Source organism: Diprion similis, chromosome 11 (assembly GCF_021155765.1).
Source record: "Diprion similis isolate iyDipSimi1 chromosome 11, iyDipSimi1.1, whole genome shotgun sequence".
Classification (NCBI taxonomy): Eukaryota; Metazoa; Arthropoda; class Insecta; order Hymenoptera; family Diprionidae; genus Diprion; species Diprion similis.
This window is the reverse complement of record NC_060115.1, coordinates 9,276,167-9,420,345: the sequence shown is the minus strand read 5'-3', so window position 1 is coordinate 9,420,345 and position 144,179 is coordinate 9,276,167. Positions and strand designations below refer to the sequence as shown.

The 144,179-nt window shown below is 37.7% G+C and overlaps 4 protein-coding genes and 1 long non-coding RNA gene across 17 annotated transcripts in view; 1 reads left to right on the top strand and 4 right to left on the bottom strand.

Annotated features, from left to right (window-relative positions):
• The window catches only part of LOC124412347, a 10,147-nt gene extending 1,849 nt beyond the window's left edge, over nucleotides 1–8,298 (bottom strand). Inside the window, exons 1-7 of one of the 2 annotated variants that reach the window (XM_046892138.1) lie at nucleotides 8,110–8,298; nucleotides 4,128–4,410; nucleotides 3,746–3,944; nucleotides 2,554–3,202; nucleotides 1,741–1,994; nucleotides 659–849; nucleotides 115–349 (exon numbers count right to left, since the gene is read on the bottom strand). In XM_046892138.1, the coding sequence (XP_046748094.1) occupies nucleotides 115–349; nucleotides 659–849; nucleotides 1,741–1,994; nucleotides 2,554–3,202; nucleotides 3,746–3,944; nucleotides 4,128–4,410; nucleotides 8,110–8,266 (1,968 nt within the window). In that variant the 5' untranslated portion in view covers nucleotides 8,267–8,298. The remainder of the gene's footprint in view (nucleotides 1–114; nucleotides 350–658; nucleotides 850–1,740; nucleotides 1,995–2,553; nucleotides 3,203–3,745; nucleotides 3,945–4,127; nucleotides 4,411–8,109) is intronic. The other variant, XM_046892137.1, reaches the window with a different exon arrangement.
• A 42,275-nt stretch (nucleotides 8,299–50,573) lies between these two features.
• On the bottom strand, nucleotides 50,574–113,665 carry LOC124412511 (protein kibra). Of its 4 annotated transcripts, none has more exons than XM_046892438.1 (13): nucleotides 112,823–113,665; nucleotides 91,727–91,836; nucleotides 90,284–90,378; nucleotides 58,348–58,456; nucleotides 58,089–58,248; nucleotides 56,502–57,983; nucleotides 56,116–56,202; nucleotides 54,508–54,697; nucleotides 53,965–54,417; nucleotides 53,633–53,848; nucleotides 53,031–53,509; nucleotides 52,439–52,900; nucleotides 50,574–51,390 (listed from the first exon to the last, which is right to left on the bottom strand). In XM_046892438.1, exons 1-13 carry the CDS (start codon nucleotides 112,948–112,950, stop codon nucleotides 51,354–51,356), a joined length of 4,008 nt encoding a protein of 1,335 aa, XP_046748394.1. In that variant the 5' UTR covers nucleotides 112,951–113,665; the 3' UTR covers nucleotides 50,574–51,353. The 4 variants fall into 4 exon arrangements, with proteins under 4 accessions (XP_046748394.1, XP_046748393.1, XP_046748392.1 ...); XM_046892437.1 differs by having other exon boundaries at nucleotides 50,574–52,900; nucleotides 112,823–112,963; nucleotides 113,045–113,665; XM_046892436.1 differs by having other exon boundaries at nucleotides 50,574–52,900; nucleotides 112,823–113,352; nucleotides 113,444–113,665.
• A 1,124-nt stretch (nucleotides 113,666–114,789) lies between these two features.
• Nucleotides 114,790–126,829, bottom strand: LOC124412510 (nuclear pore complex protein Nup58). Of its 9 annotated transcripts, none has more exons than XM_046892431.1 (8): nucleotides 126,637–126,829; nucleotides 125,935–126,287; nucleotides 125,405–125,615; nucleotides 124,905–125,278; nucleotides 124,572–124,796; nucleotides 123,954–124,028; nucleotides 123,766–123,788; nucleotides 114,790–114,801 (listed from the first exon to the last, which is right to left on the bottom strand). In XM_046892431.1, the coding sequence occupies exons 1-7, from the start codon at nucleotides 126,705–126,707 to the stop codon at nucleotides 123,772–123,774; spliced, it is 1,326 nt and encodes a 441-aa protein (XP_046748387.1). In that variant the 5' UTR covers nucleotides 126,708–126,829; the 3' UTR covers nucleotides 114,790–114,801; nucleotides 123,766–123,771. The 9 variants fall into 9 exon arrangements, with proteins under 9 accessions (XP_046748387.1, XP_046748383.1, XP_046748382.1 ...); XM_046892434.1 differs by lacking the exons at nucleotides 114,790–114,801; nucleotides 123,766–123,788 and adding exons at nucleotides 121,354–121,546; nucleotides 123,123–123,155 and having other exon boundaries at nucleotides 123,944–124,028; nucleotides 126,637–126,828; XM_046892432.1 differs by lacking the exons at nucleotides 114,790–114,801; nucleotides 123,766–123,788 and adding exons at nucleotides 121,354–121,546; nucleotides 123,123–123,155 and having other exon boundaries at nucleotides 126,637–126,828.
• LOC124412508 (protein FAM114A2) lies at nucleotides 116,787–121,919 on the top strand. The gene is made up of 5 exons (XM_046892425.1): nucleotides 116,787–118,292; nucleotides 118,655–119,259; nucleotides 119,365–119,694; nucleotides 119,787–119,893; nucleotides 121,385–121,919. Exons 1-4 carry the CDS (start codon nucleotides 117,122–117,124, stop codon nucleotides 119,859–119,861), a joined length of 2,181 nt encoding a protein of 726 aa, XP_046748381.1. The 5' UTR covers nucleotides 116,787–117,121; the 3' UTR covers nucleotides 119,862–119,893; nucleotides 121,385–121,919.
• A 2,798-nt stretch (nucleotides 126,830–129,627) lies between the features above and the next one.
• On the bottom strand, nucleotides 129,628–130,706 carry LOC124412203. The gene is made up of 3 exons (XR_006929773.1): nucleotides 130,625–130,706; nucleotides 129,925–130,010; nucleotides 129,628–129,757 (listed from the first exon to the last, which is right to left on the bottom strand). It is a non-coding gene; the product is annotated as an uncharacterized LOC124412203 (long non-coding RNA).
• Between the last annotated feature and the right edge of the window lie 13,473 nt (nucleotides 130,707–144,179).

Genomic DNA, 144,179 nt, shown 5'->3' with positions numbered 1-144,179 from the left:
AATTTCGCCTAGATCATTATTAAATAATTGCATGCATTGTAACGCTTGATTACACGTCGTGACTTTTAAGAATTTAACGACAAACTACATCTAGGGGAGAAATAAAACCATTACCACAACAGGCTCGAGGACTCTTGACAAAGGTTCGACGCTGCGTATTCGCGGAAATTGTTTGCACGATGGCATTGACAAGTATGAGTGCGGTGAAGTGGTGAGGTCTTCTTTGGGGCTGCTTTTTTGAGGAATATGTCCGTTCTCGAGTGTTGTCAAGGCATCGGCGACGTCCATAGAGTCCGGTGTTCGGGGATGATCAACTGCATCCGTCTGAGTGACTCTTCGACGACCAGGTCTAAGACGAATGAGCATTTGTAGAATGAGTGAAACAGTAATGGAAACCCTAACGAATTGAGATTCTGCAGAAAAAGATCGTAGTTTTTCACAATACAAAAAAACTTGCAACTTAACTGCATTTTTCAATATCACTCCAGTTTCTCTTCAAAATACAAACACATGCGTATTTCCCATAAGAATCAATTAAATGAGACACATATAAAACTTGACGTATACAATTTTACAATTATCCAAAAAATAGGGAAATTCTCTATAAAGTTTTAGAGGAAAAATGTTCACTGGTGAAGCTTGATGTATGAGTTCGTACCTCTGTCTCTTTAGAACTGCGGCATACTCTTGGCCCCCCCAAGGAGTCAATGACCTCGCCTTGAGTTCCTCTTCTTCTTCCTCGTCACTAAGATCTTGGTGTATGTCGGCGACCACGCTGTCAGGAGTCCCCGGGGTCAGAGGTGATCCGTGTCGGCTACCGGCACTGAGCCTTTGACTGGTGCCTTCGGTCTGGTAAGGCAAGAAACGAACCTCGCCTTATATTCGGTTCTTTCATACATACGCGCAGAGGGGCTGCTTGTTATAATCGATATTGTCGTGGGATCAAAGTATATCGGTATATTTGGATGTCTTCGATGTTTATAACTCGGATAGTTCGAAATTGGCCTGTTTGACTCGTCTCCTCCCCCTGATTAAGGCGATTATGTGGTTCATTTGCATACCGTTTTCTGGCATTCTCTGGTCCAACAGTATCTTTACCAAATTTCCAACCCCTACAACTGTTACAACCCCTGCACGCAACTTCATTTTACTGTATTATGGTTCGATGCACGGACGCAATAAAACCCGCAGCTATAATCTCGTGCAGCCAATGTGCCATGCAGGTTCTACAAGTTTTGTCTAATCACCTTATCGACCGTTTATTAAATGTCCTCTCAAACCTGTGCATAAGATACTAGAGATCGCGGAAATGCTGCAATAAAAATTTCAAGAAAGGAAGAAACAACTACAGTGATGACGATACGAAAATCATTGAAATTGCGAGGATCTCTCGTTTTCTAAATCTGCGGATTAGATGAAAGCATCAGTGCAAGTGGTTTGTGTTACAACTCGTGTCAAAAAGACAAATTTAGAGTGAGCACTAAGAGAGTTAGAAGTCCAGAATCCAGAAGACATTTCCAATTATAGGTGACAGCTAATTCATGAGTTAATGATCTGTGCACAAAATATTACTGCCATAACATACTTTTAATAATTTCCAAAAGCTACCACTCAGTAACAGCAATGCATGGTGTGCAGGTGCATCATTAGAATCCCAATCTTTGCCTTGGTCAACTGTTTTAGAATTGACATGTGCAGTGCGGTGATGCTTGCAGAGCTCGGAGTAATGATTGCGGATACCCGTTGCTCAGTTTCTGAAGTGTAGCCAGTATTGTCGAGTCCAGGTGTATCCGAGGCGTAATCATTCTGACGCTTCAATATGCTCTGAGGTGGAGGTGCCGCAACCGCGCTCTGTGCCCTTTTTCTTTTCGCCAAAAAGATAAGCCCGATGAAAACTACTACAAGAATCATCAGAGCAGCCGCTGCAGCGCCAATCAAAACCCAGGCATCCCTTCGACGTGACAAAGCTAGTGGTCGCGTCTCCTTGAGATAAGCTAAAAAGGAAATGCAATGCTTGAAGTATCATTGGCAGCCCTCAAACAGTTGGCTAAGAGACTTAGGATGCGATGCAGCTCAAAATCAAAACGTCATTCGATTTTTGAACGTTTATGTCGTGAGCTTTTCTGCCCAATTGACTTCAGATTTGATTACGAAACTTCGACGCGTGTCATGGCAGACAGCATTACTCAATAATTACTATGGGCATATTTTTCAAACGATTACCCTTGCGTAATCTTACAACAATCGTATAAGATATGTACCCGTTTGTTAGCTCTTCGAAAGTCTTGAAATAAGTGATAAACACTTGCTTCCGACGAAAAATTAGAGAGATAAATTATTAAAAATTTCTTAGCGAATATCATTTAGAAAATCCGTTCATTATTATAATCGTCGTACAACGTAGTTATCCATTTCGGACTTGAAATATTCCTCGACTGGAATCAACCTGTTCGTGAAAATCGAATTCTGTTTTGACGTTGACCATATTTTCCAACCTCCCTACTCACTACGGTTCGTTAACGACAAGAGCAGAATATTCCACATTTGACTCACGTTCGCTTTGGATGATGACCGGAGCGCCTAATTCGAGGGCGACTTCTTGCTCAGAAAGCAATGCCATGTCGCGAGCAGCGCTAGCTGCTGGCACAGGTTCACCGCCAAGATGTACCGAGTAAATGAGTCTGGTCGCGCCACCCTCAGTCAAGCTCATATTTTGCATCATTACTTGAACCTTACCCACTTCCAAGTTACGTAATTTTGCTTGAGTAGCTTCGAACGGCTCCGAGGAGTTAGCATCTTTCTCGAAATTTATTTCTTGAGATTTTGAAGTCTGTCCATCGCGGGTGCGAACTCGAGACGCATTTAAGAAAGGAAGAAGTGTCGAATTGCTTACAAAGTCTTGTTCTCCAGACGGAAAAACGGTTTCGTTGAGAGTGAAAAGCGAAGCCAAGTTGCTTACTATCGGAAATTTGTCAGCCAACTCTTGTAGGTCGTGATGATTTTTTGCCTCTTGAACGTAGTCGGACTTGTTGTCAGTATCGAGTATCACCGAATCCCTTCTAGGAATCTTCACCGCTCGCATGTGCTTTACTTGGACAGTTTCCAGACCAGCATCGGTATTTTTTGTTACCGCTTCGCCGAATTCGAACATTGACTTGGACGACATCGACGCCTTGACTTGAGACTCAGTTTTGCTAATTGCCTGTTCATGTAACTAACGGTTTTGAACACCAAATTACTTATAAAATTTTAATACTTGCACTGTTCATAAAAATCTGTGCTCTCAAAAAAGCAACTGCTATGATACAACGTCGGGTTCGTCCATAAAAAAATAACGTTAAATAAATGAACAACATGACGATGAATCTCGTAGGCTATTGCTCCCGCGCGTAATATATTTATACAGCAACGTGCGTCTCCGGCCACTCTGTCTATTAGCAACGGGTACAATCGATAGGTCATTGTCGGCGCTCAACGAATGTAGGTATACCTACGCTCGAGGAAACGTCAACGTTATCCAATACGATAAAATGCCAAACGACGAGACATAGCCGTTGACGAGCATGGCTGAACAATAATATGACCCGCATAATGGTAATAAGATAGGTAAAAATGTACAACGTCAGTCCTTACTTAGGTGGAAATGCGCGAAGTTTTCATGTTTACTGAACTCAAATTTCAAATTTCAGTACTGGGGTCCAGTTTATTCTCTTTTCAAACGTCTTCATTGGAATACTTTACTCACTCGTTGGCCATCGCGTTTCTGCCGATTGTCACGTCGCGTTTTTCTCCATGCAGCTCTCCGCACACGGGCTGAATGAGACAATATCCCAAGGTGCTTTTTCTGCTGGCGTGAAAATGCAGCTTTGTAAAGTCTGGCCAGACGAAGTTCTACCCTCGGTGGAACAGTTTCGCCAGCTCGTAAGACGGTTAGTAGCCAGTATCTGAATGTATGCGAACGAAAGCTTACCAAGATTGGCAATGAAGTAAGTGCTAAATAGCTAATGAAAAACAGCACCATCTCGTTGTTCTCTTTCGATCTTCCCGTCCTTATTCAATATACAAACGTCGCCATCCATTGACAGAGCACATCCTACGTTAATTCGGAGAAGATTCTGAACGCTCACCGTGGTCCTGGATCGTCCCCGATGAGTATTCCGATGTCCTGATCGACATCGGACAGAGTTGGCGTCGGGTCAATGCAGTTCGCGCAGCCTTGATCATTGTCTTCGCCTTTTCCATCGGCAGGAAGATAAACAGTTGCGGTATGATGAACCGTGCGAGGCTCATACAGTGTCAATGTCTGATCCGGGTTTAACCATGACGGTGCATCATCAGCTCCAGTCCAGAAGAAATCTTGCAGATGCACCCGACGGCCCGGAAGGTGTTCAATGACCACCACCTCGTCCTCTAGAAGAATAAGACTGTCAGGTATTGCGTGGTTGTGGTATTGTGATGAATTCAAGTCTAATTGGAAACAGACCAGAAACTTGGAACTCTAACTTTCGGTTGTATCGCCAAACAGGTATTTGCATATTCCGGAGTATAAGAATTTCATCAAGTGCAGAGAATCACATAACATGGTGGAAGATTGTCTTCACCCACCAGTACAATCTTGGTCGATTTTAAAACTGAACAAGGTGGTTCGCAGATAATAGAAAAGGTACCAGTCACAAACTGCATGTTCCTTCGCTAGCCTTTCGACCGATTTATCTTTCATCCTGTAGGTAAGCCTTGAAGACGATGAATAATTCCGAAGATGCGTGTGCTAAGCGTGTAGCTGAGTTCACGCGATCACGTGACTGAGAACGATCAGTGAAGCATCAGTTTTGAGACCAGCTTCGTGAGTATAAAAGTTACGGAGGGGATGAATATAGCGAAAAGACGATAACGGTGGTGCATGCATACGTATGTGAAGGTATATATCTATCTATATACTTAATATGGTCGAGTAAACCAATGCCATGACACGTCAGATTATTACTCGGAATAACCGTTGTACAATTTAAGGCTAAAAATGGAACTTATACGGTGTTGAAAGTACTTGTATCCATTTTTGTCTCTTTCGCTAGTTAAGTATTCAGTTGTAATTCACAAATACTTTAATAGATTTAGAGTTGATGATTGTTTTCACACCTTGTGTGTGCTGATGTATAATTGTTTTGTATAAAATTTTGTCTTCCTGGAGTTTTGTAGTATATTATTCAGGAATTTCACGTTCTGTATTACTTATGTTGATGATGAATTCATTAATTAAATTATAAAATTCTTTCACGTATAATCTGTAAGTGAGCCTACCGTTGACTGACCACCGAATAAACTAATTCCACATATTTGAGGTACGCGTCACCGTGCACACGACACAATGGCCTATTTACTACGTCATATCAATGCTTCAGTGGGTACCGGAAATACCGACAGGAACTACCAGTACGCACTATTTTTCAGTCTCCATTCCAGTGACGTGTAATAAAATTAAAAATTCCGTACCAACATATTGTCAGCAATTTTAACGTCAAGTTAATAAGAAGAGAAAAAAGGAAACCCCGTTCGGATTTCTTGACTTGAAATATATTAAAAGGTTCTGAGGAAAATGACACGTTTTCTTATTGCAATTATTTCCATCATGCGGAAATCATATCAATTTGTTATACTCCCTTCACCATTTGAATCGCTAACGAGCTAACACACGATTACACACTGCAAATTGTGATACGGATAGGTGTGAAACTACTTGATTGATGATTATGAAAGGACATACTCGATCAAAGCTGTCAGTTTTCAACGTCGGACCGACCTAATTCCACGCATCAACTGCATTTCCGGTTCGGACGCATCGTGAAAAAACTCCCAGCACAGCATCTACGCCGTTGCGAATTTGTGGTTACACGTTTCGTTAAACACTGAAGTGAAACCACACAGAATTGTAATCTATGTCCTATATATGAACTCTGAGTATTTGACGACCGAAACTTCTATTTTACTAAGTATAGAATCTATGCAGCTGATCTTAAATAAACGAGGAATCCAATTCAAATATTTAAAGATATTGCATAATAGAATATCTGAGAATTTATCGAAACTTTCGACTATGTATGAAATTCACCGTAGATATTTTTAGCCGCTCCAATGACGGTGTTGGATCGATAGAAAAGTGAGTTCCTATGGTGAATACGTTGGCACAGCGCCATCCGTCTCGACCCTCTAGTTAATTTCCCTTTAATTGTTATTCCTTACAAACTGTGCAATTCTTTCACGCAGTGCCCAGCCGATAACCACCACGGAAACTTACCACAGCTAATTAATTTTGGGTACAATGAATACATATGTTATTTCTAAAGACATCCAAGTTCAGAAAAGAATTATTGTTTCACTATTGCTGCTTGAAAAAATTAAAGATATTTCGATTGATCCATTCTACTCAAAGTCAACTTTCAAGTAATTGTACATCGTCTTCGCCGACACTTTGACGTCGGTGCAAATATCTCGGGATAGCCAATTGAATTGTCTTTATACAGATATCAGAAGCCAAGGCAAAACGTATTAACCCCGTTTCTATTCTGAAAGAAGTTAGACGGTTGAGAAGTATGTACAATGCAGCCTAATAAGTACATACATATGTATACAAGTGTACTTGCTGGTAGCTAGCGACTCTATAGCCATGTCATATCGACCTTATGGCGTGTTGCACGTGCCGACTCTCTGCTTATGTGCTATGTGGACTTTTAGGATAACACCTAGTTCCCAGGTACACTATGAGTGCTTGAATGATTCAACGTTCAACCTACATGCTCTTCTTTGGCCAACATTGTCGGTGTAATGTTCAGTTCATTAGATTGTTCTTCATTGTTAATGCGAATTATTTAGTGTAAACATACAATGTATATACATATATGGAACATTCTAAAAACCTTGAGCCAGTCACCCGCTTATACAAGTATAATACCTAACAAGTTTTACCATAGATCAACGCTCAACTTCAATCCAACATTTTTGTTCACATTCTTTCTATTTCTTGTACTTTCATTTCAATTTCCGTATAACTGAGATCAATGAAAATCTTTTTTGATGGAGTTTAAAGTTTTTGTGTTTGACGGGCAAGGAAATTTAATTTTCTTTCTTTATCATCCGCTTGTTCTTCGTGCAATTTTTAAAATTTGGTCAATCTGATAATATTTCATAACGAGCTTTTTTGAAATAGAAAAAAAAAATTTAGATGAACGGTCGACAATAAATATAATAACAATACAAAAAAATAGGAAATTTTTTTATCGGTTATACTGTGTAAATGTTTGTTTGGTAAAGGTATTTTCAAAATGATGAATCTGAAATATTTAGAATAACACTGGAGTGACTGTGGCGAACCCAAGATTCGGAAATATTATAAAAATTTATGGCTTTTGAGCCATGCAATGAGCATGTGACATAAAGTGAAAATAGCACTTCGTAATAACACGCGCATCTGTGATCCAAGGAAAAAAATTAATAAATTTTGTGAATTAACCAATCATTATCAGATCATGGCTGTATAGTCAATAAGTGTAAAGTTACTTATTAAGTATAACGAGCGATCGTCAATTTTATAAATAAACACCGAGGACGATTCTGACATCCAGATTTAAAGTTGAAAATTATGAACTTTTACTGATTGATACTCATGCAAGTAATCAAAATTTTCGTTTATGTATTATTTCGATCATGAATACATTACAAAAGATTTGATACCATAGCATAAAATATTTGTATAATTCAGTTGGTAGATGGTTTGACTCTGATTTTATAGCTTGCACTATTAAATAATAAATAAAATTTTGTGTCGATTAAAGAATTTCGACGATGGTTGTAAATATAAAACTTTTGCAATGCAGTCAATTGTGAATTACATTCGTTCCAAGGAACTTTAATTCAATATTTGGGCGTTTTCTTCACATACACAGACAAAACGACATCATTTGCATACCCTTCCATTCACACCCAACACCAGGGGTGAATAAATCGTGATACAAATCGTCCGCGTCACCCCTGATTCGTAACGACGTAAAACCCCAACACCAACCCTCAAAATCGACCCAAAATAGTGTCGTTATCGACCTGAAGAGAATAACTAACCTGCGCCAGGTGGTAGAGCGGCTCTAACCACCAGGTTAAAAAGTGCCAGATTGACGATGCAGAATAATCCCAGGCGAGTATGTAAAATATTGTAAACACTGCAACGCATTGCGGTACACGTGCACCGCCCTACTAAATAAAGACCACGCCGATTCATGCAACTTCTGCCATTTTCCCCCACTGCTGGTACGACCAGGGGAACAATGCGAGGAACGGGGAAGCTGATCTCGCACATGCGCCAGGGTCCTTCAGGTGTGTCGAGAATGTCGAACACCCACACGGCAATTCCGCCCGTGCCAGCTCTCTGTACGAGAGCAAGTGTATAGGCGACGAATATTATCTTTCTGGGTGTAAAATTTCCAAGGAAAAGGCTTCCGAAAATCAATTAATGATTTTTTTCGAAATCAATGGCACATTGCGATCTACGAATCACGTATGGAGGTACATTTTCCAATGATAATGTCAAAGGAAGTAGTCTATCGCATGAGAAATTTTTGTAGTTAAAGAAATTTTTGTAGTCACTATTAAAAGATAAGTCAATTCGAGCAGTTCTTCCTCCAGCATTTTCTAAATTATAATTTCATCAAATTATAAGAATTACCTTTCTATAGAACACTACCTATTAGTGGTAAACTTTTCTTGCCATCTTCAAACGAACATATTGTTTTCTGAGAACCCTCATGTAAAGTTCAATAGTAGAATCGGTGCCCAGTTGTATTCTATCTCACTTGGTATAATGAGAGGGAATCTCCAGTCTACAACTCGGCCCCATTACATGACTTTTAGATAAACATAGTTAATTGCAAATTGATTAAGTATAAATTTAATTATATATTAAGATAAACTGCGTTAATCTAAAAAGAGAGATACTATATAATTATAAACGACCAGCTAGATTTAATAATCGTTCAGCATAGATGTTCATGGTACTTATTAGCTATACCCTTAAATATTAATAACACACAAAATTGCTGAATAGCGTAAACGATTGAATTCGACTAGTTCTACAGCTTCTCTGTATTTGAAACCGAATTCTTCCGTCAACGTTACCATTGTCTAAATTCACATACCTTACCATTATAATTTCTGATTGGATTCTTTATACTATCTATTGTATCCGTTTATTTGCCAAAACCAAATCGTTTGATGAATATACTTTATCTTTTACCAGATTAATTCATATCTAACCATTTATTTTGAACGATCACCTATCCATTTTATTATTAGTATAAATAAGTCTCCATCATTTAAACAATTCTCACAGTCTCCGTACTAAGCAACAACGTACTCACATATTACCGGCTTATCGCAAGGTAAGTCTTTTCTTACTTTTCAATTTTTATTTTTATTATAGTTACGTGGGAGCAAACATTGATTATTTCAAATCGACATTCATAACCGCTCTTTCACAACTCACCCCCACGTAACAAGTTAAAGTAGAATAATCTTGGTTTGTCTACTGATCAGAAAGTGGATTATTTTTGAAAATTATAAGGTGGCAGTAGGAGCGAAATGTCATTCGAATAAACGTCATGATGTTCTTTCTTTAAGTGTCCCACTTTACTTCGCTTTCCCCTAAATAATTTTGTCGTGCGATGAAACATCGCCACATGCAAGTTAACGTGTCAGTAAAAATGAGATAAGAAGTGCGAAATGTTGACAAAAGAACAACAAAAAGAATGGTGAATTTAAACGTACACATTCTCTAGTTCTGACTGAACAATCTACCTTACCAATTGGTGGCTATCATCATCTATATTTTATGATTATGCTATGATGTGAAAGCTATGATAAAATGACTGCCAAAAAAAAGCACCGACATCAGCGACACATCCACGCCTTCGTCCCATGCTTTTTCGTCCACTCTACCGCAAAACTGGCAGGAATATCTGACCGAGAGCAACTGAACTTTTCCACCTGAGAATGCAAATCATAGTTTGTCTTCGAAAATATTCGTGCCGGAAAATTAAGGGAAGGAAACTCAATCCTGTCAATTATACCTAAATTTTGACGTTGATGAAAAGGCGCTGCTCCGTATAAAAATTTCTCCGTATTTTTATCGTATTTTCTTGGCTGCTGGTTGTGCGATGATCTCAATGCATTTCCTTCGTGTCTAGTCAATTTTTATTCTCGATCAGACATGAGCGAAGAGAAAAAGGTTAACTCCGTTAGATTTTTACATCAGGTGTTTGACTGAATTTGGAGAGTACGTGAATTGATTTTTTAAGACGCTAGATTTGCGGCAGGAATCAATGCCTCAAAGTCTACAGATGCTGCTAGCAACGCATGAAGAATCTTGTTGAGTAATCCTTCCACCGTTGATCCAATGCTGTTCTGAATGTATTCTTCGCATTTCTCGGGCTCCAACAAGTTTAATAAAAATCGTTCAAATTAATTGTATATAGAAAAAAATCTGGTTTCAGAAATCGCATGAATAAGTAAATCTAACCCCTTTATATTTTTAGCGAAAATTTCGACGACTTGGCAAAATGCTGCATTCATTCTTTGATGCACTATTCCGACGTAATTTTGCGAGAGAAATCGATGCTGCGCAGTCCCAATACGCTGCGAGCGACGGATCAAGAGTTACAGTCAAAAAGTTTGGCGATTTTACTGCAACTGATGATTTGGTCGTTATTCCTCTGCCGATGTTCCTACGCACTTTTTGCTGTGTTTGCTAAGTTCCTGGGGGTGCAATTATTCTATGAAAGGTCATATGAATCGATTCTGAGACGGAAAATTTTCCGCTCTAAAAATTGTGAAAAAAGTAAGGATAGCCTTACTTTAAGATGGTTTGGAAGCCACCTCAGGAACAGACAACGAGAAACAAGGATAGGTGACAAAAATAGCAAAGCAAGCGTCATAACAACGAGCGTCCCACAAGGGTCAGTACTTGGAGCAATATTGTATATTGTGTGCACGAACGATCTGTGCAGAATGAGGATAGTTCCAGAAGTGATAGCCTACGATAACACGGTAATCATAACGTCAGGAAATGACTGGAATAAAGTTTATAGAAAAGCGAAGCGGATATGGAAAAAATAAAGAGGCTAGACTGAATGAAAACAATACTGAAAATATGCGGTAAAAAATTAACCAAATCAAAGATCCTGAAGATAGTGAAATCTTGAATCTGAAAATACACACCTTTTGAGAATACGAACCAGGATGCGGCTGTCAAGAAATAGAGATGTGGGGACATATGAAATGCTTGGGTGTCACGATCGACGAAAAAATGAAGTGAACGGAACACATAAAATAGACAGCATCCAGACTACGACAAATAATTTAAACGCTGCTGAATATCAGATCCATTGTAAAACAGGAGACGTTGAGAAAAATTGTTTAAAAATCGTTTCTGCACTAGTAAACTCCATTATCGAATGTAGAATAATAGCATGGGAAAATGCATACTAAAAACGTTTGAGAGCACTGGAACAGAGACAAGAGATAATACAACGCATAGCCTTGTGGTAACTTCGGTATTACCCGAGTGATATGCAGTTTGCCACCATAAGAATACCAGATGTACGCCAGGCACACATGAAGAAAGCACTAGTGCGACTTGACGAAATCCGTAAGGAATAAAGCAGCAAGAGCACACCCACGAACATGACACAAGAGCCAAAACACGAGGAAACTTCACACTGCCAGAAACTGAAACAAAAATTCGGCACAGACAGGAAAGAATAATTGTAAACAAGCTACGTGATGAAATGCCAGTTAAAATTGAGCAAATATGTCTCGTGGGTTTGAAAAAAAGTTTTGCAAAATAAATCTTGAAATAACAGTAAAGATATTTCTACGATGAACTAACCAACACCTAGGAAAACAGCGGCTGGAAAAACTGTCGAGGTATAAGAAATTATTATAAATGTTTTGTGATTAGTATGGGTGAATGATTGAATTTAGATGAATGATGAGGTATAAATTAATGAATGAGTTTCGATGAATAATTAGGTACGAGCAAATGAATGAGTGTGAGTTAATAAAAAAATAATTAGGAGAATAAAGTGATGAGTATGATCATATAAATAATAAGTTGAAAATAAGAATGAATGTGATGCACACATAAGAGAACACTATTGAATTGTAATTAAAAATGAAGAATAACTACTTGCTACTAGGAAAATAAAAACGACTTCAGCCACTCGAGCATATGAGATGCTCAGGAATAAATTGACTGAGAAATGTCGACACTGAAAAGTAAGAAACAGGAAAAATTCTGGAAATATGCTTTCAATAAATCTAAATATAACCCCATTGGATTTTGGCGAAAATTTCGACGACTTTGAAAGGTGCTGCAAGTTATTCTGTAGGGCACTATTCCGACGTAATTTTGCGAGAGAAATCGATTAAACGCAGTCCCAATACGCTGCGAGCAACACCTGTAAAGTTACAGCCGAAAAACTTATGATTTTCATCGTCATTTCTCTGCTGCTGGTCCTACGCTATTTTTGATGTGTTTTCTGTGTTCCTGGGCGTCGAATTAGTCTAGAAAACGTCATACGAATCGATTCCCAGACAAAAGATTTTTCGGCCAAAGAAAATCCAAGGCTAACCCCTTTGCATTTTTGGTGAAAATTTCGACGACTTTGAAAAGTGCTGCAATAAATCCTGTGGGGCACTATTCCGACGTAATTTTGCGAGAGAAATCGATTAAACGCAGTCCCAATATGCTGCGAGCAACACCTGTAAAGTTACAGCCGAAAAACTCATGATTTTCGTCGTCATTTCTCTGCTGCTGGTCCTACGCTATTTTTTATGTGTTTTCTGAGTTCCTGGGCGTCGAATTAGTCTAGTAAACGTCATACGAATCGATTCCCAGACAAAAGATTTTTCGGCCAAAAAAAATCCAAGGCTAACCCCTTTGCATTTTTGGTGAAAATTTCGACGACTTTGAAAAGTGCTGCAATTAATTCTGTAGGGCACTATTCCGACGTAATTTTGCGAGAGAAATCGATTAAACGCAGTCCCAATACGCTGCGAGCAACACCTGTAAAGTTACAGCCGAAAAACTCATGATTTTCGTCGTCATTTCTCTGCTGCTGGTCCTACGCTATTTTTTATGTGTTTTCTGAGTTCCTGGGCGTCGAATTAGTCTAGAAAACGTCATACGAATCGATTCCCAGACAAAAGATTTTTCGGCCAAAAAAAATCCAAGGCTAACCCCTTTGCATTTTTGGTGAAAATTTCGACGACTTTGAAAAGTGCTGCAATTAATTCTGTAGGGCACTATTCCGACGTAATTTTGCGAGAGAAATCGATTAAACGCAGTCCCAATACGCTGCGAGCAACACCTGTAAAGTTACAGCCGAAAAACTCATGATTTTCGTCGTCATTTCTCTGCTGCTGGTCCTACGCTATTTTTTATGTGTTTTCTGAGTTCCTGGGCGTCGAATTAGTCTAGAAAACGTCATACGAATCGATTCCCAAACAAAAGATTTTTCGGCCAAAAAAAATCCAAGGCTAACCCCTTTGCATTTTTGGTGAAAATTTCGACGACTTTGAAAAGTGCTGCAATTAATTCTGTAGGGCACTATTCCGACGTAATTTTGCGAGAGAAATCGATTAAACGCAGTCCCAATACGCTGCGAGCAACACCTGTAAAGTTACAGCCGAAAAACTCATGATTTTCGTCGTCATTTCTCTGCTGCTGGTCCTACGCTATTTTTTATGTGTTTTCTGAGTTCCTGGGCGTCAAATTAGTCTAGAAAACGTCATACGAATCGATTCCCAGACAAAAGATTTTTCGGCCAAAAAAAATCCAAGGCTAACCCCTTTGCATTTTTGGTGAAAATTTCGACGACTTTGAAAAGTGCTGCAATTAATTCTGTAGGGCACTATTCCGACGTAATTTTGCGAGAGAAATCGATTAAACGCAGTCCCAATACGCTGCGAGCAACACCTGTAAAGTTACAGCCGAAAAACTCATGATTTTCGTCGTCATTTCTCTGCTGCTGGTCCTACGCTATTTTTTATGTGTTTTCTGAGTTCCTGGGCGTCGAATTAGTCTAGAAAACGTCATACGAATCAATTCCCAGACAAAAGATTTTTCGGCCAAAAAAAATCCAAGGCTAACCCCTTTGCATTTTTGGTGAAAATTTCGACGACTTTGAAAAGTGCTGCAATTAATTCTGTAGGGCACTATTCCGACGTAATTTTGCGAGAGAAATCGATTAAACGCAGTCCCAATACGCTGCGAGCAACACCTGTAAAGTTACAGCCGAAAAACTCATGATTTTCGTCGTCATTTCTCTGCTGCTGGTCCTACGCTATTTTTTATGTGTTTTCTGAGTTCCTGGGCGTCGAATTAGTCTAGAAAACGTCATACGAATCGATTCCCAGACAAAAGATTTTTCGGCCAAAAAAAATCCAAGGCTAACCCCTTTGCATTTTTGGTGAAAATTTCGACGACTTTGAAAAGTGCTGCAATTAATTCTGTAGGGCACTATTCCGACGTAATTTTGCGAGAGAAATCGATTAAACGCAGTCCCAATACGCTGCGAGCAACACCTGTAAAGTTACAGCCGAAAAACTCATGATTTTCGTCGTCATTTCTCTGCTGCTGGTCGTACGCTATTTTTTATGTGTTTTCTGAGTTCCTGGGCGTCGAATTAGTCTAGAAAACGTCATACGAATCGATTCCCAGACAAAAGATTTTTCGGCCAAAAAAAATCCAAGGCTAACCCCTTTGCATTTTTGGTGAAAATTTCGACGACTTTGAAAAGTGCTGCAATTAATTCTGTAGGGCACTATTCCGACGTAATTTTGCGAGAGAAATCGATTAAACGCAGTCCCAATACGCTGCGAGCAACACCTGTAAAGTAACAGCCGAAAAACTCATGATTTTCGTCGTCATTTCTCTGCTGCTGGTCCTACGCTATTTTTTATGTGTTTTCTGAGTTCCTGGGCGTCGAATTAGTCTAGAAAACGTCATACGAATCGATTCCCAGACAAAAGATTTTTCGGCCAAAAAAAATCCAAGGCTAACCCCTTTGCATTTTTGGTGAAAATTTCGACGACTTTGAAAAGTGCTGCAATTAATTCTGTAGGGCACTATTCCGACGTAATTTTGCGAGAAAAATCGATTAAACGCAGTCCCAATACGCTGCGAGCAACACCTGTAAAGTTACAGCCGAAAAACTCATGATTTTCGTCGTCATTTCTCTGCTGCTGGTCCTACGCTATTTTTTATGTGTTTTCTGAGTTCCTGGGCGTCGAATTAGTCTAGAAAACGTCATACGAATCGATTCCCAGACAAAAGATTTTTCGGCCAAAAAAAATCCAAGGCTAACCCCTTTGCATTTTTGGTGAAAATTTCGACGACTTTGAAAAGTGCTGCAATTAATTCTGTAGGGCACTATTCCGACGTAATTTTGCGAGAGAAATCGATTAAACGCAGTCCCAATACGCTGCGAGCAACACCTGTAAAGTTACAGCCGAAAAACTTATGATTTTCGTCGTCATTTCTCTGCTGCTGGTCCTACGCTATTTTTTATGTGTTTTCTGAGTTCCTGGGCGTCGAATTAGTCTAGAAAACGTCATACGAATCGATTCCCAGACAAAAGATTTTTCGGCCAAAAAAAATCCAAGGCTAACCCCTTTGCATTTTTGGTGAAAATTTCGACGACTTTGAAAAGTGCTGCAATTAATTCTGTAGGGCACTATTCCGACGTGATTTTGCGAGAGAAATCGATTAAACGCAGTCCCAATACGCTGCGAGCAACACCTGTAAAGTTACAGCCGAAAAACTCATGATTTTCGTCGTCATTTCTCTGCTGCTGGTCCTACGCTATTTTTTATGTGTTTTCTGAGTTCCTGGGCGTCGAATTAGTCTAGAAAACGTCATACGAATCGATTCCCAGACAAAAGATTTTTCGGCCAAAAAAAATCCAAGGCTAACCCCTTTGCATTTTTGGTGAAAATTTCGACGACTTTGAAAAGTGCTGCAATTAATTCTGTAGGGCACTATTCCGACGTAATTTTGCGAGAGAAATCGATTAAACGCAGTCCCAATACGCTGCGAGCAACACCTGTAAAGTTACAGCCGAAAAACTCATGATTTTCGTCGTCATTTCTCTGCTGCTGGTCCTACGCTATTTTTTATGTGTTTTCTGAGTTCCTGGGCGTCGAATTAGTCTAGAAAACGTCATACGAATCGATTCCCAGACAAAAGATTTTTCGGCCAAAAAAAATCCAAGGCTAACCCCTTTGCATTTTTGGTGAAAATTTCGACGACTTTGAAAAGTGCTGCAATTAATTCTGTGGGGCACTATTCCGACGTAATTTTGCGAGAGAAATCGATTAAACGCAGTCCCAATACGCTGCGAGCAACACCTGTAAAGTTACAGCCGAAAAACTCATGATTTTCGTCGTCATTTCTCTGCTGCTGGTCCTACGCTATTTTTTATGTGTTTTCTGAGTTCCTGGGCGTCGAATTAGTCTAGAAAACGTCATACGAATCGATTCCCAGACAAAAGATTTTTCGGCCAAAAAAAATCCAAGGCTAACCCCTTTGCATTTTTGGTGAAAATTTCGACGACTTTGAAAAGTGCTGCAATTAATTCTGTAGGGCACTATTCCGACGTAATTTTGCGAGAGAAATCGATTAAACGCAGTCCCAATACGCTGCGAGCAACACCTGTAAAGTTACAGCCGAAAAACTCATGATTTTCGTCGTCATTTCTCTGCTGCTGGTCCTACGCTATTTTTTATGTGTTTTCTGAGTTCCTGGGCGTCGAATTAGTCTAGAAAACGTCATACGAATCGATTCCCAGACAAAAGATTTTTCGGCCAAAAAAAATCCAAGGCTAACCCCTTTGCATTTTTGGTGAAAATTTCGACGACTTTGAAAAGTGCTGCAATTAATTCTGTAGGGCACTATTCCGACGTGATTTTGCGAGAGAAATCGATTAAACGCAGTCCCAATACGCTGCGAGCAACACCTGTAAAGTTACAGCCGAAAAACTCATGATTTTCGTCGTCATTTCTCTGCTGCTGGTCCTACGCTATTTTTTATGTGTTTTCTGAGTTCCTGGGCGTCGAATTAGTCTAGAAAACGTCATACGAATCGATTCCCAGACAAAAGATTTTTCGGCCAAAAAAAATCCAAGGCTAACCCCTTTGCATTTTTGGTGAAAATTTCGACGACTTTGAAAAGTGCTGCAATTAATTCTGTAGGGCACTATTCCGACGTAATTTTGCGAGAGAAATCGATTAAACGCAGTCCCAATACGCTGCGAGCAACACCTGTAAAGTTACAGCCGAAAAACTTATGATTTGCGTCGTCATTTCTCTGCTGCTGGTCCTACGCTATTTTTTATGTGTTTTCTGAGTTCCTGGGCGTCGAATTAGTCTAGAAAACGTCATACGAATCGATTCCCAGACAAAAGATTTTTCGGCCAAAAAAAATCCAAGGCTAACCCCTTTGCATTTTTGGTGAAAATTTCGACGACTTTGAAAAGTGCTGCAATTAATTCTGTAGGGCACTATTCCGACGTGATTTTGCGAGAGAAATCGATTAAACGCAGTCCCAATACGCTGCGAGCAACACCTGTAAAGTTACAGCCAAAAAACTCATGATTTTCGTCGTCATTTCTCTGCTGCTGGTCCTACGCTATTTTTTATGTGTTTTCTGAGTTCCTGGGCGTCGAATTAGTCTAGAAAACGTCATACGAATCGATTCCCAGACAAAAGATTTTTCGGCCAAAAAAAATCCAAGGCTAACCCCTTTGCATTTTTGGTGAAAATTTCGACGACTTTGAAAAGTGCTGCAATTGATTCTGTAGGGCACTATTCCGACGTAATTTTGCGAGAGAAATCGATTAAACGCAGTCCCAATACGCTGCGAGCAACACCTGTAAAGTTACAGCCGAAAAACTCATGATTTTCGTCGTCATTTCTCTGCTGCTGGTCCTACGCTATTTTTTATGTGTTTTCTGAGTTCCTGGGCGTCGAATTAGTCTAGAAAACGTCATACGAATCGATTCCCAGACAAAAGATTTTTCGGCCAAAAAAAATCCAAGGCTAACCCCTTTGCATTTTTGGTGAAAATTTCGACGACTTTGAAAAGTGCTGCAATTAATTCTGTAGGGCACTATTCCGACGTAATTTTGCGAGAGAAATCGATTAAACGCAGTCCCAATACGCTGCGAGCAACACCTGTAAAGTTACAGCCGAAAAACTTATGATTTTCGTCGTCATTTCTCTGCTGCTGGTCCTACGCTATTTTTTATGTGTTTTCTGAGTTCCTGGGCGTCGAATTAGTCTAGAAAACGTCATACGAATCGATTCCCAGACAAAAGATTTTTCGGCCAAAAAAAATCCAAGGCTAACCCCTTTGCATTTTTGGTGAAAATTTCGACGACTTTGAAAAGTGCTGCAATTAATTCTGTAGGGCACTATTCCGACGTGATTTTGCGAGAGAAATCGATTAAACGCAGTCCCAATACGCTGCGAGCAACACCTGTAAAGTTACAGCCGAAAAACTCATGATTTTCGTCGTCATTTCTCTGCTGCTGGTCCTACGCTATTTTTTATGTGTTTTCTGAGTTCCTGGGCGTCGAATTAGTCTAGAAAACGTCATACGAATCGATTCCCAGACAAAAGATTTTTCGGCCAAAAAAAATCCAAGGCTAACCCCTTTGCATTTTTGGTGAAAATTTCGACGACTTTGAAAAGTGCTGCAATTAATTCTGTAGGGCACTATTCCGACGTAATTTTGCGAGAGAAATCGATTAAACGCAGTCCCAATACGCTGCGAGCAACACCTGTAAAGTTACAGCCGAAAAACTCATGATTTTCGTCGTCATTTCTCTGCTGCTGGTCCTACGCTATTTTTTATGTGTTTTCTGAGTTCCTGGGCGTCGAATTAGTCTAGAAAACGTCATACGAATCGATTCCCAGACAAAAGATTTTTCGGCCAAAAAAAATCCAAGGCTAACCCCTTTGCATTTTTGGTGAAAATTTCGACGACTTTGGAAAGTGCTGCAATTAATTCTGTAGGGCACTATTCCGACGTGATTTTGCGAGAGAAATCGATTAAACGCAGTCCCAATACGCTGCGAGCAACACCTGTAAAGTTACAGCCGAAAAACTCATGATTTTCGTCGTCATTTCTCTGCTGCTGGTCCTACGCTATTTTTTATGTGTTTTCTGAGTTCCTGGGCGTCGAATTAGTCTAGAAAACGTCATACGAATCGATTCCCAGACAAAAGATTTTTCGGCCAAAAAAAATCCAAGGCTAACCCCTTTGCATTTTTGGTGAAAATTTCGACGACTTTGAAAAGTGCTGCAATTAATTCTGTAGGGCACTATTCCGACGTAATTTTGCGAGAGAAATCGATTAAACGCAGTCCCAATACGCTGCGAGCAACACCTGTAAAGTTACAGCCGAAAAACTCATGATTTTCGTCGTCATTTCTCTGCTGCTGGTCCTACGCTATTTTTTATGTGTTTTCTGAGTTCCTGGGCGTCGAATTAGTCTAGAAAACGTCATACGAATCGATTCCCAGACAAAAGATTTTTCGGCCAAAAAAAATCCAAGGCTAACCCCTTTGCATTTTTGGTGAAAATTTCGACGACTTTGAAAAGTGCTGCAATTAATTCTGTAGGGCACTATTCCGACGTAATTTTGCGAGAGAAATCGATTAAACGCAGTCCCAATACGCTGCGAGCAACACCTGTAAAGTTACAGCCGAAAAACTTATGATTTGCGTCGTCATTTCTCTGCTGCTGGTCCTACGCTATTTTTTATGTGTTTTCTGAGTTCCTGGGCGTCGAATTAGTCTAGAAAACGTCATACGAATCGATTCCCAGACAAAAGATTTTTCGGCCAAAAAAAATCCAAGGCTAACCCCTTTGCATTTTTGGTGAAAATTTCGACGACTTTGAAAAGTGCTGCAATTAATTCTGTAGGGCACTATTCCGACGTGATTTTGCGAGAGAAATCGATTAAACGCAGTCCCAATACGCTGCGAGCAACACCTGTAAAGTTACAGCCAAAAAACTCATGATTTTCGTCGTCATTTCTCTGCTGCTGGTCCTACGCTATTTTTTATGTGTTTTCTGAGTTCCTGGGCGTCCAATTAGTCTAGAAAACGTCATACGAATCGATTCCCAGACAAAAGATTTTTCGGCCAAAAAAAATCCAAGGCTAACCCCTTTGCATTTTTGGTGAAAATTTCGACGACTTTGAAAAGTGCTGCAATTGATTCTGTAGGGCACTATTCCGACGTAATTTTGCGAGAGAAATCGATTAAACGCAGTCCCAATACGCTGCGAGCAACACCTGTAAAGTTACAGCCGAAAAACTCATGATTTTCGTCGTCATTTCTCTGCTGCTGGTCCTACGCTATTTTTTATGTGTTTTCTGAGTTCCTGGGCGTCGAATTAGTCTAGAAAACGTCATACGAATCGATTCCCAGACAAAAGATTTTTCGGCCAAAAAAAATCCAAGGCTAACCCCTTTGCATTTTTGGTGAAAATTTCGACGACTTTGAAAAGTGCTGCAATTAATTCTGTAGGGCACTATTCCGACGTAATTTTGCGAGAGAAATCGATTAAACGCAGTCCCAATACGCTGCGAGCAACACCTGTAAAGTTACAGCCGAAAAACTTATGATTTTCGTCGTCATTTCTCTGCTGCTGGTCCTACGCTATTTTTTATGTGTTTTCTGAGTTCCTGGGCGTCGAATTAGTCTAGAAAACGTCATACGAATCGATTCCCAGACAAAAGATTTTTCGGCCAAAAAAAATCCAAGGCTAACCCCTTTGCATTTTTGGTGAAAATTTCGACGACTTTGAAAAGTGCTGCAATTAATTCTGTAGGGCACTATTCCGACGTGATTTTGCGAGAGAAATCGATTAAACGCAGTCCCAATACGCTGCGAGCAACACCTGTAAAGTTACAGCCGAAAAACTCATGATTTTCGTCGTCATTTCTCTGCTGCTGGTCCTACGCTATTTTTTATGTGTTTTCTGAGTTCCTGGGCGTCGAATTAGTCTAGAAAACGTCATACGAATCGATTCCCAGACAAAAGATTTTTCGGCCAAAAAAAATCCAAGGCTAACCCCTTTGCATTTTTGGTGAAAATTTCGACGACTTTGAAAAGTGCTGCAATTAATTCTGTAGGGCACTATTCCGACGTAATTTTGCGAGAGAAATCGATTAAACGCAGTCCCAATACGCTGCGAGCAACACCTGTAAAGTTACAGCCGAAAAACTTATGATTTGCGTCGTCATTTCTCTGCTGCTGGTCCTACGCTATTTTTTATGTGTTTTCTGAGTTCCTGGGCGTCGAATTAGTCTAGAAAACGTCATACGAATCGATTCCCAGACAAAAGATTTTTCGGCCAAAAAAAATCCAAGGCTAACCCCTTTGCATTTTTGGTGAAAATTTCGACGACTTTGAAAAGTGCTGCAATTAATTCTGTAGGGCACTATTCCGACGTGATTTTGCGAGAGAAATCGATTAGACGCAGTCCCAATACGCTGCGAGCAACACCTGTAAAGTTACAGCCGAAAAACTCATGATTTTCGTCGTCATTTCTCTGCTGCTGGTCCTACGCTATTTTTTATGTGTTTTCTGAGTTCCTGGGCGTCGAATTAGTCTAGAAAACGTCATACGAATCGATTCCCAGACAAAAGATTTTTCGGCCAAAAAAAATCCAAGGCTAACCCCTTTGCATTTTTGGTGAAAATTTCGACGACTTTGAAAAGTGCTGCAATTAATTCTGTAGGGCACTATTCCGACGTAATTTTGCGAGAGAAATCGATTAAACGCAGTCCCAATACGCTGCGAGCAACACCTGTGAAGTTACAGCCGAAAAACTTATGATTTTCGTCGTCATTTCTCTGCTGCTGGTCCTACGCTATTTTTTATGTGTTTTCTGAGTTCCTGGGCGTCGAATTAGTCTAGAAAACGTCATACGAATCGATTCCCAGACAAAAGATTTTTCGGCCAAAAAAAATCCAAGGCTAACCCCTTTGCATTTTTGGTGAAAATTTCGACGACTTTGAAAAGTGCTGCAATTAATTCTGTAGGGCACTATTCCGACGTAATTTTGCGAGAGAAATCGATTAAACGCAGTCCCAATACGCTGCGAGCAACACCTGTAAAGTTACAGCCGAAAAACTCATGATTTTCGTCGTCATTTCTCTGCTGCTGGTCCTACGCTATTTTTTATGTGTTTTCTGAGTTCCTGGGCGTCGAATTAGTCTAGAAAACGTCATACGAATCGATTCCCAGACAAAAGATTTTTCGGCCAAAAAAAATCCAAGGCTAACCCCTTTGCATTTTTGGTGAAAATTTCGACGACTTTGAAAAGTGCTGCAATTAATTCTGTAGGGCACTATTCCGACGTAATTTTGCGAGAGAAATCGATTAAACGCAGTCCCAATACGCTGCGAGCAACACCTGTAAAGTTACAGCCGAAAAACTCATGATTTTCGTCGTCATTTCTCTGCTGCTGGTCCTACGCTATTTTTTATGTGTTTTCTGAGTTCCTGGGCGTCGAATTAGTCTAGAAAACGTCATACGAATCGATTCCCAGACAAAAGATTTTTCGGCCAAAAAAAATCCAAGGCTAACCCCTTTGCATTTTTGGTGAAAATTTCGACGACTTTGAAAAGTGCTGCAATTAATTCTGTAGGGCACTATTCCGACGTAATTTTGCGAGAGAAATCGATTAAACGCAGTCCCAATACGCTGCGAGCAACACCTGTAAAGTTACAGCCGAAAAACTTATGATTTGCGTCGTCATTTCTCTGCTGCTGGTCCTACGCTATTTTTTATGTGTTTTCTGAGTTCCTGGGCGTCGAATTAGTCTAGAAAACGTCATACGAATCGATTCCCAGACAAAAGATTTTTCGGCCAAAAAAAATCCAAGGCTAACCCCTTTGCATTTTTGGTGAAAATTTCGACGACTTTGAAAAGTGCTGCAATTAATTCTGTAGGGCACTATTCCGACGTGATTTTGCGAGAGAAATCGATTAAACGCAGTCCCAATACGCTGCGAGCAACACCTGTAAAGTTACAGCCAAAAAACTCATGATTTTCGTCGTCATTTCTCTGCTGCTGGTCCTACGCTATTTTTTATGTGTTTTCTGAGTTCCTGGGCGTCAAATTAGTCTAGAAAACGTCATACGAATCGATTCCCAGACAAAAGATTTTTCGGCCAAAAAAAATCCAAGGCTAACCCCTTTGCATTTTTGGTGAAAATTTCGACGACTTTGAAAAGTGCTGCAATTGATTCTGTAGGGCACTATTCCGACGTAATTTTGCGAGAGAAATCGATTAAACGCAGTCCCAATACGCTGCGAGCAACACCTGTAAAGTTACAGCCGAAAAACTCATGATTTTCGTCGTCATTTCTCTGCTGCTGGTCCTACGCTATTTTTTATGTGTTTTCTGAGTTCCTGGGCGTCGAATTAGTCTAGAAAACGTCATACGAATCGATTCCCAGACAAAAGATTTTTCGGCCAAAAAAAATCCAAGGCTAACCCCTTTGCATTTTTGGTGAAAATTTCGACGACTTTGAAAAGTGCTGCAATTAATTCTGTAGGGCACTATTCCGACGTAATTTTGCGAGAGAAATCGATTAAACGCAGTCCCAATACGCTGCGAGCAACACCTGTAAAGTTACAGCCGAAAAACTTATGATTTTCGTCGTCATTTCTCTGCTGCTGGTCCTACGCTATTTTTTATGTGTTTTCTGAGTTCCTGGGCGTCGAATTAGTCTAGAAAACGTCATACGAATCGATTCCCAGACAAAAGATTTTTCGGCCAAAAAAAATCCAAGGCTAACCCCTTTGCATTTTTGGTGAAAATTTCGACGACTTTGAAAAGTGCTGCAATTAATTCTGTAGGGCACTATTCCGACGTGATTTTGCGAGAGAAATCGATTAAACGCAGTCCCAATACGCTGCGAGCAACACCTGTAAAGTTACAGCCGAAAAACTCATGATTTTCGTCGTCATTTCTCTGCTGCTGGTCCTACGCTATTTTTTATGTGTTTTCTGAGTTCCTGGGCGTCGAATTAGTCTAGAAAACGTCATACGAATCGATTCCCAGACAAAAGATTTTTCGGCCAAAAAAAATCCAAGGCTAACCCCTTTGCATTTTTGGTGAAAATTTCGACGACTTTGAAAAGTGCTGCAATTAATTCTGTAGGGCACTATTCCGACGTAATTTTGCGAGAGAAATCGATTAAACGCAGTCCCAATACGCTGCGAGCAACACCTGTAAAGTTACAGCCGAAAAACTTATGATTTGCGTCGTCATTTCTCTGCTGCTGGTCCTACGCTATTTTTTATGTGTTTTCTGAGTTCCTGGGCGTCGAATTAGTCTAGAAAACGTCATACGAATCGATTCCCAGACAAAAGATTTTTCGGCCAAAAAAAATCCAAGGCTAACCCCTTTGCATTTTTGGTGAAAATTTCGACGACTTTGAAAAGTGCTGCAATTAATTCTGTAGGGCACTATTCCGACGTGATTTTGCGAGAGAAATCGATTAGACGCAGTCCCAATACGCTGCGAGCAACACCTGTAAAGTTACAGCCGAAAAACTCATGATTTTCGTCGTCATTTCTCTGCTGCTGGTCCTACGCTATTTTTTATGTGTTTTCTGAGTTCCTGGGCGTCGAATTAGTCTAGAAAACGTCATACGAATCGATTCCCAGACAAAAGATTTTTCGGCCAAAAAAAATCCAAGGCTAACCCCTTTGCATTTTTGGTGAAAATTTCGACGACTTTGAAAAGTGCTGCAATTAATTCTGTAGGGCACTATTCCGACGTAATTTTGCGAGAGAAATCGATTAAACGCAGTCCCAATACGCTGCGAGCAACACCTGTGAAGTTACAGCCGAAAAACTTATGATTTTCGTCGTCATTTCTCTGCTGCTGGTCCTACGCTATTTTTTATGTGTTTCCTGAGTTCCTGGGCGTCGAATTAGTCTAGAAAACGTCATACGAATCGATTCCCAGACAAAAGATTTTTCGGCCAAAAAAAATCCAAGGCTAACCCCTTTGCATTTTTGGTGAAAATTTCGACGACTTTGAAAAGTGCTGCAATTAATTCTGTAGGGCACTATTCCGACGTAATTTTGCGAGAGAAATCGATTAAACGCAGTCCCAATACGCTGCGAGCAACACCTGTAAAGTTACAGCCGAAAAACTCATGATTTTCGTCGTCATTTCTCTGCTGCTGGTCCTACGCTATTTTTTATGTGTTTTCTGAGTTCCTGGGCGTCGAATTAGTCTAGAAAACGTCATACGAATCGATTCCCAGACAAAAGATTTTTCGGCCAAAAAAAATCCAAGGCTAACCCCTTTGCATTTTTGGTGAAAATTTCGACGACTTTGAAAAGTGCTGCAATTAATTCTGTAGGGCACTATTCCGACGTAATTTTGCGAGAGAAATCGATTAAACGCAGTCCCAATACGCTGCGAGCAACACCTGTAAAGTTACAGCCGAAAAACTCATGATTTTCGTCGTCATTTCTCTGCTGCTGGTCCTACGCTATTTTTTATGTGTTTTCTGAGTTCCTGGGCGTCGAATTAGTCTAGAAAACGTCATACGAATCGATTCCCAGACAAAAGATTTTTCGGCCAAAAAAAATCCAAGGCTAACCCCTTTGCATTTTTGGTGAAAATTTCGACGACTTTGAAAAGTGCTGCAATTAATTCTGTAGGGCACTATTCCGACGTAATTTTGCGAGAGAAATCGATTAAACGCAGTCCCAATACGCTGCGAGCAACACCTGTAAAGTTACAGCCGAAAAACTTATGATTTGCGTCGTCATTTCTCTGCTGCTGGTCCTACGCTATTTTTTATGTGTTTTCTGAGTTCCGGGGCGTCGAATTAGTCTAGAAAACGTCATACGAATCGATTCCCAGACAAAAGATTTTTCGGCCAAAAAAAATCCAAGGCTAACCCCTTTGCATTTTTGGTGAAAATTTCGACGACTTTGAAAAGTGCTGCAATTAATTCTGTAGGGCACTATTCCGACGTAATTTTGCGAGAGAAATCGATTAAACGCAGTCCCAATACGCTGCGAGCAACACCTGTAAAGTTACAGCCGAAAAACTCATGATTTTCGTCGTCATTTCTCTGCTGCTGGTCCTACGCTATTTTTTATGTGTTTTCTGAGTTCCTGGGCGTCGAATTAGTCTAGAAAACGTCATACGAATCGATTCCCAGACAAAAGATTTTTCGGCCAAAAAAAATCCAAGGCTAACCCCTTTGCATTTTTGGTGAAAATTTCGACGACTTTGAAAAGTGCTGCAATTAATTCTGTAGGGCACTATTCCGACGTAATTTTGCGAGAGAAATCGATTAAACGCAGTCCCAATACGCTGCGAGCAACACCTGTAAAGTTACAGCCGAAAAACTCATGATTTTCGTCGTCATTTCTCTGCTGCTGGTCCTACGCTATTTTTTATGTGTTTTCTGAGTTCCTGGGCGTCGAATTAGTCTAGAAAACGTCATACGAATCGATTCCCAGACAAAAGATTTTTCGGCCAAAAAAAATCCAAGGCTAACCCCTTTGCATTTTTGGTGAAAATTTCGACGACTTTGAAAAGTGCTGCAATTAATTCTGTAGGGCACTATTCCGACGTAATTTTGCGAGAGAAATCGATTAAACGCAGTCCCAATACGCTGCGAGCAACACCTGTAAAGTTACAGCCGAAAAACTCATGATTTTCGTCGTCATTTCTCTGCTGCTGGTCCTACGCTATTTTTTATGTGTTTTCTGAGTTCCGGGGCGTCGAATTAGTCTAGAAAACGTCATACGAATCGATTCCCAGACAAAAGATTTTTCGGCCAAAAAAAATCCAAGGCTAACCCCTTTGCATTTTTGGTGAAAATTTCGACGACTTTGAAAAGTGCTGCAATTAATTCTGTAGGGCACTATTCCGACGTAATTTTGCGAGAGAAATCGATTAAACGCAGTCCCAATACGCTGCGAGCAACACCTGTAAAGTTACAGCCGAAAAACTCATGATTTTCGTCGTCATTTCTCTGCTGCTGGTCCTACGCTATTTTTTATGTGTTTTCTGAGTTCCTGGGCGTCGAATTAGTCTAGAAAACGTCATACGAATCGATTCCCAGACAAAAGATTTTTCGGCCAAAAAAAATCCAAGGCTAACCCCTTTGCATTTTTGGTGAAAATTTCGACGACTTTGAAAAGTGCTGCAATTAATTCTGTAGGGCACTATTCCGACGTAATTTTGCGAGAGAAATCGATTAAACGCAGTCCCAATACGCTGCGAGCAACACCTGTAAAGTTACAGCCGAAAAACTCATGATTTTCGTCGTCATTTCTCTGCTGCTGGTCCTACGCTATTTTTTATGTGTTTTCTGAGTTCCTGGGCGTCGAATTAGTCTAGAAAACGTCATACGAATCGATTCCCAGACAAAAGATTTTTCGGCCAAAAAAAATCCAAGGCTAACCCCTTTGCATTTTTGGTGAAAATTTCGACGACTTTGAAAAGTGCTGCAATTAATTCTGTAGGGCACTATTCCGACGTAATTTTGCGAGAGAAATCGATTAAACGCAGTCCCAATACGCTGCGAGCAACACCTGTAAAGTTACAGCCGAAAAACTCATGATTTTCGTCGTCATTTCTCTGCTGCTGGTCCTACGCTATTTTTTATGTGTTTTCTGAGTTCCGGGGCGTCGAATTAGTCTAGAAAACGTCATACGAATCGATTCCCAGACAAAAGATTTTTCGGCCAAAAAAAATCCAAGGCTAACCCCTTTGCATTTTTGGTGAAAATTTCGACGACTTTGAAAAGTGCTGCAATTAATTCTGTAGGGCACTATTCCGACGTAATTTTGCGAGAGAAATCGATTAAACGCAGTCCCAATACGCTGCGAGCAACACCTGTAAAGTTACAGCCGAAAAACTCATGATTTTCGTCGTCATTTCTCTGCTGCTGGTCCTACGCTATTTTTCATGTGTTTTCTGAGTTCCTGGGCGTCGAATTAGTCTAGAAAACGTCATACGAATCGATTCCCAGACAAAAGATTTTTCGGCCAAAAAAAATCCAAGGCTAACCCCTTTGCATTTTTGGTGAAAATTTCGACGACTTTGAAAAGTGCTGCAATTAATTCTGTAGGGCACTATTCCGACGTAATTTTGCGAGAGAAATCGATTAAACGCAGTCCCAATACGCTGCGAGCAACACCTGTAAAGTTACAGCCGAAAAACTCATGATTTTCGTCGTCATTTCTCTGCTGCTGGTCCTACGCTATTTTTTATGTGTTTTCTGAGTTCCTGGGCGTCGAATTAGTCTAGAAAACGTCATACGAATCGATTCCCAGACAAAAGATTTTTCGGCCAAAAAAAATCCAAGGCTAACCCCTTTGCATTTTTGGTGAAAATTTCGACGACTTTGAAAAGTGCTGCAATTAATTCTGTAGGGCACTATTCCGACGTAATTTTGCGAGAGAAATCGATTAAACGCAGTCCCAATACGCTGCGAGCAACACCTGTAAAGTTACAGCCGAAAAACTCATGATTTTCGTCGTCATTTCTCTGCTGCTGGTCCTACGCTATTTTTTATGTGTTTTCTGAGTTCCTGGGCGTCGAATTAGTCTAGAAAACGTCATACGAATCGATTCCCAGACAAAAGATTTTTCGGCCAAAAAAAATCCAAGGCTAACCCCTTTGCATTTTTGGTGAAAATTTCGACGACTTTGAAAAGTGCTGCAATTAATTCTGTAGGGCACTATTCCGACGTAATTTTGCGAGAGAAATCGATTAAACGCAGTCCCAATACGCTGCGAGCAACACCTGTGAAGTTACAGCCGAAAAACTTATGATTTTCGTCGTCATTTCTCTGCTGCTGGTCCTACGCTATTTTTTATGTGTTTTCTGAGTTCCTGGGCGTCGAATTAGTCTAGAAAACGTCATACGAATCGATTCCCAGACAAAAGATTTTTCGGCCAAAAAAAATCCAAGGCTAACCCCTTTGCATTTTTGGTGAAAATTTCGACGACTTTGAAAAGTGCTGCAATTAATTCTGTAGGGCACTATTCCGACGTAATTTTGCGAGAGAAATCGATTAAACGCAGTCCCAATACGCTGCGAGCAACACCTGTAAAGTTACAGCCGAAAAACTCATGATTTTCGTCGTCATTTCTCTGCTGCTGGTCCTACGCTATTTTTTATGTGTTTTCTGAGTTCCTGGGCGTCGAATTAGTCTAGAAAACGTCATACGAATCGATTCCCAGACAAAAGATTTTTCGGCCAAAAAAAATCCAAGGCTAACCCCTTTGCATTTTTGGTGAAAATTTCGACGACTTTGAAAAGTGCTGCAATTAATTCTGTAGGGCACTATTCCGACGTAATTTTGCGAGAGAAATCGATTAAACGCAGTCCCAATACGCTGCGAGCAACACCTGTAAAGTTACAGCCGAAAAACTCATGATTTTCGTCGTCATTTCTCTGCTGCTGGTCCTACGCTATTTTTTATGTGTTTTCTGAGTTCCTGGGCGTCGAATTAGTCTAGAAAACGTCATACGAATCGATTCCCAGACAAAAGATTTTTCGGCCAAAAAAAATCCAAGGCTAACCCCTTTGCATTTTTGGTGAAAATTTCGACGACTTTGAAAAGTGCTGCAATTAATTCTGTAGGGCACTATTCCGACGTAATTTTGCGAGAGAAATCGATTAAACGCAGTCCCAATACGCTGCGAGCAACACCTGTAAAGTTACAGCCGAAAAACTCATGATTTTCGTCGTCATTTCTCTGCTGCTGGTCCTACGCTATTTTTTATGTGTTTTCTGAGTTCCTGGGCGTCGAATTAGTCTAGAAAACGTCATACGAATCGATTCCCAGACAAAAGATTTTTCGGCCAAAAAAAATCCAAGGCTAACCCCTTTGCATTTTTGGTGAAAATTTCGACGACTTTGAAAAGTGCTGCAATTAATTCTGTAGGGCACTATCCCGACGTAATTTTGCGAGAGAAATCGATTAAACGCAGTCCCAATACGCTGCGAGCAACACCTGTAAAGTTACAGCCGAAAAACTCATGATTTTCGTCGTCATTTCTCTGCTGCTGGTCCTACGCTATTTTTTATGTGTTTTCTGAGTTCCTGGGCGTCGAATTAGTCTAGAAAACGTCATACGAATCGATTCCCAGACAAAAGATTTTTCGGCCAAAAAAAATCCAAGTCTAACCCCTTTGCATTTTTGGTGAAAATTTCGACGACTTTGAAAAGTGCTGCAATTAATCCTGTGGGGCACTATTCCGACGTAATTTTGCGAGAGAAATCGATTAAACGCAGTCCCAATACGCTGCGAGCAACACCTGTAAAGTTACAGCCGAAAAACTCATGATTTTCGTCGTCATTTCTCTGCTGCTGGTCCTACGCTATTTTTTATGTGTTTTCTGAGTTCCTGGGCGTCGAATTAGTCTAGAAAACGTCATACGAATCGATTCCCAGACAAAAGATTTTTCGGCCAAAAAAAATCCAAGGCTAACCCCTTTGCATTTTTGGTGAAAATTTCGACGACTTTGAAAAGTGCTGCAATTAATTCTGTAGGGCACTATTCCGACGTAATTTTGCGAGAGAAATCGATTAAACGCAGTCCCAATACGCTGCGAGCAACACCTGTAAAGTTACAGCCGAAAAACTCATGATTTTCGTCGTCATTTCTCTGCTGCTGGTCCTACGCTATTTTTTATGTGTTTTCTGAGTTCCTGGGCGTCGAATTAGTCTAGAAAACGTCATACGAATCGATTCCCAGACAAAAGATTTTTCGGCCAAAAAAAATCCAAGGCTAACCCCTTTGCATTTTTGGTGAAAATTTCGACGACTTTGAAAAGTGCTGCAATTAATTCTGTAGGGCACTATTCCGACGTAATTTTGCGAGAGAAATCGATTAAACGCAGTCCCAATACGCTGCGAGCAACACCTGTAAAGTTACAGCCGAAAAACTCATGATTTTCGTCGTCATTTCTCTGCTGCTGGTCCTACGCTATTTTTTATGTGTTTTCTGAGTTCCTGGGCGTCGAATTAGTCTAGAAAACGTCATACGAATCGATTCCCAGACAAAAGATTTTTCGGCCAAAAAAAATCCAAGGCTAACCCCTTTGCATTTTTGGTGAAAATTTCGACGACTTTGAAAAGTGCTGCAATTAATTCTGTAGGGCACTATTCCGACGTAATTTTGCGAGAGAAATCGATTAAACGCAGTCCCAATACGCTGCGAGCAACACCTGTAAAGTTACAGCCGAAAAACTCATGATTTTCGTCGTCATTTCTCTGCTGCTGGTCCTACGCTATTTTTTATGTGTTTTCTGAGTTCCTGGGCGTCGAATTAGTCTAGAAAACGTCATACGAATCGATTCCCAGACAAAAGATTTTTCGGCCAAAAAAAATCCAAGGCTAACCCCTTTGCATTTTTGGTGAAAATTTCGACGACTTTGAAAAGTGCTGCAATTAATTCTGTAGGGCACTATTCCGACGTGATTTTGCGAGAGAAATCGATTAAACGCAGTCCCAATACGCTGCGAGCAACACCTGTAAAGTTACAGCCGAAAAACTCATGATTTTCGTCGTCATTTCTCTGCTGCTGGTCCTACGCTATTTTTTATGTGTTTTCTGAGTTCCTGGGCGTCGAATTAGTCTAGAAAACGTCATACGAATCGATTCCCAGACAAAAGATTTTTCGGCCAAAAAAAATCCAAGGCTAACCCCTTTGCATTTTTGGTGAAAATTTCGACGACTTTGAAAAGTGCTGCAATTAATTCTGTAGGGCACTATTCCGACGTAATTTTGCGAGAGAAATCGATTAAACGCAGTCCCAATACGCTGCGAGCAACACCTGTAAAGTTACAGCCGAAAAACTCATGATTTTCGTCGTCATTTCTCTGCTGCTGGTCCTACGCTATTTTTTATGTGTTTTCTGAGTTCCTGGGCGTCGAATTAGTCTAGAAAACGTCATACGAATCGATTCCCAGACAAAAGATTTTTCGGCCAAAAAAAATCCAAGGCTAACCCCTTTGCATTTTTGGTGAAAATTTCGACGACTTTGAAAAGTGCTGCAATTAATTCTGTAGGGCACTATTCCGACGTAATTTTGCGAGAGAAATCGATTAAACGCAGTCCCAATACGCTGCGAGCAACACCTGTAAAGTTACAGCCGAAAAACTCATGATTTTCGTCGTCATTTCTCTGCTGCTGGTCCTACGCTATTTTTTATGTGTTTTCTGAGTTCCTGGGCGTCGAATTAGTCTAGAAAACGTCATACGAATCGATTCCCAGACAAAAGATTTTTCGGCCAAAAAAAATCCAAGGCTAACCCCTTTGCATTTTTGGTGAAAATTTCGACGACTTTGAAAAGTGCTGCAATTAATTCTGTAGGGCACTATTCCGACGTAATTTTGCGAGAGAAATCGATTAAACGCAGTCCCAATACGCTGCGAGCAACACCTGTAAAGTTACAGCCGAAAAACTCATGATTTTCGTCGTCATTTCTCTGCTGCTGGTCCTACGCTATTTTTTATGTGTTTTCTGAGTTCCTGGGCGTCGAATTAGTCTAGAAAACGTCATACGAATCGATTCCCAGACAAAAGATTTTTCGGCCAAAAAAAATCCAAGGCTAACCCCTTTGCATTTTTGGTGAAAATTTCGACGACTTTGAAAAGTGCTGCAATTAATTCTGTAGGGCACTATTCCGACGTAATTTTGCGAGAGAAATCGATTAAACGCAGTCCCAATACGCTGCGAGCAACACCTGTAAAGTTACAGCCGAAAAACTCATGATTTTCGTCGTCATTTCTCTGCTGCTGGTCCTACGCTATCTTTTATGTGTTTTCTGAGTTCCTGGGCGTCGAATTAGTCTAGAAAACGTCATACGAATCGATTCCCAGACAAAAGATTTTTCGGCCAAAAAAAATCCAAGGCTAACCCCTTTGCATTTTTGGTGAAAATTTCGACGACTTTGAAAAGTGCTGCAATTAATTCTGTAGGGCACTATTCCGACGTAATTTTGCGAGAGAAATCGATTAAACGCAGTCCCAATACGCTGCGAGCAACACCTGTAAAGTTACAGCCGAAAAACTCATGATTTTCGTCGTCATTTCTCTGCTGCTGGTCCTACGCTATTTTTTATGTGTTTTCTGAGTTCCTGGGCGTCGAATTAGTCTAGAAAACGTCATACGAATCGATTCCCAGACAAAAGATTTTTCGGCCAAAAAAAATCCAAGGCTAACCCCTTTGCATTTTTGGTGAAAATTTCGACGACTTTGAAAAGTGCTGCAATTAATTCTGTAGGGCACTATTCCGACGTGATTTTGCGAGAGAAATCGATTAAACGCAGTCCCAATACGCTGCGAGCAACACCTGTAAAGTTACTGCCGAAAAACTCATGATTTTCGTCGTCATTTCTCTGCTGCTGGTCCTACGCTATTTTTTATGTGTTTTCTGAGTTCCTGGGCGTCGAATTAGTCTAGAAAACGTCATACGAATCGATTCCCAGACAAAAGATTTTTCGGCCAAAAAAAATCCAAGGCTAACCCCTTTGCATTTTTGGTGAAAATTTCGACGACTTTGAAAAGTGCTGCAATTAATTCTGTAGGGCACTATTCCGACGTAATTTTGCGAGAGAAATCGATTAAACGCAGTCCCAATACGCTGCGAGCAACACCTGTAAAGTTACAGCCGAAAAACTCATGATTTTCGTCGTCATTTCTCTGCTGCTGGTCCTACGCTATTTTTTATGTGTTTTCTGAGTTCCTGGGCGTCGAATTAGTCTAGAAAACGTCATACGAATCGATTCCCAGACAAAAGATTTTTCGGCCAAAAAAAATCCAAGGCTAACCCCTTTGCATTTTTGGTGAAAATTTCGACGACTTTGAAAAGTGCTGCAATTAATTCTGTAGGGCACTATTCCGACGTAATTTTGCGAGAGAAATCGATTAAACGCAGTCCCAATACGCTGCGAGCAACACCTGTAAAGTTACAGCCGAAAAACTCATGATTTTCGTCGTCATTTCTCTGCTGCTGGTCCTACGCTATTTTTTATGTGTTTTCTGAGTTCCTGGGCGTCGAATTAGTCTAGAAAACGTCATACGAATCGATTCCCAGACAAAAGATTTTTCGGCCAAAAAAAATCCAAGGCTAACCCCTTTGCATTTTTGGTGAAAATTTCGACGACTTTGAAAAGTGCTGCAATTAATTCTGTAGGGCACTATTCCGACGTAATTTTGCGGGAGAAATCGATTAAACGCAGTCCCAATACGCTGCGAGCAACACCTGTAAAGTTACAGCCGAAAAACTCATGATTTTCGTCGTCATTTCTCTGCTGCTGGTCCTACGCTATTTTTTATGTGTTTTCTGAGTTCCTGGGCGTCGAATTAGTCTAGAAAACGTCATACGAATCGATTCCCAGACAAAAGATTTTTCGGCCAAAAAAAATCCAAGGCTAACCCCTTTGCATTTTTGGTGAAAATTTCGACGACTTTAAAAAGTGCTGCAATTAATTCTGTAGGGCACTATTCCGACGTAATTTTGCGAGAGAAATCGATTAAACGCAGTCCCAATACGCTGCGAGCAACACCTGTAAAGTTACAGCCGAAAAACTCATGATTTTCGTCGTCATTTCTCTGCTGCTGGTCCTACGCTATTTTTTATGTGTTTTCTGAGTTCCTGGGCGTCGAATTAGTCTAGAAAACGTCATACGAATCGATTCCCAGACAAAAGATTTTTCGGCCAAAAAAAATCCAAGGCTAACCCCTTTGCATTTTTGGTGAAAATTTCGACGACTTTGAAAAGTGCTGCAATTAATTCTGTAGGGCACTATTCCGACGTAATTTTGCGAGAGAAATCGATTAAACGCAGTCCCAATACGCTGCGAGCAACACCTGTAAAGTTACAGCCGAAAAACTCATGATTTTCGTCGTCATTTCTCTGCTGCTGGTCCTACGCTATTTTTTATGTGTTTTCTGAGTTCCTGGGCGTCGAATTAGTCTAGAAAACGTCATACGAATCGATTCCCAGACAAAAGATTTTTCGGCCAAAAAAAATCCAAGGCTAACCCCTTTGCATTTTTGGTGAAAATTTCGACGACTTTGAAAAGTGCTGCAATTAATTCTGTAGGGCACTATTCCGACGTAATTTTGCGAGAGAAATCGATTAAACGCAGTCCCAATACGCTGCGAGCAACACCTGTAAAGTTACAGCCGAAAAACTCATGATTTTCGTCGTCATTTCTCTGCTGCTGGTCCTACGCTATTTTTTATGTGTTTTCTGAGTTCCTGGGCGTCGAATTAGTCTAGAAAACGTCATACGAATCGATTCCCAGACAAAAGATTTTTCGGACAAAAAAAATCCAAGGCTAACCCCTTTGCATTTTTGGTGAAAATTTCGACGACTTTGAAAAGTGCTGCAATTAATTCTGTAGGGCACTATTCCGACGTAATTTTGCGAGAGAAATCGATTAAACGCAGTCCCAATACGCTGCGAGCAACACCTGTAAAGTTACAGCCGAAAAACTCATGATTTTCGTCGTCATTTCTCTGCTGCTGGTCCTACGCTATTTTTTATGTGTTTTCTGAGTTCCTGGGCGTCGAATTAGTCTAGAAAACGTCATACGAATCGATTCCCAGACAAAAGATTTTTCGGCCAAAAAAAATCCAAGGCTAACCCCTTTGCATTTTTGGTGAAAATTTCGACGACTTTGAAAAGTGCTGCAATTAATTCTGTAGGGCACTATTCCGACGTAATTTTGCGAGAGAAATCGATTAAACGCAGTCCCAATACGCTGCGAGCAACACCTGTAAAGTTACAGCCGAAAAACTCATGATTTTCGTCGTCATTTCTCTGCTGCTGGTCCTACGCTATTTTTTATGTGTTTTCTGAGTTCCCGGGCGTCGAATTAGTCTAGAAAACGTCATACGAATCGATTTCCAGACAAAAGATTTTTCGGCCAAAAAAAATCCAAGGCTAACCCCTTTGCATTTTTGGTGAAAATTTCGACGACTTTGAAAAGTGCTGCAATTAATTCTGTAGGGCACTATTCCGACGTAATTTTGCGAGAGAAATCGATTAAACGCAGTCCCAATACGCTGCGAGCAACACCTGTAAAGTTACAGCCGAAAAACTCATGATTTTCGTCGTCATTTCTCTGCTGCTGGTCCTACGCTATTCTTTATGTGTTTTCTGAGTTCCCGGGCGTCGAATTAGTCTAGAAAACGTCATACGAATCGATTCCCAGACAAAAGATTTTTCGGCCAAAAAAAATCCAAGGCTAACCCCTTTGCATTTTTGGTGAAAATTTCGACGACTTTGAAAAGTGCTGCAATTAATTCTGTAGGGCACTATTCCGACGTAATTTTGCGAGAGAAATCGATTAAACGCAGTCCCAATACGCTGCGAGCAACACCTGTAAAGTTACAGCCGAAAAACTCATGATTTTCGTCGTCATTTCTCTGCTGCTGGTCCTACGCTATTTTTTATGTGTTTTCTGAGTTCCCGGGCGTCGAATTAGTCTAGAAAACGTCATACGAATCGATTTCCAGACAAAAGATTTTTCGGCCAAAAAAAATCCAAGGCTAACCCCTTTGCATTTTTGGTGAAAATTTCGACGACTTTGAAAAGTGCTGCAATTAATTCTGTAGGGCACTATTCCGACGTAATTTTGCGAGAGAAATCGATTAAACGCAGTCCCAATACGCTGCGAGCAACACCTGTAAAGTTACAGCCGAAAAACTCATGATTTTCGTCGTCATTTCTCTGCTGCTGGTCCTACGCTATTCTTTATGTGTTTTCTGAGTTCCCGGGCGTCGAATTAGTCTAGAAAACGTCATACGAATCGATTCCCAGACAAAAGATTTTTCGGCCAAAAAAAATCCAAGGCTAACCCCTTTGCATTTTTGGTGAAAATTTCGACGACTTTGAAAAGTGCTGCAATTAATTCTGTAGGGCACTATTCCGACGTAATTTTGCGAGAGAAATCGATTAAACGCAGTCCCAATACGCTGCGAGCAACACCTGTAAAGTTACAGCCGAAAAACTCATGATTTTCGTCGTCATTTCTCTGCTGCTGGTCCTACGCTATTTTTTATGTGTTTTCTGAGTTCCCGGGCGTCGAATTAGTCTAGAAAACGTCATACGAATCGATTCCCAGACAAAAGATTTTTCGGCCAAAAAAAATCCAAGGCTAACCCCTTTGCATTTTTGGTGAAAATTTCGACGACTTTGAAAAGTGCTGCAATTAATTCTGTAGGGCACTATTCCGACGTAATTTTGCGAGAGAAATCGATTAAACGCAGTCCCAATACGCTGCGAGCAACACCTGTAAAGTTACAGCCGAAAAACTCATGATTTTCGTCGTCATTTCTCTGCTGCTGGTCCTACGCTATTTTTTATGTGTTTTCTGAGTTCCTGGGCGTCGAATTAGTCTAGAAAACGTCATACGAATCGATTCCCAGACAAAAGATTTTTCGGCCAAAAAAAATCCAAGGCTAACCCCTTTGCATTTTTGGTGAAAATTTCGACGACTTTGAAAAGTGCTGCAATTAATTCTGTAGGGCACTATTCCGACGTAATTTTGCGAGAGAAATCGATTAAACGCAGTCCCAATACGCTGCGAGCAACACCTGTGAAGTTACAGCCGAAAAACTCATGATTTTCGTCGTCATTTCTCTGCTGCTGGTCCTACGCTATTTTTTATGTGTTTTCTGAGTTCCTGGGCGTCGAATTAGTCTAGAAAACGTCATACGAATCGATTCCCAGACAAAAGATTTTTCGGCCAAAAAAAATCCAAGGCTAACCCCTTTGCATTTTTGGTGAAAATTTCGACGACTTTGAAAAGTGCTGCAATTAATTCTGTAGGGCACTATTCCGACGTAATTTTGCGAGAGAAATCGATTAAACGCAGTCCCAATACGCTGCGAGCAACACCTGTAAAGTTACAGCCGAAAAACTCATGATTTTCGTCGTCATTTCTCTGCTGCTGGTCCTACGCTATTTTTTATGTGTTTTCTGAGTTCCTGGGCGTCGAATTAGTCTAGAAAACGTCATACGAATCGATTCCCAGACAAAAGATTTTTCGGCCAAAAAAAATCCAAGGCTAACCCCTTTGCATTTTTGGTGAAAATTTCGACGACTTTGAAAAGTGCTGCAATTAATTCTGTAGGGCACTATTCCGACGTAATTTTGCGAGAGAAATCGATTAAACGCAGTCCCAATACGCTGCGAGCAACACCTGTAAAGTTACAGCCGAAAAACTCATGATTTTCGTCGTCATTTCTCTGCTGCTGGTCCTACGCTATTTTTTATGTGTTTTCTGAGTTCCTGGGCGTCGAATTAGTCTAGAAAACGTCATACGAATCGATTCCCAGACAAAAGATTTTTCGGCCAAAAAAAATCCAAGGCTAACCCCTTTGCATTTTTGGTGAAAATTTCGACGACTTTGAAAAGTGCTGCAATTAATTCTGTAGGGCACTATTCCGACGTAATTTTGCGAGAGAAATCGATTAAACGCAGTCCCAATACGCTGCGAGCAACACCTGTAAAGTTACAGCCGAAAAACTCATGATTTTCGTCGTCATTTCTCTGCTGCTGGTCCTACGCTATTTTTTATGTGTTTTCTGAGTTCCTGGGCGTCGAATTAGTCTAGAAAACGTCATACGAATCGATTCCCAGACAAAAGATTTTTCGGCCAAAAAAAATCCAAGGCTAACCCCTTTGCATTTTTGGTGAAAATTTCGACGACTTTGAAAAGTGCTGCAATTAATTCTGTAGGGCACTATTCCGACGTAATTTTGCGAGAGAAATCGATTAAACGCAGTCCCAATACGCTGCGAGCAACACCTGTAAAGTTACAGCCGAAAAACTCATGATTTTCGTCGTCATTTCTCTGCTGCTGGTCCTACGCTATTTTTTATGTGTTTTCTGAGTTCCTGGGCGTCGAATTAGTCTAGAAAACGTCATACGAATCGATTCCCAGACAAAAGATTTTTCGGCCAAAAAAAATCCAAGGCTAACCCCTTTGCATTTTTGGTGAAAATTTCGACGACTTTGAAAAGTGCTGCAATTAATTCTGTAGGGCACTATTCCGACGTAATTTTGCGAGAGAAATCGATTAAACGCAGTCCCAATACGCTGCGAGCAACACCTGTAAAGTTACAGCCGAAAAACTCATGATTTTCGTCGTCATTTCTCTGCTGCTGGTCCTACGCTATTTTTTATGTGTTTTCTGAGTTCCTGGGCGTCGAATTAGTCTAGAAAACGTCATACGAATCGATTCCCAGACAAAAGATTTTTCGGCCAAAAAAAATCCAAGGCTAACCCCTTTGCATTTTTGGTGAAAATTTCGACGACTTTGAAAAGTGCTGCAATTAATTCTGTAGGGCACTATTCCGACGTAATTTTGCGAGAGAAATCGATTAAACGCAGTCCCAATACGCTGCGAGCAACACCTGTAAAGTTACAGCCGAAAAACTCATGATTTTCGTCGTCATTTCTCTGCTGCTGGTCCTACGCTATTTTTTATGTGTTTTCTGAGTTCCTGGGCGTCGAATTAGTCTAGAAAACGTCATACGAATCGATTCCCAGACAAAAGATTTTTCGGCCAAAAAAAATCCAAGGCTAACCCCTTTGCATTTTTGGTGAAAATTTCGACGACTTTGAAAAGTGCTGCAATTAATTCTGTAGGGCACTATTCCGACGTAATTTTGCGAGAGAAATCGATTAAACGCAGTCCCAATACGCTGCGAGCAACACCTGTAAAGTTACAGCCGAAAAACTCATGATTTTCGTCGTCATTTCTCTGCTGCTGGTCCTACGCTATTTTTTATGTGTTTTCTGAGTTCCTGGGCGTCGAATTAGTCTAGAAAACGTCATACGAATCGATTCCCAGACAAAAGATTTTTCGGCCAAAAAAAATCCAAGGCTAACCCCTTTGCATTTTTGGTGAAAATTTCGACGACTTTGAAAAGTGCTGCAATTAATTCTGTAGGGCACTATTCCGACGTAATTTTGCGAGAGAAATCGATTAAACGCAGTCCCAATACGCTGCGAGCAACACATGTAAAGTTACAGCCGAAAAACTCATGATTTTCGTCGTCATTTCTCTGCTGCTGGTCCTACGCTATTTTTTATGTGTTTTCTGAGTTCCTGGGCGTCGAATTAGTCTAGAAAACGTCATACGAATCGATTCCCAGACAAAAGATTTTTCGGCCAAAAAAAATCCAAGGCTAACCCCTTTGCATTTTTGGTGAAAATTTCGACGACTTTGAAAAGTGCTGCAATTAATTCTGTAGGGCACTATTCCGACGTAATTTTGCGAGAGAAATCGATTAAACGCAGTCCCAATACGCTGCGAGCAACACCTGTAAAGTTACAGCCGAAAAACTCATGATTTTCGTCGTCATTTCTCTGCTGCTGGTCCTACGCTATTTTTTATGTGTTTTCTGAGTTCCTGGGCGTCGAATTAGTCTAGAAAACGTCATACGAATCGATTCCCAGACAAAAGATTTTTCGGCCAAAAAAAATCCAAGGCTAACCCCTTTGCATTTTTGGTGAAAATTTCGACGACTTTGAAAAGTGCTGCAATTAATTCTGTAGGGCACTATTCCGACGTAATTTTGCGAGAGAAATCGATTAAACGCAGTCCCAATACGCTGCGAGCAACACCTGTAAAGTTACAGCCGAAAAACTCATGATTTTCGTCGTCATTTCTCTGCTGCTGGTCCTACGCTATTTTTTATGTGTTTTCTGAGTTCCCGGGCGTCGAATTAGTCTAGAAAACGTCATACGAATCGATTCCCAGACAAAATATTTTTCGGCCAAAAAAAATCCAAGGCTAACCCCTTTGCATTTTTGGTGAAAATTTCGACGACTTTGAAAAGTGCTGCAATTAATTCTGTAGGGCACTATTCCGACGTAATTTTGCGAGAGAAATCGATTAAACGCAGTCCCAATACGCTGCGAGCAACACCTGTAAAGTTACAGCCGAAAAACTCATGATTTTCGTCGTCATTTCTCTGCTGCTGGTCCTACGCTATTTTTTATGTGTTTTCTGAGTTCCCGGGCGTCGAATTAGTCTAGAAAACGTCATACGAATCGATTCCCAGACAAAAGATTTTTCGGCCAAAAAAAATCCAAGGCTAACCCCTTTGCATTTTTGGTGAAAATTTCGACGACTTTGAAAAGTGCTGCAATTAATTCTGTAGGGCACTATTCCGACGTAATTTTGCGAGAGAAATCGATTAAACGCAGTCCCAATACGCTGCGAGCAACACCTGTAAAGTTACAGCCGAAAAACTCATGATTTTCGTCGTCATTTCTCTGCTGCTGGTCCTACGCTATTTTTTATGTGTTTTCTGAGTTCCTGGGCGTCGAATTAGTCTAGAAAACGTCATACGAATCGATTCCCAGACAAAAGATTTTTCGGACAAAAAAAATCCAAGGCTAACCCCTTTGCATTTTTGGTGAAAATTTCGACGACTTTGAAAAGTGCTGCAATTAATTCTGTAGGGCACTATTCCGACGTAATTTTGCGAGAGAAATCGATTAAACGCAGTCCCAATACGCTGCGAGCAACACCTGTAAAGTTACAGCCGAAAAACTCATGATTTTCGTCGTCATTTCTCTGCTGCTGGTCCTACGCTATTTTTTATGTGTTTTCTGAGTTCCCGGGCGTCGAATTAGTCTAGAAAACGTCATACGAATCGATTCCCAGACAAAAGATTTTTCGGCCAAAAAAAATTCAAGGCTAACCCCTTTGCATTTTTGGTGAAAATTTCGACGACTTTGAAAAGTGCTGCAATTAATTCTGTAGGGCACTATTCCGACGTAATTTTGCGAGAGAAATCGATTAAACGCAGTCCCAATACGCTGCGAGCAACACCTGTAAAGTTACAGCCGAAAAACTCATGATTTTCGTCGTCATTTCTCTGCTGCTGGTCCTACGCTATTTTTTATGTGTTTTCTGAGTTCCTGGGCGTCGAATTAGTCTAGAAAACGTCATACGAATCGATTTCCAGACAAAAGATTTTTCGGCCAAAAAAAATCCAAGGCTAACCCCTTTGCATTTTTGGTGAAAATTTCGACGACTTTGAAAAGTGCTGCAATTAATTCTGTAGGGCACTATTCCGACGTAATTTTGCGAGAGAAATCGATTAAACGCAGTCCCAATACGCTGCGAGCAACACCTGTAAAGTTACAGCCGAAAAACTCATGATTTTCGTCGTCATTTCTCTGCTGCTGGTCCTACGCTATTTTTTATGTGTTTTCTGAGTTCCTGGGCGTCGAATTAGTCTAGAAAACGTCATACGAATCGATTCCCAGACAAAAGATTTTTCGGCCAAAAAAAATCCAAGGCTAACCCCTTTGCATTTTTGGTGAAAATTTCGACGACTTTGAAAAGTGCTGCAATTAATTCTGTAGGGCACTATTCCGACGTAATTTTGCGAGAGAAATCGATTAAACGCAGTCCCAATACGCTGCGAGCAACACCTGTAAAGTTACAGCCGAAAAACTCATGATTTTCGTCGTCATTTCTCTGCTGCTGGTCCTACGCTATTTTTTATGTGTTTTCTGAGTTCCTGGGCGTCGAATTAGTCTAGAAAACGTCATACGAATCGATTCCCAGACAAAAGATTTTTCGGCCAAAAAAAATCCAAGGCTAACCCCTTTGCATTTTTGGTGAAAATTTCGACGACTTTGAAAAGTGCTGCAATTAATTCTGTAGGGCACTATTCCGACGTAATTTTGCGAGAGAAATCGATTAAACGCAGTCCCAATACGCTGCGAGCAACACCTGTAAAGTTACAGCCGAAAAACTCATGATTTTCGTCGTCATTTCTCTGCTGCTGGTCCTACGCTATTTTTTATGTGTTTTCTGAGTTCCTGGGCGTCGAATTAGTCTAGAAAACGTCATACGAATCGATTCCCAGACAAAAGATTTTTCGGCCAAAAAAAATCCAAGGCTAACCCCTTTGCATTTTTGGTGAAAATTTCGACGACTTTGAAAAGTGCTGCAATTAATTCTGTAGGGCACTATTCCGACGTAATTTTGCGAGAGAAATCGATTAAACGCAGTCCCAATACGCTGCGAGCAACACCTGTAAAGTTACAGCCGAAAAACTCATGATTTTCGTCGTCATTTCTCTGCTGCTGGTCCTACGCTATTTTTTATGTGTTTTCTGAGTTCCTGGGCGTCGAATTAGTCTAGAAAACGTCATACGAATCGATTCCCAGACAAAAGATTTTTCGGCCAAAAAAAATCCAAGGCTAACCCCTTTGCATTTTTGGTGAAAATTTCGACGACTTTGAAAAGTGCTGCAATTAATTCTGTAGGGCACTATTCCGACGTAATTTTGCGAGAGAAATCGATTAAACGCAGTCCCAATACGCTGCGAGCAACACCTGTAAAGTTACAGCCGAAAAACTCATGATTTTCGTCGTCATTTCTCTGCTGCTGGTCCTACGCTATTTTTTATGTGTTTTCTGAGTTCCCGGGCGTCGAATTAGTCTAGAAAACGTCATACGAATCGATTCCCAGACAAAATATTTTTCGGCCAAAAAAAATCCAAGGCTAACCCCTTTGCATTTTTGGTGAAAATTTCGACGACTTTGAAAAGTGCTGCAATTAATTCTGTAGGGCACTATTCCGACGTAATTTTGCGAGAGAAATCGATTAAACGCAGTCCCAATACGCTGCGAGCAACACCTGTAAAGTTACAGCCGAAAAACTCATGATTTTCGTCGTCATTTCTCTGCTGCTGGTCCTACGCTATTTTTTATGTGTTTTCTGAGTTCCCGGGCGTCGAATTAGTCTAGAAAACGTCATACGAATCGATTCCCAGACAAAAGATTTTTCGGCCAAAAAAAATCCAAGGCTAACCCCTTTGCATTTTTGGTGAAAATTTCGACGACTTTGAAAAGTGCTGCAATTAATTCTGTAGGGCACTATTCCGACGTAATTTTGCGAGAGAAATCGATTAAACGCAGTCCCAATACGCTGCGAGCAACACCTGTAAAGTTACAGCCGAAAAACTCATGATTTTCGTCGTCATTTCTCTGCTGCTGGTCCTACGCTATTTTTTATGTGTTTTCTGAGTTCCTGGGCGTCGAATTAGTCTAGAAAACGTCATACGAATCGATTCCCAGACAAAAGATTTTTCGGCCAAAAAAAATCCAACGCTAACCCCTTTGCATTTTTGGTGAAAATTTCGACGACTTTGAAAAGTGCTGCAATTGATTCTGTAGGGCACTATTCCGACGTAATTTTGCGAGAGAAATCGATTAAACGCAGTCCCAATACGCTGCGAGCAACACCTGTAAAGTTACAGCCGAAAAACTCATGATTTTCGTCGTCATTTCTCTGCTGCTGGTCCTACGCTATTTTTTATGTGTTTTCTGAGTTCCTGGGCGTCGAATTAGTCTAGAAAACGTCATACGAATCGATTCCCAGACAAAAGATTTTTCGGCCAAAAAAAATCCAAGGCTAACCCCTTTGCATTTTTGGTGAAAATTTCGACGACTTCGAAAAGTGCTGCAATTAATTCTGTAGGGCACTATTCCGACGTAATTTTGCGAGAGAAATCGATTAAACGCAGTCCCAATACGCTGCGAGCAACACCTGTAAAGTTACAGCCGAAAAACTCATGATTTTCGTCGTCATTTCTCTGCTGCTGGTCCTACGCTATTTTTTATGTGTTTTCTGAGTTCCTGGGCGTCGAATTAGTCTAGAAAACGTCATACGAATCGATTCCCAGACAAAAGATTTTTCGGCCAAAAAAAATCCAAGGCTAACCCCTTTGCATTTTTGGTGAAAATTTCGACGACTTTGAAAAGTGCTGCAATTAATTCTGTAGGGCACTATTCCGACGTAATTTTGCGAGAGAAATCGATTAAACGCAGTCCCAATACGCTGCGAGCAACACCTGTAAAGTTACAGCCGAAAAACTCATGATTTTCGTCGTCATTTCTCTGCTGCTGGTCCTACGCTATTTTTTATGTGTTTTCTGAGTTCCCGGGCGTCGAATTAGTCTAGAAAACGTCATACGAATCGATTCCCAGACAAAAGATTTTTCGGCCAAAAAAAATCCAAGGCTAACCCCTTTGCATTTTTGGTGAAAATTTCGACGACTTTGAAAAGTGCTGCAATTAATTCTGTAGGGCACTATTCCGACGTAATTTTGCGAGAGAAATCGATTAAACGCAGTCCCAATACGCTGCGAGCAACACCTGTAAAGTTACAGCCGAAAAACTCATGATTTTCGTCGTCATTTCTCTGCTGCTGGTCCTACGCTATTTTTTATGTGTTTTCTGAGTTCCCGGGCGTCGAATTAGTCTAGAAAACGTCATACGAATCGATTCCCAGACAAAAGATTTTTCGGCCAAAAAAAATCCAAGGCTAACAACCCCTTTGCATTTTTGGTGAAAATTTCGACGACTTTGAAAAGTGCTGCAATTAATTCTGTAGGGCACTATTCCGACGTAATTTTGCGAGAGAAATCGATTAAACGCAGTCCCAATACGCTGCGAGCAACACCTGTAAAGTTACAGCCGAAAAACTCATGATTTTCGTCGTCATTTCTCTGCTGCTGGTCCTACGCTATTTTTTATGTGTTTTCTGAGTTCCTGGGCGTCGAATTAGTCTAGAAAACGTCATACGAATCGATTCCCAGACAAAAGATTTTTCGGCCAAAAAAAATCCAAGGCTAACCCCTTTGCATTTTTGGTGAAAATTTCGACGACTTTGAAAAGTGCTGCAATTAATTCTGTAGGGCACTATTCCGACGTAATTTTGCGAGAGAAATCGATTAAACGCAGTCCCAATACGCTGCGAGCAACACCTGTAAAGTTACAGCCGAAAAACTCATGATTTTCGTCGTCATTTCTCTGCTGCTGGTCCTACGCTATTTTTTATGTGTTTTCTGAGTTCCTGGGCGTCGAATTAGTCTAGAAAACGTCATACGAATCGATTCCCAGACAAAAGATTTTTCGGCCAAAAAAAATCCAAGGCTAACCCCTTTGCATTTTTGGTGAAAATTTCGACGACTTTGAAAAGTGCTGCAATTAATTCTGTAGGGCACTATTCCGACGTAATTTTGCGAGAGAAATCGATTAAACGCAGTCCCAATACGCTGCGAGCAACACCTGTAAAGTTACAGCCGAAAAACTCATGATTTTCGTCGTCATTTCTCTGCTGCTGGTCCTACGCTATTTTTTATGTGTTTTCTGAGTTCCTGGGCGTCGAATTAGTCTAGAAAACGTCATACGAATCGATTCCCAGACAAAAGATTTTTCGGCCAAAAAAAATCCAAGGCTAACCCCTTTGCATTTTTGGTGAAAATTTCGACGACTTTGAAAAGTGCTGCAATTAATTCTGTAGGGCACTATTCCGACGTAATTTTGCGAGAGAAATCGATTAAACGCAGTCCCAATACGCTGCGAGCAACACCTGTAAAGTTACAGCCGAAAAACTCATGATTTTCGTCGTCATTTCTCTGCTGCTGGTCCTACGCTATTTTTTATGTGTTTTCTGAGTTCCTGGGCGTCGAATTAGTCTAGAAAACGTCATACGAATCGATTCCCAGACAAAAGATTTTTCGGCCAAAAAAAATCCAAGGCTAACCCCTTTGCATTTTTGGTGAAAATTTCGACGACTTTGAAAAGTGCTGCAATTAATTCTGTAGGGCACTATTCCGACGTAATTTTGCGAGAGAAATCGATTAAACGCAGTCCCAATACGCTGCGAGCAACACCTGTAAAGTTACAGCCGAAAAACTCATGATTTTCGTCGTCATTTCTCTGCTGCTGGTCCTACGCTATTTTTTATGTGTTTTCTGAGTTCCTGGGCGTCGAATTAGTCTAGAAAACGTCATACGAATCGATTCCCAGACAAAAGATTTTTCGGCCAAAAAAAATCCAAGGCTAACCCCTTTGCATTTTTGGTGAAAATTTCGACGACTTTGAAAAGTGCTGCAATTAATTCTGTAGGGCACTATTCCGACGTAATTTTGCGAGAGAAATCGATTAAACGCAGTCCCAATACGCTGCGAGCAACACCTGTAAAGTTACAGCCGAAAAACTCATGATTTTCGTCGTCATTTCTCTGCTGCTGGTCCTACGCTATTTTTTATGTGTTTTCTGAGTTCCTGGGCGTCGAATTAGTCTAGAAAACGTCATACGAATCGATTCCCAGACAAAAGATTTTTCGGCCAAAAAAAATCCAAGGCTAACCCCTTTGCATTTTTGGTGAAAATTTCGACGACTTTGAAAAGTGCTGCAATTAATTCTGTAGGGCACTATTCCGACGTAATTTTGCGAGAGAAATCGATTAAACGCAGTCCCAATACGCTGCGAGCAACACCTGTAAAGTTACAGCCGAAAAACTCATGATTTTCGTCGTCATTTCTCTGCTGCTGGTCCTACGCTATTTTTTATGTGTTTTCTGAGTTCCTGGGCGTCGAATTAGTCTAGAAAACGTCATACGAATCGATTCCCAGACAAAAGATTTTTCGGCCAAAAAAAATCCAAGGCTAACCCCTTTGCATTTTTGGTGAAAATTTCGACGACTTTGAAAAGTGCTGCAATTAATTCTGTAGGGCACTATTCCGACGTAATTTTGCGAGAGAAATCGATTAAACGCAGTCCCAATACGCTGCGAGCAACACCTGTAAAGTTACAGCCGAAAAACTCATGATTTTCGTCGTCATTTCTCTGCTGCTGGTCCTACGCTATTTTTTATGTGTTTTCTGAGTTCCCGGGCGTCGAATTAGTCTAGAAAACGTCATACGAATCGATTCCCAGACAAAAGATTTTTCGGCCAAAAAAAATCCAAGGCTAACCCCTTTGCATTTTTGGTGAAAATTTCGACGACTTTGAAAAGTGCTGCAATTAATTCTGTAGGGCACTATTCCGACGTAATTTTGCGAGAGAAATCGATTAAACGCAGTCCCAATACGCTGCGAGCAACACCTGTAAAGTTACAGCCGAAAAACTGCGGATTTTCATCGTTATTTTTCTGCTTTTTGTCCTACGCTCTCTTTTCTATGCTTTCTGAGTTCCTAGGTGTCCAATGACTTCAGCATTTTTGAAAAAAAAAGTAAGGGATAGTATTTCTGGAGAAGATTCTGACGATTCTGAAAAATGCCAGAATGAATTTATCAACGCAACGCATCAGGCGATGCCTCGTTTTCTTTCTGAGGGTCGAATTAGCTCAGAGAGGCTTGTACAAATCGATCCTGAAATGAAAAAGTAGTCGCACCCTGAACAGCAAAAAATTTTCACGATTTTCTAGATGCCTCTTCCGAGTTCTTCAGGGTCCACACAATTTAGAAAAGTTTCTCTTAATCGATTCTACAGCATAAAGTTATGTCACCAAACATTCCAAACAAATGAAGGCCAACACCTCTTTAGCTCATGTTTGTCGGATATTATGAAGTACTCAAAGATATAACCAAAGTTGAAGAACAATCGTCATAGCCGCATTGATTCAACAGTGTCTTCGTTTAAAATATCTTAGTTTCCGAGACCAACATCAGTGAGCTGGACTGAATTGATGACGTTCCGTATATCCTCTGTTGTCTGCGTCAATAGAATTTATGGTTCTTATTGTGTATCTTCACTCTAAGAGGAGTTGTTGAATTATCAAAAATTTACGGACAAATAAATTGAGGTAAAACGTTCAATTTGTGTCATATTTTTCCTTTCTAAGTATTATTATTATCATCATATATGGACCGATACTTACAAAGCATTTTATTTGTGTATACGTGTGTATGTATTCTTTCCTTTTCACGAAATTATCATATTGAATTAATAATACGATATATAATGTAATAATACATAAGATAACATTAATAATACATAATATAATTGATATCCAATAGACAGTAATATAAACAACACGTAGGGAGACAGCAGGTATACATCAATGTATAATAATAATATAATAATAGAATAATAATAATTATTCAAAATATTGACCACGTTTCATTATATTTATAATAATTTTATAAGTCAATTTTTCATGTATACATGTATGTGGATGTGTTTGTGTGTGTGTATATAGGATAATTTTGTTGCATATTACATAAAATATCTCATAGTCATTAGATGCATATAAATATATACAGATTTATGTACAAATCTCGAGTTTATAATAATTTCCCATGTTGGCCCTCCCACTGGCAAAATATGAAGAAGAAAAAATTATAAAACAATAATACCGCCCGTAACGAAAATACGATTTTATTATTTTAAATTAGAACTGGGATATGTTGTTTCTTAGAAGCAAATGATGCTTTAAATCGTACGGTTATAATTTGTCTTTCACCAATTCCTATTATGGAATAGTTTTAAATTGTAGCTCAAAAGTTGCATATTTCTTAGAATATTAGCAAGCTGTTTGCCCCATTTTTTTTCTCTTGTTTCATCTTCTAAAGCTTAGGTTTCGAGATGATCTCGCGAAGCGGATTTTTCCATGCTACCAGAGGTGACTTTATGCCTTATATTAAACGTTGTCAGTCGGCTTCAATTTAAGGGTGACACTTCCGCTCCGAGAGATCTTCCCTGTATGTTTATGCATACATACGTGAGTACGAATAATTTTAGTACCAAGGTTTTTGACCGTCTTAGTTGATGATTGTTGTGTATTTTGAACGTTATAAGAATTTGTTGAAAATATAATTTTTCACGAATTAATGCTTACAAACGGTAACACTTAGAAATATTCTAAATTTCTCTTTCCCTCTCAACGCTTAGTTTGAATTGATGTGAAAATATATTATCAACAAAGTTCATATTACTATATAAAAATATGCATAAGACGTTTTTATTACGTTTCACGCAAATTCAACAAACGTTTATTTTTTTGTAGCTTATAGTGGCTGAGTATTTTTTTTTTAACAATTATAGCAACAAATAATATGATCGGATGGTCCTTAATTCAAAACGGTATACATGTGCATCCTTATTACATATACTATTAGATTTGATTAGGAACGTTACGAATTGAATTTATGGTTTCGCCATAGTATAAAGTTACTTGATCGATTCGAGAATTGTTCACAAGATTTTTCATCAAAATTTACCACGTGTTGAATTTCGCTTTGAATTTGTATACCGTGTTTCGAGTTAAAAACATCCAACAGTAACAATATTATCAAAAAGTTAACAGTTTAAAAAAATTAGGTCTAACAGAGTTTTACATTCGGTATTCAGTCAGTTAGCGTTTTACTATGTATATTCAATTATTTAACAATTATATTAAAATATAGGGATTTTTTATTTTTATTATTCATTATTCATTATTCATTATTCGTTATTCATTATTCTTATTCTTATTATTGTTATTGTTGTTGTTATTATTATTATTATTATTATTTCTGTTGTTGTTGTTGTTATTATTATTCACTCATTTTTTTCTATATCAGATCTGTATTTTGGAATCATCATCAAACAGATATTTTTTATTCTTTCCTTCACCCGTGCCGTTTGTTTGTTTGTTTTTTCTTCACACTTTTCATTTTATATTTTCAAGGCAATATCATGATCATACATGATAAATTTACCTACAGTATTTCTGTAATAATGTATTCATGTTGTTGTATTAATTGTTATTACATTTAGAACAGATGGATTTATTTTTCATGTATGTATGTTTGAATTACCTTACATATCACTCGATTTTTCATTCTCTAGTTGAATAGACGTATATATTCAAAAATTAATAATTCATTTATATTTATTACTTTATTTGGCAGTTAATGTTGCGGGTTCTTAATTGTTATAACGATTGCTACAACATTTTTTCATCTTTAATATTTGACCAAACAAAACATGTTGATATAGTTTTATACCATTCTCTGTCTATGGGAACTCACGCGTGTAAGGATAACAATTATTATACAATTACGATTTACATGCGTCAACTATGCGAGCTATGTATATAAAAAAATGTTATAGCAACACGGTGCGTGAAAAAAGAAAAAAATTGGCAACACTTTTTGCTACTTTATACAATTTCGCAAAGACTCGTATTACGACACGATCTCCGGGATATTTTCTATCAGTATTTTTTCAAAATATGTACGTATATGTAGAAAAAAAAAAAAAAAAAGATTCTTACAAAAATTAATAATTCAGTCTGACGGTTCTTCATTTTAGTCTACCTGTAATCCCAGTTTAGTTTAATAGGATAAAAAAAAAAAAAAAAAATAAACGTATCTCCATCTCACCAGGGCACAAAAATTAATTTGTTCAAAGCGCAGACCAGCTGCTCGGTGGGTCACGTGCCCTAGTTTAAACAAAATAATAATCGTCAAAAATCAATCAAAATTGTTCAGAACTACGACAGTTAATTAATTAATTATCAATTAAATATTTAATCGTTATTGGAATTAAATAATTTATGCTTGCATATTTACAGACAGTTTTGTTTGTTTGTGTGTTTTGTTGCTGTTATGTTTTTTTTTTTTCATTTTCGTTTTCCTGTAAATTAACTAATAGTTCTACACTTTGTATTCGTTTAAATTATTTACGTATTACGAGAGAAAAAAATCTCATTAAAACGGAAAGGGGTATTGGCAACTCTTCAAATCTAATCCTTTCGGTTTTTGTCGTTTTTACTGCTTAGCTCGTGGTAATTTCACGATTCACTCAGTTTAATATGTGCTTACGCATGGCACCTGACTAAACACTTGATTGTATAATATGGTACTGTAACAGAATTTTATTCAAACTGATTGTTATTAAGCAGCGTGTCGTACATTAAAAGTGCTTAAAGTGAGACGGATGAGCCATTGGTTGACATATTTATCCTCATTACATTTCGTGTCAAAATTTATGAAGCGATTGTTTGCTCAAAATGATTAACAAAAATTAAGAAAATTGTGCCTAATAGTTTCATCACTGTAAATCGAAGTAATTTTACTCACACACCACATGGCAGTACAGTACAGTGATTTGCGTTTAGTAATAAAAATTTTTTTTTTTTTTCAATTGTTCATCCGTCTATTTTGTTCTTCTATGTTTCTTATCGTGAATATTTTCAGACATTTCAATATTATTATGTAGTTCTACATATTATGATTTAAAAATGTTGTCAAAATATGGATAGGTATACAGGTATAACTTCTGTTACACGTACCAATTTTCAAAACAATAAATAACGAAATCGCAAGTTTCGTTAACTGGATCTTTTTTTATTTAATTTTCTTTTTCTTAAGTTCACTCGTATAATATATCTACTAACATTTGATATAATTGAAAATAAAGTATTATATCTCTATTTATTTATTATTTACACTTCGACACCTAGTACTCGATCTACAACGTACTCGTACCTTTTAGGTTCTCCGCTACCACTCTCCGACGCTTCTTCCGACGATTTTACATTAACTTCGGTCTGACCAGCCTGACACTGTTTATTGTTACTGTCCGTATCTAGGCTGGGTTGACTCAATTTTTCCGTCGTCAAGATTCCAGAGTCATTTGCGGGAATATGATTTACACTATTTGTTTTGTTTGTAACACAATTTGTTTTAATCGCACCACTAGTATTATTTGTTCTTGCGCTGACACTTGAAGAACCAGCTGACGCGTTATTTGTTAAACTAGTCAATAGATTATTTGACACACTATAAACATTGGTTTTAGAAACTCCAACAGATTGGCTGCTCGCTGGTTCCGACATATGTCTTCTATGCGGAAGTAACGGCAGGGTTGTCATATTCTCAGATATCAAATCCTCCGAAGGTAGCACCGGTACATTCAGGTTAACGCGTGTAAAGAATGCCATTTTTTCCCTAGAAAAAGAGGGAGTAGATGCGTTAAAGAAAATGTAAATCGTCTATGGTAGATTGTACAGATTTCTTTGGAAAACTCTACAGTAAAATGTGCCCAGTAAAGTGACGTTTGAAAACTGTGATTACTTACTTGAAGGAAATAATATCTGGTTTTCCCTTGCCAGCTTTAGTTTTTCGCAACTTATATATTTCCTTAGACGTCTTCTTCAACATTTTTTCCACCTTTTTATCCTCGGCACTTTTCCCGTTCTTCCCGCACTCAGCTTGTGCCATGAGATTTTGAAATTTGTGATCTTCCAACAGCCACGTAGCAAGATCCGTGTCCCCCTTTTCTCTGGCCTGTTCAAGCCTCTGTTTTAAATCCCTTAATCTACCCAATTCGTCATGCAAATTGGTCAGCCTTGCGTGCTGTGCTTGTAGGTCTAATTCAAGATCCAGAGAAGTTCTTGCTGTTGAATTAGGATGATTTGATTTTTTCGAAGGTGTTTTACAGCTCAAGGCAGAAGACGGTCGTCGCCAACGCAAAGAACGTCTCTCAACCGAGTTCCGCTGGAAAGGACCACCGCGCCTATAAAGTGGCATACTGCTGTCACTGTCACTGCGGTTCAACTGTAAAATGAAAACAAATTCTTCAATTATATATAACTTCAATGATAGAGTTCCTGAATGTATGTCTTACTGCTGGATGTGTGTTGACGGTGAATAGTGGTTGATTATTATTTATATGCTTACCCTGCAAATGTAATGATTTCTGCTGACAGCTGCGCTGGGAGAGAAAGTTTGGCTTCGTTTAATGACAATGGAATTCTTATCATCATGAATAGCTCCAGGAACAACACCTGCGGCTGACAGTTTTCGTTGCTTTCCTTGTTCGGGAATGAAAATACACTCTGTGTTCGTTTCCTTGTCCTGTGTTTGATTCTCTTCTTCCGCAAGTTCTTCGTCCTCCTGTAACAAGATATCGTTCGTCAGCTAAACGTTACACCGAATTCACTTTCACACATTTGGCTACGCTGTACATTTAGTACTGAAAAGTTAATACAGGGGGATCAATTATAACTAACCTCATGCTCCAACACATCTTCTAGAACGTTGTCCTCTAACATAAACTCTACAATAATTCCCTCCTGGTCACTATCTTCACTTCCGCTATCGCTATCCCCATCTTCATCTTCCTCCTCGGGACTTCCAAGGCAGTTGGCCAATTCTTCAAGACGTAGGGCCACGGCTGTTTGCAATTCTTCGCATCCCTGATTCCGTGTTAAGGTAGAAGTTTGGGAACTTATTATGGTACTCTCGTCGCTACTTTCCTCCTTTGCATTTTGGGTTTGAGTACTTCTGTACATTGAAACATCTGACTCTTGTTTGTCATGTTTACCCTGCTTGTTAGCGACTGTACTACCGTTACTTGTCGTATCGGATGTAGATGGCTGCATAAAGCGGAAGGAGAGGATGTTGTACCACTTGACGCTCGGTGATTCATGACTGAAGTCTGCCAGCGAGACTTGGGCTGAACCCTAATAAATAAATTTGAGATTCATTTTTATTAAGATTTCATCAATAAAATTTTATCAATATTTTAGAGCCTTGGAAGAATCATAACTCACCAAGCACTCCTCAGATTCACCACCAGTGCACCAAACATTGACTTGCAAGGTTTTTGTGTATAATTTGTTAAGCGGTACAGATATGGGGAATGTTTCTCCAAATGTAGGTTTTCGCAAGTCTGTTACAGGCTTTGTGCAGTACATATGACTGACTGGAGGTTGCATCGGGAGTAAGGCTGCTTTAATATATCTGTAACATATAAAAATAACCCTAGTGATATGCGGTTTATGGAATTGTTAGGGAAATACTTGTAACCGATTATAGCCACACCTACAGAGAACCGTTATGAAAAATATCTAACAAATTCTCAGCGATAACATAAACACGTTGATTAGTGAGTAATCATGACATTCAATAATATGAATTTTTTTCAGAGTCATAAAATATTCTATGGTCTTGCTAATTACTGAAACACCGTATTATAAGGCCCACTAATAACTGACAGTCAGCTGACTGTGTAATAATACCGAGGATAGACGGAACCATTAAGCCTTACATAATATTGTCAAGCAAGGTATAGATCAGGTGGTCATTGATCCAACAGCTTGGTTTCATAATCGCATTCCAATTCTAGAAATGTTAATGACTTTCTGAACAAGCATAGTATGACATGTAGAAATGATGTCATCTATTGATTTCACTGATAAATATTAGCGATCTTTCCACGTGATGTTCAAAAATTCTCTCTTTTACTGAAGAATTTCACACGTTCTAATGGTATTTGACGCTAAGTAAATATCGAGATAGAAACTAATTTGTTTGTCACACGTAGTATTCCAGATCGAAAAAAAATTATGTTTAAACTGTTTTCTTTAGGTTCATCTGAACTATCTTTTAGACAATACTTTTTAACGCCGTCAATAAATTATTTGAAAAGTTTCAAACACGAGTTTGTCAAGATAAAATGAAGCTTTTCAGTTGGGTTTTCATATTAATCAGGAAATATATGTTTACGAGTTTAACCGAATTGGTTGTAAAAACTGTCGCAAATTTCTGCAGCGGCTTAAACTTTCAGCTTTCGTTACAGATTTAATAAAATAGCTCTTTTAAATGGTCGTAAAAAAAAATTGTCAATAATTTTGTTGACAACATCCGGTATTATATTAATACGAATACCATAAATTGGTTTCATTACTAACAAGATTTAATACACCAGTGTACAAAAGGTACCTGAATTCTTGTGTTTTCCAAGTCTGCGAAGCACAAATTGTGCATTCAGCAGTTTGCTAACAATAAGCATAACAATGCTTGTAAAAATGTTTGCATACAAGTGTGTATGATGTAAGATTGGTGGAATTGAAGTGTCTGTCCACCGTACCACCGAGGAAGTACACACAATCAGCAGCAGCCCACGCTCTTCACTTTCACCATAATTTAAGCAGAAGGCATTTGTGTAACTATAAACACATACTATCGTACTTTAACAGTGTCTACACACAGTTGTATAAACCCATTCACTTTCAGACTTCAGGGTTAAAAGTTGTCATTTAGTTTCACGGAAGTATTTCCAATAACGAGGGATTCAATATTGACCATTAATTAACTTTTGTTTACCCTAGATTATTTCTTAATTTTTGTTCTTTGCTCTTAGAAAATTTTTTACTCACACTTGCGTGTTGTCAGGAATAAATAGCGCAGCCAAGTTTCTTGCACGTTCTATTCCAATGTGCAGCAATCCGTCGCTTACTGAATACCTGAAACACACGACATGCAAGAACGTCAATGACACGGACTTTACTACCATTTTATGTCCTCGTAGATATTGAATAGAGAACACGTTAAGAGGACGGATGCAGTTCAAATATCATGACGGTCAGTGTACAGACTTGACACAATTATTCGAAACAATATGCATTTGAACCGTTAACCAAAGATCTTTTACCTTTATAATTAGGACTACAAACTGTTAGAAGCAGCATACTTGGAATTTTCAAAATGCCTGCATCTGCTCATCCACTGCTACGAATACCACGAAGTACAAAAAGTAACTCACCTTAGCTTGATTTGAACCTGCGCCGTCTCCAGGTTCATTTCTCCAAGAGCAAGCGGATCAACGCCAAGTAATCCGGACAATCGTCTCCTGTTCGAGGCTTCAAAAACACCAGAGTCCCCGGCGACACTTTCGTCGGAAACCGCCGCCGACACGGATCTAGTATTAGTGCCAGAACTGCTCGCCCTAGACCTAGTTCCGAGTGGCGGAGGTGTTTCACTAATAGGTGACAACGGCGGTTCCTGCGGCAAAGGCATTGCCGGCCTGCCCAATCCGCTCCCCTGCGACATGTTCCCGGACTGAAATTCTACCGGCGGTTGCGGGCTGAGTTTCGAGTGCTCGGAATTCGCCGACAACTGTTCCTGAATCGCTTGCTGGCTCAGCCTGAGCTCAGCCAGTTTGTCTTCCAGTTGATTACGATCCAGGGGCGAAGCCGAGGCGAGAAGCCTCTGCTGCCTCCTCTGCTGTTCTACCTGTTCGTACGCAGGTGGTGGACCCATGGGTGCATTCTCGTAGAGAGGCGACACCGGCGGACTAACACTGGACAAACTGGACCTTGGCGATAGACTTGGCTGAGACCTTCCAGGGGATGGTGTTCCGAGGTTGCCCAAGTTCTGATCCGAACCCCTGAGCAGTCTCTCGACTCGTCTGTGAAGATCGACCATGTCCACCGGCCTCTCCTGTTGAACAGGTCCGAGATATTGCGGGCCTCCGTAAATGTCGGTGAAACTTAGACCAGAGCTAAGTGAACCTTTGCTGCTCGTCGTGCTGAGACTGCCCAAACTTGAGCTACTGCTTACGGACAAGGTGCTGGCACTGAGGGTCTTAAGCTGACCCTCCAACAGAGCCATGGACCTCAGAGCATCTCTGAGCTGCTGTAGCAGCAGCTGTTTTTCCTCGTGGAGTCGTACTCTGTCCGTGATAGTTTTGTTGGACAACTCAAGCGCGTTGTTCAGGTCCTGTTCCAGCCTCCTTATTTCGCACTGTATCTCCTTCATGTCCTGCTGAGTTCTTGTCCTCGGTGTTATACTCCTCAGTTCCCTTAGAAGCTGTTCTTTCTCCTGGAACAACAACAGCTTGTCCTTGTCGCTTTCCGTCTGACCGGGAGTCACCTTTTCCTCAAGATCAGCAAGCTGCTGCTGGATATGTTGTATCCTTTTCCTCGCTTCGTCGTACTGCAATCTCATCCTGGCCATCTCGGCCAGCCTAGTACCGATGGGTACCAACTCGCCGGACAAGTCCGTCTGGGATGCTGTGCTTAGTTTCTCCTGAGGAAGACTCAGTGTGCTCGCGTCAGGACTTCCTTCGCACAGTTGTAGCCTCGTCAGCTCGTCCTTAAGCTGTGCCAACGACTGCATAAGCTCAGCCTTTTCCTTTTCACCAGAGCTAAGGGATTTCTGTATGTTCCTCAACTCGGTCATGATGGCCTGAGCCTCCGTGATGTTGTAACATCCACCGTTGTGCGCGTTCAACTTTTGCTCCACGCTGATGGGAAAAAGTCACAGAATAATGTAAAGAGTCTCGTTTTTTTTCATCGAATATTTCTTTCTCCCGAAGATCCGTTTGTAATAGGATCGGGAGACAACTTACCTAGCAAGAGTATCGACTCCTCGTTGGGTACAGTTCATCTCTGCGCGAATTTGCTCCAGTTCTCGCTTGAGCCGCGAAACGCGACTCCTGGCGAGGGCGACATCGGACTTGAGTAAGTCCGGGTCGTACTTCGTACTCAAAGAACTCGAGCTGGAGCACACTGTTGAGAAACGTTGGATTCAGGCAATTTCTAACAGTTTCTCGAGGATACGATACAACGACTTTAGTGATCACGTAGGAAAAAGTGATTGCTACTTACGACTTGTGCGAGAAGCTCCGAGGGTTGTAAGAGCATTGTTGAGGTGATTGTATTCGTCTTGAGCAAGGCACAGCCTCTGCTGTTTGACATCGTAGATTTCCTTCTTCGCCTGAAACAAGAATAGACGGGATCACGTTAGAGATACGTCACGATGATTTGTGCCAGTAGGCTTACATTGTATAATTTGGGATACGGTAATGATCGCATTCTCGCATGAACGATGCAATAACTTGATTCAAGTGCGATCAATTCATTTGATTGACAGTATAACTGTTAAATCACACGATTCACATTTTGTTTATTTTCGAATGTCCGCATTTCCCATCAGGCACAATGAATCTCTATTTGAATAAAAAGAGGTTCACCGAGCTGAATGGAATGTCATATTCGTCGAAATCGGAAGTGATTGTGTTTTCATACAAACCGTCAGGTTCAAATGGATTTTATTAAAATCGTAGAGAGTGTGTTTTGTTTCAATCAAGTAAATGGGATGTGTTCTCATAAATTTTTGAATATCTAAAAATAAAAAGCGCCAGTAATTGCATCTCGAGCTTCTTCTGATCCCCCGAAGCATTTCTCTAATAACTGTTATTATTCTATGGATAACGTGATCGAAATAGTCCGAGTACCACGATGCCCCGCAGCTAGCGTGTAGGCTTGCAACATGCGTGACTTACAATAATTAGGTCATCGATCGTTTTCGTTACTGCACATATCGAATTCAACACGACCAAGCTTTTGTACTAAATTCCCCGATTAACTACACCCAGTAATCTCCGTCTAGATTAACCACGACTTCCTACTCAGCAAATTTGTAATGGCGGAAAATTCGAACAGTATATACGTTGCGCGCCAACGGTGAATCGACTTTTACATCAAAAACGTTTTTTTCCTCTTTTAAAAATTTACCAGCCGATCACTTTTACACTTTTTACCGTCATTCGGTGCAAGAGCATTATAAAAATTCCTTCCTTAATCGATATATTTGAAATAATTGTTTGTTTATGGGTATAAGAACGCGATTTTTCCAAATGATAAGGAATCTTATTGTCATTTTTAACATGATCAATATTAATGGAAACTTTGCTATTCAATTAAACAAGTGCATTCCTGTATGCAGACAATTATCGTGAAAGCTGTAAAGAGTTTATGATTGATTTAGCAAGACGTCGATTGTCTATTTTTATTCTCATCCTGCTGAGACAGTATAATAAATTTTCTTTAAAACAAGAACGGAAAAAAATGATATATTTTTATTCCCAATAAGATATTAAGACACTTTCTTCTTTATAATCACTCAGCTACTCGTTGCGGTATAACAATTGATCAAAAAAAAAATACCATGATATGTGAAACGTTGAGTGTGCACACTGTAACAAAGTTATTCAAAAAGCAGGGATATTTTGAGAATATTGCATTAGACGTTGAAGTAAAAGCAATTCACGAAAATAACGACGATCATCAATCAACGCGTGCACTGTGCTAATTGCAATAATATCTCGTATCATTCTATTAAAAAATAATTCGCCGCACCAAGATTTATTTAAAAGAATAAAACCGCGAGATACGTTAGTAAGAACCGTGAATCGAGCCGCCTCGCGAGAATGGTAAAAGTAAAGAAAATGCCTGTGTAATGTCTGTTAAATCTTTCCTCCTTACGTATTCACAATAGTAATAAGCCTCGGCGTCACTGCAATTCTGCCTGTAGCACTGTTCCCAATAGAACTGTTGTATTTGTTCGTCGTTTTCGTAATCGTTGTGGTAGCACATCTTCATGTGATACTGCGATACAGAATTTTCGTATATCTGCTGCTGTTGCTGATAGTGATAACTCTGATTGTACTCCTCGATGTAATTCTGATATCGTTGAGCAGGGACGAGGACACAGAGGGTAAACTGAGGGTCCATGCCGGTGCATGGATCGGCTCCGATTCTTGACTGGGGGATCTCTTTGGATCTCCTCTGGTGCCGAGCGGTGCGCGCTGCTCACCTCACCTCGTCATCACGAAGGCCACCTCGAGACTGGACGTTCTTGGGCATGGACCCGAAATTCCAATCCCCACCTCCGTCCTCCTCCATTTTTAAGGGGTCTCTTTTTCATTTTCCCTCCTTTTTTGCCTCCCCCTTTTTTTTCCTTCTTCTTTCGCCTCGCTGTGTCGTTCTTTTTTTCATTATTTTTTCTTTCTTTCTTATTATTATCTCTTATTTTTTATTCTCCTTCCTCCTCCGGCTCTTCTTTTCCTTCTTTCTTTCTTTCTTTCTTGCTTTCTATCTTTCTTTCTTACTTCCATACAGTCTTTTTCTTTTTCCTATTTCCTATGCTTTCGGATCCGGCTCCTCCTCTTCGCTCGGCACACCACCGTCTCTCTTTCAGATTCTCTAGTTCTTTTTATACTTCATTCTTACTCTCTACTTCATCTTCTTCTTCTTCTTCTTCTTCTTCTTCTCGTCCTCCTCCCCCTCTTTTTACATGGCGTAAAAACAAGAGCCTCATCTCTCGTCTTCGCGTCGCCCGTGGGCCCCCAGTAACGTAACAAAGTTGTTTTCATTATTTATCGAGTATACTGTATACTGCATAGATATCGGAATATAAAATCACCCCCTACCTTACTCGCTGTTTAACTCAACGTCAAAACAATCGATGCTTCAAAGATTTGTGTTATACGTTCATATAGCGTATACCATTAACGGTGAATTCCCATCACCCAGATTTTCGAGCTCCCGAACTTTATCATCATATCCGCAACTCAAAATACATGCAAACTAGTTGAAATTTGTTTTTCGGTTTAGTCAATTCACACGGAATTCCACCATACCTCTAATGCTAAATTCTCATCTTTTACACCCTCGTCGGAGATAAAACAATAAAACTAAATACCAACTGATACAACCAGTGAAATCACTACGGCCGTCTTGATTTTTTGCCAGCGTTTAACCAGCGTATTTCACGTACATACATTTGTTAATAATTCATACCCAAGTTGTTGTTTTTTTTGTCCGGTTCACTGTTGATATTTTGCGCCAAAAACGTGTCAATCCAAGTAATCATATCTTCGCCACACAAAATCGAGAAGTAAATTTCAATATCTTAAAACTTCTTTAGTGAGTCGTTTATTACAACTATCGTATTGTTTACATTAAAATTGCCAGGTATAGTTCACTCTAAAGTTCCCGACGCAGTCTCGGATAAATATTGAGTCTGCAAGAAGTTGACATAGTATTTTAAATATATCTTCGAAGTCTGAAAATACATACACATATGCAGACACGGATTCTTTAGTATGTACATAGAAAAAAGTTTAGGAATTTCGCAGGATATTCTCCTCCTGCTATTATAATTATTATATAATTCGTACCTTTTTTCATTATATTCATGTACATCCACATGCAATATTGACAGAAAGTCAAGTCACGTGTTTTTACATATACAAATACCTTGTACACATATCTATATACCAGATGTACATAGTTATGAAAGTCCTACAAGTTTATACGGGTGATTCATTGCCAGTGTATCGTACAGATATAAAAATCGGTACTCGCTACAAGTTATGAACACAAGTCTACGAGTGTAGGCCAAAAGGTATAGAATTTGCTAGAATCAGCTCCTCTCCGCTTTCCTATGCTGAAGGTACACATATATCATGTGTGCATACGCACAGCAGACACACGTACATACATATACAAGGAATTCGAACGCCGTGAAAGAAAACGCGGGCACGCACGATGATGATGATGATAATGATGATGATGACGATGATGATGATGATGATGATGATGATGACGACGATGACGCAGGGATGTTAGCGAGCAGGCCCAGCGATGGGGCGGCTCGGGCCCCACAGCACAACACTGCAACATAAGAGCAGCCCGGCAGCAGCCGAGAGCGTAGCTCACCGGTCCCTTCTTCCCGTCCCCTTTGATCCACGGTAGTAGGGCCGACCTTGAGTCCCCACATTATATCTCGTCCTTGTTGGAATTTCTGAGCCCATCGGCCCATCAGCATGTCTCTGATCATCCAAGAGCGAAGGTAAGGCCCCCTCCCCTCCCTTCCCCACCTCGTCCCGGGGCTCATCCCCCTCCACTACGTCCCACCGTCCCAACGAAACTGGGGCCCGACTTGCTTGCACGTACATACATACCTTTATTTCGAGCTCAACTATTGACCCGCGTTCCTGACTGCGAAGACGCGATGATATTACGCGGTGTGAATGCCGACCCTAATTATTGTTCTTTATGGTTTGCTCCGGGGTTTCAAATCGTAGACCCTCTGCACATGCGGCGACTTTCATTTTCGAAATTCCGTCTCTCCAGATACCGCAGTGTTATTTTTTTTATTGATTTTTTTTTTTGTTCTACTATTCCGATTCTTCACAATCATCTGAATATATTTTTGTTTTTTTCTCTTCCTTCTCTTTCACATACATTTTACACTGTGTCCTTTGTTTTCGTTTTATTATTTTGTTTTCGATACAACGACGCGTGTCAAATTTTCGTATAAATTATTCTCACGGATAACTCTGAATGATTAACATTTTATTATTAACAACAACGACAATAACAGGGGAAAAATGAAAAAAAAACTTTAACGTTCGAAGCTTTTTATTTCGTTCACGATTTTTTTTTTTTGTTTTTTTTGTCTTTTTCTCTTTTGCTGTTATTCGTTTGGTAAATCGTACGTATAATAATATACGATATAGTGGTGATTTTCAGCAAAGAAGGAAGCCTAGAAACTGGTATTGAGATTGATGATTTATCTATACCGTATGTAGGTTTGTATATGTATACATATGATATATATATATATACATGCATACAGAAGATCGCGCGAGAGAAGGAAAGCAACGACGCGGAAGAACTCGCGGGGCCTTATTCTTCGTATTCTTATTATTCTTCTCCTCCCTATCATTCTCCTTCCTCTTCTTCTTCTTCTTCTTCTTCTTCTTCTTCTTCTTCTTCTACCCAAAGTTCCAACGATGGTACGGAATGCAACGCCCACAAGCGAACGAGAAGAGATCGAACGACGACGAAACGTGGTTGCAGGCTTATTATACGTATACCCATATATATATATATATATATATATATACATAGGTATACATAATATCCGCGGAATGTCGACCCGAGACAAACAAATTCAGATCTAGTCGAGGGTCCGGTATTATACAGCCTTCGATTTCAAAAAGCATCAGCATCAGCATCAGCATCAGCATCAGCATCAGCATCAGCATCAGCATCAGCATCAGCATCAGCATCAGAATCAGGATCAGGATCAGCAGTAACAGCAGAAGCATGTCCGTAGCATAAAGGTCCAGCATCATCGGCGGAGATATATATTCCTCGCGGTTTAACGGTAGTCATTTATTTCTCTCCTTTGCCGAGAAGGTATTCCCTCTGTTCGAATGCCTGACTGATTGCCGCGGATTCTTTTCCCGCGCGACGACTATAATACACATGCATAGGTCATCACTCACACATGCCTATACAATATATATCCCATACCGCGAGGCGTGCATGCATGTGTCTTCTACAGTACGTAAGTATATGTATTCCATACAGGCATATATGGTACAGCGTAATATAGTATAGTATAAAGGAAGATATAAGGTTACGCGCTTATCCCGCAGTCTCAATCGATCGTTCGATGGAATTTCAATTTTTTACTTTATTATTCTCCCCTCTCTCTCTATATCTCTTTGCTAGCAGACATACGTTCACCAATATTCGTGATTCGCTACAACATTATCATACCTATCAATACACCGCACAGGCACTCATATACCCGTGTAGGCAAGGAACGAAAAGAGAAAAATGACGGTAAAAAAAGGAACAAAACAAAAAAAAAACACACACACAGAGAAACAAATGGAATGTGTTATGTAACACCGCGACTCGCGGATGAATATCTCAACAGCATTTTAACATACAACCAACATAGATATCATAATACCTGCAGGTTGTGCAGGTATATGCGTATATAAAATACACGCAATTTCAATAACTGTGTATGTATATATATCACAGATACAATACATATATGACGATAATAAAAATATTAACAGGTATTCGTTTGAAAGAGAAATCGATTTCTCACACAACTATTCGCAACTATATATATATATATATATGTATATAATATATAATAATATTAATATCGATTATTTGCGCGTCTTTTCAAAATATTCTCGTATTAGAAAATACATTATACATATATTGTATAATGTATGATATATAAAACAGTATGGTGGACTCTACAGCTGTTACACGATAATGTATAGAAAACGGACAATTTCACGAACCTTCTTTTCTCGCCTAAAAACATAGAAAGAGAGAAAGAAATAAAGAAAGAAAGAAGAAAACTGTTGGTATTGCATCGATTTGTCGCATGCGGTGGAATAAAGGCGAATAAAAATCGACCGTAGAGGTAAAAATATTAGCAAATAAGGATGAATAGATAAGTTAGATAGTTTCTTCAGTTCCTGCATCTACCCCGCGCGGTACGCACTCGCCTGCCCTCTCCGCTCGCGGCTCGCCGTTCTCTGCTCTCTGCTCTCTCGCTATAATTTGCAACGCGTGTGCTGCCGCTATCATATCAGTGGCTCCATCTCAGCACATTCCGCGGTACAAGCCCACTCGGCTGATTCTCTTTCCCTCTCTTTCTCTCTTTGCCACAGCGCTCTCTTCGAGCGCGCGCAGAGCCAGTGAAATGAATAACGTCTCAGGTTCGTCCGACGGAGGGACACAGATAGACGTAAAGAACGAAGGAAAGAAGAAGAAGAAGAAGAAACGGGCGAGTTGAGCGAGCGAGTAAAAGAAGTATGCATATGCATATGTGTGTATATATTTATACATATTTGTATATTGCGTACAAGCATCGATCGGCACCATACGAACTATGGAGACCGTGCGCGCGCGCGCGCGCGAGATGGAGAGAGAGAGAGCGAGAGAGCGTGAAGGGGGGGGGGGGCCTTAAGGCCCAAGAGGCAGCGATGGCGAGGGGACAGCGGGGGAGGCAGCAGCGAGGGCACGGCGAGCGAGGAACGCGTGGGGTGGGGGTCAGGGGGGGGGGGATGGAATGCAGCCGAGTGAGGAATTCCGGCCCCTCCCGCATATTTATCTGAGCTCAGCTCCGGGCACGCGGTAAGTGAGGCCCGGTAAGGCCCCTTTTATAGCGTGCCGTGTTGTGGTAGCGAAGGAAGGAAAGCAGGGGGCGAAGGGCGGGTCAAGGGAGGGAATCCACTATACCTACGCCACGGACACGCTATACCCGAGGAATGCCAAGTGTTTATAATCGAGAACTTCTCTCTCCCTCTCTCCCTCTCTCTCTCTCTCTTTCTCTCTTTCTCTCTGCGTGTTTCGTCAGAGCTGGCAAATTCGTCCCTATACATGTATATAATACAATATATAGTATACATACATGTATAGTATAGAAACGTTGGTTAGGTGTACGCAGTGTGCATGTGTAACTTGCGTACACCCATACAAAAGTGAACTGCACAGCAGGCAGGCAGGCAGGCAGGCAGGCAGACAGAAAGACAGACAGATAGACAGACAGACAGACGAACGTACGGATAGATAGACAGCCAGTCAGACCAGCAGCCAGGCGAACAACGAGACGTTAAACAGATATATAATACATATATACGTATATACATAGATACATACATACACGCGCCTGATACACGGGAATAGAGTTTGTAACGCAGCAGCGTTTGTGTCGTCTTGACAGTAGTAGCCGCGGCAGGGGGGGGGGGGGGGGGGGGGTTGGAATATCTAAACACAATCTGGCTATCTATCGTGTAACTTTTCACATTTCCCACCATCCAAGCATTCTGATTGGTTTGCAAAGTTTGGCCAACCAATCAGAATGCTTGAATTGTGGAAAATGTGAAAAGTTACATGATAGATATACGTAATATTTCTGAGGGAGGCTTAATGTGGTTCGATTTCCGGCACGAATGGATAAGCATTAATACAGATTCCTCACTCGCGAGGATGTTAATTATAATCTGAAAATTTGAGTTTTATTTTTTTATTTCGTTTTCTTGCCCGTTTTATTTTATTTTTTTTCAATTTTTTCAAAGTCAATTCGAACTTTCCGAAAATCATTCAAGTTTTCACCGCCTTGTCAGTTGATTATTCACGGTGGATTCTAATGTTACATTAAATTGAACAAATTATAATTTTCAATACCTGATTTTAATTATTGTTTTGAAATTTTTTATATTCCTGTCACGACGAATCGTCAAGAGAAAATATAAAAATACATTGAGATATTATACGCAATAAACGAAGTTATAAACTCGACAAGTATAACAAAATCCGATTTCTCCGAAAAATGGATAATTTTCCAAACGATGTATAATTACATTCAAATTTTCCAGCACGAGTTTAGAGTCGTCTATACATACACAATAATATACAGTCCTAAGAATTTTGTATACGCGCTTGCGTCACGTCGCATCTGGCGCGAGTTATGAACTGAAATCGTGAGAAACGAGAAAGGAAAAAAAAAAAAAAAAAAAGAAGATAAAAACAAAAATGGTGGTAAAAAAATAATAAACTTTCACGGAAGTAAACGCATCCGCGACGATAATATGTGCAGTATGTACCACAGCTATGTCCGGTTGATAATAACAGTTTGATTACAGAAGTAAGTTTGAAAAAATAACTCTCTTCTGCTTTCCGTTGCATAATCTCATTGCCTTCAATTTCTCTTTACTCTCCTCTTATAATTTATCTTTTCAACGATATTCCCGAGGATATTGTGTAAAAAAAAAAAAAAAAAGGTGAACCACGACGCACGCGTATAATAATACGTAGACGTAAAGTATGCATTATTCAGACACATACGTGTCACGTGTAATATGATGATTTCGTTCAATCAAAATATTTCTGAGAATCGGGGACTATGGGCGTCGACGAAGGACGCGAGGAGGTCTGAAATCGAGGTGAACAAAATGTGGCCGGGGATTAAAATGATTAGGGTTAGAACGCTACTGCAGGGAGCCTCACGTGATACCCTGTGGCTACCGAATTCCGTTCGAAATGGGCCCGAGGTGGGCCCTGGAACTCCCTACTCTCACAACAGAGGCCCCCGGGGCCCGGCCTATGAACCTACACCCCGCTCTCCGCCCTTCTCCTCTTCTTCTCGTAACCTTCAGGCCCCTTTCTTGCCCAGTCGAGTCCCAAACTTCTGCACCAATTTCGTGTTCCGACGTGTGTATACGAGATACATGCACATAAAACTACGTATACCTATATATGCATGTATAATACATAAACGTGTGCACGAATTGTTGAACGATGAATAACCGTCAGCGAAGAAGCTGAAGGAAGAATCTTTTCTTTTCTCCTTTGCTTCATTCGTCGAAACATATATATAATTTTATGTATACATACATTTTTTTTTTTTTTTTTTTTTTTTTTTACGCAAATTTAAAATTCTTTGCATACAGGTATTATTTTTACGCGGTTCAGTCTCCGCGAATTCCAAGACTATTCGTATTTTTCAACAGAAGATAAATAGACGGCGTCTATATAATAAGTAATATAAGTACATATTTGAAGAAAATTTCTCTCGATTTCATATCTTCATCTGATTGCGAGATACTCTTTGCGCGTTAATTTGAATAATACCATTGTATAACGTTCTACATTTCGGAATATCGTTTTGATAAAAACCAAAACAAAACTCAAGTAATGTAAAAAATTTTGAGAATTTCAAAGAAAAATATTGGATAACAAAAAATTGATAATATCTGACTGAATAATTATAAATCTTATTCCGTACAACGAGAATTCCAAGTCAGCAGAGTTTTTCATAAGAAAATTTTTTTTTTACTCCACAAAGCAGGTCAAGTATCACGCAGGATATATCCTCATTTCATTCTTCGACGTCAACACACACGTCATATTGATAAACAAATAAAAGTTAACGTTGGGATTCGTTTGCAAGAACACACGAAAGACGTATACAATATATATGAAATTTGACTGTAAACTAAACCTTTACGAAACGAAAGTTAATCACGTAAGTGAGAAACAAGAACAGAAACGTGGCCTTCTATGAATCGTCGTAATACCGATTCGTGGATGCACCTAATACCAACCAACTACTTCGATAAAACATTTCTTCGTTGGGGGGATGATTCAAGGCCGGAATTCAAACTATGCGAGTTACAGTTCCATATACATATAATTCCTTATAATGATTTCCGTTGGGTGTATAAATAATAAGGGAATTTCTAATTCCCTCTCGTCCCTCCTTCTCTCCTCTCTGTGGGCAAAGTAAGTATTATATCCGAGACTCGATCGCGTAGCTTTACAGGGCCTGACGCTCTGGAAAGGAATTTCTTTAGGTCGGACAGCTGCCGAGTTGGCGAACAAAAGCCGGGGGATATAAAAGAAGGATTTCTCGACGCGCACGTGGCCAGTTCGAGAGAATATACGGGCTGGCATGATGGCATGGCTATGGCTATGGCTATGGCTATGGCTATGGCTATGGCTATGGCTACGGCTATGTCGACGGTGATGGTGAGGGGTTTGCGGACCGGGAACTCGGCAGCGAGACACGCGACGTTCAACCCCCGACTGCCACCCCATATCGTTATTCCCCGCGAACTACCTTCGCCCCTTTCGAATAATCTAGGCAGGGGTCTTCAAATTCCCGGAATGAAAAACAAACAACGGAAAGGAATGAAAACAAATAACGAATAATAACAATGGTACAACAACAGCCAATAAGCTTGCGGCAGATATATTTTATGACTAAATTTCAAATTATAACTATATATGTATACCCAGTATGTGTAATCGTAGTAGTAGTAGTAGTAGTAGTAGACGTAAACAAATAGAGAAAGGAGTTTGTTAAATTTTCTTCACAAACGTGTCGAAAGTAATGGTTTCTTCATTCGGCGTATGGAAATGTTATTTGATTCGACAACGACAAGAACAATAACAGAAGATTTAAGAAAAAAAAAATGAATAAAAATAAAAAGAGACGATCGAAAAAATAATTTTGCTAATCGAATAAAACCATGTTTTCATTTCAATCGACGAAATATTGTTTTACCACCATAATTGGTGAATTCGAGCTTCTTCTTGCTCGCAGGTTTGTTAGAAAACAATTCGTAGGATGATTTGGACAAACAGTGCAGAGAAACTGGTTCGAATATAAGTATATGGTGTAAACGCGGATTTGATTTAAATTCTTTTAACCTCTTTGGCATAGCCGAAGGCACCTTTTTTACTCCATCTTCACGAACCAACATACCTCGACTCGTCGTGGATGGACACCTGGTGCAAGGCAACTACCAACGTTTCGCGGTTATAATTATAATTTACCCAGAAACAAGAGAGCGAGAGAGCGAGCGAAGAGAGAGAGAAAGAGAGAGAGAGAGAGAGAGGGCCCCGGTATTTCTTTACTCTGTTTCCCTTTCTCAGTATACATTTCTATTTATCCTTCTATCTATCTATCTTCCTTTCTTTCTTTCTTTTCTTACTTTTGGTCTTATTTCTTTTCCGCGTATATAATTTATCACCTTTTTTTATTTACCAGAAAACTAAGAATACAAAACTTTATTGCGTACACTCTGCGCATGTTCGTCGAATCGTGTTCCTGGAATTCTTCGAACTTGAATATTTCATTTATTAGCGTGTAGCAATTTTATTTAAATTGTGGTCCGCATGATTTTGACAAAATTCAAATTCTTGGAAGCAGAAAAAAAAAAAAAAAAAAAAAAACCACACATCCACACAGAAATAAAAATAAGAAGACCAAAATCCTTCAAAGCCCTGTTACATTTATTTCAACCACATCCTGTTGTATCTTCGTACTGGAACTTAGGTGGGGAAAAAAATAAGTGCAATTACAACGAAAACCGATCTGCACGATAAAGTGTAACAAAAAAAAAAAAAAAAAAAAAAAGAAGGTCGAAATAAAATTTAAGGATTTCAATCAACGATCTATAATAAATATTCCAATATTTATTCACCGTCGTATAAATTATCTCCGAAACTCTTTTTGAGTTCCGCGTTTCCGGTTTGGAGAAACAGAATCGCCGCATAATGCCGTCCATTAAATTCCTGAACTTTGCAGCAGCGGGACAATAATTGACCGACCGTTTTCCCTCATGTGTGTCATACGTGTGAACATTTTACCAAAGCATATATGTATAAAACTCGACTAACTTCTACATCGACGTGACGTAGTTAGCGCGTTTTGCCACAGAGTGCGCCACCGTTTCTCCCGCTCGCCGAGAAGGATTGAAAAAGAAAAATAAATAAATAAATAAATAAATAAATAAAATAAACGCGAGGGAAAAGTGAAGCAAACGGAGAATTTTTCGTGTATAAAAATTAAAAATGGAGACTAAATAACGTTAGTCTCATTGTATGCAACTTCCGCAAATATTACAAACTAGATGACGTAACACGCTTGTGATTTTAGGTTAACTCTGATCTTCGATTGTTTTCAAATACCCAGTCTACGCTAAATTCATAAACGCCTCGAAACTTCCGTCTAAGTTAGACTTTTCGTTCCGAAACAAAATGCGAGTTCAATTCTACAAAAATTATATGACAATGACTGGCGATGCAGCCGACGCGAGAGATTGTAAATCATTGTCATACAATTCGTATAGAATCGAACTCGCATTTTATTTCCGAGCGAAATGAAGTTAGCCGTAAGCTTAATGTATTAATAAATTATATTACTTTGCGATAATTGAACTGTGAAAATATTTCATATTATATATTGTATAGTAAACACGTATTACACTTTCAAATCGAACGCAACACCCATCATTCGAATTTAAGAAAGAATATTGAAAATAGATACTAGACAGATATTCGAGTGTATATAATTATCGATTGAACATCAGTCAGTCCGTAGGCTATTAATCAATCGGTGGAAATGATGTATATAGACAAGTCAATATTTCTACCGTTCCAACATATCGTGCGTGTATACATTTCATGTATATATATAATACATATGTAGAAATTAAGTTGAACGAGCCGTAGTGGATGGATGGATAGATGGATGGATGGATGGATGGATGGATGGGTAGATGATACAACGAACTGATTGGGTTATACCTCTGCACGTCGCATAAGGATATACACGTACGAATACGAAGTGTATAGTATATATGTGTGTGTGTATATATATGTATATATATATATATATTTAGTATATGCAACAGGGATTAAAGCGATTAACTCCGTTTAATCATCGAAAGACATTAGTAATTTTGACAAGAGAGATGTAATTGATTAAAACTTAAATCGCGTGCTGCATCAGCGTTGCCGGTTATCTCGGGCCCGAGTCGACTGGCCCAAACCGCAAGCGCATGCGCAGAGTCCTCGTATCGTGATGATCAGATGGCCCCGAAGTAGCGTCGCGTCTTTCCGAGTTCTTTCGAGGCTGGCCTGGCGCCATCGAGGATGCAATTATCATAAACGACGGAGCGAAAATATGTATTCAGACGCGATTAATTTCGAAATGAAGCTTACAGGAACAGTGGCTTACTTCAACGCTCGCAGCTGCGCATCGCGGCCCCGTTGCCTTGCTTACAATTAATTTGACTCATCGTCAGGTGAGCAGACATTATACTGACTGGCATCAGCTGAAAGATTATGTCCATAAGTTTGCGCGATAAGTGAAATTAGTGGTTCTCCCCATCTAGCGTACGTGAAAAAGGGTGAAAAAGGGTTTAAGAGCGAAATTCTGTACGAAATTCTAAACTAAACAAAACAAAAACAAAAAGAAACTTACAATACATCTTCACTTCACACGCAGAGATAAATAAATTGTATCAATTCTACGAATTTACTATCACGATTAATGAAAATTAATTTGATTTTGTTTGTTCAGAATTGCATATTAAATGGGACTGTTAAGCATTTTTCAACATTTAAAGATTACATATTCAAATCGGCAAATGTCTTACGTATTAAAAAAATAAAAGACGGTCTTTCTCTTTACATTTTATCGCAATTCAAATTACAAGACCACAAAAATTCTGTTGTTCGTTTGATTGACTGATGGCTCTAAAAATTGAGGTATATATATATATATATATATATGTACAATAAAATGTATAATAAATTTAAAAACAAAGCCCACTCACACTCTAATAATATAATCATCTCAAGCTGCAGGATGTCAATTTTCACGAGCAAGTTATTATATCTCAACGTATATTTTGTTGCTTGTTTTAGATAAGCACGACTACAATTATTTACCGAGCGATATCTCGAGACGCGGTTATAGGCCAGGCCCTCGGTATCCCCGGCATTCCATTCCTACACAATATACATACATGCATATCAATATATATGTATATATATATATATATATATACATACACCCGGAGGCTGAGGATGTTACAAACGTTATGTATATATATATATATATAGTTATATATGAACGTATAGTACAGTATAGTAGCTATATAGTATAATATATACCGAATAGAATTCGACGTTGATAAAATCCTACGACAAATCTCGTTGGACAAATAAGTTGTAAGAAGAAATAAGAAAGAAAAAAAGAAAAAAAAAATCGTACATACTACTATACTAGTATGTGTTATAGGTTTACGCATATGTGCCAAGGATCGAGTGTCACATATGTATATCTATAACAATATATGTATGTGATACAATAATAAGAATATCAATAATAGTACCTACTCTGCACGAGAATGAAATTGCAGACGACTCGTGTTATCGCCTGATTCATTATTATATCAATTTATTACCTCCTTACATGTCGCACGAGTAGTGCAGTTCATTATGTACACCGCTGTGTAAATTTAAAAAATATATTAATTACCCAAACTATCATACTCTATTTGTTTAAACTCTTTCTTTCCTTATTCATACATTAATATTTTATCAATAAATTTAATTCAACAGTACGAATTGTTCTAAAAATCTACCCCCCCCTCTCAAAAAAAAAAAAAAAAGAAAAGAAAAAAAAAGAAAAAAAAAAGAAACAACCGTCGATTCGAAATGCGAGAAAAAGTGCCGGCGAGACCGCCGCGATGATGATATAAAAGTGCAATGGCCCAGTTGCAGGCAATGGCTGCAGAATTTCTGAAAGTTCTTGGTAACGGAGCGTCTAGCTTACAGTCCTTTACCGGAATATGTCATAAACCTGCAAGGATTGCTTTCCTTATAAAGCCGACGTGACGCGACGCGACGCCGAGTCTGTAAATGATATTGTATAGACGCGGTATGTATTAGACATTAGGCATGCATATATATATATATATACACACGTATAAATAGTTATAAACAACGCATTGGCGGCAAGGCTTGTATTACACAGACACGTATAGACATTTATTGTTAGATTATATGGATATATATTATATGGATATGGTGCACGATTTTCTTGACTTTTTTTTTTTTTTTGTTCCATTTCCATTTTCAAGAAACGCTTGCAACCTCCAGAGCAAATATCGAAAACCACTCGCTGTACAATAAATAATCCTCCGTTACGCGTGAAACTCGCGCTCCAGGCATCGACTTCGTGTCTTCTACATTATTCATATTACATATAACGCGTACAGAGGTACATACATAATAAATAATAATAAATATCGTGTCGCATACCTCTGCGTGCATATACATACATATATATATATATATTGGTTACAAACCAGAGAACTTTCCCCCGATGGAATTTGTAAAATCTGGTAGGATCCCAATGGTAATGGAAACGATTACGTACCCATGTATCATAATACGTATATACACGTATATATGTAATACGTGTAAACTTACACGTAATACGTATAGTGCCAATTATTATGTATATATATATATATATATATAATGTATGAATATTATTTGTAGATGTATTATACGATCTACATTATACATCTATACTTCAAGTTTAATTAACCTTGCCAAATTTTCGAGCTGCAGGAAAAGGACAGTGATTTAGTTTGACCCTTTTGAAATTTATTTATAATTATAAACCCGTCTCGTATATTGCGTACATTACAAATCTATCCGTGTGCATATATGTATGTTATTGTAAAAATGATTGCATAGATAATCGTGATAATACTTTGCACAAGGTATATCTAAGTAATCTAATCTATATATAACTCGAGATACGATCTGCTTCTCATTTTCTATTCAACTTCATTGTAAAACAAGAAAAAAGAAGAAGAAAGAAGAAAAAGAATATATATATATATATACAAGTTATATGTATTATCGTTTTTGCCAAATCTCTCGGTAATGAAGAGATAAAAATAATATATCTTTAGAAAGATTTCTAGATTGAAAGTTTCGCCCAAGTTCAGAAATATTTTTATTATTTTACCTAGCCAAAATCAGATTAGATTTCTTTATCGTGCATAGTATTATATATATATATTGCATATATGTGTTCAACATGTATCGCATCTTAATATTTTCTCTTTCCTCTCGCTCTATTCGCCTACTTCTCAATTTTATGTGTGTATGATTAAATAATCCTAATAAATTTCTTATAAATATACAAATTTTCTTGCATCAAGTCAACAGTTTTCTTTGTTGAGAAATTCTCCTGATGACCAGATTTTTCAACGAATTATTCATTTTTTCTCGTACCTGTGTGACGGTTCATTGAAACCTGCCCGATGATAGTGTATTTTTCGTTTCGATTCAACAATTCGCACGTGAGAAACGAATCTTTCACGCGCGGTATGAAAACCGACGATGATTGCACAAGGAAAAGAAAAAAGATACGCAAACTACGCGGGACCGGAAATTAAAAGCGATAACGAATACTTATAACTTACAATACAAAGTCAATCGTAGAAAACGCATAATAACAGAAAAATAAAACACGTTTTTTATCCTTCCGATTAATTCATCGCCCACAGCAGCGACGGAGTAAATTATTCGGACAATAAAATTGCAATTATACAATCATTTTTACAAACTCAAGTAATTATTATTACAAAGACATATATATATATATATATATATATATATATATATATATATATATATATATATATATATATATATATATATATATATATATATATATATATATATATATATATATATTAATAAATATTATAGAAACACGTCAATTTCCACGGTATTATTGAATTCTCGAACAGCAATATTCTTATCTTATTATATATTATAAACCCGTGGTATCTGAATATCAAATTATTATACGAGACATATTATATTTAACCGCTGGAATTAAGATCGTATCTATAATCTCTCAGTGTGTGTGTGTGTATATATATGTATATATATTATACATGTATCTAAAAAATTCCTCGAATACCTACGCGTCAAACTTGGCGCGTGAGCAAAAAAAAAAAAAAAAAAAGAGAGAGAGAGAGAAGAGTAAAAATAATACTGAATCTAACGAAGATTAAAAATTGACAGATTATTATAAATTTCTATTATTACATGGTATATATATATATATATATAAAATATTTTTCATTGTCCTCTATTTGTTCCGCCGCTGTATGTAACGTGTTACGTGTATAACAATGCATGAATGACATACACTTAAGGAAATAGCCGGGATTTTTTCCTAACCGTGGAATGCGAGACAAATTACGCGAGACGGCGTTAGTTGAATAATAATAACAACAAAAACAATAAGAATAACAATATTAACAACAATAATTTTATTCGATTAGCACGAGCGTAGTTTCATCTTATTGCTGGTTTCCTTCAAGTGTCGTTTATGCATGTAGTTAATGCGTGGCTGCAGAGTGTAACATGTGCGCATATAAGCTGCACATGTATACATATATATATATATATATATATATATATATATATATATATATATATATATATATATATATATATATATATATATCTACGTATATGTATGTGCGTTCAGCTTGTTTTCAATCCTACGATTTATTCTTCGTCTTCTTCGTCTTTTTCCTTTCCTCCTCCTTCTCACTGGAAGTGTTTAGGAACCGGCCCACGACAATCTTAAACGAACTGTTAAGCTCGATTACCGACCCTGCCGCGGACGATGGGGTCAGCGGATATTAAGGAATGCGTGTAGTTATACCTACGACACGTACCTGACTCCTGACCCTTTCAACCGATCGTTTTTAACGACCGGATACGCCGCCCGTAGTCCCGGCTCCGGCCCTCTTATAACACACGTGGTCGAGATACTCACGGACATTGTGGATTGCATTGCATTATATATCCTATATCCTATATCGTATATCGTATATCGTATGTTATATACAACGGCTGTCACGTGACGTACCTGCAGGATCGCAAATAACGGAAAAAGAAACAAGTTAACCACCAAGATTCGTCTCGATTTGGTTTTTTTTTCTTCTTCTTCTTCTTCTTCTTCTTCTTCTATTTCTTCCTTTTCAATATCAACTTTTACATAAAAACGAACCACCTAATACGTGAATCATTACGACTTCCGGAACTGCGCGTTTCGGATTATATTCATCAGTAGCAATTGACTACACCGTCGTTGTATTATTGTTGTTATTATTGTTATTATTATTATTATTAAGACGGAGAAATACGCAGACTGATTATTATCATCATTCTTGCAGCGAAATCACTCGTGGTGTTTCTATACAGCGAAGTTAAAACTCGATGTTGAAATTTTATGACGATTTTAATTCCTGCCGACTGTCAAATATTCGCTAAAACTATAATCGCAGCTCGACAACTCAAGATTACGAATAAGAAGAGCAATAACGCAAAATGCGAACAAGAAGAAAAAAAAACTACGACATAATTTCATTTGACCAAAATAACAAAAGCTTTTTGACACATTATTTTTAACTTTGTACAATTACGTAGGATGAAATTTTCCATCATGATTAATCCCGACATTGTAATCTGCACGACATATCTACATACATGTATACACGTATACCGATTGAGGTCATTGGCCTGAATTTGAATAGCAATATTACACGTCGAAAATACCGACATTCACCAAAAAAGAAAAGGTGGCAGGGAACGAATAATTCAATGATTACACAGTCCGCGTAATTCTCAGAGGTTCTGAAAAAGTCGTCGTCATAAGGAAAGAATTTCCGCATACAACCTGCTAGAATGAGACATGGAACAGGATATATGTTATAAACATAAATGATTCTTCAAAACCATTGGAATTTAATCGTGTATGAGTAACGCAACGCAGCGCAGCGTAAGATCAGCGTCCGTGTGTATAATATATAAATTTAATAATTTCCCGATGATCAATGACGGTTATTTTCAAATTATATATATTACACGGACATATATGTATACCTATGTATATATTAATTCATTGATGAAACTCTTGACGAAAGTATAATTTATTATTGACACGTATATTATACATACGATATACCATCAAACTTGTCATATAGGAATCGATTATACAAAAAGGTAGTATAGATAAGTATACGTATGTATAATACAAAAATGTCGTTACTTTACTTTAAAGTAATAACGCAATCGTCAAGCCATTATAGGAAATACCAAATTTCGACATTGTTCAAACGTAAATAATTTCAATATTCGTACCCTGGAGCGTTTTTTTAAAAAAGTATATTCTCACTCAGATAGTACAACGAGCTAAGATAAGAAATCGAGAGACGGGGGAAAAAAAAACGACGAATCAAATATCGATAACTCCAACGGAAGCATCGTATTAAAACATATTATATATATATATATATACTTTACCAAAGGAATTTTATCATGGCATAAGAAATGTCGTACGATCGATCATCAAAGATCAAACCAGCGGTTATTACTGCAGCAAAAATTTTCATTTACCATCAGAATCTCTCACCACAACATGTATATATAATATACATTATACATATATTCATACAGGAATATAATTAGTTTATACCTGATAATTCGAATGCGGTAAAATTTTTACTTTTTAAACAATCAATTCGATATTCGGATTAACCGTAACTGTATACACGATGACAGATAGAAATACGATCACGAGTGTTATAAAAAAGAAGAAAGAGAAAAAAGATATGTGTATAAAATTTCTAAAAACACTCTTAGACAATAGATTATAATTTATAATAATCTATAATAATCGTACAAAGGCGATTCTTACGAAGTCGAGGTTCAGCTATTATACTCGAGTTTCATAAATATTCCGGCATCGTGCAAGGGGCGGCTATACGAACAATATATATATATATATATATATATATATATATATATATATATATATGTATAGTATGTATAGCGTCTACTACGTACCTAAATATAACACAAATGTACGTATACGTACGTAATGAAATCATGTATCATACTATCATCCATACTATATATATATATATATATATATATATATATATATATATATATATATATATATATATATATATATATATATATATATATATATATATATGTTATAATATAAATATCTATAATAAACAATGTCAGGTAATTTATCACCGTCGATAAAATTCTCGGAGAGATATCAAGCCCGCATTCCAATCCGATATCGTCCGATAAAATTCGACCTTTCGATGATTCAACTTCCCCGAAAGAGACACGTACCTACAGCGTATAATTATTTCATTTATTTATTTTCTATTTTTATGTATTTCCATTCCATTTTCGTCCCTCTTATACAATATCCAGGGTGAGAAAAATATGAAAACTAGTCGCGATGTTGCGTTCTTGGGAAAATCCTATTGGAAATTACGATGACTATAACTGTTTGCTGTATATATATATATATATATACATATACACATATATATAGGTAAGTTTTTCGACTTCACGGTTATATTACGTCTTCATGATGAAAATTAGCGAGAAGGGTAAACGAGGCGGAGGATGAAGAGGCAACGAGTGAAGAGAGCGAGGTAAAAAAAAAAGAAGAAATTGAAAAAAAAAAAAAAATCACAAAAACCCCCACCATCCGAAAATGAAATAGCCGAGGATACATCATCGGTTTCTCTCATCTCCGAACAGCCGTGTATAATCAAGTGAAATGATCGCTTCTGTCTAACTCTGGCATAGGGCCAATGGTCAGTAATTCGTGTAGGTGCGGTGTACGTGTCACGTGTCAATTATTTCTTCTGCCCCGTTGCACACACACACACACGCACACGCACACATATACATATATATATATACAATACATATGGCATATGGCGATTACATATTTCAAAGCTTCGCAACACCTGGAGTCGATAATTAATGAAAAAGTTCGATCGCGTGTCTCGGCCGCACCCTCGCGAATTCTTTTTTTCTTTTTCTCTTTCACTCGTTCATCATTTCATATACATATATATACTATAAAAAAAAAATTTCCCATCAAAATATTGTATATAGGAGATATAAAGAGTTACAACATAAATTTAATACAAAACAACCTTATTGACAAAGAAAAGAAAACAAAATTGCATCACTTTTATTTTGTTTGAAAATTCTCAGACAACTTTTTAAATGCTCTTTATATGTATATGTATATATGTGCATACATATGACTTGTGTAATATATACCTATACGCTCAGAATAGGCAGTCAAGTCTATTATAAAACGCCGAATTAATCTCATGGTGTATATCGAGTCGGTGGTTATATTTAGACATGGACACCCATTGGAATTCTCAATGATTTTATACCATACGCATAGGTGAGTTTTATACATGATACGGCTATGGTATAACGACCGTTGGCCTTTGCCATCGAACCCAAGTTTCTCTCTTTCTCTCTCTCTATTTCTTTTACCCTCGCGTCATACATGCACGTATTATTATAAATATTAATATACGTTGTATCCATACTCCGAAGTATATATACGCGATGAAATCTCGTTATTATAACATCAGAAGAGTTTCGTGCGACTTGTATAGTAAATTCAAGAATAACCATTTTGTACTTTCCGATCGGTATCAGAATTTAAATGCATTTTTTTTTTTTTTTTTTTTTTTTGTTCTCGTCTATTCGTCAATTTAGTATATTTGAACATGTGATTTATAAAAGATTGCAACGACGTTGATTTCCGATTAACAAACAGTGATATTAAATCAACTGTTAAAAAGAAAAAAGAAAAATCTGTTCGAGTTGTATTTATAATAATTAGTATCACCCCGCTCAAATTAAGCCATCCTGAATTGTGAAATCGAACGAATTTGCTAGATTCTTTCCATCGTATTTCAAAGTAATTTGAAATGAAAATCAACATAACTCTCTCTCTCTCTCTATACCTATAAATATAGGTATAACATACTCAACGTGCGACTACCTCATACTCAAATTGATGAGAAAGAAAAAAAAAAAAAAAAGAATTGATTACCAACTCACCAATCTCCTTGATAAAGTTTGTCAACGAAGAAGAAGAAGAAGAAGAAAATAAGAAAATAAGAAGAAATAAAAAAATCACAATCTTCCAACTCGTATCATAGAATTTCTCAAAAATTCAATGTTTCGTACAACATCGGCAATATATTGTATCCCGAAAACGGGAACGAAAAAGGAATCAAAAATCATCATACAGTGTGTGGTGAAAATGAGGATGTCGATTTTAGAAAGAAGGAGAACTGTAATGCACTAGGCATAATACAACACGTGCACGAATAAATACCTATAATGTATATCTACCTATACGATGATATAGTTATAAAACAATTTCAACACAACTTCGTATTATACACGCCTCTATTATATACTGCATATAATAAATACATATTTATCTATCGTACTTTATATATCATACATACATATATATATATATTTATACAGACGGGTTCCTCGCAAAGAGAAAGAGAAAGAGAGAAAGAAAGAGAGAGAGAGAGAGAGAGAGAGAGAGAGAAGAGACGCGTGCATGCGTAGGTTTCCCCCTGGAAGAGATGCCAGGAGAGTTCGTCGCCCCGCCAGGGAAATGATTCCGAGCGTCGCTCCCAGTCCTCCTCCTCCTCCTCCTCCTCCTCCCCCCCCGCCCCCGTCGTTACTACGTTATACGTATGCAGCCTACGTGTATGAGGGGGTATTACACACATACACATACACATACACACACAACGCCTGAAGGACCAACTTATAGCTATGAGTATAGGACACGTTTGCCGGGCGTTTGTTACAAATCTTTGGTATAAAGTAGTAATACATACGAACAGCGAATATTGTTTCAAAAATGGAATGAAAAATTTGGAGAAAAAAAAGAAAAAAAAAAAAAAAAACTTGTCAACCTTCTCAATGCTTCAAGTTATTATATCCTCTAACAACCATCACGAATCAAAATTCACCACGTTTCAATTAAAATCGCAAACGACTTACTATACATAAATTTAAAAAACGGTCAAAATTAAACAACAAATCCTCCCCCCACTGATGGCAGTATAAATAATTGAATACCCAACATGCAAGCATTGTACACTACCGTGTTGTATACAACAACAAAAAAAAAAAACAAAAAAAAAAAAAACGGAACGACACTCTTACTTACAGTATAACCGTCTGCTGTCTTCGGTAAAAGCATGAACGGATTATGAAAATATAGTACATACATACATAGTATACGTAATACATACGTATATGTATACCATATATCGAATGTAATCACATTCACATATATGTATATACACACATTAACCCATCCATACATACATACATATATTCCAACATCCTATACAAAACGCGCGTCTGTACGTACATCGTACATATATAATATATTATGTATATACGTATAGGTATATCTATACCCAGCAATACGTAGCGCGTCGTCGAATATCCTTGCGCATACGTACGCACACACCCAAAAAGTTATATCTATACATATGAAAAGGCCCCGGCTCCCGCCGCTGTAAGCTCCCGCAGCAGTGAAGCACCCGAGGCCCGATATACGAGCGTAAGACCAGTGGCCACTATACGCCAAAACGGGGGAGGGGGGAGAGAGACCCGAGGGGAACAATGCGGGTGGGGGGTGGGGGGCGAAGGGCCCGCGCATCTTCTCGCCGCAATGTATTGAAAGGAGCATGGCATGGAAGCAGGCACGAAGGAAGCAAAAGAGGAGAGGAGAGGAGAGATCGAGAAGTAAGCGGAGGGCCGAGGGTGGGGGGTTCTCGAGGGCCCGAAGATACCGCCCGCAGGATGAAAGGAGCGTAAAGAGGGCGAGGAGGGGGGTAAGCGCGGGTTGCGCACGGGACCCAGAATAGACGATGGGGTATGGGGGGAGGAGGGGGGGGGGGGGGGGGCACACAACATTCCGATCTCCCGTGGTTAGCCTGCCAAGTCACCACCACCGCGCCTCGCCTCGTCGTTGTCGTGATCCTTCGGACTGCGGATCCGGCGCGATGCAGCCATTTCACAGCGCTCAACCTCAACCCCCCCCCCCCCCCCCCCCCTTGTAGTCAATATAATCATTTTATTATTATTATTAATATTAATATTATTGTGATATTCTTTTTTTAGCACCTCTTCGCGCTTCCACGTTACTATTAATACTACGAACGAATGTTACACCTTAAATGAAACCTATAACTCATGTACCTACACAACGTACAACGGATCGGCGACAAAAGCCGCAGGTAGGACTGATAATAATTAATGAGCGTTTCAATTACTGGACTATGTAACGGGAATCCATAAGTGAGTGGCTCTTTGTTTTGTTTTTTTTTTCCTTCTTCTTCTTCTTCTTTGTTTATTTTTACCTTTCGTTCTAATCTTGTAAGCGTTAATGTTATTATGTCATACGCAGGATGAATTAAGATCGTCAAAGATTGGGAGAAGGTTTTCCGATCTGCATGGATTTGAAAAGAACTTTTGTCGCGTGCTTGCTTGTCACATTCGTCACAAGATCATTATCACGATGATTGTTCGTTTTCGCGATTGATTATACGTTATGTCGTTAACGAGTTAAAATTTTATCTACATGTATATAGTTAATGATTCAACAATTAGAAATTTAAGCACTTTTTTCCTTATGCCTATCTATAAATTCTACAAGCACTTCCAGTTATCACCACTTTTCAATAACGACGCACGAATCAAAAAACAAATATTCCGAAATTATTGATCTGTGTAAACCAAATCGTTTTTCACCCTAACTAACCGTATCATTTTGTGATAAAAAATTCGACGCGTCAGCGAACGTTGTGATAAAATGCACAATAAAATTACAACATTCAGACTTCTAAATTTTCTAATTTTCAGAGTTCTAAAGACGATCGAACGTATATAAAAACGAAAAGGTCGATTTCGTCCGACGCGGCTGCTATAATCACTAAATGCACCGCATTCCACGGTCCCTCATGCAGGTTGTCAGATATTTAAACTAAGAGAGGAAATACCTCCGGCCAGATACAGGCAGGTATGTACTTAACGTTTACATCGTCGTTGGGCATCGTTCTAAGACGAGGACCAACCGTGACGGGGGGGGAAGGGTGGTGGTGGTGGTGGTGAGGAACATGAAGGGATGAAATCCTTCGTCGAATCTAATTTTGGAAAGACGTCTAGATTAACGCATGTTATATACATACACACAATAAAATATATATGCAAGATACCTGGCAAATGCGCAATTTTTTTTTTTTTTTTGTTTTTTTTTGTTTTTCTTCATTTTCATCAAGTTTAGCCAAAAACTCGACAATTTTCCATTAATATTGTTAATCAGGAAATATGTAAATCGCGCAATCGAGTCAATTCGTCAAGTAATCACATCCTCAATAAGATGTGTATATATATATTTATATGTATAGTGCCTACCCTGCATATAATACGATAAGAAAATAATATGAATAATATAAATAATATAAAGCCGGAGGTGCAGGCAGCGTTTTTAATCCGTTCCTGCGGGAGGAAGAAGGGTTCCTCGATCCGAGATATGCCCCATTCCGCGTTTGTAGGGCTGCGCTCTCGCGTGTGTGTGAGTGGAGCTCGTACCTGCGTAGATGGAGACGCGTATGCGTGCCAGGTGGGCCAGCCACTTCGATACTTAATTTCAAGAGCTAAAAATAGACCCTTGACCACGATACAAGCGTCACAGCTCGCTTACGCTCGGAGCCTCGCGTTATCAATCACCTACACACACACACACACGCACGCACGCTATATATATATTTATATATATATATATGTAGTTATATATCACATGCAACCATCCTACCAAAAGAGATGGAAGAAGGAATTCGAGTCATTTCGAAGTTTCGAGCACGATGTGCATACACGCACACACACACACACGTGCTTGTAAATAAAACATTTTTGTTCGCTTTATATCTTTTTTTTTTTCTTCAACAATTTTTGTCACCCTTATTTTTGTGACCCAACTGCAGATCATATCTTTATACATATAAATATAAATATCGAAGACGAATCAATGCGGACGTAGAAAGAAAGAGAAAAAAAAAACCTGACCTGACCCGAAGAGATTATAAAATCATATAATTAACGAGATATTAACTTGATGCAGATGCTAGTCAATGTCGCAAAAAAAAATGTCTTCAGCTTATTATAATAAGCAGTGGAGTTGTGTGTGTGTGTGTGTGTGTGTGTGCGTGTGGTTGTTTTTTTTTTTTTTTTTGCAATCATTTTTCATGACTTGTAACAATATTTTTCGGTTTCAAATTTCGTTTCATATTTGACGATCGATTTTTTTTTGTTTTCTGTTTTTTTTCACTTCCGTCCGAGTTTAAGGAAATTTTAGATCAATGATATCGGTTAGTTCGACGATTCGTCTGATTTCAGAATTTTCATCATCGTCGTCGTCGTCGTCGTCGTCGTCGTCGTCGAAATTCTGATAATTGTAAAGAATTTCGTAGCCAACATGGTAAAAATAAAAAAAGAAATAAACCCTACACAACCAGCGTATATATTGAATGAGAAAAACACGCGTTGAAAATTATTCACAAGATTTGAATACTTGCGTATTTTTCTGTTCCAATGTTTCTTATTTTTGATTTTTTTTCATCAGTTATCGCGAAGCATTAAATTAATTGTCGATGTTACAAACAAGTGTTTTTTTTTCTTCTTCTTTTCTCTCTCTCTCTCTCTCTCTCTCTTCGTACTTGTATTTTCTCCGTTCGCGCAGCAATAACGTTAATAAATCCCAAACGAAAATAGGTATGTTATGTGTATAAAATGACTTGGAGAGACGGAAAAAAAACAAGATAAAAAAAAAAGAAAAACAGAAAATACGAAAAAATAAAAATGAAAAAATCTACAAACGTGTGTACGGAATATGTGCGCAAGAATGTTACGAGGATGAATTACAAGCGAAATTTCACACGACTTGGCAAACAAATATCCCTATACTCATTACACACCGGCGATGGTCAAACACGCCGAATAACTGCAGCACAGAAGTTTGCAGACGAAAATAGTCGTACCTATAACCTCTTCGCGTTTTGCCAAAAATAGAAATATCTCACCACCTCCTCCTCCTCCTCCTCCTCCTCCTCCTCCTCGTTCTCTTACATTCCCTCTTATTATACCCTTGCAGGATTTCTTTTTCTAAATTCACCGCAAGTTATAAGTACAAAAATCTTTGTTTTTTTTTTTTTTTTTTCTTTCTTTCTTATCTTGTCTCTTCATGTTTTTCAACAAAGTATTTTGCAATTTAACGTAATAATTGTTCAATTAGTCAATACGGTTGGGATATTTATATTTATAGGTGATCGAATAAATTTTCATTCACCAGGTTGTCGAAACACGTTGTATAAAATGAAAGAAAAAATTAAAGAAAAAAAAAAAAAAAAAAAAAGAAAAACCAATTAGTGAAAATTGTTGTCGTTATTGTAAAATTATTTTCGTTATAAACATAAATTGATATAGATGATAAAACGGATAAATCTTCTTAAGTAATGCCTCGATTATTATTTCACGTATAATAAATGCTCATTATTAGAAAATGGCGCGAGAAAAAGTACGTTTCAACAGCATCGTCGCCTCGCCTCGCCTCGCCTCGCGAGGGTTCTCACCAAATATTTGTGGAATTCGTAAAATGTTACCCACCGAGCCAAAAATTCTTTCCGTACAAAATCCGAAGAATTCTTGGCCCGGCGTATGCGATGCGATGCCATGCCGTATGTACATACCTGCTGGTATGTATGTACAGGCCAAATGGCCAACTTATATACCTGCGTATTATATATATATATATATATATATATATATATATATATATATACATATATATACGCATACATTATACCTAGACACGAAGAGACAGACGCCGGCTTAAATCGTCTGAAAATTTTCCTAACCATAAGCCGTACAGGCTTACGTATTTCGTAGAGAGTCACTAATCGTTGAGATTCGTAAAAATCGTTTTAGGAGAAAGATGATTTTTTTTTTTTCTTTCACCTTATTCGCTTATGTATGTTAATTCATTTTTTACAAGCAGGGCCAAAGAATACTTTAAATCCTGATTTTACGTTCCATTTGAATTAAATTATATTTACTTATTTTCATCTCGTCGTTGATTTCAACATTTTGAACTACGGAAATAAAGAAAAGAAAAAAGTTGAATGAAAAAAAAAAAACAACAACAACAACAACAACAACTCAGAAACAGGGCTAGGATAATATAATTCCTGATTTTCCTCCATTCATCAGCTTTGTACAAGAGGTGTTAATTGATTTTTTATTTTCACAGAAATTCACGCATGTATGTATGTATTATTATTATTAACATGTTGTAGAATTATTGCCACAAGTTTGTGGGACAAGTAGTTCAGTTTACGGTTGATTTGAATTTAAATACCGACGCAGATGAACGAGAAAAAATTCCGATTAGGTACATCTGCAGTCGCAGGAAAATACTGATATTACATATAGGATAAATAAAAATGATCCCTATATCTGTAATTATAAATAAAATATTGATTTGAAGAAATTATGTATGTCGTATAATAAGTACAACATACGTAATTCGACAATTAAAAATCCGAGCATCGCATCATTCACCAAATTCATTCTGTCCCAGATTCAATTTTTGATCGATTAGTAAGATGATGTGAAAAAAATTAAATAAATAAATAAATAAACACTTTCGTGTATCCTTATATAAATCGTACAAAAAGAGATTCTAATAAAAATTTTTAAAACTATAACTTGGTGTGTAAAAATCGATTTATACTTCCATGTTTCTTGTTTTTCAATCCTAAAAAATTATTCATTCAAATCATTTGCTACCGAGTCAAGTTTCGATCGGTGGAAAATGATAGAAGAATTAGAATTTTTTACTCCAAGGACCGCGCACGCATGCACGCACGAATGCTTGCCTCTCCTCTCCTCTCCTCTCCTCTCCTCTCCTCTCCTCTCCTCTCCTCTCCTCTCCTCTCCTCTCCTCTCCTCTTTCCCTCTGGTATTATTTCTCCCTTCTACCTTCTATCCGCCTCTCCTCACGATCAGAGCCTCGAGCTAATTGTAAGAGTGCCGGGTTCGAGGCTGAGAAAACGAGAAAAAGGCGGGAAGAGAAGAGAAGGGAAGGGAAGGGACGAGGACGAGGAAGAGGAGGAAGAGGAGGAGAAGGAGGGGGAGGAGGAGGCCATTTGCATCGGAATGCAAGTTCCTCACAGATACCATAAGCGTATTTATAGTTTACGTCTTATTTATGTATGTAGATATGGATACGGTATACATAAGTATTCATTATGGGTTGCGATTTATTATATACTCAAACATATATATATATTTGTATAACGTACAACGTGCGGAATTAATAATTAATCGGTATGATAAGGTAAAAAAAAAGTCGATCCCTTTGCTTGCTCAAATTTTTCCCGATTCATTTTTTAGTTTATTTTCTTCAAGATGATATCATTAGGTTACTTGCGAAAAAGAGAAGCCTTTACGTTTTAGTTGTGATGAAAAATCGCACAAATTTCAAAATTTTTAACTCATTAAGCTCGCGATTAAGTTGATAAGAAAATATTCTACTTAAAACAGTTTCTATTAATCAACTTATCGTTTAGTCAGTTCGGTTCGTTTAATTAAACTTTATATACTCGGTACTCCATTTGCGATATAAAAAAAACCGATCCAAAGTTTATTTACAATTTCGTGATATGCGGTACAACAAGTTAAAAAAAAAAAAACTACTTTGCTTGTTATAAAATATATATATATATATATGTTCTTCTATCTAATAACGATCAACGTGTAAATGCCAAGTCGCAGAATCTAAGCATAATCAAATGCATAAAATCTTTCATAAAGCAACGCAACAAATAATATAAACAAACGGAAGAATTTCCTTGCAGAATATACCTACTAAATTATGCAACATAAACTGGCATTAATAAGGGGGCGATTTCGATAGGTTCAAACTTGAAAAATGTCAAGACTTTGAATCTCAACTTGAACAGCAAATTTATCAACTTTTTATGAAACTATGTACGGCGAAGACTGCGAAAGAAAAGTTTGTCAAAATAATTATCGTGGTCATAAGTCAGTTTTGTATTATTGTTAAAGTGAATGTTCACAACCTTCAGTCTGGATCTATTAAAAACTGAATAACGACAAAAATTTGTGACAATCTACAAATGAAAAGAATAACGAAATAAAAAATGATCACACGTATTGTTCTGTAAAATTTTTCGTTCATTTAGCGCAAATTATTAAACTGTTGCAAAGTGAAAGGAAAAAGTAAGATAAAATTCATTTCATACAAAAAGAAAACTGGTGGTTAAGAAAAAAGAAAAAAGAAAAAGAAAAAAGAAATAGAAAGAGGCGTTACGTCGAAGAACTAAAATAAAATCCATTCATCTATAAACGATGATATAACAATAACAATAACAATAATAATATCGAAGCCGAAGCGACTGACAACAACCAGAGCTCGTTGGCCGGTTGATTCGTCGACGAAGGGTGTTTGGAATGACCGGAAGTGACATGATTTCCCACGGGACGGCTTCCTGCCGCCTTCCTCCTTCTCTCGTACGTACATACATACATATGTACATACATACTTGCCTCGGCTGACTCGGCAGCGCCTCGTGGCCGACGCCGACGTCGTCGAGGAGGCGAAAGGCGCAGGTAAAAAGGTCCAATCGGTAGGAAGGAAAGAAGGAAGGAATAAGGAAGAAAGGAAAGAAGGAAGGAAGGAATTCCTACACGTCACGCATTCACACGTGCAGAGGCATGATAATAAAGCAACACACGTAACATATTCCATCTATCCTAGCTGCCGTACGTTATAAATTTATGATTATAAACCTATAACTATAACTATATATAGCGACACACGAATTGGAGATACCGAAAAGTTCGTGACTTTTAAGTTAGGGTTTAAGTTTGGCCAAAAGTCGACAATTTTTATCAATTTTTTCTCGCTAGATATGGTCGTACGTGTTAGAATTTTAATTAGTTGATTAAACAACATTTTATTCACACGACTAATTTCCACGGACTAGTTGAAACACTTTTATTTTCCTTTCTGTGCAAAATCTTTGCAACGTTAAGTATATTGAATTCCACGCAACGTTGGACTGATATAATTTTGATTACTAATCAATAAATGGTGGTGTTGAATTGACTACTGAAAAACAATTCGATTGAAATTAATGAATCCCAGGAGCGATAATAATTCTCACAATATTACTCAACGCAAGAGTAATATATCTTGTATAGTAAAATTAATAAGACAATTATCGTTGAAGTCGACTTGAGCTTAACTTGAGTAACAAAAATCAGTAAAACCAGAATTCCTTTTTCCATCTGTTAAATTTCATTCTCGTAATAATTTCGACGAAATTGTCCTGCTCAACGTCCTCGAAAAATGTGTCCAACACAATGCAAAGGACATCTTTCGTATCGAGCATATATGTACATATATCGGGTCCTCGAGTAGCGTCCGCGTTTTGTCAAGATCTCGAGTATCTGCACGTGGCTTTAGCGTCGTCTGAAGAGTAGACGCGCTTAACCTCGAGGGTCGCATAATCCAATTGAAAAGACAAATAAAATAAAGGAGAAAACTCACCTCCAGTACATCCTGGGCCGTCTGAAGATACTCCCTGAGCATCGCCTCTTGAATGGCACGCCATTCCAATCTTGGGTCTTCGAGTTGAGTGGTTTCTGGAAATGGTAAAAAACAAGTGGTTCATTCGACTGACCTTTCCAAGGAAGAAGAAACGTGTTTCGAGCTGGTAAAACCTTAGGAAATTAAATTTATTCATTTCTTTTATTTTCATTTTCAAATAAGTAACTCAAAAACTGCATTAACGAGAAAACTCAAAATTTAGTCATTCTCTGAACACCTTGAGACATCGATATCTAATGAAAACTAAACTTTTCATTTTCAGCTCGATTGCAATAATTCAACCCTTCATCCGTTAACGAATATTCAAACGTTTGTAAAGCCAGCTCGTAACGTTGCATTTATAACACCAATTTACCGAACTTTTAAGCCTTTTACTTCTTTATAAAACAGAACAAATATTTATTCTTCAGACTAAGAATGCCCAATATTTTCCACGACGATCGTTTCGTGCAACTGTAATAATAATAACAATAATAATAATAATAACAAACCAACAAACGGCAAAAATAAGAGCAACATTCTGTTAAAAATTTTTTCACTGCAAAAACATGATCATTTTTCAAATGTATTTAAACATGAATTTTTGCTCCAGAATTTGCGATGACAAAAAAAAAAAAAGGTGGGCAGGAGAAAGAAGAAAAAGGGCGGCATTCATTGATCGATATATCTTTATAATATAAAGAGATATATAAGAATGTCGTGTCTGCCAGAGGAAAAAAAAAGAAAAATTATTAATTCAGCAGCAGAGTTCTCGATTTATCAATTTGAAAAATTGCATCACTTGAACAGAAATAGTGTTAGCGGAGATGTATCTTGGAAATTGAATAATCTATACCGCAATATACATATATATATATATATATATATATATATATATATATATATATATATATATATATATGTATATACTATATCATGCTGGACAGCAAATCACTCTCGGTGGGTTAATTCCGTGTAGAGAGATATTACATGCATGTGTATATGCGTGTACATACATAGATATAGTAGCGAGCTACGGAGTGCGGAGATGAAAATAAGGCGTAAAACACACTCGATAAATTACCGCGAAAAGCATGCACATACGTTCTCAAGTGTTGATTCACTTCCTCCTGCGTCTCGAAATTACTGTAAATTGTTGCATTTTTTGTAAAAATTTTTTGTAAAAATCTTTTCAAAAACTTCCATGAAAATAGAACAATATTATTTCCTCATAGTGATAATTGAATTGAAAGTTATAAAAAAAAAAGGGGGGAGGGGATAAAACAAGCCGTTTCGGTATATTATAAATAATAAAAAAAAAAAAAGGAAAAGGAAAAAAACGTAACACGTATTTGGAAAGAGTGTAAAAGCGTGTAAAAGTAAGAAGTATATATATGTACTTACGGTTAACGTGATTGATGTAATAAGCTCCAACGTGCTTATCGTAAGCTTCTTCCCATCCAAGTGGAAGTTCATTGCCAATGCAGTCCGCGAAGGTTTGGGGCTTAGTAAACCTGTAATAACGTGAGAAAATTTCATCAGATAAAGATAACGACAAAAACAAAAGCAAACAAACAAAAGGAAAAAGGAAAAAAAAAAAACAAATTCGAAAATCTCTGCGATTTTACACAAACTTTTGTTATTTATTTTTCACTTTTTTTCTCGATAGTTTTAAATTTAAAAAACAGAATTGGCGAGTCACGCGTACGTGTGTGTGTGTAAAAACTTTTTGGGTTAAAAATGATTTTCACACCAATCTCAGAAAAATGTTTAAATAAAAGTTTCACTGCGGTAAGGTTGTAATAACAAGTACATATATATATGTATATATATATATCAGTGTGCAGAGATAATTTCGCAGAATATATTTCGAACCACGGCTTATTTCCCCAGTATGTATTTAAAAGTATATCTATATACGTAGGTATTATAAGAAGTAATCTGATACATCGACTCTCGAAATAAATACATTCTTGAACACATTCTTCGAAGAATATTTTCAATACCTTATAATACGACTTGATTTTCCGTACATATTATGAACGAAGGTGTATCAATTTAAGGGGAGGGAATTTCTCACTCTCTCTCTCTCTTTTTTTTTTCTTTCTGTAATCGACATTTTCTGTCAGTTTTTCATTCTTTCAGAATTTTACAAAATTAGATAGACGTATGAACACTGCGAGTATTTTTTTTTTTTTTTCTTTCCTTTTCTTTTGTAATTTCGTTCTTCTTTTGAACTTCTATTTCCACTTCAAACAACACTTTTTCCTTCACGAACATTATACATACAGATCTACTGATTTCAATTGATACAAACACGAATCTCTTGTATTATCCATGAAACTGATATGATTATACATGTATAAAATATAATTCATTTCTCATATAAATAAATTAAAACCTAAATAAAAAAAAAATAAAAAAATTCATTCATCAACCTAAACTAATACAATACAGACAATGTTTATGCTCATATTGCAAGTCTCTGCGTATTGCTACGTGTTACAGCACGTTTAGTCACAGTTTTTTAATTCAACAAAAATCTAGAAAAGAATTGAAACAAAAAAGAAAAAAAAAAAAAAAAAAAAAGAACAACAACAACAATAACGAACCGATAATAAGCTTTGAAAGAAGAAGACAAATACTAACAATAAGTGAGAGAGAAAGAGAGATAGGGAGGAAAGGAAAGAATCGAAAATAAATCTATAGGAACATAACCGCGTGACGAAAAATTAACGAAACATGAAAATTCCCGCCCTGCAATATAAATGACGCACGCCTCGGTGTCTCGTTGAGATCCCTCCTCCTACTATCGTTAAATGTGTACAATGTGCATATCATGAGTGTGTGTATATATATATATATATATATATATACGCGCAAGTTATACACCTGCAAAGTGTATTACTGCGTTAATAGTATATATATATATATATATATATATATACGTATATTATAACGTATTTACGTGTACGTATACCGATTATAATGGTACCGAAGACGACGGCCTTGGCATACCAAGCTCAATACGCGTCTCCGTCTTTTTGTTAGTCGTCGTTTTCGACCTATGATCACTTGCGTATAACGTATAGAGTCTCAAGAGTTACAAATAAAGACCGAAGGTCTGTACCTAGGGTATACGCATATATATATATACATATATTCGTACGTACACGTGTGTGCGTGTGTGCGTGTGTAAATAAATATAAATTATATACAGACGTAAGAATATACCTATAATATAATCGAATTGGAAATCGCGAATCGTATAGTAAGGCCAAGGGCACATCGAATCGCAGTTTTTAACATCCCGATTAAAAAATGGTATATAACAAAGATACTGAATGTCGTAATAACTGTGCAATATGGATGTGTACGATGCACGAGATATTTTTTTTCTAATAAATTTCTTGTTAAAAATCGAAAATCGAGCAAGTTTTTTGGTTTAGAAGTTAAAAATGTGAAACGAGTAATTGAAAAGTGAGTAAAAAAAAAAAAAAAAACAAAAAAAAAACAACGAACAATACAAGAAATTTATATTTCTCAAATTTATATCCAATCTGTTTTTCTGCTTGTATAAAATTCATTTATTTATTCGGGTTATAAAATTTATGAACACATGCATTTTACAATACAGCGATTATCGTACCGCCAACTATCATACAAATCAAATTATATGAATATTTGATCTACTTTGAGGATACTTAGGAGCTGAATAAAAAGCGTCACAAGATAGAAGAGCTCGACTTTGATCACAACTCGCGTGTTAAACGATCGGCGTATCGCAATCTGCATGTTATCACGTGCGAGCTGCGGATATTCGTTGTTTAAGGTTTGCTGGCTGGGCTCTAAGTGAACTTCGATTAATTATTTACTTTAAATACATACATACATGCATACATACATACATACATATACATACATATATATATTTGACGGCGGTGTTTTCGCCTTGACATTCCGCGGCGCCGCAATAGCGTTACGAAGAAACGCTCGAAGGTTAAACGATCTTACGTACATGAAAAATGTTCAACAAATTTGAAAGATTATTATAAATATTGTGAATAAATAAAAAAAAATGAAAACAAAAAAAGAAAAAGAAAAAAAAAAAACATTACACAAGAATTTAACACAAGGAAAAATAGTAGGTACAGGAAAAATTCGAATTCGTATCTCCTCAGCCGTTCACTTTTGGACATAATTTTTTTTCTTCCTCATATGTATTCTATCGTATATAGGTATATATGTATATGTATATATATGATAAAAATGTTATACATATATATCGTATAAATACCTATACACATCCGAACATAACGTGGATAGATTTAAATAACCGAGATGAAATTGAGAGTCGAGAAAAGGGAAAAGGAGGAGAAAACGAAAAAAAAAACAAAAAAACAAACAAACAATTAAGATAGAAAAAAAGTAGGCAAGCAGTAAGAAAAACCTGCAGGCAGCACCTGCCTCGTAAGTAAGTATAATTCCGTATATTATACACACACATATATACATATATACATGACGGGCATGTATATAGGGTCAAATATTTACATCTCGCGGGAACCCTTCTTCAGCTGCAATCCCTTTACTTCGCCTTCTATTAATTCCTAGTTTTCGTCTCGTTTCGTTGGCTCAGGTTACAGTTATAGGGTTATAGGGTTAGGGTTAAGCTTAGGGTTAACTTTCGTTTTATTATTTTCGAATGCTGTGCAATTATTTGTAACAACCGATATTCATTTACATATTATTATTATTATTATATAAATATTTACCTAATCATTCGCATCCGCGTATGAATATAATTCTGAGCAAAATATTAAACATTAAATTAATAACTTTCGCTTTCTTTTCAAACGTATTTATTAATTATTAATATTACTATCTCTTATAATGAATATTATTGTATAAAACGTAAAGACCAAAAATAATGATAATCGTTCAAATTCAACAAGAGAACATCTTTTTTTCGATATTTTTCGATCCCGATGTATTTTTACAAACATTAATATCAATTCTAATTATATTATAATCAATTATCTCGTTTCTACGATAATTTTGATTTTCATGATGCATATTTTTTATACATATATTATGTATTAATCTGTGAACTTGCGCTGCTGCTGATGCACGTGTATCCAGGAAGATTTGAATTATTTTACGTCGAGTCAGCAGCAGCAGCAGCAGCAGCAGCCAGCAATTCTTATATACCGGGAGGCATGTTACACGTGCAGTAAAAGACAATTACGCCGGTATCCGTGATATAATGGTCTGAGAATTGTTTGCATACAATTTACCTTATACCTCGTCCATGTAATATGGCGCATGCATTAGACTAATTACAAGGTGTGATGCCAGCTCGTTGATTATATACCCGGTTCCACGATTCAAGTGCAAGACGACTTGGAGAGAGCGGAATAAATTACTTTGAACTATTGTATATACGCTATATAATCAGCTAATAGATACGATACGAAAGAAAATAAATAAATAAATAAAGAATCAAATAAAAATTCGAACAACAGGAAAATGTGTTCAAATAAATTAACCGATATATTAGAGTTGATAGATTCATATTGATTTTATCGACATTGTGTGATGAAAGAAAAGGGGAAAAGAGAAAAAAAAAATCACAATTTACCAGTCTAATGACGGAAAATTTTTTACAATTTGAACTTTCGAAAGAAACGTTAAAATTTTAAATTGCACAAGAACGAACAAGTCATGCATTCATATCTTTCACTAAACTGTAACCCGATAATTTTTGTGCTACAATTCGAAATTATTTTTCTTCTATTATTATTTTTCTACTTATTGTTATCAATAATTTCGAAGGAACGAAGCAAAACTTTATTCGTTGCCAAAGATACGCTTGAAAAAATTCAAAGTTCCTCGTAACTCGATTTGTATTATCATATAAACAGTAATATTTCTCTAACAACCCGTCGGTTAGATTAAATTCTGAATTAACCGTGAACTTGTTATACGAAGATTGTATATTGACGTCACAGAATTTTTATTGCGTAAGTCTTGTACATACGAATACAAGTATACATATAATTACAGAGATGATTATTTTTTCCACGCTGCTTTGTCGCCGTGCATGATATCTATATATACATATTTATAGATATATATATATAAATGATTTATACATAAATACAATCAATCTGTGAAGATATATAAAAGTGATGTGTATAATATGAGTGTCTAAGTATTTGAGAGAGTAAAAACGAATGTTGGCAAACGAAAAACAAAAAAAAAAAAAGAAACAAAAAAAAAACAACCAACAAAGATCGAGACGAGAGAAATGAAACGGCGGCTGACTGGCTAGTCGGTAGTTAAAAAATGTACATAATAATCTTTCGCGTATAATATGTATGTATAATATAATATGACGTTCGGTTCCAAGAAATGATCAAATGTCATCTCCGACAGAGATATATATGTATACATATATATGTATATATAGGTATGTACGCGATTCGTAGTTCCTATACTTGACAAGTAAGGCCTGTAAATTTCTGTACAGCTAATCATAAGCCGCAATCACGGGGCAGCGTAATATGCGTAGGCTAAACAGACATATTTTCACAAGTACATATATATATGTATAATATGCAAATATTTTTCGATCAAGCACATGTCTCGATGTGAATCTGAATTTCAATTGGCGTCTGTAATATATTGAGAATAATACTAAAAAAAATTATTATGTACTTGCATATTAAAATAAAAATAAAATTAGGGGAAGAAAAAAAACTTGAATCGTCTTCTCCGCGTTTCATTATATTATATGTATATCGATTACACGAACAGTGGAATAATTCATTTGACGCAAAAGAGCGTTAATTCTATTAACCGGCGTGCTTACATTGAAGAACCGTATCTCCCCCGCCACAAAGATTCCAACTTTCTGACCCTACATTCCGTCGTGATTGCGTCATCGAAAAACACGCGATCTCTGTTTGCAGGGAGACAAACACACACACACACACACACACACACATCCGTACGCGTGTAAGAAATTTAAACTTGTGTACAAAATATACGGGGAGTAGATTTTCTTTTGATTATACAAAATTCGAATTTTCCAAAATTCTGTAGAAACCGAACTTCACATAAGATCATTAAACGCGTATCATTCGTGTCATGTATTTCTTTATGTATGTACACGAAATCGATGACAAAATATAATCATCGTATTTCGATGAGTGAGAAAAATGATATCATCAATATAAATTTTATATTATATAACAACTCGATTTCCCTCCAATCGAATGAAAATATTTTTAAAACCCGTATTAAACGTGTTTTTGTTTTTTTTTTAGTTTATAAATGTACCTTCTATTATATATATATATATATATATATACATTATAAAAACAAACGAACGCACCTCTATTTCAGGATTCTTGGTCTATTTCGTATAATTAATTCATGAATATTCAAAGCATACGCAAATAATTAAAATATATTCAATTTACGCAAATACACCTTCTTCAAACACAACGATATATAATAACTTCTGCGTAATAACACAACTTCTTTCTTTTTTCCTTAAGCGTGCTTAAAACTTCAATGGCAATTTTAATTATCAGGTAATACAGTCTCCAACGCAGCATCACTTCGCACAACAACAACAACAACAATAATAATAATGATAATTTATTCTACATATAGTAAGAAAATTCGATCACATCAAACGCGTGCTAATGATAAAGGTAAAAAAAAAAAAAAAAACAAGTAATCAGATGACGCGATAATATCGTATACCTATAATAAACGGAAATACCGACAATGTGACTGAAAAAATTCAAACGACCTTGCCGTCATCGCGTATTATTATAAGTATATATCGATAGATAACGATCAAAATTCCGATTGTATTACGTACCTCCAGTCAATGTAAGAAGAAAAAACAAACAAAAAACGAGTTGTATCGATAAGCTTGAATTTTTTTTTTCATCTCCCCAAAAACAACGACGTTTGTCATATTTTACATCGTTTAATTTCTTTTTTTCTAGACTTTCCATCTATGTTACTACATTCTTCAGTCAATGAATCGTGAATATATATATATATATATATATATATATATATATATATATATATATATATATATATATATTCGTCAATAATTCTAAACTGACTCTATACTGTACGAAATCGGTTACGATAAAGCAAAACTTCCCGCCCGATAATTTTATCAGTGAATCGATTGTATATGAAGGCGGTTTTAAATCTCGTTAAAAATGACGAATTACTATATATAGAAGCATCACGCGATGCGCACGAGTTTTGAGTATCGATGAGGATCCAGACTTTTATAAGTATAAGTGTTGTACAGGGTATAAAATATTCTCATTGCACAACTGCGCCTTATTAGGATCGATTTGCGATCAATTGTAGATCTAGATAACCGAAAATATAATTATAAGATTAACGCATAGAAACAATAAGCGTTCAAATTTTTATCGCATATAATTCCGAATCACGTTTCTCTCATCGAATATTATCTTTTTTCTTTTTCTTTGCTCTAGCAATCAACCATCGGAGAACAGATTTTTCATCCAGGAATCTCAGTAGTGTGATACATAATTTCCCGTATTCATATATAATACACGATATTATACATAATACATATATATATATACATATATATTTAATAAGTTGCAGCGAGAGAAACGGAAATTGTCGGCACGTATATATATGTATAATACATACATGTAACAATATCGCAAAGTTCGAATAAGGAATGCAGGGAGCAGCTTCTTTGCCGCGAGAGAAAGCGACTCGTCTCGTCGCGTCGCGTCGCGCGTCGTCACGAAAAATTCCCTTTGCAAACTGACTAACGCACCATATACGCATACAAATAACAAATTAAATAGTTGCACATGTATATCTACGTAATAAAGACGAATTTTGTCGGAGTAAAAACGGGGGAAGAGAGAAGGAAAAAAAAAAAAAAAGCAACAACCAAAAAAACTTTCCCACCCGGCGTTATAGGTACTTGTATAAATATTTTCTCTTATCCTTCGGTGTAACACGTGTGTGAAACATATCCACCCACCCACTCACCCACACATACACATACACACACATATATATATATATATATATATATAGATATACGTTTACTCATAATGTATATAAATTACTGCGAGTTAAAGGCAGTAAAGGAAGGAAGGAATCCTGCGGCGTATGGCACGACAGTAACCTGCATGCATTGCACCGGCTCTTATGATCTCGGTGTAGAATACGAACGGCTTTTATAAACTGGTATAAGGACAAGACAAGAATGCGAGTGAAACCTGGGCACATTCCTTGCGGAAGTGATACGCGTATTTGTGCTGCACGCAGCCTCGTTTTAATCTGAAATCTGCTCCGGGTTGTACGGATGATAATTCTTATCCTATGTTTCGATTAAATTAATGCAGTATAAAGTTTGACGAGAAATTTAACCGATCAAACGATCGAATGATTCTCGCACGATTTTTATACGAAGAAAGTTTTTAGTTTACTAACTTTTCTGTCAAATTTTTTTTTTCAACTTTTTATAAACTTTTAAATTTTCTTCTTCTTCTTCTTTTTCTTTTTTGGTTTTAGATTGCTTTGATCGACGGCAAAAATTGCATATATATATATATATATATATATATATATATATATATATATATATATATATATATATATATATATATTGAACGAATACTTGATACGTTGTACAAGTTTTTTTTTTCTTTCTTTCTTTTTCGCATACAATCTGCAGAGAAAATCCGTCAGACATGTGATTTGCAAATATCGCAGCTCGCGAAAAACTTTCGTTATACTGCCCGCAACGTCGAGTCTTGTTCCAATTTCACCGATCTCGAGTGTTTAAGTACGTTTTTTTTTTATATTCCACTTATAATCATCGTCGTCATCATCATCATTGTGATTTTGTTTATTATGATCGTTTGGACTGTTTTTATCTCTTCAACTTCCGTTTACTTTCTGTATTTTCGCGCACGCGTGTCTGTTTCTTTTTTTTTTTCTTTCTTGGGTCTTTCTTTTTCTTCTTTCTCTTTTTTTTTTATTCATTGTATTAATGAAATTCGACGAGCGTGAGAAACCTACCTACTTTTCAATTTTCTCGTGGTTTGACAATTTTATTATTACACGCGGGATTCTCCGGGACTATTAAATTCGTCTGCAAACCCACGCTTATACAGACGTGAGGAAATATGATACATAACTTAATAAATATTTAAAAAATTTTTTTAATCAAATCAATTAAGAAATTTTATTTTATTTATTATTATTGTTATTATTATTATTATTACATCATTCTGTGTGTTTTTTACTATCCAATAACTTTGCATAATATTTTTGTCGAAACGTTAATTTTACTGGAACACTGACTTTTGTTTCTTATTTCTTTATTATTTGTTTATTTATTTATTTATTTTTTTTGCCAAACAGAATGAAACGAAATCAAACAAACTTTCCAATTTTCCAAAATCGGTCGTATGTATATATATATATATGTAATTTTTTTTTATTTGCTTGAGATAATCGTTATTACTGATATTGTACGTATGAAGAGGAAAAAATAAAAACGGTCTTAAAAAAAAAAGGCAAAAAAGCATCGTTCGCTTGTTGCTAATTGCATTTAATATATATGTTATGTTATGTCATTATACTTGGACGTTAGAGCTAAAAATGAAGAATGAAAAAATGAAAAAAAAAAAAAAAAAAAAAAAAACCCCGCGTCTACAATACGAAACGTCGAATTATAAACCGTCTGCAAGTGACAAGACGATTTAGCGTATGATTTATAAATAAAAAAATTATTACGATGAACGTACAACGTGGACACTAAGAAAGAAAAAGAAAACACGTTCACTTTAACCGACCAGTGACCCAGTATTTTTGTCGTCACTACACTACAATCCGCATCTGTATCTTACACGAGTATATAGAGATACGCATTCTCGTCAAAAAGCTACAGCTACATACAAATATGTAAGCGTAGGTAGAGCACAAAGCAATTTTTCAAAATTAAGAGAGAGGAGATAAATGAAGAGAAAATTGAGAAAAAAATAATTCATTTAAATAAAAATTTTAAAAACGCGTAAAATAAGAATAGGAAAAAGAAGAATCGACTTTTGTCATATGTAGAATTCCCTCTGAATTTTCATAATTGCAAAAACATTTGAAGCATTTAGTTAGTATAATATTATATATAAATTATTGTACACATGTAATATATATATATATATATATATATATATATATATATATATATATTACATATATATATATACCTCCTATGTAGAATGTATAACGTATTCTTGCCGAAGAGCCAAGGGCAAGTAGTAATGCGTACCAAGCAGGTATTGACAACGGTGCGTGTAACAGGTTGCATAAGTTGTTGTTATGTTATACGTATGTGTATATATTTTATCGAATCATTGTTGAAGAATGCATTTTTCACCGTCAATTACATTGATAATAATAACAGTTCGATACGTAGGCGCACATCGAAAGCTTCGCGATTTGAAATCGGTATGATAAAAACGAAAAATTGGCGGAAGAATTTGGAAAACAAAAACGTAACAAGAGATAAAAAAAATCAAACCAAAAAAGTCAAAAAATATTCAAGTGTAAAGTTTTTCGTTCTGAATAACGAATTTGCACAAATTGCTTGTTTCATATTTTACATTACATTTATACACGATTTTAATATCCTCTCCTTTCATTTTCGAAATTTTTACCCCCGTTAATCGAAGAATTGTATTCATTTAACTTCTCTAAATTATACGAGACGACGATAACCGCGATTATTTTTCATTTTTCTTTTTATTTATTATTCTTCTTCCTTCCTTTTTCTCATGGCAAAATACATACGAAATTCTCAAATACGTTCGGTATCTGCCAAATGCAGGGCGAACGCGCATTTTATAACATAAAATATTGCATAATACACGTGGTGACATCTGATGGTCGTAGTAATGCCGTGAGAATGTATCAAATTTCCAAGTTTGGGGATACATTCCTCAATGCTTTGTGGCGGGAAAGGGGGGCGGGGGGGGGGGGGCTACGCAATTTGTGTCAGGGACTTCTTTCCTCTATACATATATTCGCCACGATATGCTCTGTTCCTCTCCCTCTCTCTCTCTCTCGCTCGCTTTTTCTCTATACTCATATACCAGCTATCATACCTGCGTACAAGTTTACCTTAGATATATATATATATATATAATATATCTATACCGCAGTCGACAACCCCCCCGCCGTGTATATATGTATATACATATATAGGTATAAGTATTTTATATGAACATGCGTATACCTGGATCGCTTTCAAGTTTTTTGATTGAATCACTCATACATATTACATATATATATTATGTATTACGTGTACATAAAGACGTAAACAAAAGTAAGTTAAATTTATAGGTACATAAATATAATCATTATAGTAACAAGAAATTGGTTGTGTCAATGTCACGCTCGAGAGTGAAGAAAAAAAAAAAAAGAATAGAAAAGAAAAGAAAAGAAAATCAGTCGCGTTGAATTGGGGACGGTAAGAATTTCCAGAAAAACGAATTGAAGAAAAAAAAAAAAAAAAAAATAGTGAGAGACTAGTAAGTTCATTTATTTTTTGATTTAATTTTTAAAATTTTGTCATTTACCTTGTTTTCATTCAATACACATATATAATAAATAATATTGTACTGTACATTCATATATATATATATAGATCCATGTTTATTATGCAACACATAATATTTCTCCCCGTTAAATCATCTGCGTGGCGGTATTATCAACACGAATTTGGGAATGAATCATCGCGCCTCTGATGGTTACAAGTAATATTCCTTGTCAGTGGAGACGTTCATTAATCACGAGATCCGATTTCAAGTAATTTTTTTAACCCCCCCCCCACTGATCCGTGACCGATCATGATTCGAGGTATCGGTTGAACCCCTTCTCCTCCTGCACCGAAGAAAATAATAAACTTCATTGAAAGGGAAAACTAAAATTTAACTCAAATCCATTAATTATTTATTGGGAAGAAATGTAAAAAACAAAAATAAAAATAAAAATAAAATTAAAAAAAAAAAAAACACAGAAAAAAATAAATCACGTGACATTGCTCGAGACACCCCCTCCCCATGAGCCAATGTGATCGATCGTGATCTTTTCAAGTACCCTCCCCTCCTCACCCGCCGTGAGTCTCACGTGATTAATGGAAGCTCCCAGTGTGTAAGGTGATCGAATAATAAACGCGCGTTCGAGATGCAGCGATGGCATCTGCGAGCCATCTGTGTTTAAAAAAATCAGCTACCCCATACACCGACAGTATATGATAATACCTACGACCACCCACCAACCCCTACTTATGCATAACACTGTATGTATAGAACTCTGCAGTGCGTTAAACAAAATGTATTATACATTGTTTATTATGTATACGGACGAATTCCGCAGACAAAAAAAAAACTGCGAGAGGCCTCCCGTGTACGTTTACAATTTGCAAATTCTTCGCAATTTGGTTATTATGATATGAAGCAGGAGATATGTACCTATACAGATATGTACAGAGTGGCGTTATTATTGTTTATATTATTATATATGTGTATATGTATATACAGTTTTTTTTTTGTAGTATATTAGTGACAGTCTTTGAAAGTACCCACTAACATATTTTTTGTACTACAAATTCTGACTAATCGCGATGAAATACCATGAAATCAAACGGAGCTATGTTAATTTAAATTGAAAAAATCATGAATTACATGTTATTTAAATGGGTAATATACATCGATCGAGAGGAACCACTTGAAATTAAGATTAAGGGCTCAAATTTTTAGGGAATTTCTTTTTCGATAGAAGGAACAAAATTTTTATGTGTCCGCGAAAAAAAAAAATTTTTCGTTTCAAATGAAGCACCCTAATATATATATATATATATATATATCTAGAGGCCATTCCGTGCCAACTCAATTATTAGATTTTGAAGCAAGTTTTTTTTTTGTGCAGCAGAAAAAAAAAAAAAAAAAACAAATTCATCGTCAACTTCTCTTTACTGATCTTTGATTTTCTCAAGCCTTGAAAATGAACGCATATTACGAAGGTTACGAAAATTGTGTCAATAAATAGTTGTAAAAATTCGTAGTGCAGATAATTGATAATTTTTATCAATTTTTAAAAACGAAGAAACGATTCCAGAACCAAAAGTCAAAGGAAAGTTTACTCTGAAAAGAAGCGTCGTCGCCAATTTTCGAGATACCAATGATTCTCTAAACTTAAATACACGTGAAAACCTGTCATCTCAAATTTCCAAATCAATTTTCCTTACGTTTATGAATATTTTCTAAAAAGTTGTCATGTTTTGAAACGAATAATCAATTTTTCTTACGATTATTAGTATTTAGTAAAAATTTTGACGTTTTACCAAAGAACACTTGATAAACTTTACAAAAAAAATATGATTTTTTACGTTTTACAAGAACATTTATTGACTTCTACAAAAAGCTAATTCGTTAGAACGCAATAAAATTCCACACAATAAAGACAAAAAAAAATGTCCCGCGTTATTTAAACGGGAAATTAAAAATCACGACTAGGCACCTCCTGATATTAATACCTATTAAGATCTCAAACTTTACCAGAATTTGTTTTTCATCATCTGAATTGATATTTCCACAGTAAGAAAGTAAAAAATGAAAAAAAATCATAATTTTCTTTTTCGACCCACCCTAATGTATTCGCGTTAGTGTTAATCGACAGAAACGGTATGCGCTTGTGGAGCAATTCGGCGAGATCGAAGAATCTTATCTCGTCGAGCACTGACAAGAGTAGAGTAGAGGAAAGAGGAAAGAGGAAAGAGGAAAGAGGAAAGAGGAAAGAGGAAAGAGAGGCGTCGTCGTTCCTTCTTCGAGAATATATTAAACGTCCGGTTATTTTTAGATTCTGGGCACCCACACGAACACGTTAATATCATACGTTACGTACGGTAAGCGAGAGAGCGATGAAGCCGGCAGTTGGTTGGCCCCGTGGGCTTATTCTCCGGCATTTCGGTACCGTATGCCTGCGCGTTTCAGAGAGAGAGAGAGAGAGAGAGAGAGAGAGAGAAAGGAGAAAAAAAAAAGAGAAAGAGAGAGGAGAAATACGCGCATATGCCTATAAGGCAGAGGTATGCCCCTCACGCATCTTCGTTTGTGTGTTTGTGTGCGTACGCGCATCTCGACGAAGGAAGCATCGAACGGATGAACCGTCACGACGCACCATCTGGCGGCCGAATCTATTATTAGAATTCATCGTCTTCGTCTTCGTCTTCGTCTTCGTCTTCGTCTTCTTCTTCTTCTTCTTCTTCTTCTTCGTCTTCTTCTCGGCAATCGCATCTCTCCCGGAGGAGTTTTGTTATACCGAAGACCGCGCGGTGTCCCGAGGAGGCGTAGCAGGAGAGGGGGAATGAATGGAATGCGTCTTGTTTCCCCCGTAAAACCCGACATTCCAGGCCTGGATCTCCTCTCGCCGCGATCGGCGGACATCAACTGTTTCCAACCAACCAACCAACCAACCAACCAATCTACACAGGCCCCCCAGACCCCTGAACGTAGTGAAAGAAAATCAAAGAACATAAACAAAAATCCTTGTATGTTATAAAGACACGAGAAGCTACAGCTAAGCCCACTTCTTTCCTCCTTTTCCTCATCTTCCTTGTTCTCCCAATCTCTCTCAGTTCCGATATGCATATATTTTCTTCTCTCTGTTTTTTTTTCCATCCGCAGCTTTTTTTTGGCTCGCATTAATTTGAGGCTAACTTTTTTAGATCCCGTTAAACTAAATTCCAAATTTGTCAAAAATTAGTGGAATCTTATTGCACGAGAATATACTATATGTACCTATATATATAACGTTCATCTCGTTTCACTATATATATCTTGTACTATTAATATGTAAAATTTTTACTCATAAAATTCTTTTTCAAATTACATGTATAAAATTTAAGTATATCTAATATTTTTACGACTGTATTTTTCCATTTTCAACGGTTATAAGAAAATCCCTGAGTATACAAGTAAGCTTCCCCAACTTTTCAGGACTTTCCTATTTCCAGCTATACCTACATACAATAATATTGCTCAACGACAAAATTTCCCGTTTCTTTTTATACCCTTACAAGAAACAACGAAAATTGAAAAAAGTTTCGATCAGTTTCAAAATAGAAAAAAAAAAAATAACAAAAATCAAAAACAAACAGTGTAAAAGCGGTAATTGATCCTCTTTACTTCTTTCCACTTTCTTAATATTTTACTTCTTGTATTCAATTTTTCTACGTGTAGGAGTGATACATTTTTTTTTTTTTTTTTTTTTTTCTTTTCCCCACTCTTCGGACAAATATTGTAAAGAGAACGTCAATTCCGTCAACACAATGTTGCAGAAATAAAATCAAATAGAAACATCATCCGTCTAAGCTCTAAACGTAATTCTCTTATATGTGTATAAGCAATCTGTTTATTAGAAGAATATATATAAGCACGTTGTGTAAGAATTGAACGGTTACGTGGACACACCAGAGAGTAATGGTGGTGTGAATTGTTTCGCTTGCTTAGCGATCGAAACTGCATCTCTGCAGCGGAATTTCAGCGATGAAATTTTTTGTCGAATTTCGATATTCGACATCGGTTAATTGATTGATTCTTTATTGTTTTTTTTTTGCACGTTTCTACGTTTTTATATATTATATATACGTATATAATTGTTCTTGCTGCGATGACTTTTTCACTCGACTGAATTCGTCTTACATATACCTATTATACACAATTATATACTATGACTAATCGTGTTCGTAAAATTATGATCGTATAGTTGGATTAATTACGTTAACAATATCACGGAATTAGACATTACGTATCGATAATATATAATAATGATATTAAAAGGTGTTGAATATAATAAGTGGGATACCGAAATGAGGAATGAAAGTGTTGAAATTATCTATATACATTAGGAGTTCGATCGAACCTTGAATGAGCAAAATATTATTCCATAATGTTTGAAATAGGCGGAATATTTCACGTAAATATGGCGCACATATAGCTACGTATATATACCGAAAATCACGTTCCGACATTCTTCTTGCGCAATTTTTCAACGATCGGATTGCAGGCAAAGGCGAGGTCTCGCGTTCGCGTTTTCGTTTGCTTAGAATATTATAATCGATGTGTGCATAGGGATCCGGCAGTTATAGTTATAGTTATAAACTATAAAGTCGCAAAGCGATTCATTCGCGTTGTTGGAGCTGGAGGAATCCGTCCGTCTATATATATATATATATATATATATATATATATAGATCAAGTATAAATATGTTCCAGGTATGCGGTGGCACGTATGCAATATTCCAACGCGTAGCCACGCCTGCATTACGATTCGAAAACGTAGATACGTTGCAGGCATGTAAGTAATTAAGTAGGCATGAGGCGGGGGGGCTGAGATTCCGAATTTGCAAAGTTGCGAAAGCGGTAAATTGCCAATTTCTTTTTTTTTTTTTTTTTTTTTTTTTTTTTTTGTGGTAAAGCTTAGAGTAAAGAAGTCAAAGTGGGAAATTGAGAAAATTAAAGAATTTGAAACATCGAAATTTATTTCATTCGAAAATCAATATTTAGTTAATATTTTTGTGGATAGAATGAATATAATGTTTTATAAAAATCTTCCGTTGCGAATAAAGACGACAAAGCATAGATACTTATATGTATAGTCGAGGCTAAAGTTAGTATAGCGTCGTTACCGCAGCAGCGAAACGTCAGTGAAAAAACCATTAGTACGCAATTTTTGTAAGAACGTTTTCGAAAGAGTCGATGACTTTTCAAAATACGACACGGCATCTTTTGTTCATAAATTATACATATATATATATATACAATATCATGTTTCCTTACTTCCTTATTTCTAATTCGTATTCAGCTTGATGATAAATTCGGCTTGGCCGCCCGTGCAAGTACAAGTGACAGGTTACAAATTGGGCAACAAAAGACGTTCCGCGGGGTGCCAAGATCAGCGCGGAGAAAGAAGAAGAAGAACAAGAAGAAGAAGGCGAAAGAGAGAAAGAGAGAGAATCCGTTAAGAGGTCCGTCTAACTCTGCGAGCGTTTCGAACAACTATTTTGGCCAACCGACTTCCTCCCCATCTCCGGTTTAAAATATCTATTACTTCATAACACGCTATACATCGGGGTGGGTTTTACTTAAAAAAGTTTCGAATACTGAGTTGGCTGTTCCCGAAATTGCTTAAAAATGGATAAATAAAAATCTCCTTCAAAGCACTGATCTCTGTATCAACCCTAAAGCGTTCGTACGTACAAAGGCTGTGAATTTGGCTATTTAAAATACGCACGTTTTTTGCAAAAGTTTCTGTGAATCGTGTGAAAAAAAAAAACCCATTACTGTTAGAAATCAGTGAGCAATGATTATTATATTAAATAAAAAAAATACCTGCTTTTCAAGAGATTTCTATTTATTTATTTATTAATCCAAAGCAATTTCGATAAATCCCATAATCTATACGTCTCGAGGTGCATAATTATACTATATAGGTTAGGTATACGGTGGCATGTGGGTGGCGGGTATTAGACAGAGATGGAGGTCGGTAGTTCGAGGAATTGAGGTCAAATTTCCACGAATGCAAATACCGAATGGTGGCGGTTCTGCAGGTAGATATCGGTGCAACAGTGCACGCAACGCGATTCGAAGGTTAAGAGACGCCTCGAGGCATATCCCCTATATATATATACATATGTATATACATGTCAATGTTCTCGCAATTTTTTGAGTTGAAAATCCTTATCAAAAAATAGCATCCCAAATTTTTACAGATATTTTTAGCCTGTTATTTTCGAAATTATCGTACGGAGTATTCGATTTAGTTTTATAATTCTTATTTTATTAATTATTAGATTTTTTTTGTTTGCGTTCTTTCGCCACTATAAATTTTCTCGTGTAAGAAAAAAAAACCTCAGCTTTCCAAAATAAAATTTGATTTTCTTCTCCTTCATACTTGTGAAATGTTATTAAAATGATCTTGAAATCTCTAAGAAACGAGGCGGGGGGGGGGGGGGGGGGGGGGGGGGGGGGGTGAAGGGATCAAAATCCCCCCTTTTGCCACTGACCAAATTATGAAACTTTTTTCTTTTTCTATATTATTTTTCAAAAAGCTGATAAAATTTTACCTATTATACGCAATTTTGAGAACGTGGGATCTCGATAAATACAGTAGAAATGAATGAATGAATAAATAAATAAAAATTGAAAAAAATATTCAATTCATTTTATGCATTCGATATAATAATTATTCTCTCTCCTTATTTTCCTTACTCATTCTCTTTTTCTCTATAGTGTATTATACACACGCAAACACATACACACACGGTGCCTTACCGGCCTTTGCGCGTGTGTAGATGACGTAAGAGGAATCTCTCGTGTGTAGAGTATTATGTGCATCTCGTGCAAGCGAGGTTCGTCTCGTCGCCGCGGTGAATGCAGGTATCTGCAAGGCGCTTTGCGAGTTTATATATATATATATATATAAGTATATTCTAAATACTTGTTACACGTATATTCAAATAATCATATTCATATGCCGCTATATGTACACCTACGTACGTATGTATCTGTATGTGTGTGTAACTCGCGTGTGATTCAGGTATACTGCATAAGCGATAGCTTCGAGAAGTATATTGGAATATAATATTCTCCTTTGAGCTAGCGGAAGGATTATAATTGTAATATAGTTATACGTGATTATACCGGCGTGTCTAGCTAACCGGCTAATTTCTCTCTTCCGAAATGAATTATACATGCATCGTGTATGTATATACATATACGCGGGCAATAAAATGAAGTGAAATTAAATGGAGGGAAATAGGAAAAAAAAAAACAACACAAACGTTGAATAATAAACAATTTGCATATAAATACATAAACCGATGTAATTCATATACGTATATATATATATATATATATATATATATATATATATATATTCATTTTCATTGGTATACAATAATATCGTATAAAAAAAATACTTCAAATTTGTTTAAACTTGAATAACGATCGAGTAAACATTGAAAAAATACAAGTGCGCTTATATGGGGAATAAAAATTGTATCACGGTTGACGAATAACCGCGGTAACGTTTATCAAAGACATATTTTTTCTTTCAATTTCACCGTCTATTGGTATAATAAAGAAGATTATGATGATTTACTACAGACGCGTGTGCAGAAAATTTGTCTTGATCTGTCCTCAGAATTGTTGTACACGATCATTATTTCAAACTGCGACACGCCAATATCTCGAGAACAACTTTAATCTACATCAGCATAAGCAGCAGGTTATTTAAGAATGCATATAACTTCTATCTATACAGAAATTTGCATACACCGAGCTATCTGCATAACATAAGTTCAGAGCTTGACAATAATTGCATTTGCACGATACACATATTTTGCATAAAAATTACTACTCCAGGAAGTAATATTAATTATAAATAGGTATACATATAATGCACTATAAGCTCACTGCTGATGCTTATCTAATGATCTCGAGAAAGATTTCATTTTATTCGCTAAATATCGATGGGCGTTATTTTTTATTTTTTTTTTCATTCATTTTTTTTAACCCCCAATGTTACGCTTTTCGCATTATTTTCCTCTCTCTCTCTTTTTCTCTTTCATTCTCTCTTTCATCCTAATCATCGCTGGCCGTTAGCTTCGCGAAGACAAACGAAAAATATTTCTCCATCATTGATGTCTAAATCGTTCTTTAATAATCCGCATGCATGCGAACTGCGTTCGACAAGCTTATTAGATAGAGATGTAATGCAATACGAACGGTCGATCTAATCAACTCAATACCATCAAGATCCGATACTCCTCCAATCGATAATCCGCGTTGTTCCGTGCTGATTTACCGCACGGTTTAGGTTTACGATGTTGAAGTTGGTAACGCGTTACTGCAACGATGCATGTCGAGAAAAAAATCGTTACTTCGCAACATTTGGACTGTTTGAAATTTAGTGAACCATGAAAAACAAAACATGTTCACATTTCGCAAAGGCGATTCCTTAAGAGTCGTTCTAAAATTGCACAATAATACGTTTTTCCCTCACGTTCTATTACGTTCACGTTACTAATTTCATCCTGGTTTAGATTTGCCCTGCGGCATCGTTAATTAGTATAATGCAAACTATCGTTGCAACGATAAAATCACTCAATCCTAGCCTCGTTGATATAATTCGAATGTTTATCTCGACTCATTGCCGGATGTATTCGAGCCAAGGCAAAAACTTCGGTTTATAATTAAAATCTGTACATATATATCTACGCTGTGTGTAATATGATTTAGGTATGATCTACAGTCGAAAAATTTAGGGGAACAGCTGTAAACGGCGCGGCATGCGGAGTGAAACCACGTGGCCTTGAACGTCAAGTGGAAAGAGAGACAGATATATATATATACATATATATGCGTATACATATATATATATATAGAGAGAGAGAGAGATAGATAGAAGTAGAGAAAGAAAAGGAGAGATGACGAAAAGAGGAAAACGCGAAAAAAAACTCGTCTAAAAAAATTTTTTCAACACCCGTTCGAAACGTAACGTGTACTCAGGTAGACGTGAAACATATTCACCGTCGAGATTGACGTAGAAATTGATCAACGTTAGAAAAAAAAAAAGAAATAAAGAAATGAAAGAAAGAAAAATTGCTCACTGTGCCAAGAGATTCGAATGGGTCGAAATCGAGCAGCCATTCGAACGTTATACAAATTCTGCAGCGAGGCGTAATAATAAGCGTGTATATCCGAAGTTTGAAAAGAGGATTGTAGCTATACGACAAAGTAAAAAATCAAGCATAAAGTTGAAAGGCAATGGAGGAATGAAGTAATGAATAAAGAAGGGACGATGATAGGAAAGCCAGCATAGGACGAACTCCATTCGTATTATATATATATATATATATATATATAATATATATATTCGCCGTGTTACAATCGGGCGTAGCAAGTGCGGCCCTGTTGCATGGAATGCGGGCGCGGCGCGCGTGTGTGAACGGAGCTGAGCGAAGTAACTTACGCACCAATACGAGCAAAGGAGCACGCCTCGCGACGACGACGAAGCCAAGAAGCGACGACGAGGAGAACATCAGCATCGCCGACAAGCGGCAGCAGCGGCAGAAGCACCACCAGCAGAAGTAGGAAGAAGATAAACGGACACGCGGATGCCGCGATTCGTCGTTGTTTGTGAGATAGATAGATAGATAGATAGATAGATAGATAGATAGATAGATAGATAAACGGATGGACGACGAATAGACGGATAAATTGATGACGAATAGATGGAGGACGAAAGGGGAGAGAAAAAAAAAGAAGAAGAGAGAGATAGAAAAAAAAAGAAAAACGCGCGGCGGGAATGGCGGTAGATATACACAAACGAACGTACCTGTCTCTCGGGTCGATCCAAGTTGTCTTCCTCGTGTTGTGATCGATGAAATATACCTTTCCGTCGAAGTCTCTGGCGACATCCCAGCCGTCCGGAAGCGGTATCTCCCCATTTCTTCTCCTTGGCATATTTCACTTAGCTCTAAATCCATCCAAAGGTATCACCAACTGGTATCACACACACGTAAAACACTAGCTACTCGCCCGCCGCCATCTTGAATACCTCATTATCATGAGCGGGAGTGACGTCACGCCGCCCCGAACGACCAATCCCGGCACCGTTCAGACGCCTCGCGAACGGTATGCGAGTATTGACATAGTCGTCGTCGTCGTCCTCCTCCTCCTCCTCCTCCTCCTCGTCGTCGTCGAGACGACTCCCGATATCAAAACTCTTATTTAAGATTCATTCGCCCGACGTTACATTCGCTTGATTATGCGTTCAAGGATTAGGTTCACCCTTCGTCTGATCATCACACCTAAGCATATCTCTATCTCTCTATCCCTCTCTATCTCTATCTTCCTCAGTTATTGCTATAAAAAAAATTTCACCGCTAGTACGTTTCTATTTCAAAGAAATAAACTTCTTTTTGCTTTTTATTATACCATACGTGTTTAAGTATACCGGTAAAAGGCCACCACTGCACACTCCGTATTCGACACTATTCGGCACTGTCACTTTTCTTTTTTGCTTTCTTATTTACTTATTTATTTTTTTTTTATTTTTTATTTTTTTTTTTTAATTTAAACGAACAACTTCACCCAACACTTTCAAACACTAGTATTTTTCTTCGTTACTCGCCTTCTTTATTCCTTTGTTTTGTTATTATCATCAATTTCGAACGTACCGAACCGTCAACCCCCCGCCCACCCTCCCTCCCTCCCTCCCGCCCCCCCGCCGTAGAAAACACGAGGAATCTTTCCGACGATCTTTCCACCCTATCTCGACGATTTTATTATACACATACTTCGTAATACTGTTTAGAAAAGAACGGATAAGAACCTCTTTACTCTGTGGTCGTAATTACGATTGTAATAACCGTCGATTCCCTGCCTCCCCCCATGACGTAGAAGGTTGATCGTTGACGGGGTGACAGTAGTTTGGTTTTAAACATCTAAGAAGAAACGTATGTAACTTGATATCGGTCCAAGTGTGGAACGTTTCGAATAAAGCGGAAAACAAAAAACAAAAGACTAACAAAAAAAAAATAAATAAATAATAATAATAATAATAAAACAACCGTTTCGAGGAGAGGAATTTAATATTGATAACAGAAGAAAACAATCGCCGAACGTGAGGTTCAATAATAGAGGGTAAAAAGTGAGTACCGGCTCAAAAGCAAGGTGAACCCGTCTTGCTATCTCTTAGCTCTTGCTACCTAGGAGCATGTTCGGAGTTTGAGACATGCCTGGTGCCTTCGGCTCATGCGGTCTCCGCGCTTTGGAATCTCTCCCCACCACGAAGCGCGGTTCTCGTGTCTCTGACCGCTGCGCACGAATCCCAGCGGAGAAAGCCGAACGCCGCGCCGCCGTTGCCCTTTACGCGAGAAATTCGAATATTTTCAGATACGATTTGTACGGCGCCACCGTACGATAAGAGAATTTCATGGCAGGTGCAACTCTCGGCGCAACTCTCACCCTACTACGCGGCTAAGAAGGCTAAGAAGCCACATACGCCTACCACACATGCCGCGGATTTGTCCGTCACACGACGATCGCTGCGCCCTCTGCGGCCCGATTCTACAACCTGCCGAGGAATGCTAACACGTTTGTCGTTTTTTTTTTTTCTTCTTCTATACTTCGTTTTCTTCTTTTTTCTTTTCTTTTTTTTTTTTCTCATTTTTATACCCCTCGCTCGCTGCTGTCTTACGCAGGGACGAATAAACCCGCCCGCTATTACTAGCTGACGCCGTCATCGCAGCGACGTGTGTCCACGGTTCGTTTGTTTTTTTTTTGTTTTTTTTTTCTTCTTCTTCCGATGCTCTTTTTTTTGTCGTTGTTTTGTTTAATTTTTTTTTCGTCTATACTTTATTCCAACTCATTTCGCCTCCGTGGATAATTTCATACGGAATTCAAGCTTCATCGACGAATATGCGAGGAATTATCTCTTTCTGTGATCAAATACCCGCACTCATGCCTTGGGTATTTTTCGTCGACTCTTTGGATAATTTTTAAGACGGAATCTTATAGAAGTCTGCGATCTGACGATGAGTCAGTTTAAATTGCTATATTTTGTCGTCAGATGCAATTCCAGGTGGCCTGCAGCACCTGTTGACGCTTTGTGAATGTATGCACAAATCTATATACGCTGTGCAGGATCCTAGATATTTGAAACTAACCCGAGCATCGAGGTCCCCCGTATAGATAAAACATTCTTGCGTATACGGGAACATTAATTATGCTGTACGGAAGGCAAGGAAAAGGCTGAAATTCTCGGGTTGATTGATTTTCTATGAAATCAGTCGACCTGATCACATCATTTTTCTGTCGAATAGAAATCGCGCGTAAATTAAATTCACCTTAACGTTTCGTCCTGTATAATACACATAACTCATTTCATTCACATGCAATATGAAGGTGAGCGCATATAAAATGGTTGAGCATACGAACCACGCATGAACTGTGGAGCTTGACGGACCCACAGCCAAGGGCCACGCGCCTAGAGGCAGTCTTGGGAAAGATATTTCTCAAATGAATATTGCATGTGTAGTGTTGCTATATCTATAGAATACAGATCCCGGTGCTACATACACAGTGTCTAACATGTAGTGTCACGATTTTTGATCCTGTGTTATTTGACCCTGACGATATTGTGGTTCGAAAAATCGTAGGTTTATAGGAATTTGTGAAATCATTACAGTAGATCGCATGAGTACTATTACAAATAATCGTTCGATGGATCTAATAGAGCAATGATCATACCGCAATATCAGCCTCGAGGGTCAGAGTGATTCAATATATGGTCTGGATTTTTACTGAATTTGATCCGTATCAAAAACACATTCAATCACATGTAAAATGTAACGATTTCTATGCATATTTTTCGACAACCTTATAGGTATCTGCAGGTATAAGGTATTCGCCCGATATTGAGTGCTTCGAGATAAACTTCTACGTAAAAGCTTTTTTACTTTCTCCGATTTTCCCAAAATCCATTGTGTCGTTTGGGAAAATTTCATTTTAAATATGCATCTAAGCCAGAAAATACTATTTTGAAATGCAACTTGATTAACGATGATGAAAATACATTTCGCAAACGACGCGTCGTTTTCGTAAGTTCCTATTATAGTTATGACATAGCTTGTATTTTGGCAAAATTTCTTTCATTCCTGTACATCGATTCATTTTAAACGACGCTGAGTCAAATTCTACAAAACATAATTTCTAACAGTAGACTTTTTCCTGTGGGTTGACTCGATTCGAGGTTGAATTTGAATAATTGCTGCCATGCTGCATGTTCCCTTAAAATAGTTATGAAACTATGGAAAAATATCAAAATCATTACTCAATAGCCCAGTTTTATAACTCTAAAGTATATACAATACCGTTTTCATGAATCACAGTTCTCTTTCCGCACAGAGAAATAGAGGTATAAATTTTTTAATTTACAATCAATTTCTCGAGTCATCAAAAAAACTAAATACTAAGCCAGTAAAACATACCTTATTTATTATTAAAAAATATATAAATACTGGCTGAAATCTATTCAGGATGATTTTTAAATATTGAATTTTCCGAATAAAAATTAGACAAATAACATACATTTGTCGGTAAAAATGTTTTTGTTTCGAATTCACGGTGTTATTATTTTTAAGGGATATAGTTTTAACGAAGTTTGACTTGATTAAGTCCCAACTGTATTTTCCGAATAAAGTTACCTAATATTCACAGACGAAACATTATCAAGAGAATTGATCGAGGCACTCTCGATCGTGTTGAGGGCCCCTCGTAGCGCCCCGGTGATACGTTCCTGGTTAGAAAAATGACGAGGCGCATGCTTGAGGAGCAGATCACGAATGACTTCGCGGCCACGTGATCAGTCTGTTTGGCATGATATGTGATCCGCATATGTGTACAAAGAGAATTGCTGAGACAGGTTGGATATGGGTATAAGATAATAAAGAGCTGTTTGATTAAAATGTCAGGCCGTTTAACGAGTATTTGAGTTGTATTCAACAGCTAAAACGGAAGTTATTTATTTTTATTCACAGTACGAGCGTCACTAGCTACGTGTCTCTTCGTCGATCAGCCACAAACAGCAGGAAGACGAGAACTGGCGTCCAATTAACCTCTGGCAAGTAAAATGGCAACGTCAGAAAGCGACGACTTCGAAAGCGCTGACGAGGAATTGGACAACCGTTCGACGCCAGCCAAGCGCGTTTCTTCGCGTAGATTCCGGGCCGTCGTCGACTCGGATTCGGACGACGACACGGAGTGCACCTCCTCCAAGATTCACCCCTCCTACGGAACCCTGGGTACGTCGGAAACTAAGAGAAAACGCGATTATTCCGCCTCACCAACCTTCCCCAAAGACAAGCCGAGCTCTATTCAAGTCGGTGTAAAGAACCCGGAGAGCGAGGGTAAGTCTGACGATACCGTTGATCCAAAACCAGCTCTGAACCAACCGCAGGTAGTATCGCAAGCTGAGAAAGTAGCGCCATTGACATCGAGTATATCGCAAGACTTGACGGTACCTAGCAAGCATGAGCCGGACCTTTCTAATAAAACTAGCAAATCGGACGGATCTGTACCATCGTCAGAAACGAGGGATGAATGTCGGGCTACTGCCAGCGGCAAGGATGAGGTAGAAAAACCGGTAACAGAAACCACAGGCAGACCTAAGAGGGAGAGACAGCAGAGACAGCAAAAGCAACGGGAGCCTAGATCTCTCGGGGAAAAGAAACTGGGGTCAAAGATTATCTCGGAAGGTGTAAAGTCCGGAAAAGTTGAAGAGGCGATAAAGCCTCCTGTAGATGAGAAATGCTGGAAAGAATTGGACAATATTTTGTCGAAACCCCGACCTGATATTGAACCGCAGAGAAAGTCCAAGTGGGATAGCGATTGGGACAATCCAACGAAAGCAAAGGGCGTAGACGACTGTTGGAAGGAGATGGAAGAGAATATTGAGATTCCAGAAGAGTTGAAATCGAATAAAAAGTTCAAAGAGGTGTTTAAGTCCGATGGTTGGGGAGATATGGATGAAGATATAGAAATCCCTGACGAAATGACCGAGGAAAAGATTCTCCCTGTATTAGACAAGCTGTCTTTGGCTGGCGAAGAACAGAACAAAAATGCTGGTTGGGGATGGGGTGGATGGGGTGTCAGTTCATTGATAAACACGGCATCGGCGGGAGTCACTAGCCTAACCAATCATGTGACTCAAGGATTGACAATGCTGGAAGAAAGTATCGGCGTTCCAGACCCTGAAGAATTGGCGAAAACTAAAGAGAGCAAGACCGAAGGCGTTGCCGACGGTAAGATATTAAATATAGGTACTAAGATTAGCTTGTGTGTCGGTTAGCGATTCATTGACCTGAACACACCACCAATGCTAGGCCGAGAATATGTTTACCAGACTGGACTCAACCTTGAGCTTAAAATGCAATTACTGATTCCCATAATTTAAAACAGTGTGTAGGACAAAGTAATTGGCAAATTGGTTGGTACGTGACTCACTTAATTGTAATGTCGGTGTAGAGACCGTGTCGGAAAAAGTTGAACATGTGATTCATATTTAAAGTGTCCCTTCCTAAATCGGCGATAGTATCACTTGGCTCACCAAAGTTGACCAACTGCGGCTGCCATATACGCTATTTATACAACATGATTGTTTCAGAAAGAAGTCAACTGGAAAAAGAGCCATGTGATACGCAATCTCAATCATCGTTTGGTTTTGGTAATCTGATGTCCGGTGTTTCTTCTATAACAAAACTTGTCGAATCGACAAGTAACAAAGTAATAGCTGGAGGTTTGGACACACTGGAAACAATTGGTAAGAAGACAATGGAAGTATTACAAGACGGAGATCCCGGACTGAAGAAGAAACGAGCTTTCTTCACACCAGACAGTGATAAGCCAATATTATCGCAAATGCTTAGGGAAGCTAAGGACAAAGCCGAGACAGAAGAGAAATCTTTGGAAGAAAAACAATTGGCTAGAAAAGTACACTTTGAAATTCTTTTCGATGACTACCAGGGCCTAGTGCATTTGGAAGCGCTAGAAATGCTGTCTAAACAATGTGATATTAAGATTCAGCAGCACATGATCAATTTAAATGCCGACGAGTTGTGCTCTATTCAAGAGACCTTAGACGAGGTAAAGGAACTGTGTGATTTAGGAGACGACGACGGAGATGATGCACAAGAGACTGATCTTCATGAAAGATTGAAGGGAGCTTGTAAAGACCTTGGAGTGACTATGACTTACGATAAACTTATTGAGGTGAGCATTACCAGTGATCACACAATGATTGAGATTTGGCCCCCAAATTTGGAAACAGCAATATTTGATGCATTACTTTTTTTTTTTAAATCAATCATATTTTAGACTTGGCAACAAACAAGGGCCTACCTTTCAACTGTGATTTCTACAGAGCCACTGCCTGCCGATAGAGAAGTGTTTCAACATGCAATTTCGACTCTTGCACAATTCACAGCACTTTCTGTAGAACGATTCCATAAAACGGCAGAGTTACTTCTTGTCAAGGAAAGGCGTAGCACCGTAAATGAAGCCGACGCTTTGGTTCAGCTCACGAACATTTTAGCAGGCGAAGTTGGAGTCATCGCTAACCTGTTTGCAGACAAATTGAATGAGCGTGTTAAACATTCAGACAAACCAGATGCCACGAATGCTAATATTACTACGATTTTCTTAGAGGTATGTTATGTGATTGGCATGTACAAGTTATTATACAAAATTTTTGAGTTGTACTTACATATTTATAAGGAAATTTTCATCACTGTTCACAGGCAGCAAATGCAAGCTCATACATTCAAGATGCCTTCAAATTGTTGATTCCAGTTCTCCAAGTTGGAGCTACATAGTCTGACCTATTTTTGTATATGTTATATATAGGGTATATGAAATCGAATTATTGTAAAATTAATAAAAATCATGGAGAATTAAGCCATAATATTGGAACGCTATCGATTTTGGTATGTACCATATCAACTCGTTTTTGACGAAAAAATTTCTAAACATAGTAACAATTTTTAGTTTCAATTTTTATGCCAATGCAGCTTGATTTTCTTGCTTCCTTTGTAAAAAAGTTCACATAGAATCACAAATAACGATTTTAACTAACTTGTATTAAAAACTAAAAGAATGTCGAGGGTTTACTTACAAAAGCCTTGATACTAATGTATTGTTACAACTGTATAACGTCTATAAAACAGCATAATATTTAGAAGTCTTGATTGTTAGATAATACTTTAATATTTATAATTTGATACGGCCTCGGAAGTAGTGTCTCCATTTTGCAATGTTTATGTACAATCATCAAAATTATCACTAATGAATTAATAAACATATAGAGTAATTACAAAAACACATTTTTCATTTATTATAAGAAATCGTTTCCTATACCGTCGCGTACAAATTTTGGTGTCACAGATTTACAGTGTACAGGGTATAAAACCACAACTTTATAATCGACTAACTGTAGAAAAAAAGTGCAACTCTCATATGCTTCATGAGATAATTTGTTTCACTTCTTATACGGCGATATCAGTATGCATCTATTTATCTTGACAATATTAGGTATGTATTTTCTCTGTCAAATCAGAGCTTATTGAAACAGAGTGCAGTAAAGCGGAACTGCAGGATGTAGTAATATAAAATCTGAAAACCTATGACAAATCAAGTGATATTAAAGTCGTTACAAAGATAATAAAACACTAAAAACTGAATGTTTCAAATAAATAAATGGATGATGTGGCGTTGAGTACAAAGAATGAGCTGCTTCATGTTTTGGAGTGATTTTTTTTTAAAGTAAACTAAATGTGCGTAGAAGAAGTCTTATTATGTACTTACATTACTTGGAAAACAAAACTCTTAACGTGATAGGACTGTGTTGTGTAAGAAATTCAAGTGTAGAAAAAGTTACGAATGCAGTTATTATTCACAGATTTCCTAATGACCCTCGGCATTCATGCGAGTTTGTTTCTGATTGAAAACGTATTTCCCTTATTCGAATCGTAAGGATGGAAGTATTGAATTAGCTTCTTCGTAAGTCAGGTTTATACTTTGATTACGTTTGAATTTAACTTCAGATTTTTCGACTTACAAAATGAAATATAAATTAGTTGCGTTTTCTTTCCTTAGAATATCCCTAAGATTCATGATTTCACGTATTCTTGACTTTTAGATTGGCGATCATACCGAGTACACGTTTGGTCCTTCAAATACTGTAATACCTAATTACATCCAACTTTTCGGGATAAAAATCCATGAATCAATTTTTTCAGGTATACAATCGTTTCATCTGGATTCTATGCGACGAATGTAATGCCAAAGTACACTTAGATTTTTTTTAACCACCTTTAGTGCTTATGTCTCTTGTTACCAGTTGGTGGTTTTTGAAGTTGAAAACTCAAGTTGGAGTCAGTTGCTGATAGAGAAGTTCCCAAGTTTGACGGTGTGTTGAAACTCAAACCTGTTGCTGGAGGTTTGGCAGATGCACCAACTGAAATACTACTGGCTGTTTGTAACGACGTTGCATTACCCCAAGCTGAAACAATTTCATTATTACATCGCCTCTAGAAAGTATTGAAAAATTAAACTTTCATACACCTTAAGGGTAGTAATTACTTTTTAAGATCACCGGAAGAAGGAAAAAAAAATTTCAGCATATTTATTAAAACCACTATTACATTTCTGTATAAATTTGTGTTCCATAAAAGAAAAGCAGACTAGGTAGGGATCCCATTACATTGATTGAAAATGAATACAAACCCCCCCTTTCTTAAAAGGACATAACAAGACTTTTACGAAGCACGTAACACTATTACATCTCTGTATTGATTCGTGTTCCGTAAAAGAAAAGCAGCCTAGATAAATATTCCATTGCATTGATTTGAAAAAAAATACAAAACCCCTTACTTAAAACAGCATAACAGAAATTTTACGAAGCATAAAATCAACTGGGTAATATTTAAATATATCTAGGTGTGCTCGAAACAATCCTAACGGTGCACTGTTAGAATCATGCATCTTTCTTGTCCAAGCATAAGCCTTTTCACCTAAAGTCAAAGCAATTGCAAATAAACATGGAGAATTAATGAAATAAAATTTTTAACCACCATTGTTATGATAAGAGTTATGTAACTATGCATAAGAATAAGTGCATAAAAAAAAAATACAACGACATGTTGTTCATGATTGGCATATTTTCATAATGGATGCAAAAAGGTTCACTGTCCAAATTAAAACAAAAATAAATTCCTAAAATATTTCAGTCACAAGGTCATTCCATATAAAACGATGCGATGGTTCTGTGTCTTTTTCTCCGAAACGTCTGATTTGTTTTTCTCGATTTTCCTTCATAACTCGTGAGAGCTCTACAAAATATTATATTTTTCTAAAAGATATTGATCGAGATATGAATTTTCAACGATTTTAGCCAGAAGAACTGTGAGTGAACTGTGAGATAGTAAGTTTGTGGTCCATTGGCGATTATTGTTAATAAAGCAGTGAAAAATTCGTGCACGTCTCAGAATGATTTTGAAAAATCTGATACATTTAGTAGTGTAATATAAAATTATCCTACTATCACTAGTCACATTGAAGAGAAATTGAAAGTGACAATAAGATTATGAGTGTCTGGTCACTATTTAAATAACAGAATTGAAAGCAAGCAGATAGGTAATTTGCATAAGCATTGAAACGATCTGAATAGAGGTCCTTTACGATGTTTTAGTTTTGTCTTTTTACTAGATCTTATCTGCAATTTGTGTTTAGTGATTGTATAGTTTGAAATCAAATGTTATGTACAATTTACAAATAAGATGACCAATTTTTATTCAACAATGTCTGGAATAGTAGCATGTAAAGCATAAAGCCAAAGTATGAAGTTATTTTTCATGCAAGGTTGCTAAAGCAAGGTAAAAGCTACTCAAGCCATACTATTCCTTCAAATAGAAAAATTAATGCTGTTACATTTAAGCTTTTGGAAAAGTTTGATATTAGTAACATACATAACTAAAATGAAAAGTGATTATAATTTATGCTAATTGGAGACAAATCCCTCTAGGTTCCCCGAACACAAAACACTATATAATAATGAAAATAAAAAACAAATGCTGTACCTCAAATACTAATAAACAGCCACTACTTTTTTCCTGTAAAGGCAAAATAAATACAAATCAAACAGATAATAAATATATTTAGTGATAGCTACAGTGTAAAATTGTCAATCAAGGATGTCACACTTAAATGAATAACTGCTATGTAACGAAAAAACAGGAGTCAAATTAATGAAGCTATAGAGCAAACGGATGTAGCAGAGTTGTGTAGTTACTCTGGTTTTGTTAAATCGGTATATGAACACAACGTGCAAAGTAATAACGTATACGAATTCATATGTTGATAGCAAAGAATAATTGTACAAAGTCTTGGTGAATTTTATGACTATTTTTTTGTTCGATAATTGTTATTTAGTGCCAAAGTTCAAAATCTGCGGAAAGCTTGCAGTGCGGAATAGCAAAGGTGCGTTGGAAAATTAATACTATAACTATGCTTTCGGAAAGAAATTTGTGCGAAAATACGTCACAGCAATTTTAATTTATGCGCATTCAACGATATTTATTTCGTTGTACATTAATGGCACGAAATAGAAGATGAGCAGATTACAAATTTAATTTTTACGACAAAATTTAAAGTTTGCTATAGCATCAATTTACTACATCCATCCATTCTCCGTCAACTTTTGATATTGGTAATAATTTCTACCTCATACTAAATCCCTGCAAGACCTAAATATAGGATACGTTTATGGGGTATTTTATTTACGTGACTAATCGATCGAAAAATACGAGAGTAAAGTGTTGAAGAGGATATAAATTTATACAAATGTGGAATAGAAAAAAAATCCAATAAATGATACAGTATTTCTTAAGGTTCATCTTACCACTATTTACCTAAAGGGTTCGCTGTTCCATAGTTTGGTGGTCTGCTGGTATTTAGGTTTGTTGAGGATAAAAAACTTTTGTTTCCTAGAATAAAAAATTTTACAATATCTCAAATTTATCATCATTCGAGGATAAGTGAGACAAATTCAACATCAGATACGTCAATGTTTTCAAAAATGTATCGCTTGTGATGTTGAGACTCACGCACCTTCGAAAATCGCTCGAAAGTAATAAAGTATTCAAATCGTGGAAGAATTCTTGCAAACTAAGAGTACCTGCGATAACACCCACAATTGTCATTCCGAAAATTTCATCTTCACAGACACAGAGTATAAGAATGATAAATATTTGAATGGTTTAAAACGAGATGTAAGTTAAGTTGAACAGGAACCATTTTGGTAAACATTGAAAATAAACAATTAAATACTATGGTAACCCCTCAATTATGTACCCGTTTAAAATACTTCTCTGACAAACAATAATTTAAAATATTATGGAAGAAGATCAATGAGGTAAAAGTCGAAGGCTGGTTCAACAAATGTATTTTATTATGTTACTATTATATATTTTCTCGTCTGAAGACAAACTTTATTTGTACAAATTAACCTATGGAATTGTCTAGCCTACCTGGACCAAATGGAGTAGGACCACTGTTGATTTTTCCAGAGTTGATCCTGCTCATTTTTCCGTTTAACTTGCTGTCTTCGAATACGTTGGAACTATCTTTTAAAACGTATTTCCTCAAATTGAGATATTGTTCTTTTTGATGTTGAACCTTAGAATGTACACCTTGCAGCTTTCCCGCGACTGCTATCAATGATTCGTGAAGCTTGCTCATCGCCATTGTTAGTTCTAGGACCAAAAAATGTAGTTAGTCTGATTGATAATGTGAAGACATGTATAAGAAGTCGAGTTTTGTAAATGTCATGTGTGAAAGCAAGAATAAGAAGGTAAACTCACCCTGTGGAGTTAATGTCTTTGGTGTCACCATAGTGTGTATATGTTTTTCAGTGGATTCTATCTGTGACCTGAATAGTAATAAATCTTGTTCAAAAGTATCGGCAAGTTCCATAAAGAACAGCAACGGCGCATTGTTCTCATATTGCAGTCCTGCTGGTGTATCGTGTGTTCGTTGTGCAATTTCTGCATTTTGTAAAGCTTTTGCTGTATCCTGTTTCAATTTGTCTGCCAAGGAACGATCTCGCTGTACCGAACCAGCGAGAGTCGTTAAGAGTTCCATCAACGACGCTGTGTCTTCGGCGCAGCGATTTAAAGGCCTAACAGAACCCCGAGCTATGTCCGAAGTGAATGACTTCTGCGTCTTGATAAATGTTCTGGTGAAAATTCAGGGTAATATTTCACAATTACGACATGGATAGTCTTTATTACTTCAATTTCACGAAAAAGTTACTAAAAGTTTTCCAAATTATACTTCGCTGCTATTCTATGTGTTTACTTACTTGAAGTTTTCAATAGTTTGTGTAAGTTCATTGGGTATGAGGTTTTCCTTGGCTGCCGTTGGGCTACTACTTCCTTGAGTTGAACCTGGTTTGTTGGCAGAAACATCAACGCCGCCAAGCCCCTGGACATTAGTAGTTGCCGCCGGAGCGGCTGAGTTCACCGCTTTAGCACCAAACAAACCACCGACAGGTGCAGCGCCAAAAAGAGATGCTGAAAGTAAAGAAATCGTTCGATAAATATTGAGCAAAACTTAGGACTGCAGTGAATAGTTAAATTTTTTCGAAAAAGTTACACATTTGTCATAGCGAAGCTTTTGTTGTTCTGCTTGCAGTGTTTCAAAGTAAGTTTACAAAGTAAAAATCAAATAATATGTTAAAGTTTATACTTATAATAACTACTAAAAAGCCTAGTAAAGTAATAAGCCAGTCAAAGATAAATTTAGATCGGCAAGATGCATTACGGCGAATCATTGCCTTTTGGTCCTCTGAACGTTGCTATAATCAAAAAATACTCAAGAAAGAATACTAACAACCTGTGGTTGTAGTGGTTCCAAAATTTGGAGTGCTGGTTGGTTGAGTGCTGACACTAGTCCCAAAATTCAGTCCTGTCGTAGCAGCGGGGGTACCAAAACTAAGGCCAGCAGTCGGGGCTGCCGAGACAATCGGAGATGAAAATAAACCTGAAGATACACTCGTTATGGCTGTTCCTCCAGATCCGAAAAGCCTTGAGGCTTGTGAAGTGGTCGAAGTACCCGCTGTGCTACCGAATCCAAAATTTGGAGTAGATGATGTTCCAGACGTGGCTGTACCGAAGGCTAAGCTGCCAGTTGCAGCTGGCGTCGCTGCAAACGACGGTGTGGCCGTTGAAAAAGCTGGAGCTGGTCTGGGAATAAGTTTGATATATATTAATCGTTCGTTTGAAAGGGTTGTAAGATTAGGAATAGAATCGATAATTTGCGTGCCAAGTTATGACTGCGAACAGTAGTAATTGTCAGACTTGAACTTGTTTACAGGAAGCATTGCTAGTAGCCAACATATTTCTAATTGCATTCAAGTTACGACACACAATGAAATATCGAAGAAAATTTAAGTAAATGATATAATGATAAGTTTTGATTGGATTCACCGCATTGAAAGTTGTTTATATCTTACAAATATGAGAGTTTTGAGGTTAGGATGATTACCGCCAAGTTTGAGGGACTGATTGCTGTCAGATGACTAGACTGACTTACTTTTGGTTGCCAAATCCAAAGGTTGTTGTCGTGGTGCCGGTAGCAGGAGTGCCAAATCCAAATTTCGACATACTTCTTGCGAGTGTTTTCAATCTAATACTTATAAAAAATCTATACTACGTTTTGGCAAAACATTACCTTCAAGGCACGACTTGAACTTTACTTCTCAAGGACCTCAAGGACTAAGGTTGCCCGCGTGTCGCACGATGTCGCTGTTCGTTGCCGCCAATTTGAACCATTAACCTTATACGCATGAAGATAGCATCCCAATGCTTGCACGCGTGACGGGCTCAAGGCAATACCAATGTATTCTGTCTCTCTCGCTCGGGGCTGTGATTGGCTGTGCGCCTCCTCTTGACCAATCACAGCGCAGAGCGAGAGAGACAGAATGTACCGGTTTGCTGCACCTCATCTGCATATAGGTATGCACGATGATTTGACTTGTTGCTTCGAAATTCGTTACGTCTGTTGACAGGCGGTAAATTTAAACACTTAACAACTTTCTCAGTCAGCGTTAGTTTAAATGGATAGATATAGACGAGAAGTTTTATTTGATCCTAGAGCCGTAGCACGCTGAGGACCATCAAATACAAAGGTTCCAAAAAATTATCAATCGTTTATATATACGTGTCTACGAACTATCAGGATATGTATTCATTCTTAATATCACTAACAAACATTCAATTAGTTGTCGTTATTAAGGAAATCATGAATACAAACAACACAAAACTTGTATAATTTATCACGATTGATTCGAAATAATCGTATGAATTTATTACATGGACATTCCCAAATTATAAAATATGAAATAAATGTGAAATATAATGTGAAATAAATATGATTGATGATAATCAACTCTAATTTGTCACATCACCTTTTCCCTACTATTATCATGCCATCAACGGCCCTTTCTATAGTTAGTGGGTAAGTAATCGAATCCACCAATTTTTTTTAGGTATTATCGTTTCGGTGAGAAAAAATTACGCCATAACAAAAACAAAATTTATGTTATAGAAAATTTTTTAAAACTTGATGGCTGCAATAGGATTAATAATTTCTGAACACTTCAAAAATATTTATTGTAATACTTGAAGTTACGAACACTCTCGAACTTGAATCCGTCAAAAATATCAATTGACAAGTAAAGAAATCGCCGGCTCCTTGTACTTCGTTCGAATGAAGTTGGTTGAATTTCTATACATTCCGACTGGACTATGACTTTAATAAAACACAACTCATTGCACATAGACGCTTTTTGTCCTCAAAATATATTATACTTCCTCAAAGTTCATCTAACCACAAATTTCCGAATCCTTCACTTCCAACTTCGTTTTTAAACATTTCTTACCTCAACATTTCTCATTCATGTTCCCGAATTTCATTACCTGTTCCGGTCACTCGTACGTATAGGTATACAGGCAGCTTGGAGAACCGTAAGCGAAATCAAGACTCCTTGATGGACAGCCAAGCGGTAGTTCCTTGCAGACGTCTTGCTGTTCGCTCGAATTTTTGATTTCCCTTGGGTATCCAGCGCCGAAACGCAAGGCTTTGGCAGCAGCTCCTTCGGCTGCCATTCCCCCATCTCTCAAATTCTTTTTCCTCGGAACTCCAGGTCTTTTTCCGGCATTTCGCAGTAACGGAAATCCCAGAACACAAGCTGATGCATTTGATTTCCCGGAAACTAAATTACTCCGACAGACGCCTCGAGACGGACGAACAGAGGAGATAGCAGCTGATAAACGTTTACTGAGCCTCTCTTCAGGATTTATTTCTCGAAGGCTGCTTCCTCTCAAATCAACTTTGGGAACTTTTCGGAGCATTGCCGTAGGTAGTATGATATTAATCACCGATTCTCAGACTGATGTATCTAATTACCGTTCTGTCATTGATACTCATTGATGGTGAGATTATTTGCCATGAACAAGAAGTAAAAAAAAAAAAAAAAAAAAAACGAACCGAGATACACTCGAAATTAATCAAGAATATTTGGAGCTGAGAAAACAGTTAATTGGCGAAGTTGGCTCACGCATTCAATTTTTTTACGGGCCGATCATATTAATGCGCTGATTTCATTAAATCGGCACTCAGTAATTACAAAACTTCGAGTTAGTAACTTATCGAAATTAAACTAAAGCTGAAGTGGTCAAGATAAATTGAGTTGAACAAGATCTACTTTAATTATTGACACTTATCAAGACACTCGTCGATTTTCCCAAGTGTGAATTTGTAGGATTCAACAGACGATTTGTCACTCACAATAAGCCGTACTTAATTGTTCTGATAGCTTCCCTAGAATTCATTAGTCATGATACATGTTTCTTTATTTTATATTCCAAGTGAATACATGCTATTTGTGGTTCTCACAATCATATCTAGATTTATCGCATTTTATTCCCTGAAGAATTACACATTTTATTACATCAAGAGCCGACGACGTGCAGAAAATTCGTGGCAGCCATTCGTTGTTGGATAAAAAAAAGAGAAAATATTATTAAATTGGAGGCACAAATCGTGAATTTTTCGATGACTAAAATCAATTGCTAGAGGGTTGGACATTACAAATAATTTTTTTTGTAATTTTAGAACTACAGTTCAAACAGATACAACCAAAAAGGTCAATAATTGGGATAGCGTCAAAAACTGGTACACTGACATTATTCTTGTTTATCTCATAATTCAGCGAGCACAAATTGGAGGCAAATATTGTCGCATACTTACAAAGAATGTCAGGAATAACGTTAATCCCTACAGAGAAACCTATAATCGGATACCATTTGTTACCTTTAATTCGCATATTAATCTTTGAATAGTATAAATAATAAGAGTTTAATCAACGTTTCGTAAATCGGAATCACATTTTAGAAAATTGGCAAAAATGTCTTTGCCGCCCCGAGAGATGGCTGTCAGGTTCATTAGTTTCAACTACCACTATTGTGCGTCAGAAATAATTTTTTAAGCATATTTTATCTCCTTTTAAAAAGCCTTTTTTTCTATTTACGCAGGTTGGAGTTTATTATTTGAAGATTGGTCGCGTCCTTGTTCGCCTGAAATATCTGCTGTCCTAATTTCCGTCCCTCGTTTGGGGTGATCTTGCCATCTTTCACTGCCAGATGCACAGATGCTGAGAAAGAGATGAAAGAAATGATCAGACCAAATTTACTTTCTCTACTATCTACTGGTACATTCATATTCAACATGCTATTCAAAATATCTGAGGAGAAAGATTCCTTCGAACGTTTGTACATTTAAACTACTTTAAAGATTCGATTAACAATCAATCCAACGTACTTGTACTCGCCAATAGTGGAAACGATTTCTGAATCGATTCCGCGGATCGCAAAGTGAACTTCTTCTCTGAGTTGGTGTCAGAGGAACTGTAAATAGAATTGGAAAGAACCCATATATGACATGGATGTTCGATCAGGGTTCGCGAACAGCGGGTTTCCCGGAATGTCGTTCGTGAAGTCGGAAAACTTTCAACCCTGGGAAACTAAAACCCTAATCCTGTGGCCACCCTCATTCCAAATACTATAAAAATATCAGACGTCCCATTCGTTCAGCGAAAGCATCCAGGTACGTCTAGTCCAAGGAATTCCTTTAGGCCTGACTCACACACCCTTGCTTTTTTTTATTCCGTCATTATTCCTGAGAATTTGTGCCAGAAACTTCACGAACGACTCGGGAAACCCCCAGATCGTGGTGGTGAGAATACATGGAGTATATTCCATTTCTTCGAGGTCAAAGCCTTCAAGTGAGGTGTGTACCAACTGTCTAAAAAAATGCTTACAATATTCAATAAAAAAAAATTAGATTACCAATCGACTTCAACTTTCTTGTTACGAAATATTATGATTCATCCTTGCAAAAAATATATCTATAACACAATAGATTTTTAATTTCCTTAGACATACGTAGAGTGATTTTCTAAATACATGTTACTTAATAAAATGCGGAGAAAACGGAGGAATAGATATGCGCTGATCCTCACCTCATTTTACTGCAGTTGAGATCCTCAGGTAAGCGTTAAGTTGTGAGAGAGAAAATCTCAGTTCCTTCGTCGCGATTATTAGCGATACTGACAGAGCGGCAGTCGCGCTGCAGCTTATAATACAGACACGATGATTCATAACTTCTGAACCACTCAAATGCAGCTACGACCAATGAATAGCAAGGTCTTCCGATGCAACGGTCATTGATCTTTTGACAAGTATTCGATGGGTAAGAAATAAGTAAATGAAATATTACATCGTAGTATTTCAGGATTATTATTATTAAATAATAATTTATTTTTTGAAATGACAAATTGAATAAATCTACGATATATACAAAAAGTCCTCGATCACGGCACTTTCCATCTTGTATAAAATTCGAGTTCTTTTATCCTTCTAGAGCGTCCAAAAATTACAAATGATCCGCATCCCATATCCCAAAGAACTTGTCTTACTTAAAAGTCGCTTCGCTCTCGAAAGACAGTACGAAGAATATATTATTCCAAGAAGGATTTAACTCTCGTTGTAGAATATCTACGTAGATATATTTACCGCAAAGACGAAGTGGGCGGTGATTTAATTTCTTCTTGGAACGTGTCGGCTCCGGTGATTCCCCTGTTTATTTCTCTCACCATCTGGCTGGTGACGTTTGTCTGCGTATCACGCGCACAATCGTTCCTCTTTATTCTTTATCGCCTGCCCAGTTCACAGCTAACTCCGTTTCAATCGAACCTGATAAAACGTATCCAAACGTGATCGCAACCATCATTAAATACTTGCAATAATAATGAAAGTACTTTGGGCGGCGAGTTATTTCTCTGTAATCCCAAAATACGAGGGGGCTTGGAACGCGTCTGCGAGGAATGCCTCTGTCGAATTCCTGACGCAAGTCCGCTGTCGGTTAGACTCATCAAAATTAATTACACTTCCTGGTAATTTCACATACTCGAGTCTCCACCTGCTTCAACACTTAAGATAAGTTCAAAGTTTTCAACCCCAGGACGCTGTCTCATCAGTAGATCTTATCGCGATATTCTACCATTTGTATTTATCTGTTTGCATATCTATGTGTCGAAGATGTTATCGAGTATACCTGTAATAGTTCGCTGAATTGCGAAAATATTTCATTTATCATCGAGTGTGCTATTTATTATCGAAATATATAATATTATTATTATTATAGATATTCAAACAGGAGCTAAAATCTTGCATTGTTTCTCTTGTTGTCTGAATAAATTGACAAAAACTTGTCGTCGAACAGTCTATAAATATTTTTCAGCACTTTAGCTGTGTAAAAGTTAGCGTATTCGTAAATAAAAATAATATTCATTGATTTGAAGAAAAAGAAGAAGAGGAAAAAGTAAGCAAAGAATTTCGTCGAAGAAATTCTTTTCATTACACTTTTCCAATACCCCTGCGACGCAAAGGTATTCATTGATAAGAAATTTCACATCACATGGGTTTAACATTTTTTAAACACTTTGCTTTTCGGAACTCCGTGGCTAAAAGAAATAAAGTGACTCTGAAACGACTGCAGGGTATGCGTATTATTGCATATACAATATTACATAATAGAGTCTTTGTCGAGGAGAGCACTGGTTATTCTTCACGGTGTACCAAGGTATATAAGTCACATCGTGTACATGAATAAATTTCCCTGTCAAGTGCATGATTCAGCCTGTCGTGGGTTATTTGAATTGGCGACATTGCGACGTTCCTCGCGCCGAAACTCCGCTATACGTGCTGCTTGCTGACGGATTATAGTTAAGGATATTAAGGATTTAGTCGCACCCTCGCCATCCGTAGGGTCAGATTAACGCACTAATTTACACGTCGAGTAGCCTCGCGTAATAACAATAATATTACAGTCAGTGTTGATAATTACAAGCCCACTATATTTCCAAACATCAACAAAAAAAAAAAGCAGAAAAAATTATAATAAGGTAATATATATAAAGAGTAAAAGTTCATTAACACATAAACGCACAAGGGGATGATAATATCTCAAGTATAAAACGAGGCTGCGGTAGTAATGAGTTATGACGTGGTTGGGAAGCTGGTCTCGTTCTTTGGCTGCTTACGGAAGCGTTTCGCGTATTTCCCTCGGGAAGATAATGCAGATGGTGTGGCGCCTGCAGAGACTTTGGGTCAACAGGTTGTCGGCGCAGGTCGCGATCTTTGGACCCTGAATAAAGCCGTGTGACTCCATTCCCGAGATCCAGTTCATGTCGTCGATAATTTTCCACGTTCGTACTTCTCTTTCAACCCCTTTCCTTATCCCCCCCCTCCAGGTGTATACACATAATCCGCGAGGCATGGATAGACGTTTTTGGTGAACATACGTGCTCTTCGTACTTCGACTCGTAACGCAATTTTACGACAAGTGTAGGGGTGGTCTCACCCACCTTATGTCAAGACTATTCACCTACGTAATCACCAATGAGCCAGGCGTCTGGCTCTAATGAAATTGCGGCCACCGTAAGGAGGGATGCGGCAGAAGTCTGCGACGATTTGAAGGATGAGATGGTCGTCCTTGCTCCGAACAATTGCCCGTTTAAGTGCCTAGTCGCCGGGGCGGGGCCACGAATCGAATAGAGCATTAGACCGATCGAAACTTCGTCCTATCGCACTCGCTGTACGCTGAGAAAAAAAAGTTTCATCTACTTTCGTTCTTAGGAAATTCTGGTAAAACGGGCATCGTTATTGTAACGTTTTAAATATTTTTGTAATAACAAGAAATCGTGGTATAAGCAACTATTTTTAGTTTAATCATAGTTGTCGATGGCAAATTTTTCGAACATTTCAACATTAGGTAATCTATTTATATCACGCGGGCGTGTTTTACGCGTTTTTTCATCCTGTTTTGCCTACACAATTTAGATATCTTGACTCTACGATTGCACATGCGCGGAATTTTTTTCCTGGGGGTTAAAGGCGAACTTTTCTGTACCGTGCGCATGCGCCGTCGCGAACAAAGCTGACATTACGCAACTCTAACCTCAATTTCGTGAATCGTGAAAAAATGAAAAGGCGCAAAGTCTCACTCACGACTTACGCTCGGTGCAAAAACGCCGAGTTTGCCTCTTTGTTACAAAATACACTAATGTTTAGCAGACTACATTGATTTATTGTCGTACAAGCATCGAATCATCTCGATGGTCACGAGAAAATTTTCAATGAGATACTTTCTGCAAGTCTTTTTAATAAATTATGCACGTTGCAATGCATTTATCGTGTGGCGTGACCATAGCGTTACATTGTTACAGACATTTGTCATCCGAGATAGGCTCAATCAATTCTGATAGCTCCCACGCACTTCGTTCGGCACGAAATAAACTCGTTGTTTTATTTCCCACAAGAATGCACGCTGTTTATATTCCTTATCCGCTTTATCGCGCGGAGCTAGTCAATTTTGCCAATTCTATTATTAATACAGTAGATGCGGACTAGATTCTTCGGATGCAATCAAATTATCGGATAAATCGCAGTTCCTTTTCTGAAGTATTATTCAATCGCCCCTATTTCACTCCATCAAAGCCGAGAACGAGGGTGATTTATTGACCGAAGAAGAAAGAAAAACGCGTGAGTCAGAGTATAATTTACGTTTGGAAATGGAACCAGAAAATACATTGAAAATATATGTTCACACCGTGTATATCCAGAAATATGTTTGGTTGTATGAATAATGTGATAGATTGAAAATTGAACCGCAGTCGAACAACTGTTTATTATACCTTACACAAGATTAAAAATATCCACTTGAAAAACCTGATTGAATGAATTTATCAATAATAATAATAATAATATTATAAAAATTATGTAATCGTTATATTTTGCATGCCAGCCATTTTGTTCTTTTCGTATTCAGTCAGAACCGAGTGAAGGAAATATTATCGCACTTATAAAAATTTTTGTCATTACAATGGAGGTTTGAATTAAAGATACACCATTTTCTCAAAATGTCTCACAATCTTGATCAGTGAAATTTTGTAAATTGTAATTGAGACGTTTTTGAAGGTTGAAGAAGGTACTTTAGTTCACCGTAAGGTTTGCTGCACTGCTTAATCTTAAATATAATAAATTGACCGATTATAATCGCTCAAGTATATTTTGAAGTACTTAGGTTGGAAATTATTTATCTCTACTTCCCATTTAATGTTTGGGTTAACAATTGGATATCGCGCGAGTTCTTGTTAGCTTGAATAAGGTACTGTCCTAGGCGCTGGCCTTCATTTTTGGTGATTTTTCCATTTTTGACGCCCATATAGATTGATGCTAAGGAAATGAGGAGAAAAATTTTCAATTACATACATACATACATACATACAATACCCAATTACAAATTGTGTTAGTTTGGATGTAAAGATGTGATATTTAACTCTGTAAGGTTATACACAATCCGGATCGTTTGATTTTACGAATTATATACCCAAATTGAATTTCTCGAACGTTGATACATTTATTTTACGGGGTTGTAAGTTATGACGGTAAAAAAATTGCATCTTACTTGCGTCGAGCACTAGAGGATTTACGCTGCGCGATGAACGTGCCGGTACAGAATCTGACACAGGCGTTCCGATAACGGAAATAATCAGACAGCCGAATAGGAAGAAGAAGAAGATCCGCACACCCTGCCCCTTGTTTGTGCTGGAGAAACTGTGAATAAAATTCAAAAGGATCCGTTATTTTGAGAGACGGATTTTTCGAAATGTCTTTCACGAAGTGCCTCCTTTCGTAATGCGGGATTAAAATTCACGTGAGTAAGAGACTTAAAATCGGCTTCTCAAAACGAGTCAATTTCAATACGAAAGTACGAACATATAATGTACGAAAAATAAAACATATGTATAAACAAATGGTTTTCAAAAGTAAAATGCATTCAATGTTAGATACATGAAATGTACTTGGATGTTATGCAAACGGCGATTTCCCGAGACGTTGATCTCGTTGAAATATATCGAAAGCAAGAAAAAAAGTTACTCTGATCTTCACCTCATTTTACTGCGGTTGCAATCTGCGTGGTTCAAGTCGAGAGACGTTAACTGCTTTCGTTGCAATTCTTGGCGATACTAACAGCTCAGCAGTGAGACCAGCTGTTTATAAAGAGATATTGCATGAGAATAGACCGGTATGACTACTGTAGTGAACGTCGCGTTGACCTAGACGGGGATTCCATTTAGTAATTTCTTCGAAGTTTATTACCGTACGGGTACTTCCCTTGCCGATCCTCTTATCTACTTATTATAGTCATAAAAGCAACGCGTGTAAACGTTTTTCTTTGTGTCTCACATTGGTCCTAGAATGTCGAAGCAATTAAATATATAATGACGATGTAGTACTGTAAGCTCTTGTGAAAAGTTACATTGTCTGACTTGCTCGTTCTCTCACGGAGAATTATGTCATAGGATATTGACGCGGCACTGCGGAATCTAATAAAATGTATACTGTAATAGTAAGGAAAAAAGTAGTTTGTGGTAACGAATTGATCCACGATTATAAGCAATTTCTTTGATCCACAAAAAAATTGAGATAGTATGAAAAGCGTCGACAAGGAATGCTTTTAATAGCAATTTTGTTGTCGGTTGGATAAGTCAGAATTAATTACACATTGCTGAAAATTCTGCATGGAAAATGAATTACATGGGCCTTAGAAATGACGATGTCTTATAAATTGTTTCAAACTGTTATCCACTATTACAGAGTTGATATGATAACGAGAATTTTTTCATATCGTTATCAACATCAGAGCCTTCGCTGCAAAACTGCATTTAGGTCAATATTGGTTTACTATTTTTAATATTTCCTCTTGCAAAATACGTATTGTGTCAGCATAAACATAAATTCAATTGAAGTTTATTTGCAGAGGAAGAATGATACCATGATAAATGTCAGATAAGTGAATTATGTGTACACAATCTTTGTCCCGTTTCAAATGATGCACATGGTTGTAAAAAAAAACAATAATAATAATAATAATTTTAAGCTCTTTCAAAGATCCTGCGAAAATAATTGAGGATAATTGATTTCACTTTACAGAATCGTGAGAGGAAAACGATGAGGTGCAAGATAGATACTAGACCGTAATAATTATACAAACTATAGTAAAAATTTAAACACCTATTCTAATAGATTCGATACTGATTAAGCACCATTCACAAATGTTCAGGAAATCACAGTAAACAAGCGAAGAGTTATGTATAATTATAAACTAAAAATCATTTTTCCACTTTTCGTATAGAAATAAAACCAAAGTCTGTGTAAAGGCTCCGAGGCATCACATTGAAGCAACGAAACCGATAAGACATATGAGCAAAGCAAAAAAAGATTTAATTGAGAAAGAAATTTCGCAGAACAAATTACTTCTGAATCTTCGAAATGGTTTCGCAAGAACGCTATTTAAGTACATTCATCGGTACAAAATTTACATCGGGTCTATACCGCACAATCAGCTCCAATTTCCGTTAGTCAAACAATTTACCTTTATGTTCGCCACGATCGTCATCGTCATCATCGTTATCTTAATAACGTTCATCACTATTCATTAGCAATATTATAGCTTCATGATTGTTGGTAATGGAGCCAAGCTTATCAGAGAGCGTGAAACGTGAAAATCTCTTTATACTTAAGGCAAAGAAGGAACTGTTTCCCCAAAAATACTAAAGTTTTCCAGTTGAATGTGTGAAACTATGAAATTTACTTGGTAATTAAATTGCGCGTGACGCCTGATTCTATGCATTCCGTTTTCGTTCGTGAGTTAATAGTTGCATTATCGCAGGTGCGGCAATGTCTGAACAGTACGGTTGTACTCTACTTCATAAGTTAATCCATACAAGAAGAACTCTTGAATCGTCGATGCATCGTGATACTGACGACTATTTTCACTTTGATAACCAACATTTATGTACGTGTCGTAGATATTCTGATTTTACACGCTATAAAGGATATGCATAGTTTTCAACGTGAAATTTTCAGCCTCGCTGTCGCTGTACGCAATCTTGTGAGGGATTATCAGTGAACTTAATCCCTGGAGACAAGAAGACACTTTTTGTCCAATTTTACGACGTGCTTTATGACTCCACGACGCAGGTTGAGACTGCCGATCATAAAGTATGAGCACCTACTTTAAGCGGCCCTCCTCTCTATGCTAACGTAGTAAATTTACCGGCGCATAGCAACCGGAGTTCGTCCAATTTTACGCACAACTCTGTCGATTTTGCGCAAGGATACAACCTCCGATGAATAAAGTTAGTACATGATTTTATGATTCACAAACGCGTTTGAATTCCGTTAGTGGTCTCAAAATATGGAGTCGATAGACAAAAAAGAACTTGTCATTTTTCAATTTGTTACAATTGGACTTGTACTTCAGTTTTCAAGGAATTTATGAGTTCTGACCATTGCAATTATCGTCGATTGAGATGGTATGGGTGTTAATCGAGTTGAATTCAGGCAAAACAATATATCCTTAACATAGAAAAAATTTAGAATTCTGATTTTTAATCAATTTAGAACAATTAAATCCTCGCAGCTTGGCAACGAGGAATCGAAATAATTAATTATAATACTTGCGAAACAAAAATGCTGTCTAATATGCGTTATATTTCTATATACACTTGCGCGTAATCCAGCCGTAAAGAAAGTCTGGAGAACGTATAAATAGGGCTCGTAAAGAGAATGAGCCTTATCAAATCCCCGCTGTTTTTTCCTCTGCAATAAATTGCTTGAACGCGAGGTCAGAGGTCGCGAAAAGAGCTGGCTCAAAGCCAGACCGCGATATTTCAGGGTCCATATCCGATTACCGAGGAAATATACACGCCGGTATATACGTGTGTATGTATATGTATTCGCCAAAATGATAGTCGACGGCGAAGCGAGAAGATACATCAGACGGAAGGTGGCGAGGAGGCGTCTAATGGCCGAACGAACTTCCGGTCGGTTTCGAGTCCTGGGTCATGCTTGCTAACTCGGCTGATCAAAGAAGGTCGGCATCAAAGAAGCCTCGGAGAGGGTTTGGATCCGTCTTATCAAGGCTGGGGGCCACACTTCACGGTACAATGAAAGGTCTGTTCAAGCTATTCGCGTACGGAGTGTCAAGCTTATTTAATCACGCCAAAAGTGAGATCAAGTCAAAGCAAAAATTTTCGTCTTACGGGAACATCCCCTGCTCATGCACAACAGAAACCCCAAATGGATCCAATTTAACCGAACCTAATCCAATCTAGTCTACCACCGCGCTCGATATGTCGGGGATTTAGATGCAGCGCAATCGAAAATCAACGACGCACTTACCTGCTATATATATGCAATATGCATTATTCCAGATCTCCGCCTCTTTGCATCAGGCAATGCCCAAGTTTTTACTCTCGATAAATCTCTCAGTCGGTTGACCTGTTGCTAGGAATAAACGCGCTCAGACCGTCTGTAAACTATAAATTTCCGAATAAACGGCATTATGTGGATCGATAGCTTTGGAGATGTTCTAGATTTCGAAATTTCTAACCAATCACATTTCTACTTTGCGAAGACTTTGTAAGAATTTTCAGAATTCTTCGGCAAAGTTATTAAAATAATCATTATTTTAGACGAATTAATCCAGAAATTAATAAGATCAAAAATGAACAAACTGAAATCGATAAAAAGTCACCAGAAGATTGATTGAAGATGATTATCAATAGGGATATGCAAACTGAAGACTTTTTTAGTGTTCAACTGCACGGTTAGAAAAAAAATGTCCGTGCATGTCCACTAAAATTTTGGAGTTTATTTAACCATTTTTTAATGTCCTACTAAGTGAAAGAAAAAGTACAAACCACAAATTCAATGTTGATGTGACAATTTAAATGTTAAAATGATAACACGTTATGTCATATTCCCTAACGACGATACGACGAATTTTTTAAAATTTAGAAAGTATAAAATATAACCTAGAGCAACGGTGTAAACTACGAACATTATTTGCATATTTCCACTAGCTAAATTTTGTTTTGTGTAAATTTCCTCATGTATATCATTTGCAAAAAACTATGCATACGACTTCCAAATTGATAGTAAAACGTTACTAAAAAAAGTCAGGGAAGTCTTTGAAAAACGACGACAAACTTGATTTATAAATTAAATGTTAGGAACGATGTTGAATTTCTAATAAGATATCGTAAAAAATGATCGTTGTGTAAAAGTTTAGAATGATTTTGAATTGAAGGTGTAAAGTACGCAAGATATGAGTGTGTTTTGCTTTACCACGGTTTACTGAACATGAAGAAATTCAAGAATTGCGAAGTAACGATCTTTTATAAAAATGTATGCATATAGTTATATCGAAATCTGCGTCACTGTAGTTTAAATCTTCATTAGATTTCATCTTGACTCGTTCCTTTTGAAATAAAAACATTGACTCATGGTGCCTTTGATTTTGACATGTTTCGGAGATGTTTCAGAAATTGACTGTCTTTTCCAAAATTTGCGATTTTCTCGCAATGTGAGAATAATTCTACAAAATAGGCAATCGGTTTGTCAGAAAATTTTACTCTTATTTCACATACTCGACAATTATATTTAAAATGCAGTATATCTCGAGAAAATCATTCAAAAAAAAAAAAAAAAAAAAACTTCAATTTCTCGGAATAAAGTAAAAAATTCCACGAGTATCTAACCGAAATAAAAACAATACCATTAGGATCGATTTCCGTATATCCAGCCACATTTCAAGTATACCGGAAGCCCCGAAACAACGGCGGAGGGTCAACGACCTTGTCCGAAAGGAGAATATTCCTGAGATGATATCCTAACTCGAGTCTAGATGTAACGCCGGAGAAGATCAATCCAAAAGCCAAAGCGAGAAGCTTTGCGGGATAGCGAGTTGATCGAAAATCCAAACGCCTTCACCCTCCTCCGCACCTCCTAAGCGCTTTTCAATGAGACACGCCACAGGCGGTAGAGCTCGGCGAGCTTACTTACACACAATATATTCATCCGCAGCAAAGATAGACAATATCATGCATATATTTCCACCGTCAAGCTAAGCCGAGAGCTCGAAAGCTCGACCAGCTCTTTCTTCTGCCTAGCCACGAGGTTCAAAGCGTCGAAAAGCCTTTTGCCAACGCGGTGGTGAATCCGAACGAGGCAAAAGCGAGGCGTCGCGTCGCGTCGCGTCGAGTCGGTTGCGTTGACGGCGACGGCGACGGCGACGGCGACGGGTTAGTCACCGCCGAGCACATCGCTCGATCGATCGTCTCCACGGTTCGTTGGTTGCCAGAGAAAGGTGGGACGGGGAACGTACAGAACGTACACAGACAGAGTTTCCCTCGTTTCTTGCCGGCCAGGTTGGGGGTGGTTAGAGCAGGGTGCGCCGAGGAGAGGGGATGATTCGGGGTGGTATATGACGGGAGTGAGTCGAGGGGCAGAGCCGCTGAGTCACGCACATCTGCCACGGCGCGGCGTCGCCATTGCTTCTCCTCCGAGCTTTTCCACCCCCTCCGCAAAATGCGTACAGACGGACGTACGTACGTGCTTCGTGTGTAGGCACCCCGGACTGCGGAAGTTCACTTCGGTTCAGCGAGTGTGTACATACCGACGTATGTATGTATGTATGTACGGACATTGTACGTGTACATTCGCAGTAAGAATCGGGGTTGACCGTTCAATTATTCCTGCAAGTGCCGGGCGAGACTTTACTCCATATATGCATGCATCCTCGTATACCTGCATAAAACTCGAATGTGCTCGATCTGTATATACACGCGTTACGTATCCACGTTTAAAACTTCCCCTTATTTATACCATGCCAGATCGCGAACAATGGTTGTACATCCTATGTATGGGTAACACGCGTATTTCTTGAAAGATACTGCGCTTGTGTCTGTTATATCTATATCTTACATGGGCATACATCATGTACCTATATAGCCGATACGTATACCATACCTGTACAGAGCAAATATTTGACCAACGGCCGCTGACGCCAGATTGGATGATATGTACGCCTAACTCTGCACGTGTCGCATACGTGCCGTGATGTGTGTTGGACTTGTTGTTGGCGTTGGTAATTGTTCGCGATTAAGAGTATATCGATATCTAATTTGGCACTGAGGAAATAAGTTAAACGTCGTTTTAGGTGGATTTGGAAAATAGGGAAAAGTTGGTAGTTCGATTAATCGTTTCGGTGAATACTTGGCGCAAGGTAGTCTGGCTTCCGGATTTATAGTTGGGATAAAACTGTCGATTCAGCTTATTCTTAGCGTTCGCACTAAATCAGTCAGACCGTCGTTGATATAGTTGCGATGTAATTTCGGCTCTTTCGTCGTTTCTGGAATTCAGTCCGAATCAAATGATTTTGAATTCGATGAAAGAAAAAAATTGTCGAAAATCATAGGCGTACAAAGGCGATCGCTCCTGAAGATCAAAGATGCATAAATTCCATTCGAACAATTAAGTTCACAGAGGAAGATATTCTCTCCTTCTTACCGTATTTTTTTTTTAATTTTGCTTGAGTACTGAGTTTTTCTTATGTCATTCCAACTTCCAATATGGCAAAACTTTATCAATTTTCTTCGATGTTCTTCAACGTTTAGTTTATTATTTATTCAATTATTTATGCAATACGTAATTGCAACTAACAAAATCATCCAATGAATCCTTGAAGTTTCTTATTATATGCTTCGCTACTGATTGGGGGGAAAGCCTCGAAGGATATAGAGGTCAATAAAACTTGGTTTCGAAAACTTAGTGACAAATAACGATCCGTGTCACGCATACTTCAGCTGCTAAGTGAGGTTAAAGTACGCAGTTCAAAAGTTAAACCCCAAGATAAAATCAAGTGGCTGCAGGAAAGCCACGCTGCAACTCGATGGCGAGTTGGCCAGGTGGTGGTTAAAGCAAAAACTTTTAACGACGTTCGATCAGGAAACGATTACGACTGAGAGAAATTCGTGACGTTTAACGCCGTTACGTGCAGACAAGCGTCTGGTCGCGTGTCACTCTACGATTCGCACTTACAAAGGCCGAACCTTTTTTTACTCTGTTCTTCGCCGGAGTCTATACTGTTTGTAATTAAATTACTACTATCAGCCAAATTAGCGAGACACATTCACGTGGGAGGAATAAGAGAAACCGTTTTTCTAACCTGCTACGCCGTTTTTTAAATATTTTGATAATGCCAGAATTGACTATTCACGATAAGCCCAGCACCGCCATTTTGAATCCATCTTCCTGTAACCGTATCAACAGGCAATAAACTTGGCTGTTGATAAAAGTGCAATCGAGTCGTAAAACGTAGTTTTCCAAATTTTTCTACAAGTTAAAAAATGAATTCAAAGTCTTTTTCTCGTGTAATACTTTAAGGTACGCATCGCTTGGTGGTTATGGCAGCAAAGATGCTTGTACTTGTACCAACTTGTATTCATATAAATAGGGTGCAAACAAAGCGGTTTTTTACGGCGGTTCGCAAGTCTGCAGGCACATTTCACCGCCTTTAGCTTCAAGTTATACGCCAGTGACTCGGCCTAACTTTGCATGCAAACGCGAAGGTTTGACTTCAGTAGTAACGCACAACGAATGGTCAGACGGCTCTGGGTACGTTGGGTTAGTTCAGTCTTTGCTAAAATAGTATCGATCCGAGGCGAGTAGTTTTACGTTTCCATGAGGCTGAGGAAAATGTCATTTTTTGCACTTACCGAAAGATTCTAGTAAAATCGGTATATCGTTGTAATAAAATTTTAAACATTGATAGTGTTGCATGATATTGTGGCGATAGTTATGTTTTCAAGTTATTGCGTCATTGGATACTTTCGTTTAGTCTACTAGATTTTTTCAGTTAAAGATAGCCACAACATCAATTTATTGTTGTATTGAAATGGAATTGACGCGATGATTATAAGGAAACATAGGCGAACGAGTAACTACAATCAAAAATAATGGTAAGAATTTGAAACGGTGGATCCTTTATAGTGGATCAAAATGAAAAAAAAAAACGTCATATTTTCGAGTACTATGGTGTCCGAGGGCTTCAAAATCAAATCTAAATCTGTCGTTCGGAATTCGAATTGGATATTATTCTTTTTATTTCTCTATGAACTTGGAACCTGCAGTGTGAGAACGGAAGTTCGACGGCTGGCTGATGGCCAGTCTAAACCCGCTTGTTTTCAATAGCATCATACGTAAATCGATTTTCTAGCGGAAATTAATTATCGGTTTCGCATTTTTTCATCAAGAACAATAGCATTTAAGAGAAATGAAACGTTAACGATTTATCATTTTATTCTTTACTCGCTTGTAAATTTCAGGACGAATAATTTTTGGAATTATATCTTATAACGAATAATAAATCAATTGCTCTTGGATATTTCGCTCAAACAAAGAAGACAGGACTCTAAATTTTGCTTAAATTTTTTTGACTGTTGCTTGGAGTGTCTTTATCGAGGAATGCTTCTGCCGAATTTAGAGGGTCTCGGATGATCGAATCGAGCAATCTTCATCTTACAGTAATTGCTTTTACGATCACCGCCTCCGCCGATAAAGCTGCGTTGAGAAAACATTCCCCCGAGGCACGTAAAAGTCCTT

What these genes read in the sequence shown, in the direction of transcription:
- LOC124412511 (XM_046892437.1), bottom strand. Translation starts at nt 112,950, where the DNA reads ATGCCAAGGAGAAGAAATGGGGAGATACCGCTTCCGGACGGCTGGGAT. An exon ending in TTACATCAATCACGTTAACC is followed by an intron (nt 90,379 to 91,726) that starts GTAAGTACATAT and finishes TACCATTTCCAG; the next exon opens with AAACCACTCAACTCGAAGAC. An exon ending in GAAATCATTACATTTGCAGG is followed by an intron (nt 53,510 to 53,632) that starts GTAAGCATATAA and finishes TTCATTTTACAG; the next exon opens with TTGAACCGCAGTGACAGTGA.
- LOC124412508 (XM_046892425.1), top strand. Translation starts at nt 117,122, where the DNA reads ATGGCAACGTCAGAAAGCGACGACTTCGAAAGCGCTGACGAGGAATTG. An exon ending in GACCGAAGGCGTTGCCGACG is followed by an intron (nt 118,293 to 118,654) that starts GTAAGATATTAA and finishes TGATTGTTTCAG; the next exon opens with AAAGAAGTCAACTGGAAAAA. An exon ending in TTACTACGATTTTCTTAGAG is followed by an intron (nt 119,695 to 119,786) that starts GTATGTTATGTG and finishes CACTGTTCACAG; the next exon opens with GCAGCAAATGCAAGCTCATA.
- LOC124412510 (XM_046892426.1), bottom strand. Translation starts at nt 126,707, where the DNA reads ATGTCGAAATTTGGATTTGGCACTCCTGCTACCGGCACCACGACAACA. An exon ending in CAAACTATTGAAAACTTCAA is followed by an intron (nt 125,279 to 125,404) that starts GTAAGTAAACAC and finishes AATTTTCACCAG; the next exon opens with AACATTTATCAAGACGCAGA. An exon ending in TGGAACAGCGAACCCTTTAG is followed by an intron (nt 121,547 to 123,953) that starts GTAAATAGTGGT and finishes AAATTGTTTCAG; the next exon opens with CTTGGGGTAATGCAACGTCG.